Source organism: Haliotis rufescens, unplaced genomic scaffold, assembly GCF_023055435.1.
Source record: "Haliotis rufescens isolate VD_foot unplaced genomic scaffold, xgHalRufe1.0.p SCAF_9, whole genome shotgun sequence".
NCBI classification, from domain to species: domain Eukaryota; kingdom Metazoa; phylum Mollusca; class Gastropoda; order Lepetellida; family Haliotidae; genus Haliotis; species Haliotis rufescens.
In genome coordinates, this window is record NW_025964383.1 from 14132244 (window position 1) to 14253107 (window position 120864).

The 120864-nt window shown below is 40.5% G+C and overlaps 6 protein-coding genes and 1 long non-coding RNA gene across 12 annotated transcripts; 3 read left to right on the top strand and 4 right to left on the bottom strand.

Annotated features, from left to right (window-relative positions):
• Nucleotides 1-15755: 15755 nt before the first annotated feature.
• On the bottom strand, nt 15756-20348 carry LOC124150220. Of its 2 annotated transcripts, none has more exons than XM_048391372.1 (7): nt 20245-20348; nt 19745-19826; nt 19002-19163; nt 17562-17648; nt 17014-17147; nt 16252-16359; nt 15756-15971 (listed from the first exon to the last, which is right to left on the bottom strand). In XM_048391372.1, the coding sequence occupies exons 1-7, from the start codon at nt 20313-20315 to the stop codon at nt 15845-15847; spliced, it is 771 nt and encodes a 256-aa protein (XP_048247329.1). In that variant the 5' UTR covers nt 20316-20348; the 3' UTR covers nt 15756-15844. The 2 variants fall into 2 exon arrangements, with proteins under 2 accessions (XP_048247329.1, XP_048247330.1); XM_048391373.1 differs by having other exon boundaries at nt 15759-15971; nt 17014-17105.
• Nucleotides 20349-20990: 642 nt separating this feature from the next.
• LOC125377422 lies at nt 20991-24202 on the bottom strand. The gene is made up of 3 exons (XR_007219575.1): nt 24038-24202; nt 22896-23028; nt 20991-21064 (listed from the first exon to the last, which is right to left on the bottom strand). It is a non-coding gene; the product is annotated as an uncharacterized LOC125377422 (long non-coding RNA).
• Nucleotides 24203-25453: 1251 nt separating this feature from the next.
• On the bottom strand, nt 25454-29660 carry LOC124125480 (mucin-5AC-like). The gene is made up of 2 exons (XM_048391109.1): nt 29606-29660; nt 25454-28548 (listed from the first exon to the last, which is right to left on the bottom strand). The coding sequence occupies exons 1-2, from the start codon at nt 29658-29660 to the stop codon at nt 25454-25456; spliced, it is 3150 nt and encodes a 1049-aa protein (XP_048247066.1).
• Nucleotides 29661-32679: 3019 nt separating this feature from the next.
• LOC124150254 (sulfotransferase 1C2-like) lies at nt 32680-45656 on the top strand. Of its 4 annotated transcripts, none has more exons than XM_048391556.1 (7): nt 32680-33099; nt 38440-38607; nt 39139-39295; nt 41092-41276; nt 41629-41732; nt 43045-43225; nt 43433-45656. In XM_048391556.1, exons 1-7 carry the CDS (start codon nt 33087-33089, stop codon nt 43528-43530), a joined length of 906 nt encoding a protein of 301 aa, XP_048247513.1. In that variant the 5' UTR covers nt 32680-33086; the 3' UTR covers nt 43531-45656. The 4 variants fall into 4 exon arrangements, with proteins under 4 accessions (XP_048247513.1, XP_046378181.2, XP_048247514.1 ...); XM_046522225.2 differs by lacking the exon at nt 32680-33099 and adding an exon at nt 33114-33220; XM_048391557.1 differs by lacking the exon at nt 32680-33099 and adding an exon at nt 33819-34013.
• Nucleotides 45657-49988: 4332 nt separating this feature from the next.
• Nucleotides 49989-56783, top strand: LOC124150210 (sulfotransferase 1A1-like). The gene is made up of 6 exons (XM_048390485.1): nt 49989-50848; nt 51379-51535; nt 53739-53923; nt 54279-54382; nt 55640-55820; nt 56028-56783. Exons 1-6 carry the CDS (start codon nt 50686-50688, stop codon nt 56123-56125), a joined length of 888 nt encoding a protein of 295 aa, XP_048246442.1. The 5' UTR covers nt 49989-50685; the 3' UTR covers nt 56126-56783.
• A 9909-nt stretch (nt 56784-66692) lies between these two features.
• Nucleotides 66693-100039, top strand: LOC124150252. Its single transcript, XM_048391111.1, has 11 exons — nt 66693-67302; nt 82544-83146; nt 84417-84560; nt 85455-86291; nt 87427-87477; nt 87853-87995; nt 94621-94849; nt 96413-96556; nt 97675-98511; nt 99398-99448; nt 99859-100039. The coding sequence occupies exons 2-11, from the start codon at nt 82951-82953 to the stop codon at nt 100005-100007; spliced, it is 2781 nt and encodes a 926-aa protein (XP_048247068.1). The 5' UTR covers nt 66693-67302; nt 82544-82950; the 3' UTR covers nt 100008-100039.
• Nucleotides 100040-102651: 2612 nt separating this feature from the next.
• On the bottom strand, nt 102652-114423 carry LOC124150247 (polypeptide N-acetylgalactosaminyltransferase 5-like). 2 transcript variants are annotated; one of them, XM_048390709.1, is made up of 11 exons: nt 113371-114423; nt 112466-112610; nt 111906-112072; nt 110962-111126; nt 108912-109125; nt 108356-108473; nt 107776-107961; nt 106000-106128; nt 105273-105362; nt 103390-103515; nt 102652-102849 (listed from the first exon to the last, which is right to left on the bottom strand). In XM_048390709.1, the coding sequence occupies exons 1-11, from the start codon at nt 113900-113902 to the stop codon at nt 102709-102711; spliced, it is 2013 nt and encodes a 670-aa protein (XP_048246666.1). In that variant the 5' UTR covers nt 113903-114423; the 3' UTR covers nt 102652-102708. The 2 variants fall into 2 exon arrangements, with proteins under 2 accessions (XP_048246666.1, XP_048246667.1); XM_048390710.1 differs by lacking the exon at nt 103390-103515.
• Nucleotides 114424-120864: the final 6441 nt, after the last annotated feature.

Below are 120864 nucleotides of genomic sequence, written 5' to 3' on the forward strand. Positions count from 1 at the left end.
AGTACTGACTGTAATGCAGTGAAGATGCCAGCATGATGGTGTATGACATTGGGTGTTTAGTCACAAGTACTGACTGTAATACAATGAAGATGCCAGCATGATGGTGTAGGTCATGGGATGTTTAGTCACAAGTACTGACTGTAATACAATGATGATGCCATCATGATGGTTTACGACATAGGGTGTTTAGTCACAAGTACTGACTGTAATACAATGATGATGCCATCATGATGGTTTACGACATAGGGTGTTTAGTCACAAGTACTGACTGTAATACAATGAAGATGCCAGCATGATCGTGTATGACATGGGGTGTTTAGTCACAAGTACTGACTGTAATACAATGATGATGCCAGCATGATGGTGTATGACATTGGGTGTTTAGTCACAAGTACAGACTGTTATACAATGAAGATGCCAGCATGATTGTGTTTAGTATCAAGTTTCGTATCTTGATAAGTTTGTGTTTGTGTGTGTGACAACTAAAATGAACAGCCTCAATGGAAGTAGGAGGTTGGGTTTGGCTTCAACTGTATCTAGTTATAACATTTAAGGTCCAGATGGAAAATAGCGATGTATTAAGACAAAATAAGCAAATTGCATGTATTGAATTGTTTCACAACGATAACGGTTAAATACCATTACAGGGATTTAGGGTGAGGATATGCACATCCATGGACACTAAAATGAGGGTTGAGATATGCCTCATGCTGTGGGGATTCCGAGTCACATTAGGCCCCCATTATACCTTATGGTTGTTGTGATAGCCAACTGGTCGGGCTCGGTGGCTTTGACGAGTGTACCTTATCATACCCGATATCAAGGACTTTCGACTGTTTACAAATCGTTGTGATATAGCTTGTGACTATTTCTAACTGACGCATTAAACAACATGCACTCACTTCCCGCATCGGTAGGACGTTTACTGAGTGCTCGGTACGTTATCTTAAACTGTGGGTAAACCTGTTTACCTGATACACAGAGCGTGTAACGTGAGATGGATATATAACACAAGTACTTATGTAAAGAGGTCAGTTGGTAAACTATATCAGTGAGAGCCTCATATGCACATGTTGCCAAGAGCCGCGACAGAAATAAAACCAACGCCGAGGCTTAAATCAGCCATAGAAACAATATTAGAGGGTAGAAATGAATTGTGTAATGAAAGTGTAATAAACATCGACGATATATTGGTCTTTTGGACACCATCGCGGCTCGCGAGACACGGCGACTCTTTTAACAATAGACCACCACAGCCGCGTAAGTAGGTCAAGGCTGGTTTCCTGTCGTCGGGTCAGCGTGACCTGTTTACTATGAAATATATGCAGTAATCTCACCCTATCTGCCTGACTCTATTTGTGTTTCATCCTAACTGCCACCGTTTTCACTGTTGTTTTGCAGTTAGCCCTGTCCTGGGATTGTGGATATATACAGTGGATGGCAAAACGAGGGAACGCAAGCGGTATTAACTTCTACAAACAATTAGGTGCTGTGGAAACAAACACGGATAACCTCATGACATTCACGTTAGACGTGAAGCTCGACCAACCAAGTAGCCAACTCAGCAAGCTCGACCACCCAATCAGCCAACCCAGCAAGCTCGACCATCCAATCAGCCAACTCAGCAAGCTCGACCAACCAATACCCCCACACAGCAAGCTCGACCAACCAAATAGCCGAGTCAGCAAACTCGACCACCCAATCAACCAGCCCAGTAAGCTCGACTACCCAATCAGCCAACCCAGCAAGCCCGACCACCCAATCAGCCCACCAAGTAAGCCTTACAACCTAATCAGCAAACCCAGCAAGCTCGACCACCCAATCAGCCAACCCAGCAAGCCTGACCACCCAATAAGCCAACTCAGCCAACCCAGCATGCTCGAATGTGAATGGGCTTTTTCTCTCCGCATGTTAATTTGTCTGCCATTACACACAGTACATTAAATTATTAGATCTCCATCCCCACCTCTACTCCATTGTACTCATAACAGTATGCATGTTGATGTTTCGCAACATATTGCCCTATATTCACATCATCATAATGAATATAAAATGTAAGTAGAGACCACATCTTCAAAAAATGTAACCATATTTGCAGGAAAAGTCATTTAAGTGAAAATGGCACACTGACCTTCTATATATCTTTTCAGATCACCGCCTCTACCTCAGAATGACATGTACAAAGCTTCACTGACCTACAGTAAACGTTTCTCCAGTTGATCAAAAAAAAATTTCAGGTCTATGTATGACCTTGAAGATGACCTTTATCCTTGACATGACTAAACAATGTCTCAAAACACGTCGCAAGGGTCAAATCGAAGATATATTGATATAGAAAATATGCTTGATACAGAAGATTACTTGATAAGGCAGATATAATTGTGATGAGAGATATATACTTGATATTATATTCCTGAGATTTCCAAGCACTCCATACTTTTCAACAATGGCGGCATTGGTCACATAATGACAAAACCATATCAATTTACATGGAACTGCTAAATAACAAGCCTGACTAAAGAAATATCACATGGTTAAAATTAATGATCATCCATTCCTCGAAAATCGCTGTCAGCTACAATCACCATGACAACTGCTAACACACTCTTGCTTATGGGTCTGCATCTCATTTATCTATAATAATTCCTCTTGAAAAAGTTCATCCATATTTTCAGACAAAGTGCGCTTAGACAACCTCCGTTATCCAGTATAGCCCATCTCCATTATATTTTGATATAAACACCCTGCACCTATTCACCACCACAGTAGTGACGTCACAACCTGGAACGCTCCTATCTCTCAGCTAGCTCGAACTTCCTCTCACTTGTAAAGTTTTATTAGTGGTGCACTATTTGAATCAGGGTAAAAACGAAGCTATGGTAGAGAATGGGCTCAGGGTACTTATCGCAAAAGAATCGAATTGAAAGGACAAGATAGGCGTTGTGAATTGTGGACATCAACCAAAGCATAAAATGGTCAAATGAAACAAATTAATGAAACGGGGGATACAGATATTAATGCATCAACTCTTACCTTAACAACTAACATGATTACAAAATACATGTCCAATATGTTTCCCTTAGAACTTTCCAGTTTATGTAACCTAGTCACGTTATTTGTCAACGGTTAAAGACAAGTCCTACAATGATTACAACACGTGTGAAGTGTTTGACAAAGGGTTAACAAGATAAGTCATTAGAATGCTTAGGTTTATATTATGCATGTAAACATTATCAGTATTCAACTGTTAGTAAATCTGTAGTTATCTACTCATTTACACATCCTTCATACAAGGCTGTTTCCTATAACTCGCCGACCCTGAATTTTCATTCTGACGTGAAAAAGTAACAACGTTTTCTTATCTCACTAATCCATGCCGCAGTGCAAATGTCCCGATGTGACAAAATATATACGTCTACCATTCCACACTCATAAAAATCCCAGGTCAGCTTGATCTTTCTTCAACTATGTATATTTGAAAAATCGTTTCCGAAGCAAAGCAATTCGATGTTCGTCATAGATAAAGTTAAGGACAGCTACCAAGTGTTTTAAACTTTCAAGTGTCTTAAAATAAGTTACACAATTAATGAAAATCAGATACACAACTCTGTTCAGTAATACTTGTTAGTGAGTTGCAGCGAACATATCACTGGAAAATTGCATCAGAAGAAAATGCTCCTGCTAACCGAAAGTTGTCCTTTTCTACCAGAACACACAATATTTTCGGGGGAAGTCGCGGACAGTGCTGGTAGGTTTATGTGCATCTTTCTCCGCTTCTTCAGTTGGCCCCTTATCTTCACCTAGCAACATGTAGGAAGCCTTCTGTGACTGGACGAACAGTTTATGAATAATGGCACCTACCGGACCACACGGACCATCTCGGACTGCAAACTCATTATTTCGGAAGCATTACCATTTTAAATTAAGGGTTAAAATCGGTTTTCAAATGTAGTGAAAAACTATCAACATTTCATACATGTACTTTAATGAATACATGGTCTGCCTAACGCCATTTGATAGAAGAACCATATTAAAATTCATTATTCTACCCAAACTTAATCATCTCTCTTTCTTCAATATTTAATCCACCAAAAACTATTATGACTATTTTTCAAAATAAATGCTTTGCATTCGTTTGGTAAAATAAACCTTACAAGGAAAGGGAGAAATCGAGTTTTTTTAGTAAAAAATGGAGGATTCAAAGTATCCAACGTCTAATTCAGACACAAAAGCTTTCGATGATAAGACAATCTTACATGTAAAAATCAAAGGATAAATGAACAATCAATAAATGATATTGAAACATATACAGTTTGCAATAAAAGAAGAGCAACACAGTGGTTCCAATTCGCGGAAGTAGCACTAAGTAACAGGCCCTATAATTAATGATAGTACACACACGAAGTTTTGTCAGAGTTTTGTCACAGTCTATATTTGGAAACAGCCATGTCTCCATTCTAAAATTCAGAATAGTGTAGGAAACTGTGAGGATTCGGTGCTTTAAAATCCTGGAAACTATGCCAAACCTCTCAAAAATAACTTTACTTTGCAAGAATTCGGAGATGGTCTCAAAGGAGCCCTGTTGGGGCTTTAATCATGGTTGTCAACAGCTTTTGACTTTTGCAATCAAAGATCTGAACACAATGAACCAATCACAACATTGATGCCCCCCAAACCTGGTACTGAACAATAGCCGCATTACACCCTATGAGACCAGACCATAGATTTCTCGGGTGTTCTACCAGAATCAACCCTTCATGAGCGTCGATATATGTGGTTTGCCGATTGTATTGTGCCGAGAGGGGACATTGCTTTCTCGCCTTCAATTACGGCCGCGAGAAAGCGGTAAGGGGATACCACGAGACGAGAAATCCAGAAAGCGGTAACACGAGATGAGAAAGGGAAGACATTTTTTTCCAGTCACATTCAAATTATACCCTTTTCTCTTAAACATAATAACTGTACAGACCTAGGGGATTTCAAATCAATCCACGGATTTCTGCGTAAAATGTGTCCCTATTTGAGTTTTATAGAACCACCACGCCGTCAGCGCGTGGCGGGTCATGGTAAAACCCTCTCAATAAATCAGGTTAGAATTTAAACATATACTGTTCAAAAGAAGGTAAAGAACACCCGATTCTTACATATGCATATCCAACAAATGTATCTACAACAGTATGTTGAAAAGCTTTAGGTAAGAGAAAGCCCGGTCACTATGCTATTCGCTTCTTTGAATGTTATCGAATGACATGAAGGGTCGCCATCCTTTTAACCAGAAATGATATCAAAGGGCGTCTGGAGAGCAGATGGAATAAGTGCACTGAAAAGCAAGAGGGACGATGGCAAAAATAATTAAAGCGCACGACACAGCAGTTATGATATCCCCCAGTACGTTCACTTCAGGAGTCTGTGCTGGTATTGATTGAGGAGAAGCAGTGCTCAGTCATGCAGGGGTAAAGAGGCAGTGAGTGGACGTTGTGTTTCAGTATCAGAAACAACCCAGGACAATCTCATTAAGATCAGACCAAGTTTCTCACTTATTTAGCGTCAGCGAGAAGTAAGATCTGATTTTAATGGATTGCAACCCAGGACATCGGAGTACTCAGACGCATATCATAGCCAGGCCTTATTTAGTAAATACTCGACCCTTGATTATCCGTATCTATGATACTCACAGTCCAAACGCCACTGTATTTTATCGATGGTGTTTCTCGGTAATGATCATATATAACCTTCCATTTACTCAAAAAATTATATATTTTTTTAAATTATGAATGTTGTTGCATAACATTATCGGTGAGCTGGAATTCTTTCTGTATTGATAATGCGGATATTTTACTTAGTTGTATTTAAATGGCTGTTTTCATATCCAAACTCTATCAACCCGAGTCCTCTATACCAGCCCGAGCCCCCTATATCAGCCCGAGCTCCCGATATCATCCCGAACCCCCTATATCAGCCCGAGCCCCCTATATCAGACTGAGCCCCCTATATCAGCCCGACCCCCCTATATCAACCCGAGCCCCCTATAGCAGCCCGAGCCCCCTATATCAACCCGAGCCCCCTATATCAACCCGAGCCCCCTATATCAACCCGAGCCCCCTATAGCAGCCCGAGCCCCCTATATTAACCCGAGCCCCCTATATCAGCCCGAGGCCCCTATATCAGCCCGAGCCCCCTATAGCAGCCCGAGCCCACTATATATCAGCACGAGACCCCTATATAAACCGAGCCCCCTATAGCAGCCCGAGCCCCCTATATCAGCCCGAGCCCCCTATAGCAGCCCGAGCCCCCTATATTAACCCGAGCCCCCTATATCAGCCCGAGGCCCCTATATCAACCGAGCCCCCTATATCAACCGAGCCCCCTATAGCAGCCCGAGCCCCCTATAGCAGCCCGAGCCCCCTATAGCAGCCCGAGCCCACTATATATCAGCACGAGACCCCTATATAAACCGAGCCCCCTATATCAACCGAGCCCCCTATATCAGCCCGAGGGCCGAAGGACAGAGAAGTGCTATGGGGATCGAGGGTTGATATGGGAAATGATATGAAAACTGCCATATAATAACCTGTTTGTCATACACCATAACATCACATTGTAAAATGTATCTATTTGCAAGTAAATGCCATACATTTTCACCTTGTTTGAAAGACATTGTCACGGGAAAGCTAGCCGAGCATACGAGTAGACGACATACTAAGGGACGTAATTCCAATTTCTTACCACGCTTTATCGCCCATTCAAAACGCATTGACAAGCCATGTCAGCTCAACAGGGGTGTAATACAGGGCTGGTTATTACACACCCTGTCATATGGCCGTCTCCGTGCTAGCTGTATCGCACAGGGGAAGTGCCTCATGTCAATGACAGGTACATGATAACAGTTGGTGTTGACCATTTTGGCCTAACGAATTGGAACACATGAAGATTCACTTGTGCAATCTTTAACCTTCCAAACGGCATATCCACAAAAGAGATTGTATGGGATCGAATCCGAATGTTGTGAGGGAATTGCGCAAACTGCAACCGTCAGGCCACCCAACTGCTCCTACAAACTGTACTGTAGGCTGATAACGCCCACAGACGCCGCTCCAAATTACAGCGTCATATTTCATTATCCATATCATCAACCTGCAGTTACTTCATCCCAGACTCCTTTTCATTAAATTGAATCTCATAAAATCCCAATTTTGTACAATATCCTGGATGTTATATATATTTATTTTTTTAAGTTGAAGTTCACACGGTATACGGCTTTTCCATTGGAAGAGAGGCCAGACACATGACATCGAAAGTGATGTTCATAAGCGTACGATCAACTCAATTTGACGTTCACAAGACTGTATTCTTGAAATGAGGTAAACACTGACGGACTACTAACAACTTCATGGAGAAACCCCTTGGAATTCTCTTTCACAAAAACATACAAATGCTTTGTTTCTGACGATGCAGACGCTTTAATCTTGATCTCGGCGTTTTAGCAAACATTGAGAAACGTAGGAAGGTTTGCCTGCATGATCGTTCACTTATATCCTCCCTTTGGCCCATCCTACTGGGCAAAACGTAGAAATGCACATCCACTAGTAGTATCGACTCGATCGTGTCCAGACTCATAGTGACAGTTTCCAGTAATCTATATTTTTTCTCAGTATCTACTTGACACATCTTTATAATCTACTTTCAGTAATCGGCGAACTGATCAATGATGAATAACACATATAACCGCCACGGATTGATTTACCCATACGGATATCACTCACGGAACGTTTGTCGTGTCGGCCATTATGACGTCTTGTACTTGATGTAAATGTATTACGACGAGCTGTCATTGTTACTGACTTATTGAGGTAGCTCTTAACAGACCTGTCTCACACCAAGGATGATAATATTTGAATTCATTTCTTGTTAACAAACGACCTTCTTGTAAAGGACGTTGAGCATACATACGCTCATGTCACCTCTCTTTTTGTGGAACTATTTTTTTCAGCGATACAGCAGGTTGTTTTTTGGCTGTCAGTGTAAACATGAAATCATGTTACGCTACATCCCTCGAGGATCAAAATAGTGAAACAAGAATTTTTAGCAATTGACCTTCAATTCATTGGAGTATGATCCTGCATGGAGTGCACGTTTAAACATACATACTCATATTTATATTTGAATATATATTATTTATAAAATCCAGGCTGTGGCATAATTTAATTCCCCTCGTTTTAACACACAAAATACTCCTCCACCAATATCACACACACACACACACACACACACACACACACGCACGCACGCACGCACGCACGCACGCTCGCACACACACACAAACACAAACACAAACACAAACACACACACAAACACACATACATGCATAAATCACAATGCTTTTAAAAATCGTTTTTTTGAGTACATGTATATCAGCAAGATATATTTTACTTCCGTTTCTTAAGGTTCATAGAAAGGGTGTTTGAAATAAAATTGTAGATAAACGTTGTTTCATATTTTTCATTCAGTTTATGAGAGTGAGATAAATTACCCCCTCTGTGTTATATTAGATTAAAAACTATCACCCTCAGGATAAAACCTCGAATGGGGGTTTCAAATCTCATAAAAACCGTCGGACGTATTTTACCCTACACATAACATACGCAATCAACGGTACGGATGGCCTCTCAGCCACTGCAAGTCAACGTGTAGTGTTTGGTTGGCGTGTCAGGAACTACTGCCACGAAAACGCCCACCACTTCCATTCCCACTACAACAACCACTTCCCACCACAACCCACTACTACCCCTACAGCTACCACTACTATTATTATTACTGGGGCACGGGTGTCCCATTCATCTCGCTGTACAGAGTTGCGCCCCTTGGGCACGCCAGAAACCTTGTGGATTCGATTCCCAGATTCGCTCTGATTATGTTTCTATTTGCGTCAGCACCACACATTCTCGTCGATTTCACCAAAAGGGAAACGTCTAAGACCTGCGTCACTTCAGACCTTCCTCCCACATTAAACAGCCATGCCGTGACATGACTGAAATGCTGTTCAACTCACATAATCGACTAGTACACCTATTAAACCACATGTATTAAAAATCAAATCACAAATTGCCATATCATGTTCACTTTTATTGTAGTACCAGAATATAGAACACAAATATCTGTCTGCAGACATTGTAGGATAAAAATACAAGTACTCAAAATAGATCTATAGGAAGCTAAAAAATACATGCCTCCCTGACAAGCGTTTTATTAATTTTAGTTTTTTCAGTTATATGTGATTCGTCTAAGAAGCCCTATCAAATATCAATAAGAATTGCCGTATCTGTTGTCCAACCTTTTTAGAAAAAAAACAAAGCAAACATCCATATATTTGTCATGCACACATCAGGTAGTGTACGGATGATGAATTCCCCTACCTTCCCCTTGCTCAGTACACTAATCATGAATTGTACACATAATTCCAATATGCCGTGCCAGCAAACATATTGCCATACACGCCTACCCCACGATAGGCATCAATTCGTCTTCGTCATGATATACTAACATCCAGATCTTCCCTTTTCTAATTATGTTTAGGATAGGCATGATACCTGCTGAAACTTTGGTTGCAGAACACTGTATGTTTCTGAATACGTTACAAGTACTTGATGATGTAGTCATTCAATAGAGGAGGAGATAGGAGCGATAGTTACATTTACTGATTTACAGAGGTCCATTCACATAATTTCCACAGCTATTTTGCCCTTTACGCCAGGTAGAATCTCTTTCGGCGGATGATCGAGTCTGGTTGTTCTCTTGTATTTACATTTTATAATAGCTTTCTGTATTTCATTGCGAGTGTTTGACTTTGTAAATAAAAGAGAATATTTTCGTCAAAATATTAATACACGGCACGATTAAATGAGGGTTATTTTATATAGCAATATATTTATAAGCGGAAAACTGTCTAACATATTTGAGACATTGGACCTAATACAAGTAAATTGAAGAGTCAATTAAAGAGTTCATTAAATAATGTTTCGAGGTTGGAGACTGGTGAAACCAGAAACGTAAGACTAATGTTGTTTAATCCTCATAAAATTAATGCGCAAATCGTATCTACGTTCGAAATTAACATTGCAAATGGACACAAGCCAGTGATTCAGGAAATGTGAAGCAATTGGTGTGGTATGTATTTGAAGTTGCAGCTATGTAAATTATGTACAGAAAAAACGATTATCTGATTAGTTTACTTCTGAAACATTCAGAAGTTACTGCAGAGTATGACTGGCAAGAACAGTGCCGCAAGAACCAGAGACAGCACTCTCCCATGCGACTCAGCACTACTGCAGACAGTGGGTGTTTCCGTTGTCATGGGAACGTAGTTCTCCAGCCAATCGTCGACAATTTCCTCCACGACATTCAGAGGCATCCTCCCGTTCTCAAGAATAACAGCGTGAAAATCCCGGACGTTAAACTGATTCCCTGGAAACATATATTTTTGTATTTTAAACATTTGCTGTTCAAATGATTTAAATATTTAACCAATATTGAATGGGTGCAGCTTGAGTAACCCAAGAGAGACAATTATCTGTGAGATATACACATGCATTGGTAAAGGCTATAGGTGGCACAGCGTAGATGTGATGCCACGGTTCACTTGCAATTGCCACTTCCTGTCTGATTCCTGGCTTAGTGTGCGCTGCGACAGGTGTGACACGCAGAGAGACACGCTCATGTATTCTACCTTAAACCAACCAAAGTACAGTAGGTCAGCATTTGTCTTGTTTCATTTTGTGTCAATGAGCCCCATTGTCATGATAATGAATATTGTGTACGTTTGTGATCAAACCTATGAATGAATCAAATGTAGAACTGGAAAGGTAACAGTTCGGGTATCAACCAAACAAATTCCATGCACAAGTTAATACACAAAAGTTTGTTTTAATATCTGTTCAAGTAGTACCGCGTGTGTAATAAGAGAATGACTACGAGGAATTTCAGAGGACATGATACGAGTGAAATTAACCTTTACACATAATACACGCTTAATTCAAGAGGGACATATTATCCATAATACCAAATGTCGATTGGGTCATTTTTGTTATTACCCATATTTACAAAACGTATCGGCTTCCCCAAATGTAAGCCAGACGAGCGCTAGGATATCCTAGTATCCTTCCGCGTGTAAAACGCCATCTCGTGTGCAGAACACACCTTCTCAATTACGTTCTTATACGAGGTCTATGAGTAAATAGTCCTCTAAATATTTGCAGCAACCAAACACTTCAGGATGACATATAACACAAATATCACCCTTACTGTCCTTGTTCCAGTGAAAAAACTGGTCGTAATAATGGAAATTACTCAGCTCAAAAAGTCGTATAAAACTGAATTCAAGATTCTCAACAAACTCCTCCTACCAAGTCTTTGCTCTGCCCGTTTCCTCAGCTCCAGGATCTTCAGTTCGCCTATCTTGTAGGTGAGGGCCTGCCCTGGCCAGGTGATGTAGCGGTCAATCTCAGTCGCAGCTGTAGCGTAGGTGAAGGCTGTGTAGTTGAGGAAATACTGGATGGCCTGTTCTCTGTCCCAGCTGTAACACACACTCTTTCTCACAGTGGACAGTGGTAGTATTACAACCGTCCTAATGGTTAAACAAATTTGTTCTCTGTCCCAGCTGTAAATCACACTCTTTCTCACAGTGGACAGTGGTAGTATTACAACCGTCCTAATGACTTAACACAATCTGATCTCTGTCCCAGCTGTAAGACACACTCTTCCACAATGGACAGTTGTAGCATTACAACCGTCCTAATGACTTAACACAATCTGTTCTCTGTCTCAGCTGTAAGACACACTCTTCCACAGTGGACAGTGGTAGTATTACAACCGTCCTAATGACTTAACACAATCTGTTCTCTGTCCAAGATGTAAATCACACTCTTGCACACTGGATAGCGGTAGTATTACAACCATCCAAATGGCTTAAACATATATGTTCTCTGTCCCAGCTGCAACACACAGAGATCATCCTCGGAGTGGCAGGTCACGCGTAACCAATAATCGACAAGACAACTGGATTCGAACAACACACCTACAAAATCGATTCCAGCCAGCAACAGTGACTGCAAGAAGCCTCCCTGGCCGTCGACGAATATCTACACAAACCGTATGTCGTCGCCTCAGATGTGCAGGGATTGTCGCCAGAAGACCCGCCAGACGTCCCATTTTGACAGGAAACCACCGTCAAGCACGTCTACAGTGTTGCAGACAGTGTCTACCCTGGACGGCCATGCAGTGGGGAGAAGTTCTATTCACTGGCGAGTCTCGTTTTCACCTCAGCCACAGCGATGGACAGATTCGAGTGTACCGACGTCGAGGTGAACGTTACGTCAATCATTGTGTCATGGAAGAAGATCGGTTCGGGGGCGGCAGCGTTATGGTATGGGGTGGGATTACAGCAAGACAGAGGACCCGTTTGATAGTGGTAGAGGGAAATCTCAATGGACAGCGCTACCGCGACGAGATCATCGATCCTGTTGTTCTACCGTTTTTGCGTCGTCATGGCCGAGGCATTACCTTTCAACATGACAACGCCCGGCCTCATATTGCTCGACTTGTTCAGGATTCTAAACGTCATCCCCTGGCCTGCTTGCTCCCCTGATCTCTCACCAGCACATGTGGGATGAGATGGATCGCCGCTTCGAAACATGCTCCAGCAGATATCACAGGACTTTGTGCGACGCCTGGTACATTCCATGAGACGAAGATGTGTTGATTGCATCGCAACCAGAGGTGGACACACACGCTATTGAATTGTAAATTGACAATTTGGCATGTTCATGTTTTTTATGAAATCACGCATTTTCTGAAGTCAGTATGGCAAAGTAAACCATTTGAACACTTTCAGGAGTCTTTTATCTGTTGCAAATCGATATTGTTTCAGATTTGGTAAAAAACATAACTTTGCATTAAATTTTATTCAATATCACAGGAACTTTTGTTGTTCAGTATACCTAGGGCTAAAGTTAGTCCTTTTGTCGAAATTCCTTTGTTTTGATTTTGACAATTCCGGGGGAAATTCTGAGTGTTATGGCTGCTGATCAAACAGATCAGCAAGGAGGAGAGCACAATCGATGTTCATGGATGTGCCTACTTCTTGTCTATGAACCGCCTCCGTGGTCTAGTGGTAGAGCGTCCGCCCAGAGAGCGGAAAGTCCGGGGTTCGATCCCCGGCCACGTCATACCAAAAGACGTTAAAAGATGGTACTTGTTGTTACCCCGCCTGGCGCTCGGCTTTAAGGGGATAAAACAAGGACTGGTCGGCTCGTTGTCAGTATACAGTGTCTGAGTTTGATATTCATGTAAAACTGAGGCATTGTATCTCAGTGAGCTAGCACTATAACTCGGCATCAGTCCGGACTAGTACAAGCAGCCACGCACACACACACGCACACACACACACACACACACACACACACACACACACACACACACACACACACACACACACACACACACACACACACACACACACACACGTACATGCACGTCGCTATATAAGCGCAATAATTTCACGGAATGTTTTCTCGGTAAATTTGAAATTAGCTTTCATATTTGACCAATTGTCCTAAACTTAGAAGGTGTAACTATATCTATGGTCATCCCATTTAGTATAATATGCCCCATGGATATTGCCGTGTAGGATAGTGTACAAAGTTGAAAAATCAAATCAACATATTTAAACTTGGTTCTCCTCTGAAAACGCTCAAGCAAATCATTTGATGTTTTTACACTCTACATGGTATTAACTCACTGATCTCAAATACTTTCTGCGATTATAATTTCGTGATTGTATTGATGATTTTGGTTAGTTTTTGATACAGGGATTTGGTGGTATATTTGCTGGACCCAGCAATATCTCCCACTACGGATTTTAGTGGAGCTTTGGAATCCAGTAAAATAGAATGGACATGTATTCAGGTTTTGAAGCAAGATGATCGGTTGGGGCAGTTTTCTTCCTTGGTTAACACACTGGTCTATTTGTGGCATTACTTGTCATGTCACTTTCATCGACAATTTCTTTTTCTGAACAATACATATGGGGATGTTTACATGTACTTGTGGCCTTGACAGTGTAAACCTGTAGTGTGAGGCAGCTGGTTGAGACAAAACAGGTTTATTTCATTTGCGTTTCCTGTTTGGAGGTTAATGACACAATACAGTTTCTTGTTTATGTATTCACAGTAGGGAGATTATTCTTAATTTAGCTTCTCGATGTATTTATGTCTGCTGCCAACGGTAAACGGTTTGCCAATATTCTTGTCCATCATTTCAATCCATCTGCAATATGGTTTACAAAAGTGTATACTACGAATACAAATGGTGCTAATACGGAACGTTGAGGAAGACCTGCTGTAAAATAGGTTTCTTTTGACAGGATATCATTTATATCAACCCTATGTGGGATTACTTACATAACGTTCTTCCTTCTTCAGTATCTTTATTTTCGCGTCCTTCTTATCTAGAAGACACACTCTGTCAATGGCATCATAGAACACAATGCAACAAAGTACTTTTGATTCCCTATATATTACCCTATTATATACCGCTAGCTTGTAAATGTTGACAAAAGTGTGTCAGTTTATACAGATACCAATACATGTAAATGTATTTATCATATAATGGGTAGGTTTCTCGGCAGGATAAAGCCAACGGATAAAAACGATATCCGTTGGGGTCATATGCGGATAGAGATGCAAATATCAAAGGTCAAGTAGGGACTACTTTCACTGTTTATAAACAAACATGGCGTCGCCCTTGTCATTCGGCGATCGAGTCAGAATTAACCATCGGGAATCTGGATAAACTACAGGGATAGTTGCTATCATTATCAAAAGAACAGTCTAATATACTGAAAATCTGTGTCTAACTGTGACGTAGCTAAGGCATTTTATAAGTTTTGTCAACTTTGGAGATATAAATTTCGAAACAATTTGGCGAGGGCACGAGGCCTAGCCAAGCGGGATCAGTAGCCATATCTGTGCTTGTAGACCTCTGCGGCTTGAAACCTCCTCCACAAATTAAAATAGTTGGATTTGGCGGAAATATGTTTGAATTGTTACCTTGTTTCGTTTTGTCGCTGTGTGTACATCTGACTACACTTCTTATTGTAATGACAGGACAGACCGACTGTCAACAACGTCTGACCGTGGCCGTGACGTCTCATAGACTAGGGTTAGAGTAGCTTCCCTTTGTCAAAGGGCAGTTACTCTAGCGGACAGACCGATGGATTGCCGCGAAAGGCAATTAAAAACAATTGTTGTTTTGCGTATATGTTGCTTCGCCACTGTATAAGAAACAGATTTCAGTTTGAACTATATTGGCTACTGTCACTGTCCGACTGACACATCACTTACCCTGTGACGTAATAAATATTAATGCGCGCATTCCAGGAAAACTCGCAATGTTTCGGTAATGTTTGTGAGAGAGGGAAAGCGATTTTGAAGCACAGAATTAAAGAATGACATTATATGATAAAGAGGTTATCACGCTTGTGTGTTTGGGGATGGTAAATATCCTGTATTAGGAATAAACACTATGTATTTAGCTCGCCAAGGCTCGCTAAATACAATGTTTATTCCTAATGCAGGATATTTACCATCCCCAAACACACTCGCGTGATAACCTCTTTGTACCAGTGTATAGATATACTAATACCTGTAATTGTTGACAGAATTACTTGCGCCAGCTCATGAAAATATCATTACTAATGTTGGCAAAATTAGAAGTATAATTACTTGTAAATGTTGACAGAGGTGTGCCAGCTTTTGAATAATTTTTACGTATGCATTTTGGCAGATGTGTGTCAGCTCATTGAGATGCCATTTATTGTAAAAGTTGGCAGTGGTTTTAGCAGTTGATAGACCATTACCTGTAAATGATGACCGGGGCTTGCTTCATGCAATGTTAGTGCCATCAAGCCGAATTTTGGTCTGAAAATTCATACAAAAATAACACGAGATCCTGACGACAAAACTGCAATATAACATGATTGAGAGAGGAGTTGAGAGAGATCAAGAAAAACGTACAACTTACAACCAAATATGTAGAAGAAAAAAGAAGAAACTACAATGTCTACAAAATCAGACTAACCATGTATTCATTAAGTCGTGAATTTAACATGTTGCTATTTCAGTTATATTATACCATAATAATGAGTGTTGTACAGATCACACCCTGACTGCAATGATGTATAAACAGGTCATATCTTACATATCTCCAGGTCTCAGAACGTTTGCCGTAAAAGTTCCTGGTGTACGGCCGTCAGCAGTCCCCGTAGAATACGAGCCTTGTGGCCCATCATTCGCCCTCGCCACCACGCTGAAATGTATCAAATTGATTGAAGATATATATCATTTTTGAATATTAAACGACCTTTTCCGACTTCTGAACTCTTCTCTACTTGTTATACGCAGCAGTCAGCAATATCCACGCTACATCATGGCTCTGTCATGTGAAACAAGGTCTGGGGTGAGAGAGAGTCCGAGGTAGGTAGCCGGACACTATCCCATTGGCGAGAAATTGTCCACCACGAGTAAGAGAGTGTGAATAAAAGTCCTGGCTTAAGAGTCTGTCAAATAAACCCTCCTCCTCCCTGTATTCAATATATCTGGGTCGCCAAGTGAATGTGACATAACAGGCTTGTTGTGACACCGCATCGGGTTTTCAGAATATATTCCATAAAGTCCATAACTGAATATCTGACACCTCATCTGACCCCTGCTGGGTTCTCTGTGAATATCCAGGACACATACATGCTGATATGTTCTTCCTGTTCTACAACCTTGGGGCGGTGGTTAGCCTTTTGGTTAAAGTGTTCGGACGATCCACCGAAGGTCCAGGTTCGATTTCCCACATGGTTACAATGTGTGAAGCCCATTTCTGATGACCTCGGCTTGATCTGGCCGGAATATTGCTCAAAGCGGCCTAAAACCCAGCTCATTCACTAACTCCCTACTGACAACCTCTACTCACATGATGGAAAGGCCTGGCAAGTCTTTGAAAAGTTTGGTGAGGGTAGGATCGACATCTCTGATGATCTGCCTGTAGGCCTCCAGTAGTTCTCCCTTAAACGAAGGCGTGGTTTGTAAGATTGCAGATGAATTTCCCTATAATGATGACTCATTCATTGAGACACATATCAAGGGCAGTCAGTGCCACATTGTGTTATCGCGTCGAAGGCGTCTACTTATTACATCAGTTTCAACCACAGCGTAAATGAACCGACGTCTTGTGATATTATACCATGTCCAGTTATGTATAAGGGAAGACGCGATATTATATTTTAATCTCCAAATAGTATCTCGTGTCCCCGGATGGAATAGCATTATCTTTTTCATCGTCTTCCTTCCGCGGTTCCGCAAATGACATTTGTAACGTTAGTACATGTCCAAGGAAACGATGGGAATCTGGGCCCTGGGTTATATGAGACATGTGTTGTGGAAACTAAATATCGTCTGATACCTGTGGCATAGAATATAAGCGTCTTCTTACACATTTTATAAATAACATAATTGTTTTACCCCTGTGTTGTAGAAATATTGGGACTGATTCATGACGACAGTGAAGTATTCCCTGATGGAGAGGTTGTAGCCCTGTTTGGTTATTATCTTGAAGAAGAACACTACTACATCAAAAGAAATTGTTGACACATGTATGTCTAATCACCAAATTGTGATAATAAGTAAATAAAATTACAACAGTTCAGGGGATACAGTGTGTCATAACTGGTAAATCAGAGGTGATGCACATTGTGATCTGTTTTGGGCAACGTTGTGAAAATCGACCAAATACATTTTGTAAAGTTGAGTGACGCCTCCTAAATCTAGCTGTTGCAATAGCTTTGCGTTATGTATCAAACTTGTGTCTTCAAACACTCATTTACCAGTAATAATAGATTTCCAAGAATATACTTGACAAAAATAATTATGCTTCAGGCCGTTGAAATCAAAACAGATGGTCTGCCACAAAAATACATTGTTGCAGTTTTATGCCTCATTCCGTTGAAATAAAAACAAATGGTCTGCCACAAAAAAAATCATTGTTGCATTTTTTATGCTTCAGGCCATTGAAACAAAAACAATTGGTCTGCCACAAAAATACATAAAGTTAAGGCTCATATCTGGTTTCGCATCTGTAACTAAAGAACTATCTAGTCATCCAAATTCCCGGAACAGTTACCCAAACATGACGATTTACCCTCCCCATTAAGATTTACCTCCTCCATCAACATTTGCCTCCTCGTCAAGATTTACCTCCTCCATGTACATTTATCCCTCCATGAAGATTTACCTCATCCATGAAGATTAACCCCATCCATGATGATTTACCTCCTCTATCAAGATTTACCTCCTCCATGAAGATTTACCGTCTCCATGTAAATGTATCCCTCCATGAAGATTTACCTCCTCCATGAAGATTTACCTCCTCCACGATGATTTTCCCTGCATGATCATTTACCCCTCCACGGTGATTTACTTCCCCCATGAAGATTTACCTCCTCCATCAAGATTTACCTCCTCCGTGTAAATTTATCCCTCCATGAAAATTTACCTCCTCCACGATGATTTTCCCTGCATGACCATTTACCCCTCCACGGTGATTTACTTCCCCCATGAAGATTTACCTCCTTCATAGTCATTTGCCTCCTCCATGATGATTTACCTCTCCATGGAGATTTACCCCTCCATCGAGATTAACCTCCTCCATGGAGATTTACCTCCTCCATGAAGATTTACCTCCTTCATGAAGATTTACCTCCTCCATGATGATGTACCTCCTCCATTATAATTTACCCCTCCATGAAGAATTACCTCCTCCATCAAGATTTACCTCCTTCATGAAGATTTACCTCCTCCATGATGATTTACCTCCTCCATGATGATTTACCCCTCAATGAAGATTTACCTCCTCCATGCAAATGTACCCACCCCATGAAGATTTAAGTCTCAATGCAGATTTACCTTCATCATGAGTTGTTCTATCCGAGCAACCTCCCTCTTCCCCGTCTCATGGACGTCCTCTGGGGTGGTGTCCAGTGAGAGGTACGCCTTCATGCACGCCTTGTAGTACTCCCCGCCGTTGTGTAATGAACTGACGCCGATACCAGAACGAGTCGTGTAGTCCAGTTTACATGCATAGTGACAGTCATACATTGAACCGTACATGTATGTACTCTGCCAATGGTATCATATGTATGTAGATAAGTAGATATTGTGAATTACATCGCTGTGAAACACTAGACATTTTCTATTTACTTACATAAACATAAAAAAAATGTTAGTATAATGTTTCACTAATGTATTCGGACTACGCCCTGTCTTATGTGCTACTTTACTGACTTTTCATCAACAGATAATGGCATTTAATGTATATATAAATAGTATTACGATAACATTATTTTTGCAATGAAAAGAGGACAACAAGCAAAAATAGAGCTAGATATACTTCTAAAAAGAAACCCTTGAATATTAAGGCACCCTCAAGTCTCTTAGCTGACACTGGGATGAGTAGGCTGCTAGAGCTGAGAAGGGTATGAGAGTAAAATGGTGGTAAATGTTTTATAGCATATATCCTCGGATACAAACATCCGTCACTGCATTGATAACATAGTTTCTACCACACTCTAGTATACTTGTGTACGGTGATATTAGATCCTGTCCTCTAGTGGTTACGCTATTATTGCCATAAATAGTTGTATACATACATTCGTCAGATACGATTTCAGATCCCTCAAGCTGTCCAGAGCTGATGCAATGGCGGATGTTGCTCTGTCGATGACTGTTTGCCTGTCAGCAGAACAAGAAGACATTGTTAATATTACATTCTACGTTTTTGTTTCATCCGCTGCAAATTCCAAGGGCAACCAACTTTATCGTCGAGATACATTCACACACACTCCAAGAGGTCTCACGTTGGTCATTTGGGCTTTATTCTGCCTCGAATCCCAGTACTTGTGGGTCGTTAGTCCACATACAGAGCACTTCAGATTACTGATGACAAACCACAACACTTGACGTCTATAACATTGAAGACGAGGTCATTCATTTATCTTTATACATGTAGGTCATTGGGTTTTTATGTACTTAGGTCAACTTGTGCCATACAGAAAACACAATTTGTATTTAGTTGAATAAAATAATATCACCCTTCCCCATGGTTTATAGGGGTTCATTTGCTCATCAGATTACATGACGTGTGCTATACCTCTCTGTATCACTAAAGCCGATCGTGTTGTTTTCCACGCTTTTGATGAAGGGTTTGTACAATGGTGACATCTTGTTGTCTGCGATATTGGTAACTTGGTCAAACTGCTCTGGTAACCGAAACTGAAGTGACACAACATCAATCATATTTCCCTCTGATATCAGACACAATATAGTACCATGTGAAGCCCGTATCTAACTTTTAGTGGTGATTTTTCCTCTGTTATAAAGGCTGGCTAAAATCAGAATAGAATCCCACTCGGCTCATCTTCATCCAACAAGTCATAAAGAAGAATCCATATTGGAACTGATTCGCTAGTGTCGCTAGTTCACATGACTATCGCTTTACACTTGGTAACCATATATAATGTCGTTTTATATCGGCTTATATACTTAAATTCTGTTAAACAAATAAACTCTATTTTTTTCAAAATCGACCCTTAGCACGAACTATATGTTATGAGGTATTACAGTGAAATCGTGCAATATAACTTTTCCATTTCTGGAGGAAATATGTGAGTATGAGGCAGGATGAAAGCCGTGCCCTGTGTTCCCCAGTAGCCCAGCACACTTGATACTCCCTGGCTACCCATACGTCACTACCGCGATAATACGATTCTTTTGCCGCAGCTGTCGGGTTGATCTCGCCATTATAGTCTGATAAGTAGGTGCTGAGTTCTGACTAGTTGTGTACATGCCCTCTAAACTACAACTATATATGGTATATTTTTACCGTCTACTTTTATGCGTACCATGGATGCATTGTGGTACTTTGTTCCATTTTGCACGGCTTGCTGGAAACTCTCTTTTATCTCAGATATCTGTGTAAACGTAACACAACAATTGAAAACAACTGGAATATATTTTGTTAAGCAACGGAAAATGTAACTCATTTAAAGTTCAATTAATATATATTTATTCTGAAATTAAACCATGCATTTTTAAAAAAATATATTGATGAATACATCTCCTCGACATTAAGGTTGTGATTCACAATTTGCACGTGCATGTTAAAAAAAGGCGCATAATTAGGATGTTTGCGTGTTTGTTTGTGCATGATACTCACACACCTGTTTTACAAATCTATCAGGTGGTCGTTAAAACATACGTTTAACCGTGAATAACGCCTGAGTGATGTCGCGGCGTGCTGACAATCAACGTCAACACGCCTAGGGTATGCTGCAAACAGGAGCACAACGAAGTTGCCAGACATAATATAATCTCCTTGGAAACATTATGCCACGGGCTGGTCGTCCAGGTGTGACGTCGATTGGTGCATCTAGGAATACTAGTATATTGATACCAAACTGCCACATTAACAGCTCGGACTACTCCTGGGTTGAGACCAATTAGAGGTAGAAACGTAGGCAACTCGGTGATTGAGCGCAAGATCCGGTACGGAAGTCAAGAAATATGCCCTATGTTCAGGCACCCCTAGCTTGGTGTAGACAGCTTCCTTCTCAAGTTCAGAAGACAAGACATGGACAATATATTGTTCACAGATGAGTCCAGGTTTCATATGGGCAGCTCTAATCGTCGTGCATCCAGGATGTTTTAGCGACGCTTGCGTTACACAACGCCGGCAATTTGGAGAGGGGAGTATAAACTCATCATTGTTAATGGCAATTTGAATTGCTTACGCTATCTGGACAAGTTCTAGCCTTTGTGCAAATTCAGGATAATTCCCGCATCACTTGTTGCATGTGTTGTAACATACTTTTTTTGAGACAGCATAACAATGCAGTACTACCATGGCCTGCTGCCCCACATAGAACATATTTGGAATGAGATGGATCAGACGCCAACGACATGATTAGAATCAACCTGCAGCTGTAACGCTAGCTCAATTGGTCCAATCTTTGCTTTACATTTGCGCCAATAGTGTTGGCTGGCTATTAGCGGTACGGAAGACTCCCCGAGTTAGTTCCCTTGTCTTCGCTCTCCTGTTCCACCTTTTGTACCCGCCTCGTGGTTTTCGAAAAGAAAACCTCTGGCAACCGAAAAACCTCTCCATCTTGTGTCCCAATCGTCAGTGGTCTAAGAGTGTCCGTCAAACCTTACTGGCGTTGGAACAACATCCCCAAGGCTCAATCATCTGGTATCTTCAGTGCACCGCCTCTGTATCTGCGCAAAATGGTGTCACACCCGATATGGATATTGTTAATTGAGTTGTTACGCCATCCCTCTTTTAGGGCGTGTCGATCTGTAACCAGGTATGCGTTTCGTCAATGAATGTCTTATGATAAAACATTGAGCAGACGAATGACCAAATAGTATGTTGACCAAATACTAGATGAATGCATTTTAGAATAAAAATATTTGTGAATATATGGATATAAGAAAATGATGACTACATACCAGGAGGACAAAAGCTGTCATAAGAAATGTTTCAGTTCAAGTGATAGGAACTGTTCTCTCTTTCGCTATATTGCATTCACTACCTTCCATTGTAAATATAAAACGTCTTCATCATCCTCCAAAACAGATTTCATTTGCCGCAAAGGGCAATTAGCTGTGAAAAATCTATGAATGGATCACTGAAAAGCCATGAACACCCTAACCCGAATTTATTATCACCATTTGAAATTCCAGAAAAAAGCTGGAATAAATTCTTTCGCCTAAGAGTTTACAAACTTATTATTGTTGAGTTACCTGTTGTGGCAGCAAGGTCAATCTGTGAAGGTAGTTCTCCACATCTTCCCTTGTGTTCATTGGGGTGCTTGTCATCCGGGTCACATCCTTCTGAACTCCCTCAAGGAAGTTTACGGGGTTCAAGTTGACGTAACTGAAACAGGAAATCTTGCATCACCATCTTTTATTATAGAATATTATCATTACTTAGGCCACCTTAAGGGTAAAATAGATTTATTTACTCTTTATTGAATGTCTATTTGATACCGAAAAGCATTCATTGCAACGCGTCTGACTCCATACGGAAATCTGGTGATCTACAATCAGTAACTGAGGTCTTGTGCTGTGCACCGAAGTAGATTTAATTTGCCCTTGTGTACAGGATGAATTTGCAGACAAAATATTATACTATGCATTATACATTTTACTATGTTAGAATATGTTAAAATGTTAGAATATGCTAGTATCACTTCTGCCATATGAACAAAGATGTGTTTGAATCTAGATATCTAAGGTGTCATGCAACACCATGGTCTCCTGCAGCCCTACTCCATTCGGATAAACATTTGTTTTATTTTTCTCATTAGGATCCGATACGTATCAATGTATGTGCGTTTGATCGTTGTAAGGAATTGATACTGCTATGTTGACAATGCATTCGGTGGATAGGGACATTACAATGGTATCTGTGGATATGTCATGTCTAAATTATCATTTCTTTTATATATCTTTTTGTAAGCTCGTTTGTGATGTCGTCAAACTTATCTAATTTTAAAATTGTGCATTTTTAGCATCAATTATTTCAATCTATTACTGAACTTACTTAAACGTTTATATTATGAATATGTAATTGCATATCATTAAGAGAGACGGAAAACAATTTACAATTTGCGCTGTTGTCTCATACAAAGTCACTCCTTTGAAGTAACAATAGACTTGAATTTAGAGGGAGAACTCAGCTAGGCGCGTTCCTGGGAATACAATACGTCAATGTTTGCATGGCTATGTGTTTGTCGGTCGGCTGTAAGACATATTCATAGTGTTGTTACCATAACTCTGTTAAAAGTTTGTTTTCCAAAGACAGGTAATCTAATATCTGTTTAAACTCATCCTTATAGTCAAAGCATGTTGATATAACTATCACATATCCGTTTTCAACTCACAATCGCCACTGATACCCGTCTCGAAAGGCTTCTTGTGTGTAGCGGAGTACTTTGAAGCTGATTTTATCCTGACGGGGAAGCTCCACCTCCGAGATGTTTACCAGGCGCTCGTATAGCCCGTCAACAAAGTCCTACGGCAGACAACGCCAAACAACACAACGTTATGTACACATGACCTAGTTATGTACTGCAGTTAAGATCTAAACACTGAAGTGAGTCTACATCATCTCCCAAGTATGAAGCAGGTAAAGTATTGTTTAACCTGCTCCATACTCGAATGGGCTGTTAACCGATCCCAATCCAGCGCCCTTTATAAAATATATATAATGTAATCCAATCATCAATGCAACTTGCTGAAACGAAAACATATGCTGTTCAAAATAACGATTCTGTATTTTATATATTTAATACATTTAAATACACCTGCAATATAATAATCCATGTCAGTATGCTGCTTAAAATGTTCATATCTGGTGTAGTTGAAGGACTTTAGGCGGTCGTTGAAGGTGTAGACGTTCCTTGAAGTCGCTGATCTTGGCCGCTGACTCAGCCGCCATGTTTGGAATTCATCAGCCAATGGAAGCCAACCTTTGACTGCTTGTTTCATCTGAAGCAAAGGAACAATTATCGTGCATTACTATATTACTATTTATAAAAATGTAGGTCATCTTCCGATGCTAGACTGATGGTGGTGGTGGTGCTTGGTGATGGTTTGATGTTCTTTTTTGGTGATGGTGGTGCTTCTTTGTAGTGGTGGCTTTGGCACTTTACGGTGGTTGTTGATGCTTTGTTTGGTGTTGATCGTGCTGGTGGTTGTGTGGTGGTGGTAGTGCTTGATGTTGTTTGTGGTGGTGTCTTTTTGCGGTGCTTGATGGTGCTGCTAGATTGTGGTGTTTGGTGGTAGTGCAGTTTGTGCAGATGGTGCTACGTGTTTGGTGATGGTGGCGCTTACGGTGCTTGCAGTGGTGATGCTTTGTGGTTAATGCTTGGTGTTCTTGTATGCCGATGGTCAATCTCTCCGAGATTTATGAGAATTTATTTTGTGTACGTGTGACGAGCACCATTTCTGTCACCTTCGATAAGTGCCGCCTTAACATCAACTGTTCTCAGATGAAGCATATCGTAATAGTCATGCATTTTTAATAATGATAATAATAGCCCATTTATGCGTTTTTGCTTGGTAGTGGTTGTAGGGTTGTTGTGCTTTGTGATGACAGGTTGTTGTGGTGGTTGGTGTCGGTTGCCATGTTTATGATGCTTGGTAGTGATGTTGCGTGGTGGTCGTTGTGGTTGGTATACTTGGTGCTGGTCGTGGTGCTTGGTGGTGGCTGCGGCGATTGGTGGTGATTGGGATGCTTGGTGGTTGTGGTGGTTGGTGGTATTGTCGTTGGTGGTGCTTTGGTGCTTTGTTGTTGTTCATCTTGATAGTGATGGTGGTGATGGCGATGGTGGTGTTCCATGGCGGTCCTGGGTTGTGACGCATTTTGTTGGTACTGGGTTGTGGTGATTGGTGGTGCTTGGTGGTTGTGGTGGTTGGTGGTATTGTCGTGCTTTCTGGTGGCGATGTTTGATAGTGGCGATGGTGGTGCTTGGTGAAGGTGCTGGTTGATGTAATGCTTTCAGGTGGTGATGCTTGAAAGTGGCGATGGTGGTGCTAGGTAAAGGTGCTGGTTGATGTAGTGCTTTCTGGTGGTGATACTTGATGGGGGCGGTGGTGGTGCTTGGTGAAGGTGCTGGGTGGTGTAGTGCTTTCTGGTGATGATGCTTGATGTTGGCGGTGGTGGTGCTTGGTGAAGGTGCTGGTTGATGGAGTGCTTTCTGGTGGTGATGCTTGATAGTGGCGATGGTGGTGCTTGGTGAAGGTGCTTGGTGGTGTGGTGCTTTCTGGTGATGATGCTTGATGGTGGTGGTGCTTGGTGATAGTGGTGGTTGATGGAATGCTTTCTGATGATGATGCTTGATAGTGGCGATGGTGGAGCTTGGTGAAGGTGCTGGTTGATGTAGCGCTTTCTGATGATGATGCTTGATAGTGGCGGTGGTGGTGCTTGGTGAAGGTGCTGGTTGATGTAGCGCTTTCTGGTGATGATGCTTGATAGTGGCGAAGGTGGTGCTTGGTGAAGGTGCTGGTTGATGTAGTGCTTTCTGGTGGTGATGCTTGATAGTAGCGGTGGTGGTGCTTGGTGAAGGTGCTGGTTGATGTAGTCCTTTCTGGTGGTGATGCTTGATAGTGGCGATGGTAGTGCTTGGTAAAGGTGCTGGTTGATGCAGTGCTTTCTGGTGGTGATACTTGATGGGGGCGGTGGTGGTGCTTGGTGAAGGTGCTGGGTGGTGTGGTGCTTTCTGGTGATGATGCTTGATGGTGGCGGTGGTGGTGCTTGGTGAAGGTGCTGGTTGATGGAGTGCTTTCTGGTGGTGATGCTTGATAGTGGCGATGTTGGTGCTTGGTGAAGGTGCTTTCTGGTGATGATGCTTGAAGGTGTTGGTGCTTGGTGAAGGTGCTGGTTGATGGAATGCTTTCTGGTGGTGATGCTTGATAGTGGCGATGGTGGTGCTTGGTGAAGGTGGTGATTGATGTAGCGCTTTCTGGTGGTGATGCTTGATAGTGGCGGTGGTGGTGCTTGGTGAAGGTGCTGGTTGATGTAGTGCTTTCTGGTGATGATGCTTGATGGTGGCGGTGGCGGTGCTTGGTGAAGGTGCTGGTTGATGTAGTGCTTTCTGGTGATGATGCTTGATAGTAGCGGTGGTGGTGCTTGGTGAAGGTGTTGGTTGATGCAGTGCTTTCTGGTGGTGATAATTGATGGGGGCGGTGGTGGTGCTTGGTGAAGGTGCTGGGTGGTGTGGTGCTTTCTGGTGGTGATGCTTGATGGTGGGGGTGGTGGTGCTTGGTAAAGGTGCTGGGTGGTGTGGTGCTTTCTGGTGATGATGCTTGATGGTGGGGGTGGTGGTGCTTGGTGAAGGTGCTGGTTGATGGAGTGCTTTTTGTTGGTGATGCTTGATAGTGGCGATGGTGGTGCTTGGTGAAGGTGCTGGGTGGTGTGGTGCTTTCTGGTGATGATGCTTTATGGTGGTGGTGCTTGGTGATAGTGCTGGTTGATGGAATGCTTTCTGGTGGTGATACTTGATGGGGGCGGTGGTGGTGCTTGGTGAAGGTGCTGGGTGGTGTGGTGCTTTCTGGTGATGATGCTTGATGGTGGCGGTGGTGGTGCTTGGTGAAGGTGCTGGTTGATGGAGTGCTTTCTGGTGGTGATGCTTGATAGTGGCGATGTTGGTGCTTGGTGAAGGTGCTTTCTGGTGATGATGCTTGAAGGTGTTGGTGCTTGGTGAAGGTGCTGGTTGATGGAATGCTTTCTGGTGGTGATGCTTGATAGTGGCGATGGTGGTGCTTGGTGAAGGTGGTGATTGATGTAGCGCTTTCTGGTGGTGATGCTTGATAGTGGCGGTGGTGGTGCTTGGTGAAGGTGCTGGTTGATGTAGTGCTTTCTGGTGATGATGCTTGATGGTGGCGGTGGCGGTGCTTGGTGAAGGTGCTGGTTGATGCAGTGCTTTCTGGTGATGATGCTTGATAGTAGCGGTGGTGGTGCTTGGTGAAGGTGTTGGTTGATGCAGTGCTTTCTGGTGGTGATAATTGATGGGGGCGGTGGTGGTGCTTGGTGAAGGTGCTGGGTGGTGTGGTGCTTTCTGGTGGTGATGCTTGATGGTGGGGGTGGTGGTGCTTGGTAAAGGTGCTGGGTGGTGTGGTGCTTTCTGGTGATGATGCTTGATGGTGGGGGTGGTGGTGCTTGGTGAAGGTGCTGGTTGATGGAGTGCTTTTTGTTGGTGATGCTTGATAGTGGCGATGGTGGTGCTTGGTGAAGGTGCTGGGTGGTGTGGTGCTTTCTGGTGATGATGCTTTATGGTGGTGGTGCTTGGTGATAGTGCTGGTTGATGGAATGCTTTCTGGTGGTGATGCTTGATAGAGGCGATGGTGGTGCTTGGTGAAGGTGCTGGTTGATGTAGTGCTTTCTGGTGGTGATGCTTGATGGGGGCGGTGGTGGTGCTTGGTGATAGTGCTGGTTGATGTAGTGCTTTCTGGTGGTGATGCTTGATAGCAGCGGTGGTGGTGCTTGGTGAAGGTGCTTGCTGATGTAGTGCTTTCTGGTGGTGATGCTTGATGGGGGCGGTGGTGGTGCTTGGTGAAGGTGCTGGTTGATGTAGTGCTTTCTGGTGGTGATGCTTGATAGCAGCGGTGGTGGTGCTTGGTGAAGGTGCTTGCTGATGTAGTGCTTTCTGGTGGTGATGCTTGATGGGGGCGGTGGTGGTGCTTGGTGAAGGTGCTGGTTGATGTAGTGCTTTCTGGTGGTGATGCTTGATAGAGGCGATGTTGGTGCTTGGTGAAGGTGCTGGTTGATGTAGCGCTTTCTGGTGGTGATGCTTGATGGGGGCGGTGGTGGTGCTTGGTGAAGGTGCTTGTTGATGTAGCGCTTTCTGGTGATGATGCTTGATAGTGGCGATGGTGGTGCTTGGTGAAGGTGCTGGTTGATGTAGCGCTTTCTAGTGATGATGCTTGATAGTGGCGGTGGTGGTGCTTGGTGAAGGTGCTGGTTGATGTAGTGCTTTCTGGTGGTGATGCTTGATAGTGGCGATGGTGGTGCTTGGTAAAGGTGCTTGTTGATGTAGTCCTTTCTGGTGATGATGCTTGATAGTGGCGATGGTGGTGCTTGGTGAAGGTGCTGGGTGGTGTAGTGCTTTCTGGTGATGATGCTTTATAGTGGCGATTGTGGTGCTTGGTGAAGGTGCTTGTTGATGTAATGCTTTCTGGTGGTGATGCTTAATTGTGGCGGTGGTGGTGCTTGGTAAAGGTACAGGCCAGGCCCGAACACTATAAAATGATACCTTCAACATTAGGAGAGGAGAGCGCGGTTTGCTATCGATCGAGTCGAATCCCGATCGTTCTAAGTTTCTACCAGTTAGTGACTAGTCTTGCCGGTCTGATCCTGTCCTGCATTGACAGATGGGCTGAGAGTAAGTAAAACTATGTGAGTATAAAACTGGTGTTGCGTTTCTTTATTATGCGTGTTTGAATGCTGATAGAGACAACTTGGAGTAAGTGTCGTTAGACCAATCACTCCTACACGGAGCCGAGCCGCGGCGGACAAGGCGATCGAGTGGCGATGTCTGGCGTAATTGACCATATGGACCAGGAACGGCAATACATTTAGTAACTGTATTAGGGTCGCACTGGACGCCCGAAAGCAGTTACGACACTATTACGAAAGACTGTCTAGAAAGGGATATATATTATGGGTACATTCAAAGTGTTTTGTTAATATGAAATTACAATGCTTTTGCATGTACACTTTCAATCGATTTTTGTTGGTGCCTCAACCCAATACTTGTGAAGTAATCTAAGTTAAACAAAGTATTGCTACCTCTATCGCATCATTAATATGTATTTAAGTTTTTCTTTCATATATTGTCAAGAACCTGGTGGACCGTATTTTGAACACACAATTGATTGGACCAACAGAAGCCGACAGTATGAAGACATGAAAACGTTATTGCCAAATATGTGATTGTGACGGATCTCACCGATAGGGCAGGACTCGCACCTTTTTGCGAACACCTTGTAACATCTCTTTATCATATGGATTTACATGTATATTTTACTGTCGAAATCATACAATGGATTATTGAAAGGGTTTGCATATTTAAGTTAAAAGGGTATTCATTTTTTTTCGGCGGCAACTTCTATTAAGATCTTAAAACATTGTTTTCCTGCCTTTAGTGTGTTTCATTGTGATCACTATTCTTGTCATATTCTGGGGCGGTCGGGAAGCCTAGTGGTTATAACGTTCGCTCGTCACGCCGAAGACTAGGTTTAGATTCCCGACATTTCTGATGCGATAGATACGATTTGCAGAAATGTATACTAATACAACTTTTAAGATCGGATGTACTTTGATAATTACAGAACAAATATTAAGATCTGATGTACATAGATCTATTACAGTACCAATATTAAGATCTGATGTACATAGATAAATTACAGTACCAATATCAAGATCTGAGTGAGTGAGTGAGTATGGTTCAACGCCGCTTTTAGCAATATTCCAGCAATATCACGGCGGGGGACAGCAGAAATGGGCTTCACACATTGTACCCATGTCGGGAATCGAACCCGGGTCTTCGGCGTGACGAGCGAACGCTTTAACCATTAGGCTACCCGACCGTCCCTATTAAGATCTGATGTATGCTGATATATTACAGTACCAAACTTATGATCTGATGTACATAGATCTATTACAGTACCAATATGATGAATAAAGATGTATTACAATCCAAGCAGTACCAAAAGGTGCTCCCACGACCAGGCTCACATAAATACATAACAATATACTGTACAGGTATGGAAAATACCTGACAGTGAACATTTTCATTAAGTTGTACCTTTTTCAGGATTGCGTTCAGGAAATAAGAAGAATGGCAGATTACCTGGGACGCCCTCTACAGGATCAAACATACCAGGCGATATCCGATTCTTGCTCTTTTAAGAATTTCAAGCGCGCAAATGAAATAATAAAAGATCAAACCTTCCACTTTCATAGGCAAGGTGGTTCAAGTGGATACTTCAGAAAAGGTAACTGGAAAACTGAAACTAAAACCTGATCACAAGACAAGGTACCTGTGTCTAGTTTGCAGTCTCTGTCCGTTTGTAATTATCAAATATTTTAATGTTTGAAAAACAACATCAAATATTTTATTTGGGATAACAATTTCTTAGAAAAGTACAAATTCTAGTACATTTTCGCGTTGAGTCCCATCCGAGATTTGAACCCACACTCTCAGAGTTAGGTACCTAATCGCCAGCACACAAAGTCAGCGATCTAACCAACTCAGCAACCGAGGTTTCCGCTAGATATACCGTTTATATAAAACACGTCAGCACTGCGGTATTTTACAGGAAATGTAGAAATATATAAGCAAGTTAAGTATCAAATATATTCATGAACCAAATAAATATGTTGTGTTACAGGTAGAACTGGTGACTGGAAGGACTGGTTCACTGTGGCCCAGAACGAGCGATTTGATAAAGTATTGATTATATGTGAAAAGTAAATATTTTTATTTCGAGGCATCCAACCAGTGCAAAGGCCAGGGTTTAAGGCTTACTTTATCCGAATGCCGCAGCTTACAAATGAGAAAACACGTGTCACAATGACCCTATTTACGATAACAATGACCTGAATTAGTGAATATATTAATCCCGTTCCCATCAGCGCATGCGAGAGCGTGTTTCGGCAACGCCTGATATTCTTATTCGTTATGCCGTCATATAAGGTTCATCTCTGACACGTTTGTCAGGCCAAGTAAAAAAATAGTTTGGGCTGTTCCATATAGGTGAATCAAACGAGCATAGATTATTAATTATTTATTATTAATATTTATTAAGTAACAGTCGTCGGGCAAGCACAGGCGCTTGAACACCAGCTTCATTCCACGGTCTCCTGTGATCATGGACAACGTCAGCTTGACGTTGTTTGTTTGGTGTTTAGCGCAACAGCAATATTACAGATAGACAGATGGATAAACAACATGCGCATCTGTCCACACAACTGGGATATGATGACATGCATTGTCACTTCTTTCGTAGTATACATGAGTGAAGGACATTGAACATTTTTTGGTCTTTTTTTTTTGACATTCAACTTGATGACAACATCGCATGGTGTTTTAGTGAATTTGTCTAGTCATTAACATATGAAACAAATAAAGCATCTGTGCTCGCCTGGCATAGATAAAACAGTCGATACTCACTCAGCCCTTCGAGTTTGCGCAGTTCGTTGTTGCTGAGGAGTGAAATGTTGTTTAAAACTTGCGACTATCACAGCAACATTCACTAACAATCTTACATGCTTTTCTACGTCAACTTCACGTCACACTCAATAAACAACGTATCGTACCACTTTTAACCTTAGGTCAGCTGAATTGTTTGATAGGCATTTCTTAAAAGTTGACGGATGACAAATTACAAATTAATTTTATGGATAGCAACTTCATTATTTTACTGTAAAGGCGACGATTCGGTATAGATCCTTATACCGTTGTCAAGCAAGGATGAATAATGAGCATGGTACAGAATATGTATAGTAGTTGGGGGGTTAACAGAAACGCTAATTGCATTCATCAGAGAGATTAACGTCAGTAGGTCAAACAATGACAACAGAAGGGTGATACTGTAACCAGATGATGGACAGAGAACACATGATGAGGAAGCGAAAAAGACTGATAGCGAATGGACAGGATTTAGTGTACATACGTGGGGTGATTGTTGGGTCAGCTACAAACATAACAAAACTTGCGTTTTTCATTTTTGCGACGTCATGATATATTCTCCCTTGATGGGAGAACAAATCACATTTCTTTCAAAAACTAATGTTTTTTCAAACCCTATTGCTCCATTGACGTAGTGTTCCCGTTGAATACAGCGGATGTGAAACACTTATGTTTATTCTAACATTCCCGACCGGAGTGCATGTGGTTCAAGTTTCATGACACTGAAAAGCTTATTTAAAGGTATAGGGACCCTCTTTACATCCATTATTCATTTTGAGCACTTGCCTCGGAAAGATTGATAGAGGATCGTTTCAATTTGGAATATTTACCACGTTTACTTGGTTGTACGGTAAAATGAGTATATCTTATCCTGAACATTATGAAAAGTTTTAATTATTAGTGTAAAATTTGTGGACAGTCAAAACTTACGTCATAAAATACAGCTTTAAAACTGTGTGATAATTATTGCAAGGATATTTTGGATCTGTATGGCATCATATACTAGGAATGACAATATCATCTGTCATCCGTTCAGATTGTCATTGATATCGGCGACTTCTAAATTACAAACGGAGAGTGTTACTGGAAGGTAGGGAGGCGACAGGGAGACAGGGTAGCAATATACGATGCCAGCAAAATTGACAAATTGTTGGTGGTGCCTGGATGCAAACAGGGAAAATAGTGTTGGGCATGTACTTGCTGTTCAGTGACATATTCAGTTGAAGAGGAGACTGCAATGGATTACCTCGGTGGGTGTATTTACCATGGATTGTCTGTGATACATGTGATATGCGATTTATTGCGAAAAATAGTGATTCGGAAAGGACACTACGAGCTTCACCCTATTGGATCCTACAGATACTGTATATGGTAAGTCTCATTTATAGTAATTTCAATATTTAGCTATTTGTACAACTGAATCTGATACATGTTTATTATTATACAAGTGAGTGAGTGAGGTTTTACGCCGCTTTTAGCAATGTTCCAGCAATATCACGGCGAAGGACACCAGAAATGGGCTTCACACATTGTACCCATGTCGGGAATCGAACCCGGGTCTTCGGCGTGACGAGCGAACGCTTTAACCACTAGGCTACCCGACCGCCCCTTTATTATTATACAAAGACACTGCAATATGATTTTACGCAATATATTTCCCACAAAAAATGTATTTGTAGTAAATTAATGTGAAAGTAACTAACACCCATTTGGGTTCAGTTTTTAATAATTTTTAAATGTTACTAAAATACACTATTTAAGGATTGAATTTGTTTCTATTTCCATTTTGAAATTTGCAGGCAGGTTAATCAATCAATTTTTAACGAAATATACTGAATGTTTTGCAAAATATAATGAATTTTACTTTTATCATGGATGTTCTGTTCAGTGTAGTGACATGTTCATAAATTAGAGCTCTGGTATGTACAGTCTCGCCAAGGCTTTACTATCTCGCCATGTCTTCTCATGGCATCCAGCTGAGTAGCTCTGTATCTGACAAGGTTATTTACCCTGTCAACATCCCTATTGATGTATGATTTATTAACGCCCTACTACCACTCACTTCACCTCGGCCTGGGTTCTTTGCTAGCCGTGTCAGCCCAGGCTAATGTGCAGTGTCATGGTCATGTCAACATTCACTGACAGTAGGCTGATTCCGTCTCTCGTAAGTACGAATTGCCCTCAATATGTTTTTGGTTTATGGATCTATTAACGTAAACACTGGTGTAGAAAACTGTATTTTATAATTTTCCTTCTCACTAACACTGTCGCTTTACTAAATAACTGTGCTACGTTAATCAATACGTTATTGTATGAAAGAAAATAATTAATGTATGGATAAATATTGTTTCACAATTATCTTGCCATTATGTTAATTTAACTACTGCCTGTGGTCTTTATCCATTAACATACAATCATTATCATATCATTTATCTATACGATTATACCGCCGTCATAAGGCTGGAAAATTGCTGAGTGCGGCAATTAACAAGAAACAACCAATCAAATATATAATTATACCCTACCTTTCCATATCTGTTCAAAGTACAATAAGTATTGAGTACGAGAGATACTGCAATGTAGACACAGGAAGATATAGTTGCCTATTCATATTTATGAAGGCACATGGCGTACATACCTGCTTCTGAATAATGTGATTGTGACCAACGGATGAGGTATGGCGACTGCAGCATATTTTAGATGATACACATTGAAACGAGCATTGAACTATCGCTGATCTGACGCCGCGATATGTAAGTAAAATGTGACGTTGATTAGTTGTGGGATAGTCTTTTAAGGACGCACAGTGTTGCTATTTGAGTAATACAATGTAGTTTCAGCTAGTGTAAGGGTGAAGCAACCAGTTTTCCTTCCACTGATTTCTCCCACCTGAGGCTACCAGTTACACGGCTTCATCTCTTTCACATTTAGCTATATGCACGAGGATTCAGAATGAAAAGAAAAACTATCCACAAGAATGTATGACAAGAGGGATGACTTCAACTTTCAAATAGTTTACTTTATATCGAGCGATATTCCAGCAACTCCAGTCTTTGGTGTCTATATTTCACAACGATTGAGGTAAAATCGACTCTTTCTCTAAACACGTTTTATGGTAGACATGTGGACATTGCCATAACAATACACAATTCCCTATTTTGACTTGTACCATATTATCATACACATTTTAATGTGATCATCGGACTTACCTTTAGATGTGTCTGTGACAGGTACCATCTGTCAGGCAGGATGCGCTCACCTTTTTTTGGAAGACCTGGTTACATCACTATTTGATAGTGATTCACAAAGACATGTTTATGACATAAACGGAATTATACATTGGACTCTGCTTTTAGAAGAGATTTCTTATGTTAAAAAGGACGGCTTTTTGTCGTTTTCACTTGTTGACCGACCTAGGGTCAGGACACATCGAGTCTGCTAGCCTGACAGTACTGGTCATCAAGGAGTATAACGTCATGTTGTTGACCTACCTAGGGGCAGTACACATCGAGTCTGCTAGCCTGACACTAATGGTCATCATGGAGTATAACGTAATGTTGTTGACCTACCTAGGTACAGTACACATCGAGTCTGCTAGCCTGACAGTACTGGTCATCAAGGAGTATAACGTCATGTTGTTGACCTACCTAGGGTCAGTACACATCGAGTCTGCAAGCCTGACAGTACTGGTCATCAAGGAGTATAACGTCACGTTGTTGACGTACCTAGGGGCAGTACACATCGAGTCTGCTAGCCTGACACTAATGGTCATCATGGAGTATAACGTCATGTTGTTTACCTACCTAGGGTCAGTACACATCGAGTCTGCTAGCCTGACAGTACTGGTCATCAAGGAGTATAACGTAATGTTGTTGACCTACCTAGGGGCAGGACACATCGAGTCTGCTAGCCTGACAGTATTGGTCAAACAAGGACATGACCATAAATTAGAGCTCTGGTATGTACAGTCTCGCCAAGGCTTTACTATCTCGCCATGTCTTCTCATGGCATCCAGCTGAGTAGCTCTGTATCTGACAAGGCTATTTACCCTGTCAACATCCCTATTGATGTATGATTTATTAATGCCCTACTACCACTCACTTCACCTCGGCCTGGGTTCTTTGCTAGCCGTGTCAGCCCAGGCTAATGTGCAGTGTCATGGTCATGTCAACATTCAGTGAAAGTAGGCTGATTCCGTCTCTCGTAAGTACGAATTGCCCTCAATTTGTTTTTGGTTTATGGATCTATTAACGTAAACACTGGTGTGGAAAACTGTATTTTATAATTTTCTTCTCACTAACAATGTCGCTTTACTAAATAACTGTTCTAGGTTGATCAATACGTAATTGTATGAAAGAAAATAATTAATGTATGGATAAATATTGTTTCACAATTATCTTGCCATTATGTTAATTTAACTACTGCCTGAGGTCTTTATCCATTAACATACAATCATTATCATATCATTTATCTATACGATTATACCGCCGTCATAAGGCTGGAAAATTGCTGAGTGCGGCAATTAACAAGAAACAACCAATCAAATATATGATTTTTCCCTACCTTTCCATATCTGTTCAAAGTACAATAAGTATTGAGTACGAGAGATACTGCAATGTAGACACAGGAAGATATATTTGCCTATTCATATTTACGAAGACCCATGGTGTACTTGCTTCTGAATAATGTGATTGTGACAAACGGATGAGGTATGGCAACAGCAGCATATTTTAGATGATACACATTGAAACGAGCATTGAACTATCGCTGATCTGACGCCGCGATATGTAAGTAAAATGTGACGTTGATTAGTTGTGGGATAGCCTATTAAGGACGCATGGTGTTGTTATTTGAGTAATACAATGTAGTTTCAGCTAGTGTAAGGGTGAAGCAACCAGTTTTCCTTCCACTGATTTCTCCCACCTGAAGCTACCAGTTACACGGCTTCATCTGTTTCACATTTAGCTCTATGCACGAGGATCCAGAATGAAAAAAAACAACTATCCACAAGAATGTATGACAAGAGGGATGACTTCAACTTTCAAATAGTTAACTTTATATCGATCGATATTCCAGCAACTCCAGCCTTGGGTGTCTATATTTCACAACGATTGAGGTAAAATCGAGCATGCCCTTTCTACGAAGATTTCAAACAGCGGCATACGACTCTTTCTCTGAACACGTTTTATGGTAGATGTGTGGACATTACCAAATTTAACTCGTCAGGCAGAATACACAATTCACTATTTTGACTTGTACCATATTATCATACTCATGTTTATGTGATCATCGGACTTACCTTTGCATGTGTCTGTGTCAGGTACCATCTGTCAAGCAGGATGCGCTCACCTTTTTTTGGAAGACCTGCTAACATCACTATTTGATAGTGATTCACAAAGACATGTTTATGACATAAACGGAATTATACATTGGACTCTGCTTTTAGAAGGGATTTCTTATGTTAAAAAGGACGGTTTTAAGTCGTTTTCAGTTGTTGACCAACCTAGGGGCAGTACACATCGAGTCTGCTAGCCGGACAGTACTGGTCACCAAGGAGTATAACGTAATGTTGTTGACCTACCTATAGGGGCAGTACACATCGAGTCTGCTAGCCGGACAGTACTGGTCACCAAGGAGTATAAAGTAATGTTGTTGACCTACCTATAGGGGCAGTACACATCGAGTCTGCTAGCCGGACAGTACTGGTCATCAAGGAGTATAAAGTAATGTTGTTGACCTACCTATAGGGGCAGTACACATCGAGTCTGCTAGCCGGACAGTACTGGTCACAAAGGAGTATAACGTAATGTTGTTGACCTACCTATAGGGGCAGTACACATCGAGTCTGCTAGCCGGACAGTACTGGTCACCAAGGAGTATAAAGTAATGTTGTTGACCTACCTATAGGGGCAGTACACATCGAGTCTGCTAGCCGGACAGTACTGGTCATCAAGGAGTATAAAGTAATGTTGTTGACCTACCTATAGGGGCAGTACACATCGAGTCTGCTAGCCGGACAGTACTGGTCACCAAGGAGTATAACGTAATGTTGTTGACCTACCTAGGGTCAGTACACATCTAATAGTATTCACTAGTCTAACAGTGATTGCGGTAGTATATAGTGTGGAGTAGGCACCGGTGGCGAACAGAAGATAGCACACCCCAGTGTTATTGACACGCGTCTCAGTGGTTCAGAGCAGTGTACAGGAACAAGTACAAATAGCATGTTTGTCACTTGTCCAGCAGTAATTATTGAACCTCTAGTGTTACTGACTAGCCCAGCAGTGATACGTAGACTTTGTAGTGATGCACATTAGTTCAGAGTGAGTAGTACACGTCTAGTAGTGGCCAGCCTAGTAGTGAAACACAGTAGTATACTGTAAGTACTACACATCTAGTGTTATTGACTAGCCTGATAGTGATGCACATGTTATAGAGTAAGTAGTACACATCTAGTGCTATTGGCCAATGAAAAAGGACCAACTTAATTTCAATCTTCAATGAGTTTGTTCATTTGTGGCATAACTTTTAGACTTAAAATTGGATCATGTTAGAAATGTATTTCTGTTAATTTAATATGTTATAACTAGTTAAGATGTCGACTCCAGCGGAGAAGGCAATGGCGACAGGGATCAATGTGGACCTGGTCATGATTGATGGATTTGTGCAGTCAGCTATGATAATGGACAACTTGAAGAGGTTAAAGGATCTCCCCATCCGTGGCGATGATATTTACCTTTGCACGTACCCAAAGTCAGGTAATATCCTGAAGGAAATGGTTAATTATAACATCATGTACCTTCAACAAAAAAGACAAACCCACAAAACCACATAAAAATCAACAACACTGATAAATGATTAAAAGGTCAAAACACCTCCATTGCAATTGGGCTTTGCTCTCACATAGGAAACAAACACAAATGTGTCTCCTATTTCACATAGGCGTCACAATTGATTGAAAATTATGAAGTCTTAAAAATCCGTTCCAAAATAGTTCTGATTAATACAAAACCATGTCAATTCACTGAATGAGAAACAGGAACTGAAGATTGATGTATTAATAATAGTCAATATAAACACGAACGATTATTGAGAATACTTCTGTTTTTTTTATGATATCCTTCATTTACATAGAAATAGGTATGCTTGTCACACCATAGACAGACTATGTCTTGATTTTATTTTTCAATAAATATGTGGAATCACTTACATACACATTTTAGAGGATGTGCCTGATGAGGTGTATAGATATGTCTGAAATAACGAATTTCCTGTGACCATCTCTCAAGGCACTCACTGGACGTGGGAGATCCTCAACATGATTGTGACAGGCAAGGCCGAGTACGCCAAACATTGGCAGAATTCTGCCTGGCTCGAATACAGAACCAAGGAAGAACTGGAGGAACTGGCATCACCAAGGATATTCCACACTCATCTGCGTCCAAGGTAGGGCATAATATATGATACAAAATTAAATGCAATTCAGCGAATTTTTTATCATAACAAAAAGAATCATATTCCAAACAATAATCATAAAACGAACATGAAATAGTGTTTGAAATACGGCGAAATATTGTATAAACCTGGAAAAAGGTAACAACCCCTAGACACGTTTTCTATGTCCATTTAAACAAGTGCTTGAATGAAGTTACTGACAAAATCAGTGATGACACCAGATGTTCATGAAGAGGTTTAGCATGTCCTGCCTTGCCATGACCCGCCACTCACAAATTGCAAAAAATGTCACACACCGGTACTCCTGCAATGCGACAATCAAGGTGATCAATGAACCAGAAAATCCAGCGACACAATACCGTATTCCCTGCTTTTGTTGAAACAAAATACTATGCATACACTATGACCTTTATGAACTATATGTATATTTTGAATTACGACTGCTGTGTAAAAGTGCAGAGATTCAAGTAAGAACAACCCTTTGACAACACATGAGGTTAGATTTTATTTACGATATTGTAACCCACAACTCTTTCAGGTATGGTGCTGCAGAGGTCATACAACTATTTCTGTTGGCTATTTCTAGATAAAAGTGTCACTTAGAGTTCCTAAATGACACCCATAGTTCAAACAGTCAGTTGTGAGAAAGCCCTTCACGTCTCTTCCCATCGGATCTTCTAAAGGGGCAACTGCAGTCACCCTCGATGTAAAGATCCCGAGGATGTCACAAATGTGTTCTAGCAGATTAAGATGGCGGGACAAGGCAGAGTCGTAACAGCGTTGTTCTGGCTTTCGACTGTCACCACGCGGGAGCGATAGGGTCTGGCGTTATCATCCATGAACTGAGTACTTGTCACAGGTGTGTGGTGGTCGAAATGGGGAACAACAATTTGTTTCCTGGTATCTCAGATCCAGGTCCAGTACAAATCAATACCGAGCTTCCCCCAATAAGGGACAGTTGACCTGATGTTCCTGAATGTATATGTCGTTTTTCTTTGCCTCCAATTTGAAAACCTTCAGTCGTCCAGGCGAAACATGGAGCAGGAACTTGCTTTCGTCCGACCAATGGGCCTTCTACTAGATTCCCAGATTCCATTGGGCTAAACACCATGCCAAACGGAACCTTTGATAGTGATCTCTGCCTGTAGGGCAACTGATTGCTCTTTTGGACGTCATTCTTGCTACTCTCAGGAGGTTCCCCAAGGTCCTGTGGGAAGTCATTGTTGCTTCAGAACATGACTCGTTGCAAAAAACTGAATAAAGTAGGACCCTGTCGTAACGCTGGTACATCATAGGAGGTCGACCTGACTGTGGAAGTCTGTGGATGTCTTCTCACCATTTGGCTGATTACTGTGTAGTGGTAGTCCACGTGGCGCCCGATAGCTTTGAAGGACAACCTGTGGAATGTATTCTGATTATTTGACATCTTTCTTTGTGTCATATTCCCAGGAAATGATAAAACATTGCAAGACATCGTATTTAGATACCCAAAAGTTGATGCCTGAACATATTGCAATTTGGAGTTTGCATGAAATGCATGCTGCACGTGCATACACTGATTAGTTTGTCGTCACATTACACCATTAAGGGTCGCATTCGTACGGATGGGACACCAGTCTTGTCATAATCATAATTTTCATTACATTTAAAATTAATTGTGACATGTTATATTTTCCCAGGTGTATATGTTAATATCTACCATGTATGTATTTTTATTTATTTTACGGTTGGTTAACAATAGTTGCATCTCCAATTGAATACTGTAACCACGCAAACCATGACTTCAGCCAACTACCAGATGCAGTTTGGAACCAAAGATGCAAGGTGGTGTACGTCAGGAGGAATGCAAAGGATTGCGTGGTGTCGTTCTTCAGTCATTTCAGCAAACAGATCTGGAAGGACAGCACTTTAGGGAAACATATCTACACCGGCTCCTGGGATGACTTTATAGATCTTTTTCTCAATGGATGGTGTAAGTGTTTACCTTAAAGGGCGTGCCATTTATTGTTCATAAAGTATAAAAGTCTACCAAGAAAAGGTGGCATGTTAAATGTACAGTTAAATTGCTTTGTTTAAACCGAATTACCATGTCTTCTTATCTACATCTAGCTAGATTGTTGGCGTCTCGAAATATTTCTGTATATCAAGATACATAGCCCGCTAATCACTGACAGTTCTGGTTGACCATGTTGAGAGAATTTGCACACGTTGTCTTCACATTGCGCCATCACCTTCAACAACAAGATCACCACAACATACGTATGTTTAACAGTATTTACACCACTGCCATAATACATAAACGAGTTTCTGTTGATATGTTCAAGTACCCGGTGGACCGTATTTCGAACACACATTTGAGTGGACCAACCTTTCTGAAGCTCACAAAGACAGTGAAATTTGCAGACTGCAGTATGAAGACATGAAAAAGGTATTGCCAAATTGACGATTCTTGAGAAACTAATATTCCTACAATTCCTAAATGTATCCCATTTAATAGATATGGTAATAAAAAAGGCGATTTGAATCAGGTTGTCGCCATTCAAAATATATATACATACTTCAGCTCAAAATAAAAGTATGATTCCAAATCAATGTGAAGGATTGTGATAAGGGGTGTGGCCACGCTCGTTACAATCTGGAAGCACGGGGAGTATATATTGATGCTAAGAGATGCATCAAACACTTCCAGAATATGCTTTCTTTGTGTTGCGCTATCATTGCGTTATTGGGCATTGTTATACCTCTATTAAGAATCTTGCATTTACATTGGTGAATCCGTACAATGTGACGAAACGATACATTTCAATGAAGACCCCGATACCATGTGACTGACACAAGATGGCGTCTGGTACTGTACGCAGCTACGTTACTGTAATGAAACAAAGAAAGTGAATTTCGGTATAACAAAACGCATGATTACTCTTGACAAAATAAAAAAAAAATTTAACAAGGACCCTCGGACCCGACCCCTTCGGCGGTCTGACCGGAGCACATTAGGTCGGGCCCTCGGGTCCTTGTTTTCGGATATTGACCTCCTCAAGAGTAATTATTTGTATACTATTTTGCAGCTCCAACCTTTACCTCCACAAGTAAATGCCTAATGGTTAATCTTATGAATTTAGAAAATATGCATAATATTATTTCACCAGCATCTTTTCTAAAACATTTACGTATCAAAATTAAGACTTAACCAGTATGATCACGGTCACGTAACAAATCAATTCTTGAATTCTGATTTGTAATGTGTAAACATATATATGTTATTCATATTTGTATTAGATTGTATTTCCTAGGCATATTATGCTTATGGTTTCAAGATGCTGAAGATTCGACTTCTCCGAATTGCACAATCGGAAGTTAATATCACATATACACAGAAAGCACGCCTTAATTAGTTCGACAGAAAACACTCATAGGTAGACAATGCCTTCGCTTTATATGAAATTACGAACTCCCAGTGTTCAAACAGAACACGGTACACGAGGTTTCATGTACATGAAATTAGTAGATCGTACATGCATATATAACAATATACAACATCACGATCTGATGTACTTAGATATATTACAGTATCAAAAATAATATCTGATATACACAGATAACTTTAAACATACTGTAGATACGCGCTCCCCCCAAAAACTGCATACGTAGATACATAACAAAATTAAAATTAAAAATATTAAGATATGGACATTCAGTACTTGACATTTACCTTCCTAATGAAATTGCACCTTGTTAAGGATTGCGTTAACGAAGTAAGAAGAATGGCAGAATACCTGGGACGCCCTCTCTCGGATCACACATACCAGGCAATATCCGATGCTTGCTCTTTCAAAAATCTCAAGCACGCTAACGAGAAAATTAAAGATCAAACCTACCACGTTCACTGGCAAGATGGTTCCAGTGGGTACTTCAGAAAAGGTAATTGGACCAGATCACTTAGGCTAGGTACCTGTCTCTAGCTTGCAGTCTCTACCTGTTTGATATTGTCTCAGATGTTTAGATGTTTAAAGACATATCGCTGACATCAGTCAAGTCAACACTGCGATATTTTATAGGATATGAAGAAATATACACGTTTGATTATCAAATATATTCATGAAACTACATAACTATGATGTGTTACAGGTACAACTGGTGACTGGAAGAACTGGTTCACTGTGGCCCAGAGCGAGCGTTTTGATAAAGTATATGAAGAAAGGTTAAAGGAAACATTTCCATATTGACATCTGTATAAGACATGAGACATGCTTGTCAATGTAAAGTGATTTTAGGGACTATGACGGTTGCATGAATAATTTTCAAAAAATCACATTTAATTATTGATTTCAGGCTTTTTCATGATACATGTTATTTTCATATGCAGATAAAATATAAGATCATTCAGGATTGTGTAGTTTCATGTACATTTAGATTGTTGTTCATGTGTTAACTGACAATTTTGTGGAAATCACCATCTGATCAGCAGAATAAATTTAATCTCACATTCAGCTTTAGAACAAGAGTCATTATGCCACAGAGAATTTTGGCTCATGGGTCACTCATTAGAAGCAAAGTTCTTTACTTCCGATAACCCACCGAAGAGTAACGTATCAAACTTCGATGAATCCGATTTCTGTTTGTCCACTATCAGATCAGTGTCCGACGTGTCGGGCTTGATCCGATCGGGCGAAATCGTCCGATGAAGGAACTAGGCTCAGAGCTTAGTTCGCCATTGGACGCCATTTCCGGTCGCAAATCGAGTCAGTGTCGGATGAATGTCGAGCCAGTCCGATGTGTGTCAGACTCGTATTGTGCAACTATCGGACGTGTCTAGCCGACGACTGACGGCAATCAGATGAGTGTCCGATAATTAACAGTCATCTGACGCTCATCTGATTGCAATCTGCGGTCAGCCGCCCATCACCAATTCGATTCTCATCGGAGGAAAACATGATATTTAGCACCGTCCGATTGCTATCCATTGTGACATCGGAGGGTAATCGCTCATTAACTCAACTGCCACCCGACTGATATCGCATAGCAAGCGGAGACATCTGACGGCCAACTGACTATGAAAGGAGGTTAGCCGACACTCACTGATTTTTATCGGACACTACAGCACCAAGATCCTGAAGATGGCCAGAAGACTCCTCTGTGCCTCCTCCTGTAGATGCAGAGAATAAGCCTATGCAGGCCCCAATCACTGCTCAACCACACTCTTGTTGCATCTTGTTGCATTGTTTGTTGCTGGAGCATTAAAACACAGCCTAGGGCTGCAGCGGTGCGAAAAAGTTGCTCAATGTCTAGTTCTGTCAGGAGGTGGAGCCCGCTTTTATAATCGACTGCAGATTTTGGCGACAAATCCGACCAGTATTGGGTCAGTGTCCGATTACCCTACGAATAGTAACCGATGTGTCGGGTTGGTGTCGGGAGAGTGATGGAAGTGTCAGATTAGTGTCAGGTCAGCCTCGAATAACAATCCGACCGCAATCGGATCAATCGGACGCCGCTGATGAAACTTGCGCACAGACATCGGCCGCTACCAGTCTTTCATTCGATTACCCCGATCAATGTTGGATCTCTATCGGATTTTAAGGTAAACGGGGACTCAAAAAAGAGAATGTCGGGTGAATTGAAATGTTCACTGGAATGCTGAAATGTTTGCAAAAATGGGATCAGATGGGCTTCAGATCAGGTTCAGTTGGTCAGTGGAATGGTGGTATAAAATTGAGCTTTCTTGGACCTTAATCCAGCTGACAGCCTGACGTTGGTCCAACGGTTGTTTTATACCTCCCGGGCAGCCTGAAATGTTTGTACCAATCCAAATTATGATATCACTTCGCAAGCAATACATTCTGCAAGCTGAATTCACTTTTAACTCTATCCATGAAACAGCAGGCCAATCAAATGCGGCATTTCTTGGTAGGTTACCTCTGAATCCAATCCAGTTGGAAGATATTTGTATTCCCAAGAATTTGATAATTACTAATTATCAGACAATAGGCATTGCATTAAGACCCACATAATCATGTGGAACATCTGAATTTCTCTTGATTCATATAAATATATGAATATGACAACATCATAAAGCCAACAGAGGTGATAAGAAGAGCCAATCAAAGGGTGATCTTCAACTGTATACATTGTCTCTTCTTATTCCCAGGCCATAGAAGAAAATCAAACATACAAAATAAATATAATGACATGACAGGACATTATTATCAATGGAAGGAAAATTACATTCCTTCCCCTTTTAGAAAAAAATGGATGTCCTAGCAAAAAACATTGCTGCCACACACACATGCAAACGCACACACACCTATTAAATGGTCAAACAGTTAAAAATGGGAAGGCGAGTTTCTTAAGTAAAATTAATAGTTCAGTGAAAACTATTCCTTGTTGAAAGCATGAATGTTGAATATGAATAATGAATTGACCTACCAATAAGTAATAAAAGTGTTAAAACTTTTGATCTGATAATTATCTTTGATTATTTAATATTGAAATATGATACTATTAACTGGATATGCACCCGGATATGTTTATAGGTTTTAAACTTTACCATGATATTAATGTAGAGAAAAATAACAAAATATCTTGGATAATATCAGACGAAGTCGAAACAACTCTGTTTATATTTTTTCACACCCGGACATGATTACATGACCATTTTAAACCAAATTTGATCAACTCAATACGCAGCCTGAGCGTTAACCATATCTTACCGCGACATTTAGTAATTTCTTATAACAATGTATGAAAACAATGTTATAGCGACAATGTCATCAACCCCTCAAAAAAAAAACAAAGACCAAAGCCCACTGTTTGGTGATTGGAAACTGTGATACATGTGATATGCGATTTATTGCGAAAAAAAATGATTCGGAATGGACACTGTACGAGTTTCAACCTATTGGATACTGCAGATACTGTATATGGTAAGTCACATTAACAGTAATTTCAATATTTAGCTATTTGTACCACTGAATATGATACATGTTTATCATTATACAAAGACACTGCAATATGATTGTACGCAATATATTTCCCACAAAATATGTATTTGTAGTAAATTAATGTGAAAGTAAAATGAGTATGTCTTATCCTCAACATTAAGAAAAGTTTTAATTACTAGTGTAAAATTTGTGGACAGTCAAAACTTACGTCATAAAATACAGCTCTTAAACTTTGTGATAATTATTGCAAGGATATTTTGGATCCTTATGGCATCTATACTCAGCAAGACAATATCATCTGTCATCCATTAAAATTGTCATTGATATCGGCGACTTCTAAATTACAAACGGAGAGTGTTACTGGAAGGTAGGGAGGCGACAGGGAGACAGGGCAGCAATATACGATGCCAGCAAAATTGACAAACTGTTGGTGGTACCTGGATGCACACAGCAAGGGAAAATAGTGTTGGGCATGTACTTGCTGTTCAGTGACGTATTCAGTTGAAGAGGAGAATGCAATGGATTACCTCGGTGGATGTATTTACCATGGATTGTCTGTGATACATGTGATATGCGATTTATTGCGAAAAATAGTGATTCGAGAAGGACACTGTACGAGGTTCAACCTATTGGATACTGCAGATACTGTATATGGTAAGTCACATTAACAGTAATTTCAATATTTAGCTATTTGTACCACTGAATACGATACATGTTTATTATTATACAAAGACACTGTAATATATATGTACGCAATATAATTCACACAAAAAACGTATCTGTAGTAAATTAATGTATTAGTAACTAACACCCATATGGGTTCAGTTTTTAATAATTTTGGAATGTCACTAAAATACACTATTTTAGGATTGAATTTGTTTCTATGTCCATTTTGAAATTTGCAGGCAGGTTAATCAATCAATGTTAAAACGAAATATACTGAATGTTTTGCAAAATATAATGAATTTTACTTATGTTATGGATGTTCTGCTCAGTGTAGTGACATGTCCATAAATTAGAGCTCTGGTATGTACAGTCTCGCCAAGCCTTTACCATCTCGCTATGTCTTCTAACGTCAGCCAGCTGAGTAGCTCTGTATCTAACAAAGCTATTTACCTCGTCAACATCCCTATTGAAGTTATAGATGTATGATTTATTAACGCCCTACTACCACACACTTCATTTCGGCCTGGGTTCTTTGTTAGCCATGTCAGCACAGGCTAACCCGGAATGTGCAGTGTCATGGTCATGTCAACATTCAGTGAAAGTAGGCTCATTACGTCTCTCCTAAGTACGAATTGCCCTCAATATGTTTTTGGTTTATGGATCTATTAACGTAAACACATACCTGCTTCTGAATAATGTGATTGTGACCAACGGATGAGGTATTGCGACTGCAACATATTTTGGATGATGCATTGAAACGAGCATTGAACTATCGCTGATCTGACTCCGCGACATGTAAGTAAATGTGACGTTGATTAGTTGTGGGATACTCTATTAAGGACGCACAGTGCTGTTATTTGAGTAATACAATGTAGTTTCAGCTAGTGTAAGGGTGAAGCTACCAGTTTTCCTTCCACTGATTTCTCCCACCCGAACCTACCAGTTACACCGCTTCATCTGTTTCACATTGAGCTCTATGGACGAGGATTCAGAATGAAAATGACAGAATGTATGACAAGAGGGATGACTTCAACTTTATATCGAGCGATATTCCAGCAACTCCAGCCTTTGGTGTCTATATTTCACAACGAAGATTTAAAACTGCGGCATACGACTCTTTCTCTGAACACGTTTTATGGTAGACATGTGGACATTACCAAATTTCACTCGTCAGTAACAATACTGGTCATCTAGGAGTATAACGTAAAGTTGTTGACCTACCAAGGATCAGTACACATCGAGTCTGCTAACCTGGCAGTACTGGTCATCACGGACTATAACGGAATGTTGTTGACCAATCTAGTGTCAGAACACATCGAGTCTGCTAGCCTGACAGTACTGGTCATCAAGGAGTATAACGTAATGTTGTTGACGTACCTAGTGGCAGTACACTTCAAATAGTATTTACTAGTCTAACAGTGATTGACAGTAGTGGCGAATGGAAGATAGCACACGCCAGTGTTATTGACACGCATCTCAGTTGTTCAGAGCAGTGTACAGGAACAAGTACAAACTGTATGTTTGTCACTTGTCCAGCAGTTATTAGTGAACATCTATTGTTACTGACAAGCCCTGCAGTGATACGTAGACCTTGTAGTGATGCACATTAGTACAGAGTGAGTAGTGCACATCTAGTTATGGCCAGCCTTGTAGTGAAACACAGTAGTATACTGTAAGTACTACACATCTAGTGTTATTGACTAGCTTGATAGTGATGCACATTAGTACAGAGTAAGTAGTACTCATCTAGTGCGATTGACCAGCCTTGTAGTGAAACACAGTAGTATACTGTAAGTACTACACATCTAGTGTTATTGACTAGCTTGATAGTGATGCACATCAGTATCGAGTAAGTAGTACTCATCTAGTGCGATTGACCAGCCTTGTAGTGAAACACAGTAGTATACTGTAAGTACTACACATCTAGTGTTATTGACTAGCCTGGTAGTGATGCACATTAGTACAGAGTAAGTAGTACTCATCTAGTGCGATTGACCAGCCTTGTAGTGAAACACAGTAGTATACTGTAAGTACTACACATCTAGTGTTATTGACTAGCCTGGTAGTGATGCACATCAGTATCGAGTAAGTAGTACTCATCTAGTGCGATTGACCAGCCTTGTAGTGAAACACAGTAGTATACTGTAAGTACTACACATCTAGTGTTATTGACTAGCCTGGTAGTGATGCACATCAGTATCGAGTAAGTAGTACTTATCTAGTGCGATTGACCAGCCTTGTAGTGAAACACAGTAGTATACTGTAAGTACTACACATCTAGTGTTATTGACTAGCTTGATAGTGATGCACATCAGTATCGAGTAAGTAGTACTCATCTAGTGCGATTGACCAGCCTTGTAGTGAAACACAGTAGTATACTGTAAGTACTACACATCTAGTGTTATTGACTAGCTTGATAGTGATGCACATCAGTATCGAGTAAGTAGTACTCATCTAGTGCGATTGACCAGCCTTGTAGTGAAACACAGTAGTATACTGTAAGTACTACACATCTAGTGTTATTGACTAGCTTGATAGTGATGCACATCAGTATCGAGTAAGTAGTACTCATCTAGTGCGATTGACCAGCCTTGTAGTGAAACACAGTAGTATACTGTAAGTACTACACATCTAGTGTTATTGACTAGCTTGATAGTGATGCACATCAGTATCGAGTAAGTAGTACTCATCTAGTGCGATTGACCAGCCTTGTAGTGAAACACAGTAGTATACTGTAAGTACTACACATCTAGTGTTATTGACTAGCCTGGTAGTGATGCACATTAGTACAGAGTAAGTAGTACTCATCTAGTGCGATTGACCAGCCTTGTAGTGAAACACAGTAGTATACTGTAAGTACTACACATCTAGTGTTATTGACTAGCCTGGTAGTGATGCACATCAGTATCGAGTAAGTAGTACTCATCTAGTGCGATTGACCAGCCTTGTAGTGAAACACAGTAGTATACTGTAAGTACTACACATCTAGTGTTATTGACTAGCCTGGTAGTGATGCACATCAGTATCGAGTAAGTAGTACTTATCTAGTGCGATTGACCAGCCTTGTAGTGAAACACAGTAGTATACTGTAAGTACTACACATCTAGTGTTATTGACTAGCTTGATAGTGATGCACATCAGTATCGAGTAAGTAGTACTCATCTAGTGCGATTGACCAGCCTTGTAGTGAAACACAGTAGTATACTGTAAGTACTACACATCTAGTGTTATTGACTAGCTTGATAGTGATGCACATCAGTATCGAGTAAGTAGTACTCATCTAGTGCGATTGACCAGCCTTGTAGTGAAACACAGTAGTATACTGTAAGTACTACACATCTAGTGTTATTGACTAGCTTGATAGTGATGCACATCAGTATCGAGTAAGTAGTACTCATCTAGTGCGATTGACCAGCCTTGTAGTGAAACACAGTAGTATACTGTAAGTACTACACATCTAGTGTTATTGACTAGCTTGATAGTGATGCACATCAGTATCGAGTAAGTAGTACTCATCTAGTGCGATTGACCAGCCTTGTAGTGAAACACAGTAGTATACTGTAAGTACTACACATCTAGTGTTTTTGACTAGCCTGATGGTAATGCACATTAGTATAGAGTAAGTAGTACACATCTGGTGCTATTGGCCAATGAAAAAGGACCAACTTAATTTCAATCTCCAACGTGGTTGTTCATATGTGGCAGAACTTTTAGACTTAATATTTGATCATGTTAGAAATGTACTTCTGTTAATTTAATATGTTATAACTAGTTAAGATGTCGACTCCAGCGAAGAAGTCAATGGCGACAGGGATCAATATGGACCTGGTCATGATTGATGGATTTGTGCTGTTAGCTATGATAATGGACAACGTGAAGAGGTTAAAGGATCTCTCCATCCGTGGCGATGATATTTTCCTTTGCACGTACCCAAAGTCAGGTAATATTCTGAAGGAAATGGTTAATAATAACATCATGTACCTTCGACAAAAAAGACAAACCCCCTCCTCCTCCTAAAAAGCACAAAATAAACCACAATAACATCAACAACACTGATAAATGGTTAAAAGGTCAAAACACCTCCATGGGGCTTTGCTCTCACATAGGAAACAAACACAAATGTGTCTCCTATTTCACATAGGCGTCACAATTGATTGAAATTATGAAGTCTTAAAAATCCGTTCCAAAATAGTTCTGATTAATACAAAACCATGTCAATTCACTGAATGAGAAACAGGAACTGAAGATTGACGTATTAATAATAGTCAATATAAACACGAACGATTATTGAGAATACTTCTGTTTTTTTTTATGATATCCTTCATTTACATAGAAATAGGTATGCTTGTCACACCATAGACAGACTATGTCTTGATTTTATTTTTCAATAAATATGTGGAATCACTTACATACACATTTTAGAGGATAGATATGTGTGAAATAACGAATTTCCTGTGACCATCTCTCAAGGCACTCACTGGACATGGGAGATCCTCAACATGATCGTTGCAGGCAAGGCTGAGTACGTCAAACATTGGCAGAATTCTGCCTGGCTCGAATACAGAACCCAGGAAGAACTGGAGGAACTGGCATCACCAAGGATATTCCACACTCATCTGCGTCCAAGGTATGGCATAATATATGATACCAAATTAAATGCAAATCAGCGAAACTTTTATCATAACAAAAAGGATCATATTCCAAACAATAATCATAAAACGAACACCAAATAGTGTTTGAGGTGAGGTGAACTTGGGTTTAACGTCGCATCCAAGATTATTTCACTTATATAGTGACGTGCATGCACGTGTGTGTGTGTGTGTGTGTGTGTGTGTGTGTGTATGTGTGTGTGTGTGTGTGGCTGCTTGTACTAGTCCGGACTGATGCCGAGTTATAGTGCTAGCCTACTGAGATACCATGCCGCAGTTTAACATGAATATCCCACTCAGACACAGTATACTGACTCCGAGCCGATCAGTCCTTGTTTTAGCCCCTTAATGCCGAGCGCCAGACAGGGTAACAACAAGTACCATCTTTTAACGTCTTTTGGTATGACGCGGCCGGGGATCGAACCCCGTACCATCCGCTCTCCGGGGGGACGCTCTACCACTAGACCACGGAGGCGGTCAAATAGTGTTTGAAATACGGCGAAAGATTATATAAACCTAGGCCTGGAAAAAGGTAAGAACACCTAGACACGTTTTATATGTCTATTTAAAAAAGTGCTTGAATGAAGTTACTGACACAATCAGTGATGACACCAGATGTTCATGAAGAGGTTTGGCATGTCCTGCCTTACCGACAACACCCGCCACTCACAAATTGAAAAAAAGGCCACACACCGGTACTCCTGCAATGCGACAATCAAGGTGATCAATGAACCAGAAAATCCAGTGACACAATACCGTATTCACTGCTTTTATTGAAACAAAATACTATGCATACACAATCACCTTTATGAACTATATGTATATTTTGAATGACGACTGCTGTGTAAAAGTGCAGAGATTCTTGAAAGTAAGAACAACATTTTGACAACACCTGAGGTTAGGTTATATTTACGATATTGTAACCCACAACTCTTTCGGGTATGGTTCTGCAGAGGTCATACAACTATTTCTGTTGGCTATTTCTAGATATTTCTAAATGTCACTTATAGTTCCCTAAATAACACCCATAGTTCAAACAGTCCGTAGCGAGAAAGCCCTTCACGTCTCTTCCCATCGGATCTTCTGAAGGGGTAACTGCAGTCACCCTCGATGTAAAGATTCCGAGAATGTCACAAATGTGTTCCAGCAGATTAAGATGGCGGGACAAGGCAGAGTCGTAACAGCGTTGTTCTTGCTTTCGACTGTCACGACGCGGGAACGATAGGGTCTGGCGTCATCTTCCATGGACTGAGTACTTGGGGAATGGGGAACAACTATTTGTTTCCTGGCATCTCAGATCCAGGTCCAGTACAAATCAATACCGAGCTTCCCCCAATAAGGGACAGTTGACCTGATGTTCATGAATGTACATGTCGTTTTTCTTTGCCTCCAATTTGAAAACCCTGGAAAACATGGAGCAGGAACTTGCTTTCGTCCGACCAATGGGCCTTCTGCTAAGTTCCAAGATTCCATTGGGCTAAACACCATGCCAAACGGAACCTTTGATGGTGATCTCTGCCAGTAGGGCGACTGATTGCTCTTTTGGACGTCATTCTTGCTACTCTCAGAGGGTTCCCCAAGGTCCTTTGGGGATTCATTGTTGCTTCAGACCATGACTCGTTGCAAAAAACTAAATGAAGGAGGACCCTGTCGTAACGCTGGTACATCATAGGAGGTCGACCTGACTGTAGAAGTCTGTGGATGTCTTCTCACCATTTGGCTGACTACTGTGTAATGGTAGTCCACGTGGCGCCCGATAGCTTTGGAGGACAACCTGTGGAATGTATTCAGATTATTTGACATCTCTCTTTGTGTCATATTCACAGGAAATGATGAAACATTGCAAGACATCGTATTTAGATACCCAAAATGTGATGCCTGAACATATTGCAATTTGGAGATTGCATGAAATGCATGCTGCACGTGCATACACTGGTTAGTTTGTCGTCACGTTAAACCATTCAGGGTCACATTCGTACGGATGGGACACCAGTCTTGTCATAATCATAATTTTCATTACATTGAAAATTAATTGTGACATGTTATATCTCAGGCAAGGCTTAACCTTTTTCCCAGGTGTATATGTTAATATCTACCATGTATGTTTTTTTTATTTTACGGTTGGTTTACAATAGTTGCATCTCCAATTGAAAACTGTAATCACGCAAACCATGACTTCAGCCAACTACCAGATGCAGTGTGGAACCAAAGATGCAAGGTGGTGTACGCCAAGAGGAATGCGAAGGATTGCGTGGTGTCGTTCTTCAGTCATTTCAGCAAACAGATCTGGAAGGACAACCCTTTAGGGAAACGTTCCTACACCGGCATCTGGGACGACTTTATAGATCTTTTTCTCAATGGATGGTGTAAGTGTTTACCTTTTAAAAGGGCGTGCCATTTATTGTTCATAAAGTATAAAAGTCTACCAAGAAAAGGTGGCATATTAAATGTACAGTTAAATTGCTTTGTTTAAACCGAATTGCCATGTCTTCTTAGCTACATCTAGCTAGATTGTTGGCGTCTCGAAATATTTCTGTATATCAAGATACCAAGCCCGCTAATCACTGATAGTTCTGGTTGACCATGTTGAGAGAATTTGCACACGTTGTCTTCACATTTCGCCATCACCTTCAACAACAAGATCCCCACAATATACGTATGTTTAACAGTATCCACACCACTGGCATAATTCATTAACGCGTATCTGTTGATATGTTCAAGTACCTAGTGGACCGTATTTCGAACACACAATTGAGTGGACCAACCTTTCTGAAGCTCACAAAGACATGGAAATTTGCAGACTGCAGTATGAAGACATGAAAAAGGTATTGCCAAATTGACGATTCTTGAGAAACTAATATTCCTACAATTCCTAAATGTATCCCATTTAATAGATATGGCAATAAAAAAGGCGATTTGAGTCAGGTTGTCGCCATTCAAAATAAATATAAATACTTCAGCTCAAAATAAATGTATGATTCCAAATCAATGTGAAGGATTATGATAAGGGTAGTGGCCACGCTCGTTACAATCTGGAAGCATGGGGAGCATATATTGATGCTTAGAGATGCATCAAACACTTCCAGAAAATACTTTCGTTGTGTTGCGCTATCATTGCCTTATTATAGCCCTATTACGAATCTTGCAATTACATTGGTGAATCGTACAAGTGACGAAACGATACATTTCAATGAAGACCCCGATATCATGTGACTGACACAAGATGGCGCCTGGTACTGTACGCAGCTACGTTACTGTAATGAAACAAAGAAAGTGAATTTGGGTATAACAGAACGCATGATTACTCTTGACAAAATATAAAAAAAATTAACAAGGACCCTCGGACCCGACCCCTTCGGCGGTCTGACCGGAGCACATCTGAGGTCGGGTCCTCGCGTCCTTGTTTTCGGATATTGACCTCCTCAAGAGTAATTATTTGTATACTTTTTTGCAGCTCCAACCTTTTCCTCCTCAAGTAAATGCCTCATGGTTAATCTTATGAATATACATAATAATTTTTCACCAGCATATTTGCTGAAACATTTACGTATCAAAATTAAGACTTTACCCGCATGATCACGGTCACGTAACAAATCAATTCTTGAAATTCTGATTTGTAATGTATACATGTTATTCATATTTGTATTAGATTGTATTTCCTAGGTACATTATGCTTATGGTTTCAAGATGCTGAAGATTCGACTTCTCCGAATTGCACAATCGGAAGTTAATATCACTTAAGCACAGAAAGCACCCCTTAGTTCGACAGAAAACACACATAGGTCGACAATGCCTTCGCTTTATATGAAATTACGAACTTCCAGTGTTCAAACAGAACACGGCACACGAGGTCTCATGTATACGAAATTAGTAGATCGTACATGCAAATATAACACTATACAACATCACGATCTGATGTACTTAGATATATTACAGTATCAAAAATAATATCTGATATACACAGATAACTTAAAACATAGATACGCGCTCCCCCAAAAAACTGCATACGTAGATTTTTTTATTAAGATATGGACAGTCAGTACTTGACATTTACCTTTCTAATGAAATTGCACCTTGTTAAGGATTGCGTTAACGAAGTAAGAAGAATGGCAGAATACCTGGGACGCCCTCTATCGGATCACACATACCAGGCAATATCCGATGCTTGCTCTTTCAAAAATCTCAAGCACGCTAACGAGAAAATTAAAGATCAAACCTACCACGTTCACTGGCAAGATGGTTCCAGTGGATACTTCAGAAAAGGTAATTGGACCAGATCACTTAGGCTCGGTACCTGTCTCTAGCTTGCAGTCTCTACCTGTTTGATATTGTCTCAGATGTTTAGATGTTTAAAGACATATCGCTGACATCAGTCAAGTCAGCACTGCGATATTTTATAGGATATGGAGAAATATACAAGTCTGAATATCAAATATATTCATGAAACTACATAACTATGATGTGTTACAGGTACAACTGGTGACTGGAAGAACTGGTTCACTGTGGCCCAGAGCGAGCGATTTGATAAAGTATATGAAGAAAGGTTAAAGGAAACCTTTCCATATTGACATCTGTATAAAACATGAGACATGCTTGTCAATGTAAAGTGATTTTAGGGACTATGACGGCTGCAAGTATAATTTTCAAACAAGTCACATCTAATTATTGATTTCAGGCTTTTTCATGATTCATGTCATGTTCATATGCAGATAAAATTGAAAATCATTCAGGATTGTGTAGTTACATGTACATTTAGATTGTTGTTTTGTGGAAATCACCATGTGATCAGCAGAATAAATGTAATCTCACATTCAGCTTTTGAACAAGAGTCATTATAAGCTTTTTAAAATTGAGCTTTCTTGGACCTTAATCCAGCTGACAGCCAGACGTTGGGCCAACGTGGGGCCAACGTTGGACCAACGGTTGTTTCATACCTACCGGGCAGCCTGAAATGTTTGTACCAATCCAGATTATGATATCACTTCGCAAGCAATACATTCCGCAAACTGAATTCATTTTTAACTCTATCCATAAAACAGCAGGCCAATCAAATGCATCATCTCTTGGCATGGTACCTCTGAATACAATCCAATTGGAAGATATTTGTATTTCCCAAGAATTTGATAATTACTAACCATCAGACAACAGGCATTGCACAAAGACCCACATAATCATGTGGAACTTCTGAATTTCTCTTGGTCATACCCCGTACATTCAGCATTGAGGGCCAGGGGAATAGCCTATGCATATGATGTCCCTTGATTCATATAAATATATGAATATGACAACATCATAAAGACAACAGATAATTCTGATTGAGGTGACTAGAGGTGATTAAAAGAGCTAAGCACGGGGTGTTCGTCAACTGTATCCATTGTCTCCTCTTATTCCCATGCCACAGAATAAAATCAAACATACAAATAAAATATAATGACATGACAAGGAGATTGTTATCAATAGAAGGAAAATACATTCCTTCCCCTTTTAGAAAAAAAATGGATGTCCTAGCAAAAACCATTGCTGCCACACACACACACACCTATTAAATGGTCAAACTGTTAAAAATGTTTGTTTGTTTGTTGTTTAACGTCGCACTCAGCAATATTCCAGCTATATGACGGCGGTCTGTAAATAATCGAGTCTGAACCAGACAATCCAGTGATGTTAAAAATGGGAAGGCGATTTTCCTAAATAAAATAAATAGTTCAGTGAAAGTTATCCCATGTTGAAAGCATGAATGCTGAATATGAATAATGAATTGACCTACCAATAAGTGATAAAAATGTTAAAACTTTGGGGGATCTGATGATTATCTTTGATTATTTAATATTTAAACATGATACTATTTCTTTTTTCTGGATATAAGCCATGAAATGTTTATATGTTTTTAACTTTACAATGATAATAATGTAGAGAAAATTAACAAAATATCTTAGATAATATCTGACGAAGTCGAAACAACTCTGTTAATATTTTTTCACGCCCGGACATGATTTCATGACCATTTTAAACCAAATTTAATCAACTCCTTACGCAGCCTTAGCGTTAACCATATCTCACCGCGACATTTAGTAATTGTGATGTGGAATGACGTGAGGTGATTTGGTGAGATATGTACATAAATTGTATAAAATGGTATATTCTTCAAGTTGTACTATAGGCCTGTGGCCTCTTCAGTACGTGAAATAAAGATTGAATAATGTATGCAAACAATGTTAAAGCGACTATGTCATTAATCCCTCCAAAATAACAACAAAGACCAAAGCCCACTGTTTGGTGATTGGAAATTTAAAGCCCCATCCTGACTATAAATAGCCCGCAAGGTGGCGGTGTTTCAGTTTCGAACAATGACTGACAATGTAAACACAACCGAGTGTCGGGAGAAGCTTATTGAAAACCATACGGGAACAAGATCACCATTGACCGTCAAACTTCGTATCGACTTGAATGACACACCCTTAATATCACAAATTGCTCCATATCTAGACAAAAGTCAATACATTTTCTGTAGTTTTATCATAAAAATCGCATCAATCACAGTGGGCGGAGCTTGTTTACGGTTGCGCTATAAATAGCAAAGCACATGGTCATGTGTACAAGTGACACATTCAATGCATTTGTGGTCAAAGTGTATTTTGTATATTTTTACGGCAGAACAGCAGCAAAACATCAGTTTCGGTTAATGTAACAGTAACGATACATAAATACGAAACTGACAAGATTCTTTCAGTTCAATCCGAAAATTACAGATATTTGTTTAGTTGTGGTAATTTGCATTCAACAGTTAGACATACACCGCACAATAATAAGATTATATTTATAAAACTTACATTATTACACCGCGTTTTTCAACTAGTGTTTAGGAAGGGGCCTCATTTGAAGCACCGGGAGTTGCGCCAATATTTCGTAGCTTCAGTATATGAATATGTCACGTGTATCAACATAACAATGCACATAAGCAACTGATAAATACGTCACTAGATAATTTGACATACATTAGGCGTATCTAGAAAACATTGTACTTACGATAAACGAAAACTTCAATACACATATTCCAAGACAACTTTTATTATGTATTTCTATTTCTGTCCCAGAATTTCCACACACAAAACTGAGTTTAATCATCAGATCCACACTTGTCCCATGTTTTTTTGTTCGGGGATTTACTTCGCGCACAAGTTTTCAAATACAATCCGGGATCCCTTTCCCGTTTTGTCCACACCAATCCCTCAACTGCGGCAACATTTAATATCCGTTTCTTCAAGTCCGAGTATCTACGATCTCTCCAACTCTTCCGTCTATCTACCTAAGTCCAGAGGCATTGCTCTAGCTCAGTCCAGACGGATTTCTGCAACATGGTGGCCGCGCCATTCCCCAACTGCGATTGCCTGTGCTGTGTCACGCATGGTTGACCAAGGAAGTGTGAACATACATATTCGGGTTCATCTGGCTCCACAGTAAAATCTCGTTGTGACGCTGATTCACTTATCCAAAGAATCTGCACAGAATTTGTCTGAAAGTTTCTGTTGCACTTACAAGGACGGAAGAGAGGCGCCATCTTGTCGATTCGAGTTGAAATCGAAATCATGTCATCTTGAATTGGAACTTTCTCGACGATAAAGTCACCAATGTCATAATCGAAATGACCAAAGGCTCACTGATCATCTCGAACAACTCTCCGTCAAATTAAGCGTCACACGAAAGTATTTTTTCTGCTCATATTGAAGACAGGAGAACTTGTAAAGTTCTTGACAGTTGTGAGCAGCAATCTAAGTTGGTTCCGCTCATTTGGCGTGGTTGCTAGGAGATCGCGTGCTCAGAAAAGGGGAAAACAAAAAGTCTTAGAAAGTAATAAAGAAATCCGCAGTGCAATCCAAAATTACCATGTACAGGATGTTTTTTAATAAATACTATTCACGAAAACATTTCTTTTCTAAAAATGCAAATTATTTTAATAATTCATCCCAAGGTCGTAACCCTACTCCCGTGGTGGGTATTTGGAAGGAATCTTCTGATGAGGCCGTGAATCAGGCTGTGTGTATTACATTCATTTTGTTAAAATCAACTGACCAGAAGATTGTCAAGGCATTGACAGTATGACAGATGTTCGTCATGGATGGAGAAAAAATGCATCTGATAGAAACATTGTTGTTTAGAGCTTCGAGACCAAACATGTGTTCATACAGAAGTAGTTTACAAGAGAGGATGATCTGTGTAGCCAGCGACCTGAAAAAGCTTGATGCAAATAATGTTGAAATCCATGTTCACGCAGATTGACAGAATTAATGTGAACAAATATGTATCTGAACATCGTTTCGTAGTATGTGAGGCTGTCCGTATTTTATCTCCATTCCGACGTGAAATAATATAAAGTTTTCGGGTCTCAATGTTCCTGCCGCTGGGAAAACTGCGCACCGATCTGACAAAAGAAATACGACTAGATCTACCACTGAACTATCGTAAAAGAACCAGGTCAACCTTTTCTTTCTTCAGTTGTTTATAAAATAAAATGATTCCGAAGCAAAGCGACTCGATCTACATCATAAATTAATTCACAGACTAGATTCTGGTATTTAATACTGCCATAAAATAATTTACACAATTATTTAAAGACACTTTTTTGTAATGTAATGTATTTCATTTCGTCCGCCCGCTCTCTAGTAAGATGGGGCTTGCAAAAAATATTGATGGCCTTATGCAAATGACACTTGACATGCCAATCAACAGGGATCCTGGGTCACTGAGACCCGCCAAGTTTAACGGATCGAGTGACTTCGGCATGACGAGCTTTCGGATAAGTGTGACTTTGCCAAAACACATTGATCCGGGGCAAGGAAAACATGTGACGGAAACGACAGAAAAATGCTTTCATCACTTGAACATATTTTTTACCATTACCAGGATTGAAGGCAAGGCCAACACAACGAAAATAAAATCACCGATTGCCGTATATATTGTGAGAAATGCTATTCATAAACTGCAGATACACCGTACACCACAGGACTACGAGGTCTTTGAAAGGCATTCTCCTCCTTATACATATTATTTTTTCTTGTTTAATTACACAGTGACTTCTTTTATTCATCCGTGAAGATCCGGGTTAGAATAGGTCTTCAGTAACTTGTGGTAAGAGGCGACTAACGGGATCGGGTGGTCAGGCTCGCTCACTTGGTCGATGCATGTCATCGTATTCCAATTGCGTGGATCAATGCTCATGATGTCAATCACTGGATTGTCTGGTCCAGACTCGATTATTTACAGACCGCCGTCATATAGCTGGAATATTGCTGAGTGCGGCGTTGAACATCAAACAAACATTATGCGACACCATTTGTTATTCTTTCAAAGGGACATATCGATCACTCACCGTACCTCATTGTCATAGGTAAAGACCAGCGGAATTGTCTCCCCTAGACCGTTACCTATATTACTAATACAAATGTTCAAATACAACTGTAACCATAACAAAGTTACATCAATTATAACTAAACTTCTCGCCTCGCAAGCCGGTCAATTATACCTTTCCAGTGTAGAACCCGTTTGCATCGAGACCAACCTCATCAACAGAGGTCTCTTCTACGGGTCATGGTAGAACTTGAAAACAACGTCTCCATGGACAACTGTCGTTACCGCAGGTACGTTGCCAAGCAACGGTACTATATGACTGGTAGTCACATGTAGTGTTATTTACGGTATCAGTAGTACGAACTGTCTGATTGGCATTCTTGAAGTTGGCGAGTAACTATGAAAACGTACAACTGCGTGGATAACCACCTTTTTTTATCCTTACTGTACATGTAGCTTCATTACAATTACCTGTGTCGTCCGTGGTCTAGTGGTCGAGCGTCCCCCGAAGAGCGGAAGATCCGGGCCGGGGTTCGATCCCCGCACGCGTCATACTCAAAGACCTTAAAAGAGGGTACTTGTTGTTACCCTGTCTGGCGCTCGGCATTAAGGGGCTAAAACAAGGACTGGTCGGAGTCAGTAACACACACACACATACACATACCACCCCCCCCCCCCCCCCCCCACACACACACACACACACGCGCGCGCGCGCGTACATGCACGTCACTATATAAGTGCAATAATCTTGGACGCGACATTAAACGAAAGTTCACCTCATCTCAACAAGGTTTGTCAGGGGTAAGGTCCGCTCTCCGACTGGACGCCCGACCACCTGACCACGGAGGCGGTCCCGACAAAAGATGTGTTTTACTTTAAAATGTGATAATTAAAACAACAAAGACGAAAAGACTGCACAACACTTCCAGGAGCCAGGTCATTGAAAACTGAATATTAACATGTTGATATGGGTTAAATGTGCAAGCAACAACCTTTTCTCATCATACAAGACAGCTCGACCTGTGATCTCGGGCATAGTGAGTGAGTGAGTTTTAACGCTGCTTTTAACAGTATTCCAGATAAATTACGGCGTGTCAGCTTATTGTGAGATGAAAGCCCGAATGGATGCAGGTCTCAGACGTTTACCACTACGAAACCCACGAGCATGGGTGACAAGCCTAGAATCGGGATTATACGACTGGGCCACAGTAAACGCAAATAGCTCTTACATTAGGATATAATCACCAACTAGCCTAAACCAAACACATATTAGTAACTTTTTAAACAACAGCCGAGGTATCCCATACAAAAATACGCAGCCCGGCAAAAGAAAGCATTTAGCTATGTGGATGGCTGAAAATGAAACAAACAAGAAATGATTCTTCAATAGTCGTCTAAGGCGCCCCGAGTTGCGTCCCTTGGGCATGCCAGAAACCCATGATTGTAGGTTCGAATCCCGGTACGCCTCGATTATGTTTCTAGGTTCGTCAGTACCATACCCGTGCTCTTGGGTTTCACCAAAGTGGTAAACCATCTGAAACCTGCATCACCTCTGGCTTTTCTTCCACATTAAGCTGACACGCCGTGATGTAAATTGAATACTAGTAAAAACCCAACTCACTTACTCCGCCACTTCTTCAATAGTGATGTACTTGATACGGGTATCATAGTTGAGATGTAGACCTAAGTTTGCAGTGTTTCGAAAGCCGGTTTAACCCTAGAATCGTGTTGGCAATGTGTGTAATTTGTTGGTCAAATACAATGTCAATAGGTACACTTTCTTTTGCCTGCAAGTTTAGTTCAGTTAAAGTATCACCTGATGTGAATATGATACGCTGCACTCTGAGTTAGACACAGGGGACATTACCTCGGTCACACACTCACAGCTAGGTTTCACTCTGGTCTCTCGATCTGGTCTCACGATCTGGTATAAACAGTATAGGAGTCTTCTGCCTCTGAGTGGTGGTGCGTACTGATGGTGAAGTGTTTTCTTACTCAGTTCATCCTCCCGACAAAAGGGAATTAACTGACTATACAAGTACAGTTTCCTCCCTTGCTGAACTAGGCTGGTATTATGAAGTTACATTTTGGCTGGGCTAACGAGTCGATTTATAGTCCAATCAAAATCGCGTAAGGAAATCGAAATCCTGTTCGTGAACTCAGATGCAGATTTGGGTCTATTGCAGGATTTACAAAGCATGTGCACCGCCAATTCGTTGTCCACAGATATTTTCCCAAATCTTTTTATGTTTTTAATCAAGGTGCTCACGTGATTTGATGCACTTCGCGATGTAAGACCCGTTTTATCACAATATAGATCTTGATTATCGATCAGATCGTCTTGACATGGCGCCGCCTTTTTGTTTGAAGCAAATGCAAGTGATACGAGAGGTGGAATCTGATTGGTGCATAGGAGAGGCATAGAAGGGACATAAATAGAGGTTATCACGCGTGTGTGTTTGAGGATATTAAATATCTTGTATTAGGAATAAACATTGTATTTAGCGAGCCTTACTTAAATTACATTTGTGGCAAAAAATAGAATAAACAACTCGCTTCAATAAACTTGAGGTGAGGTGAGGTGAAAGGAAGTTTAACGTCGCGTCCAAGATTATTGCACTTATACAGCGACGTGCATGTACGTGTGGGTGTGGCTGCTTGTACTAGTCCGGACTGATGCCGATTTATAGTGGTAGCTCAATGAGATACCATGCCGCAGTTTAACATGAATACCCCACTCAGACACAGTATACTGACTCCGAGCCGACCAGTCCTTGCTTTAGCCCCTTAATGCCGAGCGCCAGACAGGGTAACAACAAGTACCATCTCTTAACGTCTTTTGGTATGACGCGGTCGGGGATCGGCGGACGCTCTACCACTAGACAACGGAGGCGGTCCAATAAACTTGACATTACATTAACGCTCGTATAATATCCTATAGATATATTCCTAGATAACGCATAAAACACAGCCTGTTAAAACAAGCATTATACGCAATAGATCTGGATTTTTTTTATCCCACGTCAATTACATCTGTGATAATAGATATAATATTACATTCGCTTCAGAAACCTTGATATAAAATTAAAACTAGTGTAATGATCTGTAAATATAGTCCTAGATAAGGTATCATTAAACACAACCTGTTTGAACAAGTACTATACACTTGACAACCTCCGAAAAAACAACAGGAGGCACTTTCTCCTGTTTCAGCATATTCTACAACTGCCACCAGGAAACAAACTGTTATAGTTGCGAAAACCATATGACCATCCTGAGTAATATATTGACACGATTTCTTACTCTGTCATGACTAGATTAGTCACGTGGAACGTTGTAGGTTGCACGAATATAAACTGCTAGGCAACCCAACATATACACGGTTAAATTCACGCTCCACTTTGCCCATTACTGTGTGCTGTTCGTCTGCGACCCCTGTTTTCTTGACATCATATATTCGATGTGATGAGTGGTAATGTGTCTGTGAACCTTCTTGCGCCCCGCAGCCAGCTTGGATTGTATACACCCCAGGGAGCTGAGAACGAAAATCGAGGGCAGATTTAAAGCAACACTCGTTGGTCCCAAAGTCTGAATGACATCAAGCCATTTCAGCTTTCTCTTCAATTGTCAGGTAAATGCAGCAAATTTTACATTTACGTTTGATTGGCACCCGATGAAATATAAATTACATTTAAATGCACTTATTGTATGCACATGAATATGTGGCTCTCATGTTATTGGACGGCATTCGTGGTATAATGGATAGAGCTTCTTTCCTGAGAGCGGAAGGTCGGTTGTTCGATCGTCTGGTCGCGTCATAGAAAAAACATGTTTTAGACGGTACTAATTGTTAAAGAAGAAAACAGTATAAGAGGACAGGTATGCACTGTCACTCATTAGTGTTAAGTGGGCGAATATTGTTGAACCCCATAGTCAGCAATATTCCAAATAGACTCTTCAAAAAAAGAAACGCACAGGTAGTATGTAGTTCATTGAACCTGACTACACAAAAAATCCTGTCCATAAATTGGATGTATGTTATTGGAAAATGTTGGTGGCCTGATCTTCGACAAACGGTGCGTCAAAACGCATTGTTTTAACACTTGTTTAAAAATGTCATAGAGGAAAACAGTAAAGGATAATGCAAGTTACGGTATTCGTGGTAATGGCTATAAAAAGGCAAGCATAAGCCTATCAATAATTTGTCATTCAATTTTCAACATTTTTCATGTTCGAAAATGCCGAGACTCATAGGACGTATCCAAAGAGGGGAATCGCAGTCTTCTGTTGCACGCCACTTCCTCGTCCACCACAGCACCATTTCCCGCCTTTGTTCAATTCCGCTGCCGAGAACCGGCCGACCAATACTTACCACCCTACATTCGACTAATCCCCCGACGCCATCGCAATGTCACAGCTACGGAGACTGCAGGACGCATCCCTTGTTTGAAGAGGATATCGGACCAGACTGTCAGGAACCATCTTCTCGAGGTTGGAATCTGACCGAGAAGACCAGTTATCGTCCCTGTTTTGCAACAGACCCATCGACAGCGCCGCCTGCGTTGCTGCCATACCTTACAGCCTTGGAATTTGAGAAACTGGAGACGAGTGTGGTTTAGCGAGGAATCACGATTTCTTTTTCACCAGCGAGATGGGAGACAACGTGTTTATCGTCGTCGAAATGAGCGTTTTGCCCCACATTGTGGACGTGAATGCGACACTTTCGGTGGCGGTAGTGTCATGGTGAGGGGGCCATATTCTACCACATGAGATCTGACTTGGTTGTGGTTACAAGCAGAATGGCACAGAATTCCGCAGGACAGAATTCGTACACTTATCCACTCAGTGCCAATGAGATGCAGAGCCATGATTGCTGTCCGGGGCGGTAACATGAGATACTGAGTTCAGCGCAACCTTGTTGCATTGTGTGACATGACAAATTAGTAAAAATCTATCCCGTGCTTTTCTTTTTTCGAAGAGTGTATATGAGTTACGCACAGCGGTAAAGGGTAAACACACTTCTGATCAGAACACACAGTCTCGAGCGGTCCCGGTGTAGTAGGTTCAAACGACTCCCCCTAAAGACTCGAGAGTCATATGGGTCTAGGCTCACATGACTTCCCGAGCAAGGCTCAAAACACTCCCTCTAGGCTCAGCTAAGTCCCCTACTGGGCCCAAATGACTCCCCTTGTTTTGGACGAACTGTCCATGCCACAATCACGATCGTCAGATGACATGCATTGACAAGGTACATAAACTATATATCCCTTCGACGTCGTGTGACAACAGCCATCCGCATCCTAGATTATTCACGTATAAAAACAACAACAACATTTGTTTCACTTTTTCTGACATTTATAATTACATTGGCGTTGTAACCAAGCCATGCGAGGCAGACAGACATTTTAGAAACAATAAAAAATACAGGATTACAATACAGGAAGGCGGCCAGATGGAGGGTTTGGGCAGCTTTAAAGCAAACATTTTCATTAGTCGTCAGAAAGCAAAATATTGGTTGTACAGCAGTACAAAGACTATAACCAGTTGTTTTAAACATCGAGAAACGATCAATGTGTCAGACCAGGTGCAAGATGCCCGCGAAGTCACCCCTTACGACAAGTATGGGTAGCTGGAGAGCAATTCTAATTTAACTCGGAATAAAATATAAGTACACACAGGGTTACAGCTTGCAAATGAACAAAAGTGAAAGCCACTTCACAAGAATAATGCACGTGTCTTATGAGAGACAGTGGAGGATTTACTCCATATTCAGAAATGTATGTACATGGTAACTTGTTTGTGTGAGATTAAGTCTTTGACAATAAAAATGCTTCGTATATAAGGTTTGATGGACGAAAAGGGGAAACCCGGCTGTCACTTTATTTCCCTATCAAATCTTCCGTCTTGAAAAAGAGTATCAAATTTCCACAGGTATCATATTGGGCTAACACCGGTATCAGGGGAAGTAACTCATACCACCCGTCAACCCATTGGGTTCTTCGCGTTAATACTAGTATACAGCTAAACAAGCTATTTTGCCGACAAGTTAAAGCATATAAGAGACAGACATGGTTAGTAGAGCAGTCTATATTACAGCAGACAGAAGTACATGTAGGCACACCATCCGAAATCAGAACGTTCGTGTATGATTGATAACAAATTATTTCGTTTGTGTCCACACGGTGCTGTTTCCATGGAATTCGGTTTAGGGTGCGAGGGGCAAAATTGGCATTACTGTACTGGATCATTTGATGAATATTTATGAACACATTTACAATGAGCTGGATTCTGATGGGTTTTCACAAGCACAGCGATGATCGGAATACCTTATGACGAGGAGCGGAATAGCAGCCTTCGGCATGTATTTAATGTTGTCAAGCTGTTCACACTTCTACAGGAGGTGAGTTGATCTACTCTGTGTAATAGAAAAGAGAATCACATTTAAGTGATTGTGTACGGGATTGAAGGGTTGTATTTTACTGATGATACTTGATTTAGTCTTGATCACTTGATTTTGTGTGTGACAGGGACACACAAACCATTTGGTGAACGAGTCACGCACATACATTACGCCATTCCAGTAGTAGTAGAAGTTGTAGTAGCGGTTGTATTAGTAGTGGCAGTAGCAGTAGCAGGAGCAGTAGTAGTAGTAGTGTAGTAGTAGTAGCAGCAACAGCAGCATTAGTAGTTGTAATAATAGTAGTAGTAGCAGTAGTAATAACAGCAGTAGTAGTTGTTGTATATATTTAAGTGTCACACGCATTTGAACATGAACATTTACACAAGATATACATGCAAATCAAGTGCTTATTAGAGCATAAGATGTGCCTGAAATTAACATGTGTTTCTTACACACCTGTGCGTGAGAAACCCATTTGAGATAATTAGTATCAAACATATGTGTGAGATCGAATTCCAGGCCCGTGATTGGCTACTCCATGGTGATGACCTGAGGTCAGATGATGACGGACCACTTTCCTGAGTGTAAGTCATTCATAAGTTGCTCGTGCTTCAGTCGAATGTTCACCTACGTCTGTATTGAACATAGGGCCGTGTAATTAATAATAAAAATAAACAAACTCGTCCTCGTCTGCGAGTTTGTTTGATATTATCATCAGTTACATTATCTGTTGTTATGTCAACATTATCGCTTTTTCAGAGTGTAAACCCCCTGGATGCACAGCGACACATGTATGCCCCTCCTCTTCAACACTCACTTCGAAATCGACTAAAATTAAAAATACATCACGCATTAATGAATTCCCCCTTCTGATTATCATTTACTGTCATTTGTCAAAATTACTGAAAGTGACTTCTGAAAATTAGGTACATTGTAAATCTCACCAAATCACAATTCACGGCGTTATATAAATATTTACTGTGTGTTTAGAAATCTAAATATCGGATATTTACTCGAATAATTAAAGTAGAAAAATAGCATATTAGCGATCACGGGTATCAAATCACAAATGCTAATTCTGAAACGTCACTGATAAGCCTAGAATCATTTAGAATGTTTTGGAAAATACGCATACACGAACGCCAAAGTGAACGTTCTGCCATATTGGATTGTGTTTACAAAATGCCGGCTATGAGACGCCTATTCGATCAGGTATAATTCAAACTCAGCTGCTATACATGCATCCCTGAATTCCTCATACATTTTCGAACTAATGGATAAATGGTCTTTGTCACCAATGCAAATTATCTAGATGAAATCATGCGAAATAAATTAGGTATGGAAGCGAAAACTATGCTCGGAAAACTGTACTTGCTGAAATGTAAACAAAGCAAAATTCAGATTTTACACTGTGTAGCATTTTTAGAGGTACTTTCGTCTAATTGTTGCATACATTGGCTCGATCACGCGTTTGAGAATATTCATGGGAAGAGTATCGTTGCACTTATTATAGAAATACACATATATACATTACAATGATGTGGTAAATTCAACAGAAGCCGTAAAAGTTTCCGTCCTGTGTGACGCCATGACTGACGCTGAATCACGCACAACGATGACGGTCGTTATCTGCATTTCTGACTAATTCTCTTTGTTACATTGGAAAACACGGTAAACAAATTACAGTACGCCGATTGTCAGAATGTTTCTGATTACTTACGTGGCACATTTATGTGTATACTATCCCTCAATCAACGAAAATCCTCCTCTGGAAATCCTGCGTACTGTTGTAAGTGAACACGCCATTTTGTAAAAGTCGGTCACCGGTAGTGATGTCATACGGAAGTAAACATTGTTGTACATATTTGGTAATTTCTTTGAGGTGTAAACTTTCAAATTGGCACCCAACGTGTTCTTTGTTTTTGTCTAGTTTGCATTTTCATCATCGCCTTGATAATCCACAGATGGGCGGAAACCTTTTTGTGTAGAGTAGTAAGCAGCACATACGATGACGTCACTTATGACAGTGGCGTTATGTATTAATGCGCTACTGCCATCATGATAATAGACAAAATTCATCGGTTCGATGCTAAAAAGGTGCTTTCGCTCGTTAGATACGTTTTGAAAAAACTCGTTGTAAGGTCAATTGTGGTATACCGTATCTGACAGACACTCGTGTTGTAATCTCTATTTCTCCAAGGAGATACCGTTAAAATGAAGACAAATTGCATGACACTGTTTTGCTGACCGTTGTGACGCCATTGGTTACCATAACGGCATAAGCAAATGACATGACTAATCTCTCTGTGTGGGGAGCTGGTTAGCATTTCCTTTTGACACTGATCATTACCGTTTAAAATTTAAAACATTGTAAACGAATGAATGTGGATGATAAATAGAATCTCGCCATCGTGTGTTTTGATAATATTTCAACACCCGTCGATATATTCTCTTCAAACAAAGGAACGCACAGGACGATTTTTAGTGAATTTATATATTGTACTTAATAAAGTCGAAATATTTGATTTAATATCATAGATACAAACATGAAATTTTGGAGTTCGATTGTCACATGTTGTCGTTGCACAAAGGCATTGAAAACTGTTCATTGTCATGTCACATAAGGCCACAAGGTTGCGCTGAACTTAGCAATCACGGCTCTGCATCTCCTCGGTACTGACTGGAAAAGTGTACGAATTCTGTCCTGCGGAATTCTGCGCCATTCTGCCTGTAAGACCGAGTTCTTGTTTTCCATTCATAGTAGCGATCGATATTTTTCTAGGTTTTTTTGACGTGACAGCCCATTATATCTTCAGCAACCCATGCCTGTCGTAAGAGGCGACTAACATGATTTGATGGTCAGACTCACTGACATGTTTATGCATGAGTGCGGGGTTGAACAAACAAACCAACCGGCTCTGTTTTGTTATTTCTGTTTGATGACTGATTGAGATCCATACAGGTGTTTGACTAAATTTCTTTATATAATTTTTATTTTGAAGTTTACACGATATACGGCTTTTCCATTGGACGACAGGTCGACGTTCAGACCGTTTGGCACTCTATGAAGGTTCATACTCCAATGAACTCACACAAAGTGAAGGTCAATTCTTAATTAAGTGAACAGCCTTTATCATGAGCGCACCTTCACAATAGGTTGTGATCTCAGGAGGGGACACGGGTAGCCCAGTCGTCTGAGGCGCCGCGATATAACTGGAATAATGTTAACAACGGCATTAACCCCAACTCACTCACTCACTCACTCACTCACTGCGTTAGAAACCAAACACGCATCAAGTGTAATGCAATGGCAAAATGAATTTATTTCGAAGGCAAAAAAAAAAATCAATAGCAGCTGTGACAAATTATGTACAATGTTCACGTCGGCTTGATGAGACAACGAGTACACAATGTTGTAAACGGCTGACAATGCATCCGTCCTGACCTTGTCAAGCACAAAGGGAATGTGTTGTTCAATGTTTAACGACCCAACAGACATCCATTAATTCACAGTTTGATAAGAATCAAATTATGTTGTGCAAACGCGTGTATATCGTTCACATTATCTGGTTATTGATATTGGTTGAACAATTGCTTAAATTTGCAATGTACGTTTACAGCGATGGTAGATGTGAAATGCCCTTTTACGCTTCTCAAAACTGTGAATGTGGCAAACGCAAACTCCGATATAAATGTACAAAAATCAAAAGTCAAAGGATCGAGATATACACTGATGGTAATAGTCAAATGTTCTTACTTAGTGAATTTCACTATCCACTCTGACACCAACTTTTTAGGAGATTGTAATAACCAGTTGGTAAATATTTGCTTCTGAGGCCACTGTAGGTTTAGTAGACTAGGTCAATCTACTGATCAGTTAGTAGATGTTATTTTCCTCCTTTCAAAGAATCTTCTTCTCCTAATTCACTGACCGCAATAGTATATTACTAAGCGTGTTGTAAGTTTTCACTTCATTTTAATAACGTGTCGTTGCTTAGTCATTTTGCTGTCCCTATTTGCAACTGCTGAATATAATTTGAAAAAAAGACAACGAGTTAATAAATATAAAAAAAACACAGGTGAAAGATAACATATAGTGATTTTCAGTGGCATTTGAAGTTAATTAACACAATGCAACGAACAAGTAACTGACAGGTAAATAAAAAACAACAACTATTGTTTTACACTGGCAAACGTACCAAACCTCCTTCATTGAGTACATGCTACAAAGTTCCCAATTTTGCCAGTCATGAAACAAATTACATTCACATTTTTAGGTGTTAAGTGTTTGACTTAAGGTGATGAGAGATCGCCTACGTATACTGTCTTACGTTTGGCCCTCTTTGGGATTCATCTGTGTGAGTAGGGTACACATATCTATTGTGAGTTTTAATATTGCGGATCTTGACTGAAATTATTGTTTTAGAAGAGCCCGGCCTTGGTGTTGACTTTACACTAACAAGTGAGCAATGGATTCATGTTGATTGCAGGATAGACATTCTTGTCATAGTGGTTTTTTTACGACCGAGCTTGAGGCGTGAGATTGTTACTGTCCTTTTATTTGAGTATGAGTATGGTCTTTTATGGATTTTGGGTTGATATTGGTATAGCCATCTGCTGATCTTACTTACGTCCCACTGGGCTTGCCATCTTCGGGCTATTGAGCTTTGATTTTGAATTTGATCTCTAGTTTGCTGAAGGTAACTGACTGTATACCCGCTTTGGCTGTAGCGAGCTTTGCTTTTTCATTTTCATGAATATCTATGTGAGACGGGATCCAGCACAGATCCAACTGTTTTCCTTGGTCCGACAGTTTTGTATATTCGTATAAAATATTATTGACTGTTTGGCCTGGAGTTTGAATTTCTGCCGCTGATCGCTTGTCGCGCAATTTGCGATTCTGATAGGATTGCTTCTGGTAGTTCCGGTATGAGTTTGAGTGCATGATGTATGCCTCCAGTTAGCAGTGAATACTGACTGACCGTCGGGAAGGCAAACCGAATATGCTTGGGGTTTGAAGCTATGGATATGAATTCCGTAACCTGCATTGTTGTTGATAGGATTCTTGGATCCATCAGTGTGTATATCGGCCCTGCTGTCCCAGGTAGTTTGAATTTAGTAACATGTATGGCTACTGATCGTAGTTGGGTTGGGATTTTCTTTTTCAGTGACTTCTGATGATAAAGCAGTTTCAGCTATGGGCATGTATAACCCCAAGGGAGCGCGTCACCCTGTTGAGTGACTTTCTGGTGGCTGAATGTCATCACATTTGTCACTGTGGGTGAGTTCTCGTACCATCATCCCACTTAGCTGAGGGATTGTTCCAAGCAAGGGCTTCGTCGCGGGTGGTTTTGTCTTGTCCTATTTGTTTTACCAAATGGTTTGATGTTCGTCCCCAGAACAATACTATAGCCTGCTCTCTTCCTACTTGTGGCTTGTATTAGGGCTTTGTATTGTATTATGTCGAGGCAGTTCAAGACAGTGTTTGATGTTGATTGAAGGTTCTCACAACCATAGTTCATCTTTGATCTGATAAATGATTTGTAGAGGTTCAGCTGAGCGTCCCTACAAGTACCCCATGATGTTCCTCAAATTTTTCGCAATACGTTCAGGTCTTAATGACATCTACTTTCAACATATTCTGTATGTTTGTGCCAAGTGAGGTGTTGATCTAGGATCAAGTTTAGAAATTTTGCGGACTTTTTGAATTTATTGATTTGCCTTTTGTGGAGAGACAACGTATCATAGCATATTTCCCCTGCGTTTGAATAGAACTTCCACATTATTTTCCCCCATATATTGAACCATTGATGTACTCCATCAAGGGCTGACTCAATTCTTTTTCGGATTTGTGAAATATCTCTTCGTCTTGGTATGTGATCTAGACATGAGTGTCCTTTCCTGAAGCAGCTTTCATCAGGTTTGATTTCGTGCCTGTTTGAAGGTGATACATGAGCCTTTTTGTGACCATGTCTCCCATAGCTTTGCACATGTTTGAAATGAGTGGGAGAGAGGTCAATAATTGTTTGGTTGGTCTTCGTCTTTCCCTTGTTTTAGAAACAGGATAACTTCAGCTTGTTTCCATGCTTTTGGGACTTCTCCTTTGGACCATATTGTGTTGTACAACTCAGTGAGTAAGTTTTCGGTTTGATGAGGTTGGTTTTTCAATATCCAATAACTGGTGTTTTGCCTTGTAAATTTATGTTGTATTGCACCATCAAACACTGTTACAGTAAATGTTATGGTGTAAACCAGATATTTGCCTTGTGGCTGTTTTGGTATTTTGGGCATAAGCATTTTTGTGTGCGACTGCCGTTGTTTAGAGTTATGAGACTGTCGTCTTCAACCCGAATTGTTCCTATCTTCCCATAAAGGATTGTGGGCATTATAGTCACCAAGGATTATGCCATAGGTGCCTACTGTTTGAGCTAGTCTCGTACGCTCTTCCTTCTGTGTTTCATGGGTAGCTGGGTGGTACATGTTAGCGATGCGTAATTCATATCCATTTGCCAGTTTTAAGGAGATTTGTACGGTTCCAAGGTTTCCTGCATTTGTTTCAGTATTTTTGGAGGTACAGCTGTTGTGGACAAGGGTGATAAGTCCTCTTCCCTTGTTGCCAGGCATAAGATTTTTTCTGTTGTTTTTACATATTGACTGTACACAGGTAATGTGAAGTTGGCATTTTTGCTGACTTTAGCCTCCTGTATTGGAATGACCTGTTTTCGACGAGCGCATTATGTTCAATGCCATGGCTCTTAAAGTAGTTTGCATTTCACTGTAATTAAAGCAAGTCCATGATTGTTTTGATGAGCACTCGTCAAGTTTTTGAGCATATACTTTTTTGGAATTGTTTCTTTGTATTTCAGTAATTTAGTATCTTGAAAGCCAGATTGAGGATGCAGGTGGTTATGGCTTTGACACTCATTTTCCTTTCTGTAATTTGGAGTATTGCCATGGCAATGAACTCTACATCTTTGCTGTGATCTGAGTCTTTACTTTACCATGAAGACCGCCTCCGTGGTCTTGTGGTAGGGCGTCCGCGAATGATTCGGTGTCTGCTCCCCGACCGCGTCATACCAAAATACGTTAAAAGATGGTACTTTGTTGTTATCCTGTCTGGCGCTGGGCATTAAGGGGCTAAAACAAGGACTGGTCGGCTCGGAGTCAGTATACTGTGTCTGAGTGCGTTATTCATGTTAAATTGCGGCGAAATAAATAATATTGGACGCGACGTTAAACCCCATTTCACCTAACTCACCTTCTTTAATTACCCAGAGCTGGTGCTTTCTTTTCTTGGCTGATTTGTTGGTTGTGTGCCTTATTTTGAGTAGTAGAAGGAATGGGGTTTGTTATTTGGGATTGGGTCTTCTTCCCCTTGCGTTTTGCAGTGGTTTTATGTCGGTGGATCATTGCTTTTAGATTTGCTTGTTTGCTTGGAGAATGAAGTAGTCGCTTGGAATTTTATTTATCTCATTGGGGTGCACAGATTTTGATTCAGATTGCTGAGTAGCGTTTTATTTATGCATTTGGACATTTCGTCGCCAAAGATGAGCGACCCTCCTTTTTGCAGTTTGTACAACAAGTGTTGCAGTTTTCTTTGCAAGAAACTCAGAAGCACGTTTTGGCCTTTGTGGCTGGTTAAATGATGTTTTGTTTATGTTCAACGGTTTGTGCATTGTGTCAGCCTTTTCCTATATGGCATAGTTTCTATGTTCGTATCGCATGGATTGAGATGGCAGTGGACTGACTGACCTAGTGCCGTGAGTATTACTGCTTGTGTGCTGGTAGTGCCCATTGAGTTGATCCTGAACGCCGACAGGATTGTTTCTTGGTTTATTTTATTGGTTAGTTCCAACGATGTAGACCTTCTGTGAGTTGTACAAACAAAGTGTCTGGACTGCATAGGAATGTGTTCAAGGACTAGGGATCTCAGACAATAGGCACTAAATGTGATTACAAGCACTAGGGTGATTTTGAACGTGAATGTTTGTTTTTTTAAACAATATGTATTTCCACTTGGTACAGTGAAAGGTGATTGATAAACAAGCAGAGCCTATATAAATATCTCTCCCCAACAAAGTTCGAACAAGCAGCTGTAGTATAATTATACAGTTGTAAAGGCTTGATATTAAGTCACACGTGGTACATCAAAGGTAAACAGTTGTTAGTGACAAATCTACATACATACATATATATGTAGATTTGTCTAAACATGCACATTTATGGAGAATAGATGATGTACAGAGTCAACGATACATGGATGTGTCCTGGAAACGGCCAGGTACATTGTGTGCAACTTCACTATTGGTTTAAACATTTATTTTTACAAAAATGTCATAATGGTTTGGTAAACAAGCAAAGCGCTTATGTTAATACCGCTCCATTACACCTATGACATGATGCAATAAAACATCAATGAAGGTTAGATGTAACAAAAGAATTGTACATGCCAAGCTAGATGTGTACATTGTATATAAAATAAATAAATTTGCAGTTTATATTAAACAATTCATTTAATTGAAAATCTGCCAGTCTGTAATGTGAAGTTTTGAATAGAATCTAATGTTTGGATTTGCTCTTCCTTACTCAAATACGAATTTCGGCATAGCACTGTTTGTAAAGAATTGCCATGTTGGTAAAAATACATTTCATTTCAAAGAACATAGTAATTTGTACACACAAAAAGAAGTGTAAAGCATCTTCGGTATGATATCCGCAGGAACAAGTTTTTGTATCCAAGATATATCTATCATACTGATCTGCGTTAAGATCGCTGCAGCAAAGCCTGAAGCGACAGTGAATAATTTGTCATAACCTGTTTCCATAATTTAAATCCCAGTGAAGACCATTATCTCCCCTTACGTGAAGCATTAGTCATTATGGCTTTATATGGACATATATTCTCGTCAGATGTTAATCTAACTGCTTTAAATATGAACGTTGTTAAAGTAACTTGCTGTAAATCAACACTATCTACAGTTTTTAGCTTATGGGGATTATAGGGACTCCATTAATATTAAGGCATTGAGAGTTACTAGGATATTCCCCTCTACACAGGATAGCCCTTCTCGCCGCCGCTGCCTCATGCAATCTACCAGAGAGGATAGTGAATTCACTGTTTATGAACCTTCTGGCTGCTGTTACTTATTAAGGTAGTAGAATTCACTAGGCTTTTTTCTCAGTGTATATTTGTATCTCAAATTAGAGATAAGCGGTCAAACTTATACACAGAGCCGATTGGAAGCGGAAATGAGTTCGAGATAACGGATCTTGAGATAACGGGGACCGACTGTACAACGTCACTGTCCTATACCTTATCTAGTGATGATAGGAGTTTGTGAAAAGATGAGCGTATCCTGCCCCACCGATGGCACCCGTCACAAACACATCCACAGGCAAGTCAAACAACATAATTGACTTCACCAGGTGTTTGCAACGATGAATAGCTACATAGACTACACCAGTTATTTGCAACGTTGTATACCTACATAGATGTCTCAAGTTGATTGTGTCGTTACATGGACGCCGCCAGTTATTTGCAACGCTCTACAGCTACACTGATGACACCAGCTGTTTGCAACGTTGTATAGCTGCATAGGCGCCACCAGTTGTTTGCAACGCTCTACAGCTACACTGATGACACCAGCTTTTTGCAACGTTGTATATATACATAGACGCCGCAAGATGTTTGCAACGTTGTATAGCGGCATAAGGGCCACCAGTTGTTTGCAACGTTGTATAGCTACACAGACACCACCAGTTGTTTGCAACGTTGTATAGCGACATACACGCCATGCTGTGTTTTTATTTCAACGTTGTATAGCTACACAGACGCCACCAGTTGTTTGCAACGTTGTATAGCTTCACGGACGCCACCAGTTATTTGCAACGTTGTATAGCTACAAACGCGACACAAGTTGTTTGCAACGTTGAATAGCTACATACACGCCGCGGGGTGTTTGCAACGTTGTACAGCTACACATACGCCACCAGTTGTTTGCAACGTTGTATTGCTACACACACGCCATGAGATGTTTGCAACGTTGCAAGCTGCACAAACGTCACCAGTTGTTTTCAACTTTGTATAGCTGCACAGACGCCGCCAGTTGTTTGCAACGTTGTATAGCTACACAGACGCCACCAGTTGTTTGCAACGTTGTACAGCTACATACACGACACCAGTTGTTTTCAACGTTGTACAACTACATACACGACACCAGTTGTTTGCAACGTTGTATAGCTGCATGGGCGCCACCAGTTGTTTGCAACGTTGTATAGCTACACACACGCAATGAGATGTTTGCAACGTTGCAAGCTACACAGACACCGCCAGTTGTTTGCAACGTTGTATAGCTGCACAGACGCCACCAGTTGTTTTCAAAGTTGAAAAGTTGCACAGACGCCACCATTTGTTTTCAACGTTGTATAGCTACATACACGTCACCAGTTGTTTGCAACGTCGATTGCTACACAGACGCCACCATTTGTTTGCAATGATTCGTAGCAACACAGATACCTCGAGGTGCATATTCAAAACAGTAAGCATTATAAACATAACTCCAAGTGTTTGCAACGTTGTACATTAAGAAGAGAAACTTGGTGTTTGCGCTATAGTACGGTTACACACATGAAACCGGAGTTTTCCAACTTTGTATATTTATGGAGAACTCTCCGGTCTTCACTTAAATATGCATACTTGTAAAACACCCGAAGCTCGCACTAAAATCATGGTAACATTATACATAAATAGTTCATCGAAATATAAATAGATAGATACACAACAGTAAATATCCAAATTGTGACAGTACACAGTTTATGATTAAATACTTCATATTTTATATCAATTTGTTTTTTGTTTTTTTGCCGTATATTTCATTTAAGTCTTTCTACAATTAATATAATTGAAATGTCACTTTAGTTAACCATCATGCCAAAGGCCAAGACATTTCATTTAGCAAGCTGAAGGCTAATTAACATCAATACAATTAAGGCAATTACCATCGTGTCACGGTCACGTGACACCTGCTTTAAAAACGTATAAGATATCAAGACAATTTAAAAAAACCAACTATAATTAATCTGTTGAAATTAAAGCAATTACCACCGCGTGTAGGTCACGTGACGCTTCCTCTAAAAACTCATATCGGCCTGTCTAATCAAATCTCTTATGGTAATCATCTACTCTATTTCAACCATCCAAAATTATAGTTTAGAGACACACACAGTAAACTTTGAAATTAATGCGTCTACAAATTAATATACTGAACAACAAAAGTTCCTGTGACATTGAATAAGATTTAATGCAAAGTTATGTTTTTTACCAAATCTGAGACAAATTCGGTTTGTAACAGATAAAAGACTCCTGTAAGTGTTCAAATGGTTTAATTTTCCACACTGACTTCAGAAAATGCGTTATTTCATTAAAAAAAACATGAACATGCCAAAATGTCAATTTACAAATCAATACCGTGTGTGTCCACCTCTGGCTGCGATGCAAGCAACACATCTTTGTCTCATGGAATGGACCAGGTGTCGCACAAAGTCCTGCGGGATATCTGTCCATGTCTGCTGGAGCATGTTTCGAAGTTCCCGGAGTGTCTGTGGAACATGTGGTTGACGTCGAAGGCGCCGATCCATCTCATCCCACATGTGCTCGATTGGTGAGAGATCAGGAGAGCGAGCCGGCCAGAGGATGACATTCACGTTGTTTTGTTGAAGAGAATCCTGAGCAAGTCGAGCAATATGAGGCCGGGCGTTGTCATGTTGAAAGGTAATGCCTGAGCCATGACGACGCAAAAACGGTAGAACAACAGGGCCGATGATCTCGTCGCGGTAGCGCTGTCCATTGAGATTTCCCTCTACCACTATCAAACGGGTCCTCTGTCTTGCTGTAATCCCACCCCATACCATAACGCTCCCGCCCCCGAACCGATCTTCTTCCATGACACAATGATTGACGTAACGTTCACCCCGACGTCGGCACACTCGAATCCGTCCATCGCTGTGGCTGAGGTGAAAAAGAGACTCGTCAGTGAATAGAACTTGTCCCCACTGCATAGCCGTCCAGCGTAGACGCTGTCTGCACCACTGTAGACGTGCTTGACGGTGGTTTCCTGTCAAAATGGGACGTCTGGCGGGTCTTCTGGCGACAATCCCTGCACATCTGAGGCGGCGACGTACGGTTTGTGAAGATATTCGTCGAAGGCCAGGGGGGATTTTTGCAGTCACTGTTGCTGGCTGGAATCGATTTCGTAGGTGTGTTGTTCGAATCCGGTTGTCTTGTCGATTATTAGTTACGCGTGGCCTGCCACTCCGAGGATGGTATCTGACTGCATTCGTCTGTTGCCAACGTTGCCATAAACACCAAATGGTGTTAGGGTGGACGTTAAATTGTCTTGTAACATCACGTTGACTCTATCCTGCTTCAAGCATACCAATGGCTTGCAGACGCTCATTTTCGGACAGGCGTGGCATTTCGTAATGTTGAATAATTGCGTAATTTTGTTGTTTTTCTGAGTGATTGTTGTCAGCACGATGCTAAACTATGCATGTAGAATCCCGTTAACGCACATGTTTTTATACCCATTCTTGGTTAGTGAAATGCATGGGGCTTGCATAAAAGTAAACTTTTGCATGGAATGCATGCTTTTCTGTAGCATTCGCGTTTTTGTGGCTTGATTCCATACATGTACTACAACATTGAAAACCAAACTTTACTTGTTTGAAAAATAAACTTAAATATTGGTGTGACAGGAACGTTTGTTGTTGAGTATAAAAAAAATGATATTCAAACTTTATAAAAAAAAATAACATATCTTTGCAGTCAAACCTCGGACATTTCACATTCGGCAGTTACTCACTTAGGTTGTAAAAACATGTCGCGAGACATTATTGTGTCGATTTTGTTGATTTGTTGATTTTGTTGATTTTTCCACAGCTCATTTGAATCAACACCCGATTACTCTAATTTAGTCAATAGATGCCTGTTCGCATTACAGTCACCGACTGCGTGTCAATTCTAGATTGACACGCTGACCAATAATGGTAATCCCCTTTGCAAGTCGGCGGTCAATCTAAAATACTGCTTGTTCAACTAAACGCCAGCCTTTGGTTTTTCAATTACCTTATCCACTACAGATAGAGATTATTTAGGTAATTTATGGGAATATTGTATTAACCAGGAACAACACATGAAATACAAAGGAAGTAATGGTGACAATAACTTAAAATAATGCCTTCAAAACTTAACCAATCAGAGATTGCTATGCGTCCCTCCACCATATAAGTAGGTGCAGTTTGACAGCCGATAAGGCAGCTAAACTATCCCTCAAAATCCCAGAAATAAAACTTACCCATCTAAAAATCAGAAATTAAAAGCGTAAATAAGCAAAAAATCACCAAAAAATGGCATAACCTATATCTAAACTCAAATAACCAAATCAAAAAAGTGCTCAGCAAACCACTAACCAAACCAAAAATTCTCCATCAATCAAAAAAAATCGACAGAGTAATCACTAAACTCCAAACAGGACACACCAACCTAAATAACCACCTAAATTTTTTTTAAAAACACACTACAGGTAACTGCCCACACTGCAAACAACCAGAAACCCCAGAACACGCACTCGTCCACTGCACACACTACCTAACACATCGAACCGCATTACAAACCACCCTCAATCTAAACAAGGCTCTCACTCTAGAAGCAATACTAAACCCACAAAATAAACTAGAAAACTTCAAGGCCTTAGGCGTATTCTTAATCAAAACGGAACTAATAAAACGCATCTAAAAACACAGTAACCTACCAAATCAAAATCACATAAACAAACAAACATCAACCATACCCAGCTCCCTTAGTTCTCCTCCCCAACCCCATCGGCATCTGTTCCAAATCTTCGGAAACACATTAAATGGCCTGGCCGGGCCCGTGTGCGAAATACGCATCAGTCGGAAAGCGCACGTTAAATCTCCAAAGTAAGTAAGTAAGCCAAGTCATGGAATAAATCTTGGAACGCTAGCAACTCTGATGTCATCATTTATTCTCAATTCTTCTATTTAATTTTAAGGTAAGACATTGACATGCGTTGTTTCAATGGTTGTTTTCAAATTTGTTGAATGTGTCTCATGGTAATTGTCTTAGATGTCTTGAACATTGACACACGCGTTGGTTCATTGATAAGTTATTGTTTAATGTATTTTGAATCTCCTATAACGTTTTAGGAATGTTTTCAACACCAAAGTAATGCGCACTATTCCAATAGGTGTCATGTATATAGGTTGTAGTGTAAAGTAATTTCGATCACCAATATATGTAATCAATAAGTTGCTGATCAAGATCTTGATAACCGTTTAGATAAATAAGAAATTTAGTACAAGTATCAGTAACATCGTAAAGTAAAATATGCCATGTCATCAATTATGTAGCTTCATTGCTAGCAGTAATGCTGGACTTAGTTAATATTCAGTCAGCTTTGTTATTTATAGGAAATGATGAAATACCTGTAACTTGATGTTTATAGTCAAATGCAAAACACTCGTATGCGAGCTCTGCATAAAGTAGCTAATAACACTTGTATTAGAAGAACTACGGTAATGCGCGTAACTGCATTACCGCAATACTTCTAAAATTACGTCTATCATTTATGTTGCATTATTTCAAGCTGACATTGGCAAGGTGTACCATGTGTTTTTAATATCATCTATGAATGCAAAATTTTATCACTGACATGCTACTTTCCCCATCAAAATGTGTATGTACGGTTATTGTTGGATTATTTATTTATAACACACTGAACCTCACAATGAATACTCAAACATCTGTTTGACTGATCACTGACTCACGGAATTCTCGCTTCTATTTTAGAGTAAACGTTATAACTTGTTATCCAACAAGTATCAGGATAACATATGTAAGCAAACAGATCAGTTTGGAGGCGGACATTTCAGTCTTCACCACATCGTTATTGACACTGCTAGTCGAGATATCTTGTCACATGTAAATGTCCCTGATGTGTGTCAGAGGTATTGTGTTTAGGTTCACGAAGTGGAAACGTCTTCAGCAGTAACATGTGCGTCAATAATGAGACACATGTAATACACCTGTAAACTAAGTAAACAAAACTGCACAACAAGGGCAATGTTGTATTCGTGTACAATGTATTGGTTGCAAGTTGGACAATATTTTCTTTTTCGTAATGTATGAATAATACGTTCACTTTATTCATTGATACATTTTCAGGGGCCAGTTTGAGGTTTGGGTCATCGACCCCTTTGCACAGCGTCCGCTTTGGGCATTATTCATGGAATGTTTCCGTTGGCGGCACGAGTCTTCCTTGCGAGATGATACACTCTTGTGATAACCAACTTCTGTTTGGTCAGCTCTACCCGTCACGAACTACACCTGCAGCTGGTGTGACAGCTATGAGACGACGCATACCTGACCGAATTTAAGGGATTTGTTGGTTTGATTGTAGCAGAACTCAGCACGCAGCAGTACTCCATAAAAAAAACAGTGTTTAATTTTATGTAGGACGATCCACGCCATCGAGATCGATGTCACCAAGGCAACACCCGAGTGTCCCCTCTTGTGGAAAGATGGTTGCGCTGTTCTAGTTTATCCCCGAATTCCCACGGATTTATAAGGAGATGGCAGTTCACAAGAACATTGACCGAGGGTATGCGTGGGTGGTGTTGGTCACCAGCTGGCTACAAGTGGTCATCTCTGGCATCTTCTACTACACAACGGGTGTGGTCAACACCGCCCTCCTGGAGAATATGCAGGAGGGCGTGGTCAAGACATCGTGGGTGGGGTCTACCTTGTATGGGACGATGATGCTTACAGGTGAGTACTAAAGTATGGAAGAGAGGTATTAGTAAATAATAAGCTATTATGTTAATTTGAGGATATTACTGATTAAAATGACATCTTCAGGAAAAACTAGCTTGCTGGATTCCGGGCTTGTCGATATGCTCAACTCCTTTACCTTCATAGTAATTTTGTACTGTTCCACTCGAGAACACACTTTAGAAAATACGCGCTTCCTCTTGAAATGTTTTTACCGATCACTTTCATGACCAAGTCATGCCATTCAGGAACTACGCTCGTAGACGATTGGAGACGCGTGGCCCTCTCGAGGGTTACCATATTCATTGTGAAACAGGGGAACTCCTTCAATCAAGGACGACGACCCTCGTCTTATAGTCCAATGTTGTCATCACAGCAGCGCTCGCTTATTCCTGTTGTATAAGCATCGCATATCTCTGATATTTCTCAAAGCCTCACACACACTGCGCTTGTACAACGCAGACGTAACTCGCAATAACATATTTCCACAGTCTTTGAACACATGCATATTGCCAAAATTTATTTAAATTATCGGGATTGTATTGATCGAGGTTCCCGTATCCTCACGTGCATTCTGATTGGCTTTCGCCGTTTCGACTCATGATGGCCACGGAGAGGGAAAAAGATGTGAGTGCTGACGAATGCTCCATTGTGAAAAGAATGAAAGTATATGCTTCAATATCATTGATTAATATATGCTGTTAAATGGGACTGAATCAAGGACATCTTTCGGACTTTTCACTTCGTTTGACTACTTTTCGTCTTCTTATTTATCCTCCTCAGTCCCAATAATAGAAATACCAAACATACATTTTTGCAAAATGAATAGCACACTAATACAGTAGTAAATCGTAATATATCAATATTTATTCAAACTTCGATTTTATTCACATTCTGCTCAACAGGCAGTCTCATTTATCACGAAAACACATGGCGTCATCCATTGAAACATGTGTCGTGACGTCATGTCAATCCAGTATGATGTCATGTTGGTTTCACATCTGTGAGAGTTCACGTAGGGACTACAAATATTGTCATTATTATACTATTTCTACTACTATTCTTTCAGCACCGGTGACCAGCTCTTATTGGGCTACAAGTGGTTAATAGTCGTTACTAGTCCCACCACCTCCACCCATTAAAATAATGCCTCCACACGTTCCTCGACACCCGCTGACAAGAAATGTATCTCGCTTCTCATGACCAGTTAACGTAGGGACTACAAATTTTATCATTGTTTATTAACAGAATACCACTACTTTTTCAGCACCGGTGACCAGCTCTTTAACGAATGTGTTGGGGTGCCGCATTTCGGCCGTTCTTGGAGGTCTTCTGACTCTGGTGGGCATGGTGGCTGCATTCTTCGCCAAGTCGATAGATGGGGTAATTGTGTCCTATGGATTTATTGCAGGTGAGGAGTCGCTTATGGTTGCATTTATATGTTGGATATGTGAATATAAAACGCAAGAGAATATCGAGTCCCGAGAAAAAGATACCATTGGGCGCCTTGTTATGATTGGATCACCTAAAGGTAATGGCAATATGGTACAGATTAACTACTATATTACAATAGTTTATTGTCATTATGTGCTTCAGAAATGTATACACAGAAAGAAAGAAATAATATGTAAACAAATCTTCCGCAAACTAAAAGATAAGTCAACACCTACACATGGCAAAATTACACAGTTGTCAGCTCGGTTGCCTGACGTGGTTCAGCTTGCCGAAAATAACTTGCGAAAATATCATCATTTAACATCATCGTCAACAATAAGATCGATCGTATTATTATGTACAGATTAAAATAAAAAATGCAGCAAAGAGTGTTTGGGTGATCCTGGCAAAGTCAGGCTCATCGTTAGCTCAGGGCCCTTGCTCCCTCTACACGTAGCCCGGACAGCGAATGGGACTTCTCCCAGGAAGCGCTGCCTAGTCAAACCCACCCAGAACTTTTCGGAGAATGTAAAGGCTCCCAACACTGAACTCTTCTGCATTACCCAGATTGTCAGAAGGGCTGTATTCCTGGTGGCAAACCCGGGTATTCTCCTAATGTCAGTCATCAGATTGGGAGGTACCAAGCCTAAGGCACCAAGAACAATGGAGAGTCGGACAACTTGGTACTTGGGATGCAAGCGTGTCATTTTGAAAGCGAGGTTTTGGCCTGGATACGTCTGAGGTTTAACGGGACTATTCCACAGAATTGTGTATGTATCATTTTCAATGACGCCCTCTACATATTCCGGGTCGTACCATGTATGGACCTCTCTGTCAATTATTCTTATTCTTCTTCTTCTTATTATTCCAGGTCTAGGAATCGGATTCCTTGAGACATCAGCGACTGTTATTACTGGTCACTATTTCAACAAATACCTCCCTCTTGCCTCGGGGCTACAGATGTCCGGAGGAGGGTCAGGGATGCTCATAGGTGCTCCGTTAGTGAGATGGCTGCTTGATACGTTCGGACTTAGTGGGACCTTTCTCATACTGGGCGCCATAGGAGCTAACACATGTGTGTGTGGTATGATGTTTAGACCATCACCACATGAGCAACAAGCAGGAACAAAGAAAAGAGAGACACCGGGAGACGTGAAACGAAATTTTGTGGATGAAGAAGTAGAAGAACAACCAGAAGTCAGAACCAGTTTTCTGCAACGTTTACGTTCGACAGTCAGTGAAATGAGGACAGTTTTGTCAAATGTTAGCTTTATGCTATATGTCCTTTCCTATACATTATGGGGATTTGGAGAATCTATTATATATGTACATCTACCTTATTTTGTGGAATCCAAAGGAACAAGCCAACAAAATTCCGCCATGTTGTACACAGCTATGGGAATTACTAGTATCATAGCTCGTGTGCTGGCAGGATTTGCTGGTAACGATCCAGCAATAGGAGTCTTCATGCTACATACAGGTATGCTGGGTGTAGCGGGAGTCCTGATTATGATGTGTCCCCTTCTTGCCAGTTCGTTCACACTGCAGCTCCTGTTCTGTAGTATCTATGGTATCTACAGTGGTGGGCCTATGGCGTTATTAAACCCAATTATTGTAGATCTGTTAGGCGTGAAACAACTGGCGACTGGATACGGAATGGTTAATTTCATTGCTGGCCTTGGATTACTTCTCGGACCTCCGTTCGCAGGTAAGTAACACATAAACATGCATCAACGTTGTACGATGATAGAATTATCCCATCCTGTCTTATTACATGTCTAAGTATTGTCACTTGTTACGATAAGCCGATGGTTGTCAAATGAAGACTACATCGTGACAAGTGCGTGAATGAGTGAGGGAGGTTGGTTGGTTTGTTGTTTAACGCCACACTCAGCAGTATTCCAGCTATATGACGGCGGTCTGTAAATAATCGAGTCTGGACCAGACCATCCAGTGATTAAGATCATGAGCATCGATCCACGCAATTGGGGAGCGGATTTACACGGCTGAGGACCCTGTTTCAGTTTCAAGGGGTGTTCAAGAGGTTACATGCAGAAGGACAATATCATAATGGCCAATAGGACAATGGCGAACACTGACAGGTTTCCACATTGGAACTAGTTTTCTTGCACCTGGCTATCACATGACAACACAACCTAGTGACAGTCGTGAGCCTTTTCTATCTGTTCAAATTGTTTCTGTTTGCGTTTGCCTTCAAATGATAGTTAATAGTTAACTTATCAGAAGCAGGTACCCGTCTTCATAAACGGTCGTCATGGCACTACACGCAGCGGATCTGACGTTACATATAGGACATGCACTATCCCGACACCGCTGCTGCCCCATATAATGTAGTAAGCTTGGTGGCCCCGGGCGCGGTAACGGAGACAGGCCTAAGGGAGTCAGGCCTAAGGAGAAAACAAGAAAAGAATAAGTTCATTTCGTTTTACAACTTCTAGCTCTCAGGAAACCCAGCAAGTCCAGCGACCACGTTGCTTTATTCGGGTTGGGGCGGTCGGGTAGCCTAGTGGATGAAGCGTTCGCTCGTCAAGCCGAAAACCCTGGTTCGATTCCCGACATGGGTACAATGTGTGAAGCCCATTTCTGGTGTCCCCCGCCGTGACAATGCTGGAATATTGCTAAGAGCGGCGTAAAACCATACTCACTCACACACTTTATTCGGGTAAAGTCTTATTAACGACCAAATTAGAGTTTGCCAACCTCTGCCCCGCTCTCTTAAAATAGTTGTTCCCTTCAAATACCATGGGAAAAACTTGGGATACGTATACGTTTCTATAATGAAGACGAATTCGTTTCATTGTGTTTTGGTTTGTTGTTCACAGGGTTCATCATGGACGTTTCGGGAAGCTACGATGTTAGCTTTGCATGTTCTGGTAAGAACTATGAATCTTGATGTTTTAAATTTGACTATCAAAGACACCATCAGAAAAGTATAATTTGTTATGTTGTAATAATTATATTTGAACATTATGTTAATGAGATGGTGATGTTAACATTATCGCTTCGCACTGAATGTTACATGAAATATAATAAGCATGTTTACTCTAATGTACTTGCAAACTTGGAGTTTTTTGAAATAATAGTGAGTTACCACATCCAGTGGATTATTCACAGAACTGAGGTAATGCTAATGTTAATGCACTTTACATATACACACTATTCGCAATGCAATGTGTGTGGTAATACATTTACAAACAGGAGCTTATATGTAAATGTTAGTAGGTAACCCAGATATATAACTGTTTCAGGAAGCGCACTTGTGATAGGAAGTCTACTCTCTCTGGGCATACCGATCTTTAAGCGACCAAGTGCATCAAGTGTCTCCCGTGACAGAGAAATGAACATGGCAGTTGCTGAAGAATACACAGTTGTTGCATGTGGAACAGAGGGGCAATAAATATTATACAGTCATTGTTCTGTTTTTCGTTATATTAGACCATATTTCATTTTACCACAACATATGCCTTTCTGCAACTGTATATTATCCACTTTTAACCTTGTGGGCTGTCTTACAGAGACAGGCTGATGGCTCCACAAACATGACATACAGCTCAGCTCAAAGTAATACAACAGCTTAGTTCTAACATAACAAACAGTTCAGTTCTGACAATACATAGAGTTCAGTTCTGACAATACATACAGCTCAGTTCTGACGATACATACAGTTCAGTTCTGACGATACACACAGTTCAGTTCTGACAATACATACAGCTCAATTCTGACGATACATACAGCTCAGTTCTGACGATACATACAGCTCAGTTCTGACAATACATACAGTTCAGTTCTGACAATACAAACAGCTCAGTTCTGGCAATACATACAGTTCAGTTCTGACAATACATTCAGTTCAGTTCTGACAATACATACAGCTCAGTTCTGACAATACATACAGTTCAATTCTGACAATACATACAGGTCAGTTCTGACAATACATACAGTTCAGTTCTGACAACACATACAGTTCAGTTCTGACAATACATACAGCTCAGTTCTGACAAAACATACGGTTCAATTCTGACAATACATACAGCCCAGTTCTGACAATACATACAGTTCAGTTCGAACAACACATACAGTTCAGAACTGATAATATAAACAGACAGTTCAGTTCTGACAATACATACAGTTCAGTTCTGACAACACATACAGTTCAGTTCTGACAATACATACAGTTCAGTTCTGACAACCCATACAGTTCAGTTCTGACAATACATACAGTTCAGTTCTGACAATACATACAGTTCAGTTCTGAGAATACATACAGCTCAGTTCTGACAATTCATACAGTTCAGTTCTGACAATACATACAGTTCAGTTCTGACAACACATACAGTTCAGTTCTGACAATACATACAGTTCAGTTCTGACAATACATACAGTTCAGTTCTGACAATACATACAGTTCAATTTTGAGAATACATACAGCTCAGTTCTGACAATATATACAGCTCAGTTCTGACAACACATACAGTTGAGTTCTGACAATACATACAGCTCAGTTCTGACAATATATACATTCAGCTCAGTTCTAGCAGTACATACAGCTCAGTTCTAACAGTACAACTGAGTTCAAATGATGAATTTATATTTCATACTGTCAACATTTTTGTAATGAAGTAGAGAATGATAATTATTTATTTGTAGTTCTAGACTGCATAGCTACTGACTGGCACACCTGTGTCTCATCCCCGTGGGGAGTGTAAACAAGAATGGGTCCTCAGCACTCCATTGCTGGTCGTAAAAGGCGACCAAATTGGGCAACCCGTTTGCCGTGGGTTGTGTCGGCGGAGGACGGGAGTCGAATGTTTGAGGGCACTGGTTCCAGGAGTAGCGTGCCTTTGCCCAATACACCACTTTGGCTCCGGGAGAGCGCATGGATTAGTGATCACACAGATTGGGCAATCTGGGTATTAATTGGTTTAGGAAATTAGACGATCTCGGTATACTCCTTTGCTTATGAGCAAGCCCTTTGGACATTTCGGCCCCAAAGATGAGTGACCCTCCTTTTTGCAGTTTGTACACCAAGTGTTGCAGTTTTGCACGAACTCAGGAGCATTTTGTGGACTTGGTGGCTGGTTAAATGATGGTTTTTTTTTATGTTGAACGGTGTGTGCATTGTGTCAGCCTGTGTGTTGGTGGTGCCCATTGATTTGATGGTTGTTATTGCAGCTTGACTATTGGTTTAAACATATTTATTTTTACAAAAATGTGAAAATGGGTTGGTAAACAAGCGAAGCGCTGATGTCAATACCGCTCCGTTACACATAAGACATGATACTATAAAAACACCAATGAAGGTTAAGATGTAACAAAAGAATTGTACATGCTAAGCTAGATGTGTATATAAAATAAATATATTTGCAGTTCATGGAGTGATCAATGAAGCCTACTTTGACACGAGTGGGTAGAACTCTTAACCCCAGCAGTGATAACTCACGGGATGCCCATTGTGTAACTTCTATTCTTTAAATGACAATTGTTATGGACTTGTTACAACTTCTGCTCGATAAACAGTGTGTGTGTATAAATGCTCAGGTTGGTATTCAAACATAAAAACATGAAATCTGCCTACCCAATCCTCCAGCTAAACAACCAAACAATCAAATTCCAAAAAGAAACCAAATTTTTAGGACTCATTTTCGATCAACACCTCACCTGGGAGGCTCACGTCCAAAACCTAAAAACTAGATGCAGCAAAGACCTTAACACACTAAGATGTCTCACCGGCTCTAACTGGGGAGCCTCCAAAGATACCCTCCTCTCACTCTATACAACACTAATTAGATCAAAACTAGACTACGGCTGCGCCATATACAATACCCTAAACAACTCTCTAACTAACAAACTTGACTCAATACAATACCAAGCCCTTAAACTAATTACACGCACCCAACATGGCACCTCCTACACCTCACTTCAGGGCCTTACAGGGGAAATGCCACTAAATCTACGCAGGGAACATCTAAGCCTTAATTTCTGGGCCGCGTCCCAAACAAACCCTCTCATCCAAAACTTAATTAACCAAAACACTAGCCCCAGAAACCAAGCTCTAGCTCGTAAACACCCCTTACTCACCCCAATCTCCCAAAGAATAACTAACTACCTCAATGAACACCAAACTCAAAATCTTAAACAAAACTGCAAAAAATCAACTATCTTCACCTCTAAACTCAAAATACCCAAAATAGACACAACGCTAGCTAACCAAATAAATAAACAAAGCGACCCAAACATAGCTAAAACCACCACACTTGCATACATACACGAAAATTGGCCAAATTGGTTTCACATATACACTTGCGGATCTTTAGACCCGATCTCCAACCACACAGGCTTCGGAGTCCATACCACACAACCAGTTATATCCACACAATCTTACCGACTCCCTAACAACCAATCTATATTCACGGCCGAACTTATGGTCATTGCCTCAGCCCTGCATAACCAACAATAAAAAAACAACAATAAAATCCTAATTCTAACCGACTCCCTTAGTGGACTACAGGCCCTCCAAAACAAAAATACCAAAAAAGGACCTAAATTAATAAACCAAATACTTAAAAGCTCCAACGACCTAACAAAAGCAGGCAAACAAATAACCTTCTTGTGGATCCCCGCCCACGTAGGAATTTACGGCAACGAAAGCGCCGATAAAGCAGCTAAATTATCTCTCAAAATACCAGAAATAAGCCTAAACCTACCCATCTCAAAATCAGAAATTAAAAGTGTAAACAAACAAAAGAATAACCAAAAAATGGCATAATCAATATCAAAACTCAAATAGCCAAATAAAAAAAGTGATTAGAAAACCACAAGCCAAACCTAAAATCCTACACCCCTCTAAATAAATTGACAGATTAATTACAAAACTCCAAACAGGACACACGAACCAAAATAACCACCTTAAAAAACTTAAAAGACACACCACAGGCAACTGCCCCCACTGGAAACAACCCGAAACCACAGAACACGCACTCATCCACTGCACCCACTACCAAACACACAGAACCACACTACAGACCACCCTCAATCTAAATAAGGTTCCTACTCTAGATGAAATAATAAACCCTCAAAATAAACTAGAAAACTTCAAGGCCCTAGGCGTATTCCTAATCAAAACAGATCTAATTAAGCGCATCTAAAAACTCGTTAATCTACCAATCCAAAATCCAATAAACATACAAACACCCACCTCACCCGGCTCCCTTAGTTCCCTCCTCCACCCACCTCGGCATTTATTCCAAATTTAAAAATTCCAAAAATTCAATGTAAGCAACCCCTAAAAGCACACACCACTTTCACCCTTTTCGGAATACACTAAACGGGCCGGCCAGGCCCGTGTGCGAAATACGCTACAGTCGGAAAGCGCACGTTAAATCTCCTATATCAGCCAGTCAGTCAGTTTCCGCTATCTAAAGCGTAAAGTGAGGCCGTCTTATTTTTGATAGTCATTTTGGAGACATAAATAAGAAAAAAGACCAATCGCATTTTTTTGCATTTAATTCGCTTTAATTTCAAGATTTACTGGTATGTTTTGGTAATTCAATAGAATTCCGACCACGGAGACGGTCCGAAAACTAGCATACAAGTGAATAAGATGTGTTGGCATGAATAGTGCATTTATTGCACTCATGATCTATACAGCTGTCATAGTGCGAAATTTTGCTTAAGAATACACATCAAAATATATAAAAAAATAATATTCAAAATTTATCAAATACACTAACATATCTTTGCAGTCAAATCTCGGACATCTCACATTTTGCATGAACTCACTTAGGTTGTTAAAACATGTCGCGATACATAAATTAGACAATAGATGCCGGTTCGCATCACAGTCACCGGCTGCGTGTTAATTCCAGATTGACACGCTGACCAATAACGGTAATCCCCTTTACAAGTCGGCGGTCAGTCTAAAATACTGCTGGTTCAACTAAACGCAAGCCTTTGTTTTTTTTAATAACCTTTGTCCACAATAGGTAACTTGTGGGAATATTGTATTAACCAGGAACAACACATGAAATAACAAAGGAAGTAATGGTGACAATGAATTGAAATAATGTCTTCAAAACTTAGCCAATCAGAGGTTGCTGTGCGTCCCTCCACTATATAAGTAGGAGCAGTTTGACATCCGAGTCACACTGCATCTGAATAAATCCTGGAATGCTAGCAACTCTGATGTCATCATTTATTTTCAATTCTTCTATCTATTAAGGTAAAACATTTTCATGCTTTGTTTCAATGGTTGTTTTCAAATATGATGAATGTGTTTCATGACTATTGTCTTAGATTTCTTGAACATTGTATATTTTTGACTACACGCGTTGGTTCATTGATAAGTTATTGTTTAATGTATTTTGAATCTCCTATAACGTTTTAGGAATGTACACCAAAGTAATGCTCACTATTCCAATAGGTGTCATGTATATAGGTTGTAGTGTAAAGTAATTTCGATCACCAATATATGTATATATATATTGCTGATCAACATCTTGATAACCGTTTAGATAAATAAGAAATCTAGTACAAGTATCAGCAATATCGTAAAGTAAAATATGTCATCAATATGTGTAGCTGGCAGTAATGCTTGTTCTTAAAAGGAAATACCTGTAACTTGATGTTTATATACTTAAATGCAAAACGCTCGTATGCGAGCTCTGCTTAAAGTAGTTAAGAACACCTGTATTAGAAGAACTAGGGTTATGCGCGAAACTGCATTACCGTAATACATCTACAAATACGTCTATCATTAATTTTGCATTATTTGAAGCTGATATTGGCATGGTGAATCATGTGTATGTCTTAGTTATTGTACCGTTATTCAATGTTCCATTCTATCTATTTGTGTAGAATATAATGTGTGATTATTTGATATGTTTATAAACTTGAAGCGAATTATATATTAGATATGATTATCTGATTAAATGAATTGAAACACATTTAACAATTAAACACACTGCATCTGAATAAATCTTGGAACGCTAGCAACTGTCATAATTTATTCTCAATTCTTTTTTTCTATTTTAATGAAAAATTACCTTGAGACAGCACGTTCTCACAGCTAAAAGAGAACTAATACCATATTTGACTACAAAGCAAAACATCAAAATTATCTTTGTGCCTACCTAAGTATATTTGATATATTAATTTTCGAATTGTTCCTGAATGATTATTATCAAATATTATGCTGAAAGATTATATAGCATTTATGAATACAAAATGCTATCACTGAAATGCTAATTTCCCCATCGAAATATGTATGTACGGTTATTGTTGGATTATTTATTTATAACACACTGAACCTGACAGAAAATACTGAAACATCTCTTTGACTGATCACTGACTCTCGGAATTCTCACTTCTATTTTAGAGTAAACATTACAGCTTGTTATCCAATTAGTATCAGGATAACATATGTTAGCAAACAGATCAGTTTGGAGGCGGACATTTCAGTCTTCCCCACATCTTTATTTACACTGCTAGTCGAGATATCTTGTCCACGTGTAAATGTCCCTGATGTGTGTCAAAGGTATTGTGTTTAGGTTCACGAAGTGGAAACGTCTTCAGCAGTAACATGTGCGTCAATAATGAGACACATGTAATACACCTGTAAACTAAGTAAACAAAACTGCACAACAAGGGCAATGTTGTATCCATGTAAAATGTATTGTTTGTAAGTTGGACAATATTTTCTTTTTCCTAATGTATGAAAATGTGTATTTTCAGGGCCAGTTTGAGATTTGGATCATCGACCCCTTTGCACAGCGTCCGCTTTGGGCATTTTTCATGGAAGGTGTCACGATTCTTCCTCGCGAGATGTTACACTCTGGTGATAACTAACTTTTGTTTGGTCAGCTCTACCCGTCACGAACTACACCTGCAGCTGGTGTGACAGCTATAAGAACAGTGTTTAATTTTATGAAGGACGATCCACGCCATGAGATACGATGTCACCAAGGCAACACCCGATCGAGTATGTCCCCTCTTGTGGAAAGATGGTTGCGCTGTTCTAGTTTATCCCCGAATTCCCACGGATTTATAAGGAGATGGCAGTTCACAAGAACATTGACCGAGGGTATGCGTGGGTGGTGTTGGTCACCAGCTGGCTACAAGTGGTCATCTCTGGCATCTTCTACTACACAACGGGTGTGGTCAACACTGCCCTCCTGGAGAATATGCAGGAGGGCGTGGTCAAGACATCGTGGGTGGGGTCTACCTTGTATGGGACGATGATGCTTACAGGTGAGTACTAAAATATGGAAGAGAGGTATTAGTAAATAATAAGCTATTATGTTAATTTGAATATATTATAGTAACATCTTCGAGAATAACTGGATTCCGGGCTTGTCGATACTTAACTCCTTAGCCTTCATAGGAATTCTGTCCTGTTCCACTTGAACATTTTTTACCGATCACTTTCATGACCAAGTCGTGCCATTCAAAGTGACATTTGAATGTTGCGCTTTGAACATAAACTCTACATCGAGGCTAGCGCATTATAAGTGCACATTCCGGAACTACGCTCGTACACGATTGGAGACATGTGCCCCTCTCGAGGGTTTCCATATTGACTGGAAAATGGGAACCTCTTCAATCAAGGACGACGACCCACGTCTTATAGTCCAATTTGGGCATCACTGCAGCGCTCGCTTATTCCTGTTGTATAAGCATTGTATATCTCTGATATTTCTCAAAGCCTCTTTTTTTTTACTTTTAAGCAACACACACTGCGCTTGTACACTTCAGCATCCTGAAGGTAATCTGAAATCAAATACATATGTTGTCGTAACAGTGCACATGTGTAGCAAGTTTGTAGTGTCAGTCCTCTCAGTAGAACGAAATGTTAACAGAAAAATATAAAAGGTTATTTGCCTAGGAATTTCAAACTAGCAATGAAACAACAACAAAATAAAGTGGAAATAAATGATTAATTGGTGATCTAAAACTAGTTATACAACAATGACAAATAAAAATGTCGAAGTAATTACCAATGGACAATCGCAGATTGACTTCATGGACAAAGTGAAAAGTCTATGTATAATCATTGACTCAAACCTTACCCTTGATGCCCAAGTTAACCAGCTTTGCAGATCATGCTACTTCCACTTAAGATGCATTGGTCAGACAAGGCACCACAACACCACAGAGGCGACTAAGAACCTGATTTAGTCTTTGGTGCTGTCTCCGCTAGACTAAGGAAACAGCTTGTTGTGGGGGGTTGCAAAGCAAACGCTAGACCGTCTCCAGTTGGTGAAGAACACAGCAGCCAGGATTGTGACAAGGACATCACGTACTTTACACATCACTCCTGTCCTCAAGCATCTAAACTGGCTTCCGGTTGAGTCAAGGATCATGTACAAAATATTGTCTTAGACTTACAGGTGTGTCAACAACCAGGCTCCAGCTTATCTCTCCACTTTGCTCCAGCTTCATAATCCACCAAGAACTCAATCAGCAAATCAACACCTGCTTTCTGTTCCTCAGTATAGACTTTCTAGCTATGGACTTCCAGTGTGTCTGCCCAAAAGTTATGGAATGATCCTCCACTTGAGATAAGACTTTCCTCAACATTTCAGGCAAAACTTAAGACACATTTGTTCCAAAAGCTTTCCAGAGTGACATTTGAATGTAGCGCTTTGAGCGCTTAGTCGTTACTAGTCCCACCACCTCCACCCATTAAAATAATGCCTCCACACGTTCCTCGACACCCGCTGACAAGAAATGTATCTCGCTTCTCATGACTAGTTCACGTAGGGACTACAAATTTTATCATTGTTTATTAACAGAATACCACTACTTTTTCAGCACCGGTGACCAGCTCTTTAACGAATGTGTTGGGGTGCCGAATTTCGGCCGTTCTTGGAGGTCTTCTGACTCTGGTAGGCATGGTGGCTGCTTTCTTCGCCAAGTCGATAGATGGGGTGATTGTGTCCTATGGATTTATTACAGGTGAGGAGTCGCTGTTATTGACTATATATATATTGGTTGCATTTATATGTTGGATATGTGAATATAAAACGCAAGAGAATATCGAGTCCCGATTATCCGACAAACAAGGATACCATTGGTGCAAAGGGGAAAATAGTGGTTAAAAATATTATGAATGGATCACTGAAAAGTAACGGCAATATGGTACAGATATGTATACACAGAAAGAAGAACATGTAAACAAATCTTCCGCAAACTAAAAGATATTTCGATTGTGTCGCCCCTACATGGCAAAATGACATATATTGGTCGTCAGCTCTGAAACTGTTTACGCATGAAACCAGAGTGTTGACATGATATACTTGACACTCTGATGTGCAGGTATGACTTCACTTTCTTGAAACGTGCACTTGTCTGACGTGGTTCAGCTTGACGTCAAATACTTGCAAACATATCAACATTTAAATGTCGTCAACAATAAGATCGATCGTATTATTATGTACAGATTAAAATAAAAATGCAGCAAAGAGGGCTTGGGTGATCCTCAGGCTGGTTAGACTCATCATCAGCTCAGGGCCCTTGTCCCCTCTACACGCAGCCTAGGAAACGGTGCCCAGTCAAACCCACCCAGAACTTTTCGGAGAATGTGAAGACTCCCCAACACTGCGGCCTTCTGCATTACCCAGATTGTCAGAAGGGTTGTATTCCTGGTAGCAAACCCGGGTACTTTCCCAATGTTAGTCAACAGATTGGGTGGTACCAAACCTAAGGCACCGAGAACAATGGGGAGTCGGACAACTTGGTACTTGGGATGCAAGCGTGACATTTCTAAAGTGAGGACCGCATATTTGCCATGTTATTCCTAAATCTTGTCACTCACAATATTGTCAACAGGGACAGAAAATTCAATAATATAAATGATTTACATTGGATTTATCGAAAAGGACAAGATCAGGTGTTTTTGCCTGGATACGTCTGAGGTTTAACGGGCCTATTCCAAAGAATTTTCTATTTATCATTTTCCATGACGCCCTCTACATATTCCGGGTCGTATCATGGATGGACCTCTGTGTCTATCATTATTATTGTTATGATTATTGTTGTTATTGTTGCAATTAATATTGGTGTAATTTTTCCAGGTCTAGGAATCGGGTTCCTTGAGACATCAGCGACTGTTATTACTGGTCACTATTTCCACAAATACCTCCCTCTTGCCTCGGGGCTACAGATGTCCGGAGGAGGCGCAGGGATGTTTATAGGTGCTCCGTTAGTGAGATGGTTGCTTGATACGTTCGGTCTCAGTGGGACCTTTCTCATACTGGGCGCCATAGGAGCTAACACATGTGTGTGTGGTTTGATGTTCAGACCCTCAGCACATGAGCAACAAGCAGGAACAAAGACAAGAGAGACACCGGGAGACTCGACCTGTAATCTTGTGGATGAAGAAGTAGAAGCACAACCAGAAGTCAGAACCAGTTGTCTGCAACGTTTACGTTCGACAGTCAGTGAAATGAGGACAGTTTTGTCTAATGTTAGCTTTATGCTATATGTCCTTTCCTACACTTTATGGGGATTTGGAGAATCTATTATATATGTACATCTACCTAATTTTGTGGAATCCAAAGGAACAAGCCAACAAAATTCCGCCATGTTGTACACAGCTATGGGGATTACTAGTATCATAGCTGGTGTGTTGGCAGGGTTTGCTGGTAACGATCCAGCAATAGGAGTCTTCATGCTACATACAGGTATGCTGGGTGTAGCGGGTGTCCTGATAATGATATGTCCCCTTCTTGCCAGTTCGTTCACACTGCAGCTCCTGTTCTGTAGTATCTATGGCATCTACAGTGGTGGGCCCATGGCCTTTTTAAACCCAATTGTTGTTGATCTGGTAGGCGTGAAACAACTGGCGACTGGATACGGAATGGTTAATTTCATTGGTGGCTTTGGATTACTTCTCGGACCTCCGTTTGCAGGTAAGTAACATACAAACTTGCATCAGCGTTGCATGATGATTGAATTTTCCTATGGAGTACAACACTGTCTCATTATATGTCCATGTATTGTCACTTATTACGATAAGACGATAGTTGTTAAATGAAGAATACATTATGACAAGTGCGTTAATGAGTGAGGGAGGTTGGTTGGTTTGTTATTTAACGCCACACTCAGCAATATTTCAGCTTTTTGACGGCGGTCTGTAAATAATCGAATCTGGACCAGTTACTCTCGTGATTAATATCATCATGAGCATCCATCCACGCAATTGAGGAGCGAATTAACAAGGTCGAGGACCCTGTTTCAGTTTCAAGGGGTGTTCGTTTTAAGGACAATATCATAATGGCCCATAGGACAATGGCGAACACTGACAGGTTTCAACATTGGAACTGGTTTTCTTGCACCTGGCTATCACATGACAACACAACCTAGTGACAGTCGTGAGCCTTTCTATCTGTTCAAATTGTTTGTTTGCTTTTGCCTTCAAATAATAGTTAATATAAGAATCAGTTACCCGTCTTATAACGGCCGTCATAGCACTCAACGTTACATATGTGACTTGCACTATTCCGACTCCTCTGCTGCCGCATATCATGTAGTAACATGGTGGCCCCGGGCAGGTTAACAGAGGCTTAAGGGAGTCGTTCAAGTTCACAACTTCTAGCTCTCAGGACACCTAGCACGTCCAGCGAACATTTTGCTTCGGATAAAGCCTAATTAATCATCAAATTATAGTTTGCAACTCTCTGCCCCACTCCCTTCAAATGGTTAGTCCCTTCAAATACCATTGAACTTGGGAACACCGTATACGTTCCTTTAATGAAGACGAATTCGTTTCATTGTGTTTTGGTTTGTTGTTCACAGGGTTCATCATGGACGTTTCGGGGAGCTACGATGTTAGCTTTGCTTGCTCTGGTAAGAACTATGAATTTTGATGTTTTAAATTTGACTATCAAAGACACCATCAGAAAACTCTTGCAATGTTGTAAAAATTATGTTTGAACATTATGTGAATGAGATGGTGATGTTATCATTATCACCTACACTGAATGTTACATGAACTATAATAAGCATGTCTACTTTAATGTAGTTGCAAACTTGGAGTTTCTTGAAATATTAGTGAGTTACCACATCCAGTGGATTATTCACGTAATCCACTTGTGATAGGAATCTACCCCCTTCACAGAACTGAGGTAATGATAATGATGTTAATGAACTTTACACTTATTCGCACTATTCGCAATGCAATGTGTGTGGTAATATATTTCCAAACAGGAGCTTATATGTAAATATTAGTAGGTAACCCAGATATATAACTGTTTCAGGAAGCGCACTTGTGATAGGAAGTCTACTGTCTCTGGGCATACCGATCTTTAAGCGACCAAGTGCATCGAGTGTCTCCCGTGACAGAGAAATGGACATGGCAGTTTCTGAAGAATACACACTTGTTGCATGTGGAACAGAGGGGCAATAAATGTTATACAGTCATTGTTCTGTTTTTTCGTTATATTAGTCCATCGGCCACTTTACCACAACATATGCCTTTCTGCAATTGTATATTATCCATTTTTAACTTGGTGGACTCTCTTACTGAGACAGGCTGATGGCTCTACAAACATGACATACAGCTAAGCTCAAAGTTCAAACAGCTTAGTTCTTACAAAACAAACAGTTCAATTCTGACAATACATTCAGTTCAGACCAAACAGTACATACAGTTCAGATCTAACAGTACATACAGTTCAGTTCTGACAGTACATACAGTTCAGTTCTGACAAAACATACAGTTCAGTTCTGAAAATACATACAGCTCAGTTCTGACAGTACATACAGCTCCGTTCTAACAGTACATACAGCTCAGTTCTGACATTACATACAGCTCAGTTCTAACAGTACATACAGCTCAGTGCTAACAGAACCCTTTTCAACTCATTTAGACATGTTTTACACTTATAAATACAAACACTACTTTGTATGCACATTGTGTGCGTGGCGGGTTCTTCCGATATAGCAGAACATGCTTGCTCTTTTCGCGAACACCTGGTGTCATCACTGATTTTCAGTGATTCATGCATAAAATTTCATAACTCTTTTGCTTTTCCATCCAGTGAAGCAGATAATCGACCCTGATCATTTTCTAACGTTGACTTTTGAATTTAGTTCATTTGTAGTTTAGTATGGAATAAATGCGTTACGACTGTTTGAACTGTGTTAGATAACTTAGAACTGATTTGTCTTTGTAATGTTTGAATAACTGAATTTCATGTAACCTTTCGAGTATTGAGTGAGTGAGTTTGGGTTTACGCCGCTTTTGGCTATATTCCAGCATTATCACGGCGGAGGACATCGGAAAATGGGCTTTAAACATTTGGGGAATCGAACCCGGGTCTTCGGCGTGACGAGCCGACGCTTTAACCACAAGGCTACCCCACCGCCCCTGATGTATTGAGAAACTGTATTTGTAAACTGTACACTAACGTACACATGCTTTTGTACCACTGACCAAGGGGCTATTTTGTACTATTTCTTCTAATTGTTGTAATATATATTTATGATATGCTACCTTTTGAAGTCGAGGAGACGTGCAAAATGCAAACAACTGAAGCGCACGTAAACGAACCTTCTGCCCTGCAAGCACGATTACCTTACAGAAGCGCACCTGCATGTATTAACCCACATGCAGGGATGTGCGTGTCAACAGGCCCACACCATTTGATGCTGAGCTAAAAAGATGTACGGTTTGTCTATTGGACGAAAGGCTAGTCTCATGACCGCGAAACTGGCGTCCATATATGTCGTAATGGAGCTATGAGGATCGGCAGGAACTCGGATGAGTTTATGTTGTCCGATGGCGTGCATTGTTGCTCATGCTTTCGGTCACCAGTTAGTATTTGATATAATTGGAATACTGCCGACTGTGGCGTTTAACAATATTCACTCGCTTACCCGGTATATAGTTTTAATCCTCTTTATCCTATTGATGTTGGTTGGTTGGTTTGTTGTTTAACGCCGCACTCAGCAATATTCCAGCTATATGACGGCGGTCTGTAAATAATCGAGTCTGGACCAGACAATCCAGTGATTAATATCATGAGCATCGATCCACGCAATTGGGATCGATGACATGCATCAACCAAGTCAGCAAGCCTGACCACCCGATCCCGTTAGTCGCCTTTTACGACAAGCATAGTCACCTTTTACGGCAAGGATGGGTTCCTGAAGACCTATTCTACCCCGGAATCTTCACGGGTCTCCTATGGATGTAGTTGAGTGAGTGAGTATGGTCGTAGGAGTTCTAAGGTGGGTAGTGGGTAAGGCGTTCGCTCGTTACACCACGTTTCCCCACAATGTGTTGAGCCAGTTTCCCTTCGTGATATTGCTGAAATGTAACAGTTTACTTTAAATGGCGCATTAACTCACGCACTCACTGGTATATTAGGAGACGACTACTTGATAATGGGGATATAAATAATGTGTCCTAAGAATTTACCAACAAAATGAGACAGGAACTGAAGAGGCCGTCTTTAGGGCGGCATTCGACATAAAAAAGATAAGACCAATGCGTGGCTTCTGTGATGGCTGAAAGGGGATCAGTGTGTACCGACGTCGCCATGAACGTTTTGCCACAATGCTAATGGGAGGTCGACATATTTGGTGGTGGTAGCGTACTGATGTGTCGGGTAATCTACAACACTGGTAGAACAATAATAAAAGTGACAGGGTCCTTTCCACAATCTAATATATAGAACGTCAACACCAGAGAATAATCGGTCTGGATTATCTGCCGAAATAGATTCCTTTGGCGTACAAGGCAAAAGAGTGTAAATTATCTAAATGGATCACATATGATCGCAAAAAGGGTAAGCATCTTGCTGTAACGATAGCAGAAAGAGTTCAGTGCCAGAGGCACAGTCCACTTTATGATTCCGACTTTATCGTAAGCATGCGTTTATGAGGCACTATGAAATAGTGATGATACCAGGTCTGCGTATCCTGCTTAATAGGCGGTACTCATCACAAACACATGGAATCGTCCATTGAACTTGTGTTATGGAAAGGATTTAGTCGCTTTTATTTTCATCCTTCTTTACAAGACAGATTCAAATTATGAGCGGAAATGACTATTTACAAACATTTTATCAAAACTCATACATTTAAGACATTGTCGAAAATTGCTATGTTTTATGTTGCTTAAATTTACTCTTCTCAAATATCCATCTTTGATTCGCATCCCTGTTGCATGGACCCATCACAAGGGTTGTATTCGCTCCAAGTGTAAGACATGTGTCTGTTGTTCCCAGCTGAAGGCTCTTCTCCTGAAAGGTATAATATGAATACGTTGTCCCACTTAATGAGCGTGGTTATAGGAACTGTTTTATTTCTGACGTGTTGGTGACGTGAAGAGCTTCTACATTTACACATGTCTTGCTATGTTTTGCCTAGCATGCGAGCAATTAGCACTTGCAATACTCACATGCATACTTTGACGCAGACCGAGCAGCTGCAAACGCTTAATGATTCCTATTTTTACATTGCCAACAACCTGTTTAACATATGTTGCAATGGCCAGAATAGGTACTGTTTGTTCCAGTTGACATGACGCCATCCCGTTTTCGGTGCAACAGCAATAATCCTAGACGGTAACACATTTGTGTTTAGACAGAGACGATTGGGGTGATATATTAAAAGTTTGTTGTTTCTGTGTTAGTTGTTCGATGCCGCACTCAGGCATGTTCCAAATGTATGACAGTGGTCTGTAAATAAACTATACTCTAAAGTACTCTATATCTACCGTCAGGTCGAGCTATTGTCATGGACAAATGGTTTACAAATTCGAAAAAAAACCAAGAACACACCTCGGTATAAGTCCAGTTGCCCGCCATGTTTCCCCAGCACTGGGCATAGGTTAGCTCCCCTTCCTTCACACACAAGCTGTGGGTATTTGAATGCCACATGATTCCCGAAGGTAGCAGCTGCCAGTACTGCAGAGAACACGAGGACGTTTGTATAACGACATAATGTTGGTTGGTTGGTTTGTTGCTTTTACGCCGCACTCAGCAATATTCCAGCTATATGACGGCGGTCTGTAAATAATCGAGTCTGGGCCAGACAATCCAGTGATTGACATCATGAGCATCGATCCACGCAATTGGGACAGATGACATGCATCAACCAAGTCAGCGAGCCTGACCACCCGATTCCGTAAGTCGCCTTTTACGACAAGCATAGTCACCTTTAACGGCAAGCATGGGTTCCTGAAGACCTATTCTACCCCGGATCTTCACGGGTCGACATATAATGTAAAGTCAGTATGTTGCCAAGTTGTAGAGATGTAGCGTAGAACATACACTAATCGTCACCTTTCCATAGACACAGTGTTTTCAAATAGAAAGTTATTTAATTTCCTCTTTACGACAGGTCGCGTATTGCTTAGGGCAAAAGAAGCCGCGAGTAGTGCCGCAACGTTCTTCAAAGTACACAGTCGCCTTTTCGGAACGTTGTGGCATGACGTCATATCACTGTGATGTCATCAATGGAATATGGCTGCACCTTATATGATCTTGTTTTATGTTTTCTACTACTTGAGCGTGCATTCCATATTTTATTACAATATTAAAAGAATATTAAATTGTTAGGGCGGTGAGTGATTTCCTGTGTGTCTCTGTGAATTTGGTGCCGAAGCCAATTGCAATATATTTGTTTTAGTTTAAATCTCAACTAGATTATTCTGCATACCGAACAGTCTTGATACCTTAACCAGTTTCGTCTTATGAACTGAGAGTAGTAGGTAGTTATTTGGCAATGTTATCTGGGAGGACGTTTATGTTCCCGAAATTGGTGTGTCTACATTTCGTTACCAATGATATAGGGAACGTAAAATCATGCGATGTATCAAATTTCCACGTGGCAATTAGGTGCACAGAAAACAACACTAAATGCTAGATATACCATTTTCACGAAAAGAAACGATCTTGATGACATCTCGTGATTTTACAGGATGAAAATGTTCCAGTGTGACCTTCCGTACGTGACCTTAGCGGGGTCATGGTCTGATCACAAGAAATAAGACGAAGCGAACCTTCACGTGCGAGGATGTACCCCCTACGTGTCTCTTCACCCAGCGAAAGCACTGGGGTGGGCAAGTGGTTGAAGTGTTTGCTCGTCACGCCAAAGGTCCGGGTTAGATTCCCCACATGGTACAATGTGTAACATCCGTTTCTGATGTTGCCCCGTGGTGGTGTTGCCACATATGAAACCACACTGACTCACTCATCCTGTCAGTAATAAATTCACAAACCTCTTTACCACCAGCACCGTGACAAGGGTAAAGACTCGATACATTGTTCCAGCGCCCAGACACCCGTTCTGATGTCGCTCTATTGCTGTGTTGCCACATATGAAACCACACTCCCTCACTCATCCTGTCAGTAATAAATTCACAAACCTGATTACCACCAGCACCGTGACAAGGGTAAAGATTCGGTACTTTGTTCCAGCATCCAGACACCCGTTCTGATGTCGCCCTATTGCTGTGTTGCCACATATCAAACCACACTCCCTCACTCACCCTTTAAGTAATTAATTCACAAACCTGATTACCACCAGCACCGTGACAAGGGTAAAGATTCGGTACATTGTTCCAGCATCCCGACACCCGTTCTGATGTCGCCCTATTGCTGTGTTGCCACATATCAAACCACACTCCCTCACTCACCCTTTAAGTAATTAATTCACAAACCTGATTACCACCAGCACCGTGACAAGGGTACAGACTCGGTGCATTGGTTCCAGCATCCAGACACAGAGTGGGACTTGACACGCTGCGAATCTGGGGAACGAGACTGTTAGTTTAATATATCTTTCGCTATTTTCTATCTTCAACAAAGTAACTGATTCATGTGTAAAAACCGGGATTTATTACATTGTCTTGCAATATTTTGAATGTGATAAATATTTGTAATTTCTTCTTATTTCCCGTTCATGGCACGGGCATCACACACAGTAGTGTGGAGGCGACGGTTCGGATAATATATTTTAATTGTCTTTGCTTTCATATTTAGAGGACACAATGTTATCAACTTTTCTTCATTATGTTCTTAGCTATTCCAGAAACATTTTGACAGTGTATGACATTACATGTACTGCATAAAATACTTAATGCCCAAGTTAAAACCAATAATATACAGGTGCGTTCCGTCTGAACTGTGCTCAAACTGATCTGGATTGAAATGTCATTGTTGGGTTAGGTCTTTCTTCTGCAGATAAATTTCATTTTATTTCCCTGCTCCCGGAGTTTTCATAAAAACAAAGAAGTGCTAGGATGCTCATATATATGACAGTCAAATCAGAGAGAAATACGTACAACAACATATTGAAGTTACTGTATTTTTCCAATGTGTATGACATTTTTTTCATTCTATACACAGAAGAAACTAAAGGTTAAAGAACAAGGTATATTTTCTCACCTCTCCCGCATTCAAGGCTGGGACAATAACACACTCAGGGAAAACGTTCTCAATGTACCAGCGGAAGTTATGACAATGAAGACTTTCCCGAAGTTTCTTCCTGTCGTTAACTTCACCGAAGTTAACGCCCTGCAAAACACGACCAGTTTCCTCCAGTTAAAGAACGTTTACATACTAAGTCAGTTACTAGTTATTCCAAACATACATTATCCTATCTACTTCCCAGTTTAACTTTGTTTCCAAAGGCCCCAGTCCTTGTTCAACCGCCAAAGCATTCACAAAGTTTTGTCGATTTGGTGCACTAAAGTCGATAACGCTTCACACTGAGATTCACAACCATGTTGACTATTGCATTAAATCTGAAGTAACACTCCGTATGTACTCTACTGCATATGATTTTATTATGTGTCATTCATTAAGGTGTTGTCAGTCAGTAAGATATTGTTAATCAGTAAGGTGAGGAGCGGTGAAATGGGGTTTAACGTCGCGTACACGTGTGTGTGTGTGCATGGCTGCTTGTACTACATCGGACTGATGTCGAATAACAGTGCAAGCCCACTGAGATACCATGCCACAGTTTAACATAAATAGATACAGTATACTTACTCCGAGTAAGGTATTGTCACTCAGTAAGGTATTGTCACTCAGTAAGGTGCTGTCACTCAGTAAGGTGTTGCTACTTAGTATGGTATTGTCACTCAGTAAAGTATTGTCACTCAGTAAGGTATTGTCACTTAGTAAGATGTTGCTACTCAGTAAGGTATTGTCACTCATTAAGGTATTGTCACTCAGTTAGGTGCTGTCACTCAGTAAGGTGTTGCTACTTAGTATAGTATTGTCACTCAGTAAAGTATTGTCACTCAGTAAGGTATTGTCACTTAGTAAGATGTTGCTACTCAGTAAGGTATTGTCACTCAGTAAGGTATTGTCACTCAGTAAGGTGTTGTCACTCGGTAAGGTGTTGTCACTCGGTAAGATATTGTCACTCAGTAAGGTATTGCTTCTCAGTAAGGTACTGTCACTCAGTAAGGTATTGTCACTCAGTAAGGTATTGCTTCTCAGTAAGGTACTGTCACTCAGTAAGGTATTGCTACTCAGTAAGGTATTGTCACTCAGTAAGGTATTGTCACTCAGTAAGGTATTGCTTCTCAGTAAGGTATTGTCACTCAGTAAGGTATTGTCACTCAGTAAGGTGTTGTCACTCGGTAAGATATTGTCACTCAGTAAGGTATTGCTACTCAGTAAGGTATTGTCACTCAGTAAGGTACTGTCACTCAGTAAGGTATTGTCACTCAGTAAGGTATTGCTTCTCAGTAAGGTATTGTCACTCAGTAAGGTGTTGCCACTCAGTAAGGTATTGTCACTCAGTAAGGTGTTGCTTCTCAGTAAGGTATTGCCACTCAGTAAGGTATTGCTACTCAGTTAGGTATTGTCACTCTCTAAGGTATTGCTACTCAGGAAGGTATTGCTACTCAGTAAGGTATTGCTACTCAGCAAGGTATTGTCACTGAGTAAGGTATTGCTACTCAGTAAGGTATTGTCACTAAGTATGGTATTGCTACTCAGTAAGGTATTGTCACGCAATAAGGCATTGTCACTCAGTAATGTATTGTCACTCAGTAAGGTATTGCTACTCAGTAAGGTGTTGTCACCCAGTAAGGTATTGCCACTCAGTAATTAAGGTACTCTCACACAGAAAGATTTGATTCTGACACAGAACAAAACAGAGAGGAGCTGCTAGTATTTGGCAATAATTGTATTATCGAAATGTTTCACCTGGAGCAGTGAAGTCTGCTCGTAGAACAAGTACTTGTACTCATCGAGCCACACTTCTGCAACTCTCATGGAGTTGGCCAATATGGGATCCCCGCCTCCCTTCCACTTCACAGGATTTGTATAGCGGAACACGTGACCCACATGAGAACAAGGCAGCAGCTCCAGTGAACCATTACACATCCACACCTGCAATAAGTAATACTGAGCTAGTATTCTTACACACCACGGCTGCAATAAGTGATAGTGTGACAGTGAAAGTCTTCATCAACACCACACCTGCAATAAGTGATAGTGTGACAGTGAAAGTCTTCTTACACACCAGTCAGTAACATTTAGCTACATGAAGGCGGCCTGTGCATAGTCAAGTCTGGCAAAGACCCATCTAACTATATCCACTTATTCAGGCCTCCTGTGGATACCTTTGAAGATATTTGCAATAAAGATAAGTCTTGTCAAATAATATTAAGTTCAGTTGTTGTTTTCCTTTACTCGCAATTAATATTAATTATGATTAAAATTAAATTATTTTTAAAGTGTGTTTTTCCACACTAATATCAAACTAGAGCTAACAATAGCTTACTTTGAAAGAGAGTTCCATGTTTTCTCCACCCCAGTACAAGAGTCCCGGGTCATACGTTCCCAGAGTTGTGAACCACTGTTTGTCTATAGCAAACAACCCACCAGGCATTGTAGGGGATCTGCAAACCAAGAATACACAGCCATACATAACACATGTATATTATGGACACAAATCATCATATATACATACATGACTACATAACAACATATTACGTTCAGAATCAGAATCTACCCAAACAAGCATGAACGTATACAATCAGAAGTGTAAACGGGTGTAATATGACACATAACAATTGATTATATGAGTTGCGTTAAACGCTACTTTGAACAATATTCCAGTTATATCCTAAAGTTGGATGCAAAGCCTTTACCACTTGAAGACCACGAGCACTGATACGGTGCAAACCTTCAGTATATCACCTGAAAAACAGGTGTAATAGCACAGGCATGAATTAGGTTCCAATCAGTAAACCTGCTTTCCTGACTAACGGGGACTCGTTTTACTCATTCATCTATATATTGTATACATAAACAAATACAGATTACGGGACAATCACCTTATTGGATCAGCAGGCGTTTTCAGTCTACCTTTTCGCTCCTTGCTAATGTTGCCCCAGTTGAAGAAAAGCATCTTCCAGTCAAAGACTCCAAACTGTCGAATGGTAGTTCCTATTCCTGTACCGAAATTTCCAGGGTGGATCATGTCTATTTTAGGGAAGGGAACGTTCCTAGGATCTTTCCGAATTCGGTCCAGCAGTGGTTCTAACCAACCTGAAAACAGGATGAAGGATGCTTTATTTAATTAGTACAAACGAAGGAGCTGATGTCCCCAAGTGAATCCGGGTTAAATGTGTCCCAGCTACCTATGTGTGTTAACGAGTCACGGATGATCAGTGTCGGGGACTTGGTTGCATTGATCACATGTCTTCGATCCCAAATGACCAGGTTCGCTGATCATAATACCATTTACGCGTTTGTGTGTTCCAGACCTCCGGCATGGCTGGAATATTGCTGAGAGCAGCGCTTAACAACCTAATTGGAGAAAATGTTAAAAATATAAATAAGAAATAGAAGTTCTTCAAATAGCACTTTGCACTCCTTGGTATGGCTGGAATATTGCTAAGAGCAGCGTGAAACAACTGACAAACAACCTTATTGGAGAAAATGTTAAAAATATCAATAAGAAATAGAAGTTCTTCAAATAGCACTTTGCACTCCTTGGTATGGCTGGGATTTGCTGAGAGCAACGTTTAACAACTGACAAACAACCTTATTGGAGAAAATGTTAAAAATATTAATAAGAAATAGAAGTTCTTCAAATAGCATGTTGCACTCCTTGATATGGCTGGAATATTGCTGAGAGCAGCGCTTAACAACCTAATTGGAGAAAATGTTAAAAATATTAATAAGAAATAGAAGTTCTTCATATAGCATGTTGCACTCCTTGATATGGCTGGAATATTGCTGAGAGCAGCGCTTAACAACCTAATTGGAGAAAATGTTAAAAATATTAATAAGAAATAGAAGTTCTTCAAATAGCATGTTGCACTCCTTGATATGGCTGGAATATTGCTGAGAGCAGCGCTTAACAACCTAATTGGAGAAAACGTTAAAAATATCAATAAGAAATAGAAGTTCTTCAAATAGCATGTTGCACTCCTTGATATGGCTGGAATATTGCTGAGAGCAGCGCTTAACAACCTAATTGGAGAAAATGTTAAAAATATTAATAAGAAATAGAAGTTCTTCAAATAGCATGTTGCACTCCTTGATATGGCTGGAATATTGCTGAGAGCAGCGCTTAACAACCTAATTGGAGAAAATGTTAAAAATATCAATAAGAAATAGAAGTTCTTCAAATAGCATGTTGCACTCCTTGGTATGGCTGGACTATTGCTGAGGGCACTGTTAAACAACTGACAAACAACCTTATTGGAGAAAATGTTGAAAATATTAATAAGAGATAGAAGTTCTTCAAATAGCATGTTGCACTCCTTGGTTAGAAATCAATGTATGTTTCTATATGTCAGCTTCCTTGGGTGCGTTAGTTCTAAAGAGAAGGCTTTGGAACCTGAACTCTTATATTACATTGTTCTTCTTACGACTGGTGGTTTTAGAGATAGTAGATGAATCTGTCACAACTGGTTGTCAATGTCATATTTGATCTGATTCTGTATACGAAATATGCCGTTACAATGCCAGAACATCGTGGCTATGAATCCTACATTCGTCCTCATTATGATCGGCGATTGATAAAATTGCCACACTGATTCAGGGTTTCACCAAAGTGATGGATGTCTAGGCCCTTCATCACGCTCTGTGATATAACTGAAATATTGTCAAAGGCGGAACTAGAGACCCACAACACCCAACAAACTATTTTCAATTACAAAAACAGACAGGCACACACACATGCACGCAAGCACGCGCGCAGGTCATGTTAAGTTCAATCATCGTGAAGGTGGAGATGTTAAAAGCCCCTTTCCTGTTACCATACCTGTCACATTACACATGACAGTTTACCAAATGTAAACCCAATCAAGATTCAGAAATATCAAAGTGGAAGGTATACCCGACCCCAAGGTCATAGCATGTTGAACAATGTACCTGGGAAACACTCGATGTGGGAGTCGAGGAACACCAGCACAGGTCCAGCAGCCACTTCATATCCAGTCAGCCTCGCTCTGATTAGACCCTGCTGCTTCCGGTGTCTGACAATCTTCACCTTGCCAAGTTTTGACATGTACTTTGTCAAAGGTGCCATGAGATGGTCTGAGGAAAATAGCCATGTAAGGAGTAGCATTTCATTGACCATGTTGGAACGTAGATGTGAATTTATGCCAGGGTTGAATTGCATCAAGCTATTTGTGTACAGTGGGACAACTTGAATTTTTAAGGACGAAGGAAATATATCATATCCAATTGCACGACTTGATGATATTGAACATTGTCTTGTTTCCTGTTTTACATATTTGTTTTAAGAATGGCTGTTTTCTAAACACTGCCTCCTCCCAGCCGTAACTATCAATAATGATAGCAAATCTCATCACCATGGACGCATCAAAGTTAATGTAGTTAATGTTGCATGTACACATTGAGAAAGAGGTGAGGTGAAATGGCGTTTAACGTCGCGTCCAAGATTATTGCACTTATATAGCGACGTGCATGTACGTGTGTGTGTTTGTGTGGCTGCTTGTACTAGTCCGGACCGATGCCGATTTATAGTGCTAGCTCACTGAGATACCATGCCGCAGTTTAACATGAATACCCCACTCAGACACAGTATACTGACTCCGAGCTGACCAGTCCTTGTTATAGCCCCTTAATGCCGAGCGCCAGACAGGGTAACAACAAGTACCATCTTTTAACGTCTTTTGGTATGACGCGGTCGGGGATCGAACCCCGGACCTTCCGCTCTCCGGGCAGACGCTCAACCACTAGACCACGGAGGCGGTCCATTGAGAAAGAGCATATGAGAAACGTTTCTACGTTACAATATTTTCGCTTTTCTTATTATATGAAACTGTCTCGAGTTTCGAAGGTTGTTTTACCTTGAGTAGATGCATCATCAACGAGAATTATCTCCCTTATGAGATGTGCAGGAGATCGGTCAAGGACACTGTGGACAGATCTGAGGAGTGTGGACCAAGCCTCGTTATGGAAACAGATGATGACACTAGCTGGAGGTAGATCGGCTGGATACACACGTGACTTGCATCTGGACAGAATAAAAAAACACCAAGGTAATAATTTAATATATGTGATAAAGGGATGGCTTTACTATCTGAAAGTCAGTGTTGTCATTAACCCTTGTGGTCGGCAATGGAAACAAATGGTACATGTTCAATCATTGCATAAAACGTTTAATTAAAAAGGGCATATAAATGAATGAGATTCAGAAGGGGATGGGGTGGGGATTTATTGACAAATCTAAATGGTCCATAAACATTCTTGAAAAAATAATAATGTTTCAGACTGTTGACTGGTCGTGAGGCGTGATATGACAACTTCTGGTTAAGTATAAATGGAATACATAAATGCTGGCTATATCTACTGGGGAAAGTCCCAGACGTTAAAATGTGCAATAAAGTGACATGTCTAATACACCTACTCGTCAAGTCTGCTATCTGGTAGGCGCCGATGTACAGATATCTGGTCGCTCACCAACTGGTTAAAGCTATTTCTCTTCTCGCCCTCTTGCCATTGCAGCACTTCATCTCTTGTGGGTTTGTATGTGTTACTATTACCCCATTCACCTAGTATGACAAATTAACTGAAATGTAAGCTTTTGGATATATTCATGATCATATTCGTTACAAGATCGTCACGCCGAACATGGGTACAATGTGTGAAGCTCATTTCTGGTGTCCCCCGCCGTCATATTGCTGGAATATTGCTAAGTGCGGCGTAAAATCAAACTCACTCACTCACTCACGTTAAAAGAAAGGCCGTACCAAAATGTCTTTTCTACCACTTACTGAGCCTTTACTGCAACCGGTAATTCAGGTAGGGAGAGAGCGATGTCTGTCCATGAATGGAGAAGAACTGACCTAGGACACTCCATTCCCGGTGAAGGTATAGCCCAGGCTATTTCTTCCCCGGTTGAGAACATGACTTGGTCAAGAACTCGCAAGGAGTACGTTATACCTGGTTCACCGGTATGTTTGTTTCACAGTGAGTAGTACTTCTGTGCGGAGTGTTTACCGACATGATAATGCATAGTAATTTCAATATACAAATTATAAACTATATACATGTACATGCATATACATGTAAATATGGACACTTGAATGAGATTACCCCTACAAATAAGTGAATGGACTGGAATTTACAGTATATGTCTGGTAGCCATATGTCATGAAATTATTCAAGCTGTATCACGGCGGTGGTCACCGAGATTGGCTTCATACGTTGTACCTATAGAGCGAATCAGTCCCATGTCTGCGCCATGACAAGCCATCTCACTTGGCTAAGCCCCAAGCGAGAGCTAAATAAGAGTTATGTCCCTTGTCTTACCTGGACCATTCTCAGGACTGTGCTCCACAAACGGTGGATAGGTTACATTTCTGTCCTCTCCTCCATATTCCTCAACATAATACTCCACACTCTGTGTGTTCTGTGTCTGTTGGCCAGGTTGCTCTAAGGCTTTTCCCGAGTGCACATCCTTCTTGCTGTCTCTTACTGCTGTGTGTACATCCTTTTGGCCGTCTCCTACTCCTACACCCTTCTGGTACCTATCACCGAGTGTTGAAATGTGTCCTTGCTTCTTGTGTTGTATCTCTGTGCCATTCATATATCTCCTCACAGGAACATGTTGTTCATTGTTTACACTCTTTCCAACTGAATCCATTCCCGAATGTGAATTTATGTTATTATCGCTAGCCCCCTCCCTTGGAGAATTCCCGTGTTTGAGTCCCGGTATCTCCCTCCCAGTGGCAAAAGTCAACTGTTTATCGGCCGTTTGTATGAGGGATCTGGTTGTGTACAGAAATAATAACAACACACATAACGCTAATACCTTAATGACCCGTATCTTGTACCGCTTCATATTATTTACACGATATGCAGTTATGTAGACCGTAAACGTCAATGTATCATACCAACCAAAGGATTGACAGAGTGTATGAATTTGAAGGTTGTGTGATCATCATGTGATTGACATGTACAACTTTACACGTCATCGTGGCTGAAGGATCTTTGATAGTAGTACATCTTACCTATGGTGATCACAGCCTGGTGATAAAATACTCACGGCGATAATTGATCCCTTGCACTATAACCAAATATATCCAAGCGGTTTTGCACAATACTCCATTCGCTTCAACATTGCCCCGCTTCACACGGAGTCAACCTGTACAACAAAGGAAGCATGGACATCGCGTGTGTGACGTTTTCGAACGTTTAAGGTGCTACCAAAGGTATGTCTGAATTTTTCCCATACTGCCTTAATCCCAAATGCCAAAAGCGGTAAAGTTATCATTCGTTGGTCAACAGAACGTACACGTGTGCACTTCTATGTATGAATGTACAACATCACTCCATTACACTCACAACTGCAGGGATATGTCGGCTGGTTTTATGATATCGCTCAATACTAGACGTCCATACTGCAGGTGTCGCCACACAAAACGATTTTTCGATTTTAGGCAAGGTCAGCTGACATGATGTATATTCTGCAAAGCAGAATTCATTGCAGGCTGTCCACATGGTACACACGCTGACAGTGTAATATGCGATAGCAATGTATAGAGAAATTATTGTGATTTCCTGTGGAGCAAGACGCATCTAAGACATATGTTGTAGACGATCATGTGTATACTGTATTCATGACAAACATCGTTTTGACAATTTCGTGAATGCAAACAATGTTCAGATGATTATATTTACGTGAAAATGCAGTGAATTAAATTGGAATTTACGTCGAGTACGTGCACATTGATCGAACCAGGGGATCGAAGGACCGACCTTCCGCTTTCCATGCAGACGCTCGATCATTTAAACCACGGAGGCGGACTTATACATAAAAATGGTATATATAACCAATCAATATGTACATATTGTACAAAGAGGAATTTCAATATAACTTGCAGAACCTTAAAATATCTGCAGACTCAGGACTGATGTTGAACCAATTGTTGTGTTATAATCACATTCCTAATTCCGCTGGGATCTGTTTGATTATCAAAATACCTTTCTACATTTAGCCATAACCTACACACATTGATCCATATATTGCACTCGTTGTTATTGGATCAACTTTCTGTGATATTAGGTTCTTGTTATAGGCATTTAGCAAGTTTTTAACTATTCTTGATTTATACTATAGCTACGTTTTGGGGATACTCTTTTAACGGTAAATTCAAGATACATATTGATAATCAGAGGTTCAGCAACGTCGGAAATTTTAAAGAGTTACAATTGTCACAGCCATCTCATTTCTATTCAACTGAAGAACAGTTGTCGATGAAACAAATTGTAAAATAAGCATATCGACATCAATAAGAAGATACACAGTATTGATAACAATTTATTCTCAGGTTGACATAATGACTATCAAGGTAATTTGAATCGTTGTTTTACAATAAATAGAGTAAATATGAAATTGGTTTAATAATCACTTATTACAGTTCATGTATTGATGATACTCTGTATTGATGCATGTCAACATGTTTCTTGCACCTGTCCTTGTACATAGTCCTCTAATTCCACGAATGGGAGTTAGAAGGAACAGTTCAACGAGGACGGTGAGTATGTTTTGAAGACAATTGTGTGACAATAAAACATTGATGTTTACTGTTAGTGTGTTTTGTGCTTTTCACAATAGTTCCCTCAATGTGGCTTGACATGGTAGACTTCACCTTTCCCAGTTTTGTAATGTATTTTATTACAGGCGCCATGAGGTGATCTAGTGAGTGAGTGAATGAATAGGGTTTTACGCCGCTTTTAGCAATATTGCAGCAATATCACGGCGGGGGACACCAGAAATGGGCCCCACACGTTGTACCAATGTCGGGAATCGAACCGGGGTCTTCGGCGTGACGAGCGAACGCTTTAACCACTAGGCTATCCGACCACCCCTGAGGTGATCTAAAGTGAAATACAAGGAAAGAACGTTGAGATCCGTACTGTACCTTGCATACTTGTGTGTGTGTTAGTGCCATTATCATCAGTGAATTTTAGCATTCAATCCACATTGACCCCAACAGGGGTAAGGACTGTTCACACGTGTGTCAACTCACTCGTCCATAAGGACACACCGTGTTATGAACTATAGAAAATATGTTTTAATGAAACAGGATCATATGCTAAAATGAACTATCAATGAGGGAATTTGGTAAAATTTCTTCCCGACTTGCACGTCAGAAACCTATCATCGTAGGTTACAATGCCGGTTCGCCACAGGACCTGGGTCAAGAGTATAAACCTCAGCTTGAAGTGACCTGTACCAAGTGTGCTTATTTCTATTGATATAACTGCCTTACCAAGGTAAGACATGGACACATGTGTGGAAGCATGCATCATCTACTCGACTGAGATGTTGGGGACACGGTCAATAAATCTGTGGAGTTTGGATCAAGCTCCTTTATGGAATCGAAGCAAAACGTCAACATAAATTATTTCCTTTCCCATTTTCTATGACGATGTGATGGACCCATTGACATGTTCTTCTTCAGTATACCTTGAGTAGATGAATGGTCAACCAGAACCACTTCTTTTATTGGATGTTTAGGGGAGCGTCCTGAAAATATATATCTTTGTTTTTTTAGATGCAACCTGGAGGGTCTTGTTAGCGTTTGTAGCACATGTCTGATCTTACAAGGAGTCTTCGAACAGAGCACGGATTTCTATTTCAGATGGCTTGTTGTCGATAACATGTGACATGGCAATTGAACAGTGCACGTGTTACATACTTCCAGAGAGTGTTCTTAGCGACGGCAGTGGATGCAGACTGGTGTTCACCACAACCCTGATGGATCGTGTTCACATTTGTTTCTGGTCATACAAAGAAAGCGCGAACTACTGAATACATGCGATCATCGTTATAGTACAGACACTACTTCGTTGATATGGTTATCGTGTTGAATCCATTTACAAAATGATATGAACAAAAATGTTATTTATTTATTTATTTATTTATTTATTTATTTATTTATTTATTTATTTATTTATTTATTTATTTATTTATTTATTTATTTATTTATTTATTTATTTATTTATTTATTTATTTATTTATTTATTTATCTTCCGACGATCAAATACGCTTGTCTTGTGTTCGAATCAAAGTTTCGCAACCATCATTATCTTTGATATTTATCATCTTGTCTAATTATACTGGAGACACCTCGTCCAATGTTGCCCACACAAGATGAGGTACAACTGGAAACAGGACATAAACACCCACTCACTGGACTATAGGAACACACGCTGGTTGGTGTCGCTTGTCATTCTCACGAACACCTGGTGTCATCACTATTTGATAGTGACACTTAAACACGTTCTCCTGAAAAAGTCGAAATCGTACAATGCACTGTGCTTTGGCAAGGGCTTTCTTTGATAAATGAAAGGGTTTGGTCCCTCATTCAGGGTCGAACATTGAAGAATGTATACGCTAGAACAGCTAACTAGATTGACCACACAAGATGAGGTACAACTGGAAACAGGACATAAACACCCACTCACTGGACTATAGGAACACAAGCTGGTTGGTGTCGCTTGTCATTCTCACGAACACATGGTGTCATCACTATATTTAAACACGTGCTTCTGATATAGTCGGAATCGTACAATGCACTGTGCTTTGGCAAGGGGTTTCTTTTGATTAATGAAAGGGTTTGGTCGCTAATTCAGGGTCGAACATTCAAGAATGAATATGTAGAACAGCTAACTAAGTTGAACTGTCGCACATCGACAGCCGATATACGATTACATTTCGGTAAATTTAACACTTCTTTTCTAACCGTAATACATTGTTATATGATGTCATATTTCATGTCTTTAGTGAATGCTGAATAAATGAAAAACACATGGTCGAAGTCTATGACGTCACTAAATTATTCCCATGTTTTATTACAACGCTAAATAACTGACTATATAGTGTTTTGATTAACACGTTCGTGATATGTATAATTATAACAATTACTAGTATACCGTGTCCCTCAGATGAAATTGAAAATGACTATTAAGTAATAATCTATGCTTTAATATTATATCAGGGTGAAGTTTAACATAAAATGTATCTAGTTTTGATATTTTATCTATAATAACAGCATAATGTTTAGCGCCCCAATTTCATCTTACAGATTACTGCATAAACTATTTGAGGAGATCCTAGAGAGAACATCAGCTCACTTAACAGGGACCAACAGCCTTCATTATTTATCCATAACAAACACGCTGAGACGTTCATATTGCATTCTTATTCAGAATTCGGATTATAAGTACAACGCATGTAAGAACATAGTTTGTGTATCTCTCGGGTATCTTGGCCAGGCAAATATTATTATAGAAGTTAGTAGGGAGTACTCTTTTTCAACGCATATGTGACCAACTACAATTTCGTGGTCACTGCTAATTAACTACAATGCTCACTTGGTAACATATATTAATGAGTCATGTGTAGCTATGGACATTTGTATGTAGTGGGCCCAGGTTATAGGTATTTAGTTCACAGAGGAGGATGAGTCCTTATAGTATTACAACGTATGGACATTGTATTATCACTGCATGTGGTTATGCTACTATGTCAATGCTATTGTTAAGAATATGTGCATGATGATAATGTTCTATGGACGCTAGCACAAATGGCAGTTAATGATCTGTATAAATGTGTTTTATTTAGTCTCCTTATTGGTATTTCCATGCGTTCATGGGATTAACCATACAAAATGGTGGATCCGGATAGTTACCTAACGCAATCGACACGGGTCTGGATTAATGAAACGATAATGGTCAATGGCATATCTGACAGTAAACTGTCAAGGCGATGACAGTCTGGATTAACGAAATGATGAACCTGAATAATGTACCCCAGTACAGCAGTGGGTGAGTGAGGAGTGCTAGGAGTAATGTGGAGGGAAGCCCCCAGTGATTGCCAATGAAGCACCAATCGCTGAACGCAATGAGTGACATGTGTCACGTCAATATGAACATGCCACGTGTCTTGCTATAAGCGTCCGGCTGAACTCGTGTCTCGTTTAACATTGTTATTGACACTGGCATTGTTTATGTTCATAAATACATAATAATAAATATATGAGAGAAAACATTAGAAAGTTTTAAATACTAGTATACAAGAGACATATCTGCTAAGATTTTTTTAAAACTGAGACTTTAGAGTGAAAACTAAATGTTGTAGTTGGTGTTCATTAGGCTCTACATAATAATACTTTTTGTTGACGATTTATTTCCAAATGTGTTCACTCAAAGAAGTGAAAATTAAATCGTCACCGACAGTAATATTTCAAAGTTTTCAATTCCTATCAACATGGGGTAAATCTATCCATCGTCCCCTCTCAACAGGTGGAGATTGTTCCTTCTAAACTTAGTCCAAGGCAACAGCGCGGATCTTCAATAGCGCTTTTCTTGCTAAAAGCGACAGGCGTGATACGTGTCTTAATGGCTTATATCCTGCTAAGCGCATGGGGAGACACGTGTCTCACAGAACTCGGAGCATCAATGGCGTATTTATTCCTGCAACACCTGGAGTAGTGTCCCAGAAAAAGATTTATTTCAATTAAAAATATGTTTCTACGAAATGGAAATCCTAAGATTCAAATGGATCCCAGAACAATTCTTTGAGGCATTCTAGGCTTGCCAAATCGTTCTTGACTTGAGTTGGGTTGTTATCTATTTCCTCTAAGATCTAAGAGACCTGATACACCTGGAGAGACAGATGGACAAATGGATCATCAAGAATCTCTGTAAACGTCCAGGATGAAACGAAACAGAACGCGAGTCCTGCTTATTAATAACATATATCAGTGAGACGGGGGCGCTGACTGGGCTTGGGTAGCGCACGTCGTAGACGGGTTCGACCAAGACGGTAACCCCAGCTCCGCGTATGCCTTCGTGTGTTTCAAAACTATTTCCGACCTCATCATTATTCGAATCCTCAAAGGGCTTTCTTGTACCAACGCCTTAAAATGTAAGTCACCGCTAAGAAATTGGCGAGTGCCGGAGTGTCCCAGGGGGTTTCACACCCATTTCTATCCTCGTCCATATACGAATGATCAAAGGGTTTGCTTCTACAAACGCTGTCAAAAGTAAGGCGCCGCTACTAAATTGTCGTGTACCTGAGTGTCCTAACTCAATCATTCACTCCAACAAACAAATTCCTCTGTCTGTCTAGCAGTGTTCTGGCTGCTGCGTTCTTTGTTTTGTGAATTTTACAATTGTTGCGGTGTAGTCAGACATGCAGTCTCTGCGAAGATTTCAGAGGGTGTCATACGACTCATGTGCAATATTGTTTTGATAAGGATGCAACATTCAAGGCCTCGCTAATTAAGTGCCAAAATTTTGAAGGCGACATTAAACACCATTATACCTAACCTGAAGGTATCAGTGTGGCTTTAAAGAAATCGTGTGGTATATATGAGGAATAAAATCATAATAAATATATGCTATAGGCAGAGTCCATTGTACGATTCCGAATATAACATTAGCATGTGTATGTGCAAATATGTGAGTGGCTGAAGCTACTGGAATGGCGAGACATGCTTATCCTTTTCCAGAACACCCGGTGTCATCTCTGATTTTTCAGTGGTCCATTTATATAATTTTCACCTCTGTTTTACCTTTTACGCCAAATGGAATCTGTTTCGTTGGATAATCGAGACTGATTATCTGTCACGTTCACGTTCAATATATATGAATCACTATCAATTAGTGATGATCAGGTGTTCGAGAAAAGGTGAGCGCATCTTACCCCATAGGTGGCACCCGTCAAAAACACATGCAAAGGCAAGTCAATTGTTCGCCCGAAATAAAGGGTACAAGTCAAGCTAATGAATG

Coding starts and splice junctions, on each gene's coding strand:
- LOC124150220 (XM_048391372.1), bottom strand. CDS start 20,315: ATGTCACCATTGTACAAACCCTTCATCAAAAGCGTGGAAAACAACACG. Junction 17,649..19,001: donor TAGAACAACTCATGATGAAG/GTAAATCTGCAT, acceptor TTCTTCTTCAAG/ATAATAACCAAACAGGGCTA. Junction 16,360..17,013: donor TTGCCAGGCCTTTCCATCAT/GTGAGTAGAGGT, acceptor GATACATTTCAG/CGTGGTGGCGAGGGCGAATG.
- LOC124125480 (XM_048391109.1), bottom strand. CDS start 29,660: ATGATAAAGAGATGTTACAAGGTGTTCGCAAAAAGGTGCGAGTCCTGC. Junction 28,549..29,605: donor GTGCGAGTCCTGCCCTATCG/GTGAGATCCGTC, acceptor TACATCAACCAG/CACCTTCACCAAGCACCACC.
- LOC124150254 (XM_048391556.1), top strand. Junction 39,296..41,091: donor CACACTCATCTGCGTCCAAG/GTAGGGCATAAT, acceptor CCATGACTTCAG/CCAACTACCAGATGCAGTTT. Junction 41,733..43,044: donor AGTATGAAGACATGAAAAAG/GTATTGCCAAAT, acceptor CACCTTGTTAAG/GATTGCGTTAACGAAGTAAG.
- LOC124150210 (XM_048390485.1), top strand. CDS start 50,686: ATGTCGACTCCAGCGAAGAAGTCAATGGCGACAGGGATCAATATGGAC. Junction 51,536..53,738: donor CACACTCATCTGCGTCCAAG/GTATGGCATAAT, acceptor CCATGACTTCAG/CCAACTACCAGATGCAGTGT. Junction 55,821..56,027: donor CAGTGGATACTTCAGAAAAG/GTAATTGGACCA, acceptor GATGTGTTACAG/GTACAACTGGTGACTGGAAG.
- LOC124150252 (XM_048391111.1), top strand. CDS start 82,951: ATGGCAGTTCACAAGAACATTGACCGAGGGTATGCGTGGGTGGTGTTG. Junction 87,478..87,852: donor TGTTAGCTTTGCATGTTCTG/GTAAGAACTATG, acceptor TAACTGTTTCAG/GAAGCGCACTTGTGATAGGA. Junction 98,512..99,397: donor TCTCGGACCTCCGTTTGCAG/GTAAGTAACATA, acceptor TGTTGTTCACAG/GGTTCATCATGGACGTTTCG.
- LOC124150247 (XM_048390709.1), bottom strand. CDS start 113,902: ATGAAGCGGTACAAGATACGGGTCATTAAGGTATTAGCGTTATGTGTG. Junction 109,126..110,961: donor CCACATCGAGTGTTTCCCAG/GTACATTGTTCA, acceptor TCCTGTTTTCAG/GTTGGTTAGAACCACTGCTG. Junction 105,363..105,999: donor CAGCCTTGAATGCGGGAGAG/GTGAGAAAATAT, acceptor CTCGTTCCCCAG/ATTCGCAGCGTGTCAAGTCC.